Raw genomic sequence first — 144,179 nt, forward strand, 5'->3', positions numbered from 1 at the left:
GAATTCATTGTGCTGTAGACTTAATGATTTGCCAACTTTTATGTGTGTTGCACTTGAATAAAATTTATATTAAAAAATAAGTACATGTACTAAACAACGTTATATGTCTTTTCAAGTATCCATATCAATCTAGGTAACCATTGCATAGATAGAGAACTGGAAAATACCGATCATTTCCAAAGATGTCAAGTGGCAGATCATATACAAAATACATGAATGTTGAGGTCTTACAGGTGGCGAGAGAAATGCGAATGAGGATCGGGAAAATATGGGTAGGGGTAAACTAACTGTAGGTTGAGAAACATGATTTGGGATAAACTAAAGGAAGGCGTGGCCTGGGCCAGTGCTGATGTTGTACCACAAGCTGAGGAAAGAGATGGGCCAATTTTGTGCACCTGAGTCTAGGGGAAGAAAAATACCATTTTTTCAAAACTTATTAGTTCCAGGCCCTGGAATATAGCAGAAAACAAGGAAAACACTGTCCCCTCCCCTCCGAGCTCCATAATCTTGTAGGGAGACAGACATTCAGCAAATAAGTGCTCAGCCAATAATGCATTAAAATTCTGGTAAATGCTACAGCAAAAAGAAAGTGCAACAGAATGAGAAAGTAGGAGAGAAGATGTAAAACGAGGTCCCCTGCCTCAGTCGATCTGGTGGAGAGGGGTCTCCAGTATGGAAGCGTAGGTGAGTGGGAAATGTGCCCAGGGTGCTGGGATGGGCCCAGGGTGTTGGGTTGAGCCCAGGAGTGTTACAGACAAAGCAGAAGAAAGTTAGTGATCACAGGATATCAAAACTTGAGACATCTCTGGTCAAATGAGGTTTCCGAGCTCCTTATTTCATATAATATTTAGATGTCTGCCTACTGGCTTTACCAATATGGCAAAATGACCTGGTTTTCATTTGAGATTGGGAGTGAGTTAGGAGGGAGTGAGAGTAGAAATACCATCTCATTTAAATGGAGATTATCGCTCTCTTGACTGACTACTGAGTCTGATAAACACAGTGAACTGCTTAAAAACTGTTAAGGGGACAATCATCGTAAATTATGCATAATTTCTAATAAAAATTTTAAAACTATTTGATAATATGAATATGGTAATGTGATGACTATAGATGACTATTCATCTAAAAGCAACTGTGAGAATGTTATACATAAGGACTGATTTAAAAGTTAAATATTTTCCTCTCTCCTCTATATATGCCCTATGGACTTTTGCTGTAAAATGTACATGACCTGTGGCCTTGATCTCAAAATAGGTACTAAGACATACAAGACACCAATATTTCACCTAGGACTACAGAATTTTCCACTAAGTTTTAAAACTATAAAGCCTGTGAAAGATAGGCAACTTCATCATAAGAGGGCCCTTGAAAAATTTTGTTGTGCTATACATGGATCTGTTTTAGCTACAGCAACATTAATGGACTGAAAATTCAAAGCCATTAAAAAATGTGAAAACGAATATATGTATGTTCATGTATGACTGAGGCATTATGCTGTACACCAGAAATTTTCACAACATTGTAAACTGGCTATACTTCAATAAAAAAATACGTGTATGTAAAATACCTGCTATAACACAATGTGTGACACATGTGAATAATGTTTAACAGACTGTTTCTGGAGAAATTTCACGGGTTGTTAAATGATTAACAGAATCCCAACTAGGTCCTTAGCTTTTCATGTTTAGACACAGAATTTCTATGTGGTATGCAGCAGTGATTGGTCTAATGTGTTCTGACGCTTCTTAGTAAGAGTGAGTGGGTAGAGTGGATCTGGATTCTACTTGGTTCCATCATTCTATGATCATAGGCAAGTGAGTTAGCCTTGCTGTGGACTGGTTTCCTCACCTGTAAAATTGTGGAATGGGCTAGTAGCAATACTGTTTTGATGGTCTGTGTATTCATTTCAATGGGTAACCTCTCCCCTAGTGGCTGTCATACTTTGAGTTGGGTTTCTCAATGACTTCTTTTCCAGGATTGGAGTACCTACTAAACCAAATGGCTCATCTGAATGTTACTTAATGAACATGAAGCTGTGACTAAAGAAAGGGATGTACATGGAGATATTTCACCTTGGCTGCAACAAATCTTGAGGAAGACCCCCTACTCCTTAATAGAGTGCACTGTCTGAGTGAGCCATGGAGAATAACCACTCCAACCGCTCTTTAGGAAAGAATTTGCCTTCCAGCCACCCAGAGGGCAGAAAACTGACAGCCTCCAGCTGCAGCCCCTTTGGGGTCTACCAAAGCCTTCAAGCTGAGGCCAAACTCTTTCTGGGCAACTCCCAGTCAACCAGTGGGCAGGGTGGGGCTCCTTGGGCCTCGCCATTTTTACCCAATGGGTTTGGAATGACCCACTGAGTTGACAGAGACCTGTTAGATCAGCATCACCATTTTGAGGCTTTCCCTGTCCAATCTTGCTTCCTTTTCACTTTCCTTTTGCAGGTGACAAGTCAACCTTGTGGCTAAAAGGCTTTTCCTGCCCAATCCACCTTCTTCCTCCCTCTTTGTCTTTTGTGATGGGCAATTGGAAAGATAGGGGGTGGGGAGAATGTCCTTGCTTTCTCCCCAGCCTCCAGAACTGTGAGAAAGACATTTCCGTTGTTTATATGCTAGCCAGTATACGGTGTTGTTTTTTTTTATTGCAGCCCTAATGGACTGAGACATCTTTCCAATAAACCTCTTGGATTTCTAAATCTGTCTCGGTATCCACTGCCTGGAGAACCTAATGTCAACTGACATTCCTTTACAGATTCAAATGCTTTTCCTATTAGGTTCCATCCTGTTTATCACCTTATTTTTGCCATTGTCTTGACAACATTATCTTCATTTTAATAGAGCCTCACAACAAGTACAATTCTCAAAATTTTGTGTTTTTGACTTATAATTTTAGATTGGTTGTGTCCAGTTAATCTTACTTTCATGTTAACATGGTTAATTACTTGTATGCAGTCACTCTGGGAAGGAGTAGAGAGAAGTGATGTTGGGGGTCAGGACAGCTGTGCAGTCTTGAGTCCTGATCCCAGCTTATCACCTAGTATTTGTGAGGCCTTGAAAGAGTTACTTTACATCTTTGAGCCTCAGTTTCCTCTTCTGTAAAATGAGGGTAATATAATTTATATTATTATTATTATATTATATTATATTATCATTATTCCAGGGAGTAATGACATGTGCAAAGACTTGCTCAAAGTTAGAAAATAATCACTTTGAGCCTAATCTTGACAATGCGTATTCCTAAAGTACAATATATTATAAAAATCTGTTGCATACAGAAAGAGGTGTAATTAAAGCAAAAAGAAGAGGCTTGGCCAGCCTGGAGATCAGAACCAGAAAGGAACATGTTGGTGGTAGTTCTGTGTCCTTCAGGTAGAGAGACACTTTCCCTGAGTCAGCTGCCTACCATGGTGAGAAGGAGCAGTTCATCACACCACAGTTCTCTCATGGTTTGGATCAAATAGCCCTCAGGATCATCCAGCCCCCTTGCTTAGTAACTCCCTGCTTAGTATCTTCCCGCTTAGTAACTTCTCAGTTTCTTCCCCTGAGTCCAAGGAAATTGAGGGATGGTTATGCGTTTCTACTGTTTTGAATCTGCCACCCTGTGTAGATTAAGGCAAGCCTCTCATTCATTCTCCCTGACACTTGTTTCTACAACAATAATAGTATTTGCCCTGCTTTCATCACATTTCTGACATGAGACTCGGATGATAAAACCTGAAACAGCTTTGCCAAAGTCCAAGTCATCCCTCCGAATGTGTTACACGTTTTTTGTTATTCCTTGAAAATGACAGTTTAAAATGCCTATTTTCTGGAAGTTTTTTAAACAGTGACCCTAAGGGGAGAGAACTTCAGGCACTGTCACAGCTGGAGGAGAGACTGAATTTCAGGAAATCATATCGTGTATATAACTGCCTCATTTTACTCCAAATGAGGCTGGGTACACATGGAATATAACAAAAGTGATGCCCTAATTTTATCATTAAAAACTATCTTATGTTCAAGACTACGAATCCTATGAGATCAACTACTGCTGCTACACATCGCCTTTCTCTTTAGTTAATGATATTGATTTTATATATCAGCCAGCTTGAGCTGTCTTAACAAAATACCACAGGTGGGTGGCTTAAAAAACAGAAATTTATTTTCTCCCAGTTCTAGAGGCTGGAAAGTTCAAGATCAAAGTCTGGCCAATTTGCTTCCTGATAACCCCTCTTCCTGATTATGTCCCCACATGAGAGAGAGGGAAAGAAAGAGGGAGAGTGAACGAGAACGAGAGTGAGCGAGAGAGAGAAATATTGTGCCTCTTCTTAAAAGGGCACTAGTCCCATTATGAGGGGGTCACCCTCATGATTTCATCTAACCCTAATTACCTCCAAAAGGCTCCATGTTCAAATACATTCATAAAGCAGGTTGGGGCTTCAACATATGAATTCGGGGGGACACAGTTAGTCCATAACACACAGTCTCATCTCTGATGAAGCATCTGAGATTGTAGACTGTCTGCTTTACACAAGGGCATCAGGAAGAAGCCTGCAGAAGAGAATGCACCTAGAGCTTTCTTGTTCCCAAGTCCAAAGCAGCTGTTTAGTGTGAATACTTCATAGCAGTCATACTGCCATGGACGGTTATAAGACTGCTGGGCAGGAGGTGACGGCATCACTGTCTAACTCAATTCCAGCTTTATTCACAGAATCAGGGCAGATTCAAGCAACTAAACAGGAGGTCAAAGGTAAAGAAAAGGCAGAGAACGGGGCCTCTCACATACTTACTACAAATAATAAAATTATTCTAGTCAAACCACAATCCCTGCAACTTCCTACTTACAAAAGTCTCCAATTAAACTTAGGCTAGATTTTCTTTTTTTTTAATTAAAATTAAAGGTTAAATACCCATAATATTTATAATATTATAAAATAATACTACTAATAAAATGAACACCTACGTAACTGATCCCAGCTTGAGAAATGGAATATTAACAATACCCATTCTGTGCCTTTTCTGATCTCATCCCTGCCCTGTTCTCTCCTTAAAAGTAACCACTTGCTGGAATTTTGTGGGATTTTTTTTTTTTTATCCTCTTGCTTTTCTTTATAGATTTGACCACAGAGCCTAAAATCATATACTTTTAGTTTTGTACTTTTTGAACCATATATAAATAGAAAGCAAGATTTTCTTTAGCTATTTACTATGATTACATGTCCCCTTTCAAAATGTTACCACAGATACAATTTTAAAAAGAATCCTTCAAAGGCACCTCATTTCCAAAAACGTTCCCTTTTCACAGCTTTCATTAAATGTTAATTGGAAGAAAAATGAGAAACAGCAATGCTGCACATTTTTACCTGTGATTACCCTCTATGATAATTTTTCCTTGAGTCTTTGTGGTGTGTGCATGAAATTGAAGAAGAAAGGCAAGGGCTGGAGGGGGATAAAGACCTTCTCATTGGCTGTATGATTGCTGAGATGACACAGATCTGACCGATCAGAGCATTCCATCCCTTGGGCCATGGTGCTAAGTTCATGGTAAACATGTGACTGAAGTGAGGTCAGCAAGAGTCCAGTCCCTGGCCTTTTTACAATTATGCTTTACTTGTTAAGCCTTTAGATCATCACTGTCAATAGAACCCAAATTGCTTGGATAATCTTTTTTTTCAATCAAAATATATTTGACATATAACATTCTGTGAATTTAAGGTGTACAGCATGTTAATTTGGTACATTTGTATATTGTAGTATGATCGTCGTAGTGATAATTAGCACCCCTATCACTGTCACATAATTATCCTTTCTTTTTATTGGTTGGAATAATTAAGTTCTAGTCTCTTAGCAAGTTTGGTAATTATAATACAATATTGTTGTCTATATTAACTATACTATGCATTAGATCTCTAGGGTTTATTTACTACTCACTGTAAGTATGGAACCTCAAACATGTGTCCTGTTCTCCCACCTCTGTCCCTGGTGACCACCATTTTATTCTCTGTTTTTATGAATTTTACTTTCTTAGATTCCACATATAAGTGACATCATACATTACTGGTCTTTCTCTATCTGACTTACCTCACTTTGGTAATGTTTTCAAGGTCCGTCTATGTTGTTGCAAATGGCAGGATGTTCTCCTTCCTAACAGCTGAGTAATATTCCATTGTATACATATCACAGATGGCCCATTCACTTGCTAATGGACATTTAGGTTGTTTCCATATCTGGTTATTGTGAACAATGTTGCAATAAACATGAGAGTGCATATATTTCTTCAAAGTTCTGTTTTGGTTTCCTTTGGGTGTATACCCAGAAGTGGGATTGCTGGATCATATGGTAGATCTATTTTTAATTCATTGAGGAATCTCCAATATTGTTTTCCATTAAGTTATGTGTATACTTTCTACTGTAACAACATAATTAGTGATTTTGCTGAAATGAAGGCAAATAAGGAAAAATAATCTTAAAGAACAGATACCAGTACTTTATAAATTATGTGTGTCTTCTTATTACTCAACTGCTCATCACAAGGCCGCCCAGACTGAGCCACTATCAACAGAACACCTAGACTTACATAATAACAATTCGATTGAGTCATCCTCAGTCAGAAGCAAAGCATAGCTTCACACAACTTTTTATTTTGTTGTTATGAATGTGTATTTATTAGGATGAGAGGACAGAATATACTCTATTGTTTGTTGTTGTTTTTTTTTTTTTTAGCCTGAGTTAAATTTTTACAATACTTAGAAGTATGCTATGTGGGCCTCCATTTTCATTCTTGCCCTAGGCCTAGTCGTTGTTTGGGGCAGCCTAGCTGGAGCCTGTTCCCATCTCTAGAGAACCCCTAGCTTCAATCTTTATTTTTCTCCAGATATGTGTAAGCTCTTCCCTTTCCATTTCCTATTGCTATTAGCACCTTCTGGTTTTCCGACAGGAGGAAGCCATTCTAAGTCTATAGGTCTACTTCTGCTGCATCCGGCAGGTGATGCTGGCCCCCTGAGAACTGCTACAGAGTTGCAAGGCTTCATCTCAGAGGGCTGAGGCCCAGGAAGATTGTGGTGAGGCCACTGTATGAGTGTGTGTGTGCGTGTGTCTATGTGTATCAGGATGGAGAAGAGTATGTGGGAATAAAGGAAAATGAAGACAAAGAGGTACTTTGAGAGAATAAGTGGAAACAAGGTGTACATGGGTACAAAATGATAACTGATGGGTATTTGTCTTAAAATTTCAAAAAGAGACAAATGATGGTGAGCACAGGGTTCTGAGGATAACAACAAAGAGAACCATTTCTTCATCTGCAGTCCTGGGAAGCTCACTTTGAGAACTGCAGATATTCAGAGCCAGAATTTCTTTAACTTAAAGGGCAATTATGAACCAATTAACTTTAATGGACAAATCAGAATTGTGCTTACTTTTTTAGCCAAAGCCTAGTCAGATTCATTAAGAAGGCTTTACACTTCTTTATGAAGCTTTGATTCCACTTGGCACTCTCCTCTGTCTACTTCAGGCTGAGTTTCCCAACGAGGTGAAACTCTCTTAATCAATTGGTCAAGCCAACTATGGCCTCATGAGTCCAAATGTCCTTTGATAATAAAAAAAGCTAACAGGCGTGTCTGGGCAATGGCTCAGGGGGTCAGAAATGTATCAATAGGAATTAAAGGCAGTTTAAGATGAAAGGAAATCCTTATACCCTCTTCATGATGGCTGTAGTCCCAGTCTGCTTCATAAGCAGAAATAGGGAGAAAAGAGTTCCAGGGAGTAACAGAATCAAGAGACAAGCTACAAAGCAGGGGGTTGGGGAAGCTTCATTACATTGTTACCCTAGTGGTTGTGATTCCAGTCCAATAAGAACACCAGTGGACACCAGTCCTGGGTTTGGAGAAAATGTAATAGGATGATTATGCTGCAAACCATAATCAAATCATAATTTGCAGTTCCTGCCTAGGAAAGGAGATGTGAGCATGCATCGAGATCTCTCCTAGGATGATCTGAAAATCAAACACTTGTATCAGAGTCACCTGGAGGCTTGTCATGTGGTTGATCCCTGCTCAACTGAGATTTACGGAAGCAGAAGTTCTGAGATCAGGGCCTGGGGATATGCATTAAACAAAAACAAAACAAAACCTAAACCAAAACAAAAACACTTCCTAGGAAGTTCAAATACACAATAAAATTGAGAATTACTGGCTTAGAGGATAGCTAAGAATATCAATTTTCCTTTATCCATTGTCTTAACTTGTGTCTTGATTGGTGGGGAATGAAGTCACACTGAAGGATACTAGGGCAAACCCAGAATATCTCTATAAAATGGAAGCTTAATTTCTTAGTATGTCACTGAAGGAGCCAACTGCCACCGTGGAGGGTGGGTTGAATGTCCTTAGTGACATCATCATACCTAATTTGAATTTGAAGAATTACAAATTACAGGAATTTATTAAGCTCATGAGTATAGAAAGGTACTCAACATAACTAAGATATAATGAAGCATGTAGTTACAATGACAATATAAGCTCTGAATCTGTAATGTTTGGATAAGATAACCACAGTCATTCTTATCTATTCATTGAGGCTGAGCAATGGTTACATAACAGGATATTAAAATAGAAGCATCAGATAACTGAGTTATGAGAGAGAGCACTGATTTGAATTTGAAAAATGTAGGTGGCCAAGACTTAGTTGCTTTATAACAATAGAGGCTTTGAGGAGGAAGAGGACTTTTGGGAGAGGACCATTTGTGTACTGAGTTCTATCTCCTTTTGGAGGGGAAGGGTGGGTGAGGCTTTCCCCTGGACCTCAACTCAAAAAGGAGGTGTTTGTTCTAAGGAGACCACTGAAAATTCATTGAGATCATTGTGAGTTGCCTGCAGTTTGACAGGCTCATAGTGACTGCGTGGGAATCCTGCCTGAAGAAAGAAAGTGGAAAAGTCTAGTTGCTGATGGATAAGCTGATGGATCGGTGTCCTGGGTTTGGCTTGTACCCCCAGGGTGGCTGTGAAAGGATACCTGTGTGTTTCCCTTTTGCTGATGTGGACTGCACACAGTGGGTTCTGCACACAGTGGGAATGCTGGCCTAGAGTTGTCTTCGTTTCAGAAGGCCCTCTGGATGGCCAAACAAGCCTCAGAAAAGAGAAGCTGAGGATATGGTCAAGTCCCTAGGTTCGAGGCCACAAGGTGGAATAGGGAGGAACCCAGGAGAATCAAGAGAACTTCAGGGAGAACAAGCCTAGTGATGGAAGTTTCCTGAACAGTAAGTGAATATGCCCAGCAAAGGAAAAGCAGGCTCTAATCATCTGCTGGGCTCTGAAAGTTCTAGATGAGCTTATGACCTTATGGGCCTGTGTCAAATGAAAGCTTTCCTGTTTTCCTTCCCTTTTTCTCCCTCTCACTCTCCCACACCCTTGTCTCTTAGCTCAGAAGCATTAGGGACAGCAACTGCTGATGAGGGAGAATGTGAGAGAGAAGGGGAGAAGCCCATCACCCCTCCCTTCCCAGCTTCAGCCTTGCTGCTGGCTGCAGAACCTGGCTGGAGGAGAATGGAGATGTCTCACCTTTGAGTGAGGACCAGACGTCTTGATTGTGAATTGAGACTTTACAACTTTAATCAGATTTCAAAATATTTTAAAAAAAGAATTTTCTAAGTTTTCATCCAGAAATAAGGAAACCACAACAACAAAATAAGAACTGTAGGAAACAAAACATAAAGTCTCTTTGTAATTGCATCCTGCGAGATGTTTCTGATCATTGTAACAGTTAGTGTAGCTCTAGAAGTGGTGTGCCTCAGGTGTGATTTGAGCATGGAACTTGGGGGTTTCATCAACAAGGATTCAAAAATGAGTAAACCTGATCCTCTTTCCTTCCAAATTTATATTCTATATGAGCATAGATTCTCTCTGCCAAAAGAGTCCAAGTTCCCTGGGGAAATCTCAGGCCCCTAATGGAGACCAGACCCTTCTAGTGAGCTCACAAGTTGTCTGGTGCCTCTGGCCAGGGTATGGCCAGACCTGGAGAGCCTGCCTTAGATAGAAGGCTCTCCTCCCATCTTTCCCTGAACCTGGATCTATAGAGTCTGACCATTCTTGAATCCCCAGGCAGGAGATGAGTTTGCCTTATGACACTTAGCAATCTGTGATGCTGCCAGAGAGATCACACAACCACAGAAGGATGAGCCTCCTTCCTGCTGCTGCCAAGTGCTGTCTTTTCAGAGGTCTTTTTTTGCTTCTGGCTGGGCAAACACCCCCCATGTGAAATCTTCCCCAGGCCTTACCGTTGATAACATGCCCACCTCCTGTCCTGTACTTCTTCTGTACCTTACTTTCACCTTCTCTTTATAGTGCCAAGGGTACCACTTTACTATTACATCTTTACATGGCTCTCTGCTCCACTGAAACCGTGAGGTCTTAGGAGGCTTTTTGTATGTCCAGCACAGCACATGGTACACAGAGAGTACTCAGTGTACACCAAAAAGTAGGGTTACTTGGTCTGATTTAAATGCTTTAGGGTATGTGTATGGGGTCAAACCAAGGCTTGGCCCTTTATCAACTAGATAAACAAATTACTTAACCTCTCTGTGTTTCATTTTTCTCACCTGCAAAATAGAGAACAATAAGTCTCTGCCTTTATAGGGTTGTGTGACTTAATATGTGAATGAGTCAAATCCATGAATCAATCCATGAAAATGTGTGGCTGGCACATAGTAGAAATTCAATACATTTCAGCAACTATTCTTTTCTTTAGTTTTATTTCTTATTGAAGTGTAGTTGATTTACAATGTTAGTTTCAGGTGTACAGCAAAGCAAAGCAAAGCAAAGTTATACATACACATACATATGCATATTTTCTTTACAGAACTTTTCCATTATATGTTACTACAAGAAATTGAATATGGTCCTTGTGCTCTACAGTAGGTCTTTGTTGATCTATTTTATATACAATAGTGTATCTGTTAATATTATTATTCCTGTTATTGTTACTATCATTCTATTCATCATACTTTACAGCGATCTTTGATTTTGTTTTCTGTTCTTTAATTGTGCTGAGCATTCTGAGAGCAGAGACTAGTCTTATTTAATCTAATATGCATGGAGGCTTGCCATGTACCTGACACAGAGTGGGTGCATTTCTCCTGATTATTGAGTGAATTAATTGAATAGATGTGACCGCAAAGGAGATTCTTTGGGAAGAGAGGGCAAGAGAGTCTCTGGTCAATTAGTGCTGCAGCCGTGCATTTTTCTGGAAAAGCTGAAGTGGAAGAAATGGAGCTGAGCCCAGGTTATGTCATAATATTCCCAGCGAGATGACCTGAAGGCACACTTGTTACATGTGGAGAGAACATTCAGCAGTAGCACTGTGGGCTCTTTTTATTCCTTGTCTCTTGGCCTATAATTTGAAGTTTAACTGACCTTCATGCACAAAAATCCTAGTAATGAATTCAATTCATTTTTGAACAGAAGGTGATAAAAGTAATACTGTGCATCAGGAAAGTGGAAGAATTAATGAAGTAATTAACCTTAGTCAGCATGTGATATGACCCTGGCCCAAGGAACAGATAACAAAACAAGGAAAAATGCCTGGACTGAGAAAAGGGTTTATGATCAATGGGAAAAGGGGAGGACATTTGAAAGTCGTGCTTAAGGGGCAGTGATAGAAAAAATCTTTATGAGACGCGTACTCTGGGACTGTCCCCATAGAAAGGATGTGGGTTGAAATTTGGGCTAATGACAAGCAGGGCATTGCAAGGGCAATTTTGGTGGAGAAAAAAGCAGCAGTTTCTTTCTTTCTTTCTTTCTTTCTTTCTTTCTTTCTTTCTTTCTTTCTTTCTTTCTTTCTTTCTTTCTTTCTTTCTCTCTCTCTTTCTTTCTTCCATCTTCTCTTCCTCCTCCTCCTTTCTTTCTCTCTCCTTTTCTCTGTCTATGGCTTCTCTACTTGTTCCTGTCTCAACATTTTATCTAGCTTACATTATTGGAAACTCCTTGGAGTAATCTTTCCACTAGTGGTTGCCCTTCCTCTAGCCCCCACACTTCAAAAGAGACTTCCTTGGAGTTAATGTAATTCAGGAAAGACCCAGAGATCCAGGTGGTCCAGATATGACCCTCCCTTGATGGCTATGCCTCCACCAACAGTTGTGAAGACCAGAGGTATGCATGCCCCAGACCTCTGTGTGCTACTGGTTAGAAAACTGTCCTTTCTCCACATTCAGTACTCTCTGCTTCACCTCCATTATCTTCCCTGAAGGCATCAGCACGTGTCTTGAGTTTGTTTGAATGACACGGGCAGAATCTTTGACCTGGAGGAAATTCACTTTCTAACCTTGCCACTGCTAATCTTGCCACTGCTATTAGAACCAGAACTGGCAGAATCCACTGTATATCTTTCACTCGTTCTTATGAATATACACCACTATATATTGAGTGTCTGTGACCCACATGACCCAGTTTGCACTCTGCAAAATACTGGGTGTCTGAGTAGGGTCTCTGCTCTCATGTACCCTATGATGTGGTCAAGGAGAACAGAGGTGGAAAAAAGGAGGCCAAAATGGTGACTTTCCTTCTGAGCTACAAGTCTCTTCAGGTTACACTAGGGGCATAAAGGAGAGACACATATATTCCACTAGGAACTGGAAAGTCAAGAAGAGCTTCCCAGTCGAGGTAATACCCTGAAATGTGAGCAGTATCTGCCAGGTAGATAAGCGATCACAGGCTTTCAGGTCAGCAGAAGATGTTCAGCTTATGGTCAGGAAACTGCAAGTAGTTCAGATAGTCCAGTGGGACTGTAGTAGGGGGACAGTGAGGTGGCGACGGTCAGAGTGCAGGGTAGAAGGAACCAGAAGAGGCTGGATCATCAGAGCCTTTATATGCTGGCTGAGGGGTCTGAACTGACCCCTGGCCATGGGGAAGTATTGAAAGGTATTCAGCAGGGTGGCAACACATTTATTCATTTGTTCATTCAGTGTTTTATAGAATAAAAAGTTTTCGAACATGTTTCTTGCTGGGCGCTCTTCCAGGCATTAGAGCCACATCAATACACTAACAGTTAAAAATCTCTGCTCCTATGGAGTTTACTGTCTACTGGCAGGAAAAATATATATTATCAATTAGTTAATTATATAGTGTGTTAATAGGCCGTATGTACCAAATAAAAACATAGCACAGGTTAAGGGGGATCAGTGGCACTTGGGAGAGAGGAAGAGTTGCAGTTTGAAAGAAGGTGATCAGAGATTTGAAGGAGCCACTGGAGTGAATGATGCAGCGTGTTGGAAGAAAGGAGATGCCACAGGCAGAAGGAAGTTCTGGTCCAAAGGTCTGAAGGTGGGAGCAGGCCTGGCAAATGTGAAGAATCTTGAAGAGCCCTGAGGGCCTGCAGTTAAGTCAGGTAGGAGGAGCACAGGTGGCAACGAGGTCAGGGAAGTAATGGAAAGGGTGTCATGGGCTGTGCAGGGGCTTATAGACCCTATAAGGACTTTGGTTTAGTGAAATGAAGAGCCATTAGGAAGAGAAAGAGAGAGACAGAGAGAAGTAAAGGAATAATAGATCTAATATATCATTTTAAAATTCAAAAGGATCATTCAGCTACCGAGCCAAACAGACTGTCCAGAACAAAAGCACACAGGCCAGTAAGGAGGCTCTTGTGCTAACTGAGGCAAGAGATAATGGTGGTTTGGACCAGAATGGTAGCAGTGGAAGAGATGGGAAGTGGTAGATTCTGGATATATTCAGATTTTTATTGTGGAATTATCAGTATTGAGTTGTAGAGGGTAATATTTTACATGAGGGAACATTTATTGAGTGATTACTAGGCACCAGATACTAGTCTGAATACTTTTTATGTACTCATCCATTTATTTTCCCCAATAACCCAAAGAAAGAAGAATCATTGTTATTCCCCACTTTATATATGAGAGAATTAAAGCAGAGAAATAATATTGGAGTTGGGAAAATCAGAAGCTTATTCCATGCACGAAATGATAAGGGTCCAAGTTAATGCAATAGCATTGGAAATGAAGCCGGAAACCAGGCTGTGAAGTGATAGGGAAGAGAAGATAATATTTTCCACCTGTAGCTATTTTATTTCCTTCTTTCTGAGTAGGGCATTGCATAAGTGGCCATTAAGGTGGTGCAGACGGCTTGAATCTCATCTCTGGGCAGAAATGCCTTTGCAGACATTTTCTCTGTAAAGCTATGAGAGACATTTATTGTCTGCAGAGCTATCGTTTTGATTTATGGGGGAAAATATTTTAGCTGATAATAAAGGAGATAGTTGTACTGCAGTGTACATATATCCTTAAACTGAGAGAGATGGTGGAAATATACAAAATTGAGAGGGTTGAGGGAAGGTTTTTATAATAAATGTTTTAATTTTTTTTACCACACCATCTTCTGCTAAGTAGATTTCTAAAGGAGAGGCATAATTTCTATCTTATCTGTAGGATGACAGGCAATGACAATTTGCAAGTCTGGAATGACTTGAAGTGGGTTTTATTAATGAAGTTGTCAGCACAAGGGAGACAGAAGGATATAGTGTACTAGCTTATGTATTGGATTCAGTGGTAGAAGACCTTGATTCTAGCTCTAATGCTGAGACTCATGTTATAGAACTCCTTTATGCTGTATTTATAAAACAAAGGCGATAAGAGACAGCAATGGTAAGGGATGCTTCCAGGCTTTTTGAGGAAGAAGAAAGTACAAATGAAAGCTACATCATGAAAAACTAAACTTTCAAATTATGAACGCTTGGAGGGAGAGAGTTAAGGATATTTACTCACTCGAGGGGATTTTTCTGTTGAATTTACCATTTTGACAGTTTGCCCAAAGAAAGGAATATAGCAGTTAGAAGTTATTAAGATTTACACACGTCATTTGTCATCACAGCTGGAACTCTCAATAACAGCTCTGCAGTCTAGACTACATTGCAAATCTGACCCTTCATCTTCTTGGGGCATCAACTATAGTTAAAAAGAACCCTTCCTTTAGATGTCTTTGTTCATGGGAATATTTATTCTGTTTAAATGCAAGCTTATGTTCATACCCCTAAGTTAAATCTCCGTTTTGTGCCCTCAGGAATACATTAAAGAGTGTGATCTACATAGCTGAAAGATAGTGATTTGACCAGTGTCAAGATTTAACCTTATGCACTTCACATTTAAATGATTTGATAATTGACGTAATCTTGTACTTGCTGATAGGTTAAGAATGCAGAAATTTTTAAATTGTATCATTTGTGAGACCAATCGACCATGATTTGCAATAAATATATTTTAGTGCTTAATTTTTATTTCTGTGGGAGCCAGTGGGCATGTAAATATTATGGACCATAAACCAATAGTACCAGTTTTAAATTAAATTTTAAATTAAGTTGCAATTTGAAGATAGTCTAGAATATGGGAGACTTCTTAGCCATTTGTATGCTAATTGGTTTTTAAAATTATTTTCTAAATGTCTAGTTTCATGGCCTATTTAAGCAGAAATAGTTTCTTAGTGAACATTTGGTCACTTTAAAACAGTGTTGGAGGAAGAAAACTTGCAATATTGTATTAGCATTTTATGGCTGAAAAAGGCTGCTTAAAGTCATCTAGCCTTGGAATCTCAGAACCTCCAGGTTAAGAATGAAACGAAATTATTTGAATTGCCTTTATAATACACAGCATGTGCATTTCCAGTCATTAGGTCCCAAGGGAATCTATTATCTCATTAGAACTTTAGACAGATCTTTATATTGAATCCAAATTCATCTGCCTCGAACCCTTAGGTCCTTGTTGCAACCACTGGGACTGAGTAATTTGAATAGAATTCATTTTCCATGTGACAACTCTTCAAATATTTGAAGACATCTATCATGCAAGCCACCTTCCTTCCCTCCCTTCCTCCTTGCATTTGTCCTCTCTGCTTAAGGCTAAACAACCCAGAAAGAACTGTTATTTGTGAAACAGAGGCAAGAACCCTCACCAATCTGGTTAAATTTAGCAAACTATCATTTATGAGATACACATTCTTCCCTTTTGGGATGACTAAAAATAGATTTCCTTATCTGCAGTCTTTGGAAACTAATTTCACATAGATTACTAACAGCTCTTCCTCCTCCCCAGTGTTTTGGAATATAACTCATATGAATAGAAACACTTGATTTCATCAAAGGATTTGGGGACACTCTCAAAATTTCTACACTCATCTTGGAGTTTCTATTTTTAAATTTTAACTTATTAGGTCAAGAACACAACACGAGCTCTACCCTCGTAACAAAATTGTTAGTGTACGTGATGTTATTGTTGACTATGGGTACAATGGAAGGCGAATCTCTAGGGTGTATTCATCCTGCTGAACGGAAATTTTCTGCCGGTTGATCAGTACCTCCTCCTTTTTCCCTCTGCCTAGCCCCTGGCAACCACCACTCCTTTCTTTGATTCTAAGAATTTGCCTATTTTGGATATCTCATATAAATGGAATCATGCAATATTTTTTCTTTCTGGGACTGGCTTATTTCACTTAGTATAATGTCCTCAAGGTTTGTCCACTGTGGTTGCATTTTGCAGAACTTACCTGTCAGATGGCTATTATATATACATAAAAAAAAAGACAGCAAGTGACAAGAGGAGAAATTGGGACCCTTGCACACTGTTGATGGGAATGTAAAATGGTGCAGCTACTATGGGAAATAGCAAAAAGTTTCCTCAGAATATTAAAAATAGAACTACCATATGAACCAGCAGTCCTACATCTGGATATTCATTCCAAAGAACTGAAATCAGGAATCTTGAAGAGATATTAACACTCCTATCTATGGTTACTGAGTTAACAATAACAATAATAGAGGTATTAACACTCCTATCTATGGTCACTGAATAACAATAGGATGTAGAAACAATCTAAATGTCCATAGACCAATGGATGGATAAAGACAATGTACTATGTACATACAATGAAATACTGTTCAGCTTGAAAAAATAAGGAAATTCTTCACTCATCTTGGGTTTTGATACCTTTTCAGATGTTCTTTTTATTCCCTTTTGTTATGCTTGGCAGAAAAGAAATCAAATCACAATAAAAATGAAAAAAGTTTACATGTGTATGTGTATGTGTGTGCTTAAGAGAGATTCAAGTGTGTTGCACCATTGGCACAGAGTGATTGGTCATGTTCCTCTTTGATATTTTCATTATGAACATAAATGAAGTTCTGTGATCATGTTCTGAGAGTCATTTTCACATTTCTCAGCCTCTTCAGAGGCTGTTCTCACAGGTCTGTGACAGTCACCCTTGACTGCATTCCAATATGTGACTTCCCCTCCAAATTTTATAGAATGTTTAACTGAAATGATCAATAATTATATAATTGGATGTGTTTTTTAGAGCTTTCACCCTTTTTAGCTTCCCAAGCCCTACTAATATGCCTGTTTTTCTCTGAGATGCTTTTGAAAGCTTGTCTTCTTTCAATTGATGCTACATAGTTGATTCCAGTCTTCTCCTCTGTGGCCATAACTAATTCTAGGGTCACACCATCATTTTTCTCTTCTGTTTTATTTTGCTTAACCCAATATCACCTCGTGAATTAGAATTAAATCCAGCGCAGCAATTCCTCCGTCTCTTCCTCTATATTTTGAAGAGATGCAACTTTTCAGGAAGTCAAGTGAAGAACTCATTAGATACACTGTTGCTCTCAAATAAGACTTTCAGCAGGTGTCTAGAGGATTGGCCTCACTCACTGCTACTATTTGAGCCACTTGAAGTCACAGGGAATGATTTCCCACTAAGTCACTGGATTTGAAGAGTGTGTCCAGGATTCAGAACTTGAGCATGTGCAGCGTAGCTCTGCCGACCATCAGCTACGTGGCTTTGGGCAACTTATTTAATTTCCGTGTTTTACTTCCCTCAGTGCGAAATGAGAATAACAATAATACATAATTCACAATGTATTTGGTGAGCATTTAAAATATTAATGTACATAAAGTGCTTAGAATGGTGCCTGTTAGACCCATAAGCATCAATAAGTGTTCACTGTAAATATTGTTCTAGGAGAGGATTGATGAACTCACGTAGCCTGAACTGAAAAAATTTCCTCCCCTACCCATGAAAGAGGCCTATAGGGTATTGGGGAGGAGACAGAAACATTCACCTTGTCCACAGTAAGTTTCTTCACTGTGGGACAAAGGATGCTACAGGCGAAATGTCCTCATATCAGATGTGTTCATTTGGGTAACATCAATACCTTCTAATACAATGGTGCAAGGTGGGTATTCAATATATATTTGGCGAACTAGAATGTAGGGACAAAAGAAGAAAAAAATTGAAGAGGGGACAATTTTGCCACTGTGTGGGTTAGGAAAATATTTTCTATTTGGCCAGTTGTTTGCAAGTCTTCCCACAATGTTACTTCTATTTCTCTATTCCTTACCCCTCCCTCAACATTTTTTTTTGACCCCTGATGCATTCTACTGTGCTTCATAAGTCTGCTTTCCTGAGATTCCTATAGAGGTTTCTCCACCTCCTCTTCTAACAACTTCTTTCTAATCTTTTGTTCCAATAATTGCTACAATTGCACCAAATCTTGGGATAAATTTGAAGCTACCAAATGAAAGAAGGTCAGAGGGATCTACGGGAGTACCAGAGGGAAAAACAGTGCCCAAGAATTTCATGGAATTTCAGGCTCACTGTTACTTTCCCATCAGAGCTTTGCTCAGTGCTCTATCCTTCCCTCCACTAGGACTATTAGTAAGAGAAGGTTAGTGAAGGAAACCAGTTCCTACTAGTTCTTCCTATGTAATCTATAAACAGACTTCAAAATAGATGAACAACTATAATACACTGAATAATTTCCAATATGCCAGATTTTGCCTTAGGGATATATATCACTGGGAATCAAAAAAACTGTGCCAATCATTACTATCACATTTTGGAAATGAGAAAACTGAGGTTCAGAGAAAAGAGTAATTTGTGATCCAGACATTCAGTGACAAGCTCCAATTCGAACAGACTAAACAACCTTCCAAACCAATTGTATGTAGTATTCCACTCTATTGTCCCACCCAGAAGAGTGCCTTGCTGATGGGAAACTATGACCATGTAGAAAGGGATGAAGCCATTGTGGCAGGTGTATTAGGGAGGGATGTCTAGGGCCTGCCATGTTACAGCATTAAAATCATTAAGCGTCTTAGGTGATTGCCTACTTAGTCCACAACTAGGGCCTACACACAAACCCAGATTAAGAAAAACATCAGAAGTATCTTTTTGAAGTATGTATGAATATGATCAAAGGAGAAGGTCATAATGATGACCTGAAACTGATAGATAAAATATTACAGAGAGGGTTATATTTAAGATTTATTAAACTTCTCTTAAACTGCCATTTAAAAAAGACAGCAAGTCAAACAGACTGAGGCATGCATATGAAAAAAACAATCCCTGAAAGACTGAAGAGGAAGGCATGATAAAATAGGTAAGGAAAAATAAAGGAAAAATAATAACCCCCTTCCCTGAGACAAACTAGATTGTAAAGCATAATCACCTGCATACAGCTTCTGAGCACTGAGTTCTTCACTCATGTACTACTGACTTTTAATAATCCATAATGCATAACGTTTATCACTAGTATAAAACATTATATTCACCATTCATATTTCTTTTTATTCATCTACCCTTATTCAATTAAATACTGTTAATGAACACTAGGAAATCTTCCTTTACTGAATGCTTAAAAGTCATAATTTGGAGAATATGTGCTGATCTTGAATGGATACATTCCAGAATTTTCCTTTCTACCACCACATGTGTGTCTGTCCACATAGGTGTTGTGCCCCACAAGTAACCACAAGCATATTTTGTCCTGCCCAGAGAAGGGGGTGGAGTGTCCCTGCTGGAGGCTGCTTTGTGTGGGAAGAGGAAAGATTGATGCTTAAAGGCCTCTGAAGGCATTCACTTAAGCCTCACACCAGATTCGGAAGGGCTGGTTATACCAGCCTAAAGCTGGAACAGGAAAAATACCATTCAAGCAAACTCTGGCTTGCGGAGTCTGGGTATACAAGTTGTACCTTGTGACTCTGGTGTCGATTTGACCCGTTCTTATTTTAGTAACAGCTCAGGTTACAATCTAAAGCATGGAGACACACCTCAGTTACATGAATGATTCCTCAAGAAGGTCAGTTCTTACCTCCTACTCTTTCTAAGATAGTGGCTGGAACTCAGATTTACCTTCTCCTGTGGTGAATGAATTGGGAGACACAGAAAGAAGAAGGGGGAGGAAGAGGAGGAGGAGAAGGAAGAGAAATAAGGAAGGAAGGCAGGAAGAAAGGAAGGAAGAAAGGGGGGCAGGCGAAGGAAAGCAAGAGGAAGAGAAAGATAGAAAAAAGTTGCTTGACCTTAAAGAGATTGGAACTCTGGTGCCAGAAAATTTGGAAGGCATATTCTCTGGTGTACTTTTTACTTTTGGCAGTGAATAAAGCCCTTAGGGAATGATATTAATTTATCTGGCCTACTTAACATATTAAAGTACACTATTTCATACTCTAGTGGCCTGGAAAAGTTAATTTACCATTCAAGTGGCATGAATATCAAGTCCTGGCACTTTACAATATTCGACAAACACCTGGTATTGTTTGCCTAGGTTTGCTTTATTTTATATTAGGATCTATGAAGAAGGAAAATAAAATAATAAGGTTCTGTTGAGGATAGCAGGATGGTTGTTGGCTAGGGTACCATCTCAGAGTGAGAGTTGCCTTAACAAAGGTCCTGATGCAGAGAGAAGGAGAGAGTATTAGAAAGAAAAAGGGAAGGATGGAGATTGAAAGGAGAGAGATGATGTCAAATCCACTGGTTTCTTTTTCTCTTGACCTTTTTACCTGAGATTAGTGTGTTTTCCATCTTTCCCACAATCTTGGATTTCTCTCAACCTCATGCTTGTCCTCTCTACCGATTCTTTATGAGCTGACATGTGGGGGCTAGAATGGGATTCTGAAAATTAACTGATTTTTAGACCTCTGGATATACTCGTTGCCTAGGGCACTAAAATAATGTGAATTGGTTTTGAAATGAAATGTCACTTGTGGAAGAAAAGTGCATAATAATTTGTTTAATTTAAACAATGAGGTGGAAAGGGCAGACATCTGAACTGCATTTCTTACATAAATGAATGTTTATCAGACTTCGGATGTTCTAGAAATACAACTTTTGTACTGAGGGGGCATGATTACACATACAGATCTCGCAGGAGGAATATAGATCAGCATGAAAACCGCTGTACCCTTTGGTTATTTTGGAGGCAAATATATGGATCACGTAAGGTAAAACTAGTTGCTGCTTTCTCTCTTTAAAAGCTGTAAGGATGCCTTCGTGTTCCAGAAAATGCTTGGCGCAGAACCATCAGATCCCCCCTCTCCCTAAAGCGGAGATGTGATGGAGTAGAGATCCTGCTTGGCAGGCCACAAAATGCAAAAAGCATTCTCCTTGTTCTCAGAGATTTGACAAAGTAGAGGAGTAAAAAAAAAAATAAATAAATGAAAATACAATGAATAAACGAGTAAATGGAGAAATAAAAAATGTAAGTGACATTTCTAAAATAGCTCCTGGTGAGCGCAAACTCCAAGATACTCAACAAATTATATATAGAAAAGAAAGGATTGTAGATTGTCAAATGCCTGAGGTTAACCACAGTGGGTGTTGGCTCTGGTCCCTCCAAGACAACAGCAGTTGGCTGAAATAAGGGAAGTTAGAATTCCAGCCCGGACGGGTCTCTGAGTCTTGTTCAGTGGGTTCCAGGAGTTCATAGCCGGCTTTCCCCAGCTCTGCCTGCAGGCCCCTTACCTCGGACCCCTCCGCGCGCACCCTCCTCCGCGCACTCACCACCTCCTCGACTCCCCAGGGACAGGGACAGGAACCAGCAGGTGCGACCCAGCAGGGGGAGTGGTGAGCTGGCCCGAGGGCAGCCCGAAAGTGTCCTGGAGCGTGGGTGTGGGTGTGGGGTAACTTGGGTGGGAACAACGTAGAGGCCACCACCACGAAGTCCTGCGCCTCTTCGGCGGGGTGTGTGCAGAAAGAGTGCGGATAAATAAGAGGCACCCTCCTCCCGGCGACATTCGCCTGGCCGGCCGGCCGCCCGCCCTGGGTGTTTGCCCGAGCGGTAGCCAGGGTGCCAGCGTGTGGAGTAGTTTCGTTTCCTGCTGGCTCCGGGATCCGTTTCCAGGCACCCCGTCCCGGGAAGAGGGCGCAGGAGGAGGCGGGAGACTTGTCTCGGGGCTGCCGGGCCCCGCAGCGGGGTTGATGGCCCGGGTCGCCCCGGGCAGCAGCGCCAGCAAATTGCCGCTGCTTCTGGCCCTCGCCCTGGGTAAGTGGCTGCCCTGAACACTGGAGACCCAGGAGGAAAGTCTGGGGTGGAGTCGCGGGAGGGCGAATCTTTCGCACTGGCAGCTGGACCCGAGGGCGTCCCGGGGCTGGCAGGGGCGGGTCGCAGAACTTGAACGGCTGGGACGGCGTGAAGTTAAGGATCCGCAATTAGGCACCTGGGGCCGCACCTGACGCGGCGGGCTTGGGCGCGTGGGCCGCACAGCACAAAAGGCCGGGGCGCAGGATGCGGGTGTCCTTCCGCCGTGGGGCGCCGTGCAGGCCCGCGAGGGGTGGTGGCAGGGAAATCCGCCAAAGCGGGAGCCTGGGAGACTAAACAGAGAAGACACCCTGCGGACTACAGAGAAACGGGAACCCCTTGGCTTGAGATGCGGGCCTCGGGTCTCGGGGAGTGCGGGGCAAGGGGGAGAACGATTTGCCTGATGTGTGGGCCCTGGGCGTGTGCTAGGGACTGGAGGGGGACCACCCCTGAGAGCTGAGAGCTGGCAGTGGCCTGAGAATGAATTATTACACCTATTTCTTGCTGGCGAAGTTGGGAGGAGCAGTAGGAGAAAAAAAGACTCAACTTATGAGACCTGAATCTCCTGTCACTGATAGGGAAGAAAAGAGAGATGACATATTTTACTGAGGGGGCTATTGATGAAACACAGATGCTTTACTTGGAGTATATTATTTCCTCTTTTAAGGAGAAACTGCGGAGAGAAAACTTCTTCCTCACTTTGAAGGTGAAACTTGGCCTGTTAGTTTAGGGACTGCTGGGTGTGGTCACCTGGTGTGAGGGAAAGGTGGCCAGTGGGAGGAGTGGCAGAGGCCACCGGAACCTGCTGGAGGCTCCCCTCACTTCCTTGGGAGTCTGCTGGCAGAGAGATGCTGGGGAAAGTCTGCAGCTGGAAGCAAGGCCCCCCTCACCCTCCAGTATGGGAAGGGAGCAAGGAAGGTACTTAGGTGGGAAAATCCTACTGCTTCAAGGCATCCTCTCTGCATTATGGCCATTTTGAAGAGAGGCGAGCAGAAGGGAAGGGAAACTGGCAGTATTTTGTAGTCCTAGCTGGAGTGAGTCATAGGGACACCTGGGCTTGGGGCATCGAGGTGGGAGGATGGGTGTTTCTAGCTGAAGGGTTTATGTGATGAAGACATTACCTTCCAACCTGGGAAGGGCTTGGCTTTCTCTTATGGAGGAAAAAAGGCGAGATCTAAATGGAAACTTCCATTTAGCTATGTCCTAGGAATAAGAGAGGTGCCTAAAGAGGTGTCATGACCTTGGTTGGAAGTGGACCAGACTTGGATTGTAGATAGAGAGAAAGGACTGATTTACAAACCTTGCAGAGGAAGAGATCAGAAGCGATTTAGTGATGAGTGATGTGGAGCCCGAAGGGCAATGGGCCTGACAGTGAGGCCTGGAGATAGTGCTGGTGCTTTTGCCAGCATCACTTGGATGAAGCCGGCATTCTCTTCCTTCACCTTATCTGGATTGCCCAACAGTCAGAGCATTTACTGAGAATCTGCTGCAGTCAGCAAGGCGCTAGATGCTGTGGGGATGAGGGTGGGAATCTGGCTCAAGAGAGTCCTAAGATATGATTTCTGCCCTAAAAGATGTTATGTTGGACTTGGGAATGCAGGACTGACAGATCTGAAGCAATAAGAGAAAAAGTCATGAGCAGAGAAAAGAGCTCAACAGGGAGGAATGGAGCAGGGGGGAGGCTGCCTGGAGGACCTGAGTGGGTAGGATTGAAGCTTGGTAGAATTTGAAGCTGTAGGGAAGAGAGGGGGACAAGAGAGGGGAAAAACATTTAGTATGGTGTTAGTGATGTGGGAATAAGATTACTTTCCTAGCAAGACAGATAATCAGCCTTCCAGAAAGGAGAATGTGTGAGAGGCAGATAAATTATGAAGAGCCAAAAAAACTGACATGAGTCAATAAACAATTAAACACACAGTATCACAGGTCTGGAATACAGGAGTAATATATAGCAAACAATGATGTAAGGAGATATACCTGGCAGTGATGTGCAGTGTGGGAGGAGGGGAGGGGCCAGCGGACCTGGCTGTCTCATAGGTATCATCTAGGCACGAGCTAATTCAGGCCTCGATTAGGGTGATGCGCCGGCTGAAATGTTATGGTAGAAACAACCCTTCCAGGTTGATGGGCATTCTTCCCTAAATACTATCGCATCGTGTTTTTTTTTTTTCCCCCTCAAAACTCATAAAAAAGGCAGAAATGAAAAAACAGAACTCTAATTCAGTGCTATTGTAATTCAGGGTAATCTAGGTGTGCCATTGCCTTGTTGAATGTCTGGTTTAGGGAATTGGATTCAGTCTCTAGATCCCCTAAGAGCCTTACTCTTTGCAAGATGACAAAGGTTGTTGACACCAGTGTTTGTATTAAGTGGTCCTATTTCTCTCATATACACTTTACTTTTAAATCTCATCCCCAACTTAAGTCATATGTTATTTTGTTTACTTCTTGAAAAGAATGTGAGCCATGGCTGTGTGATGTTCTAGGATGTGTGTGTGTGTGACACGGTGGAGTGCATCTTTAGAACTGGCGCTGGGCAGATGTGAGACCTGATTCCAGCTCTACCATTCTGTGACTCTGAGATGAGTTACAACTTTCTGAGTATTGTTTTTCTTATCTGAAAAATCAGGGGGTTGCTTTGGATGAGATAAAGGTCCTTACCAACCTGACATTCTACTCATCTTTAACCAACATTTCTATTGAGAATTTAAGAGAAAATCTTTTTACAATTATATTTAACTTCCACTTACTTGGCAGTGGATCTTTGTTTCATGTAAACTTTGCCATAATAGAACCATGGATGCTTGTTTCTTTGATAAACATGGGTAAAGAACCAATAACTTTGTTTAAGTGTTTCTTTTTTTTATCTTGAAGAAATTGGATTCCCTTTTAATTCTGTTTTTAAATTTCTCCCTCTCATCCAGTTGCTATAGGAGACTAAAGCTGAAACCATAGCCCATGAAAAAAGGAAAAAAAAAAGTTTCTTTTTAAAAAAAAAATGAGTGAGTTTTAAGGTCAAAATATGTCCCCCTCCCCTTATTAAAATTGAAACCATTAATCTACGTAAGTTGGTTTTAAGTTCTTCTAGAGAATATGAGTGTATTCATGATGTAATATCTAGCTTTCAAGTTGTAAAGTAGGTAGGTGGCAGCAAGTAAGATTCTCATTGTCCTAAGGAAGTGACCGAAGCCCCCTACACTGACGATTTTAGGACTTGCCTCTTCAGTTGTGCCCTTTGGCATAGAAGAGCATTGAGAGGTTTTTTCCTCTTCAAAATTCCCAGGTTTCACAGGCCACGCTCGCCTATGAACAACTGTTACAAATCAGATTTTGCTATTGCTCCGTTCTCAGTTGTTGTGTGGAAATTCTCAGATAATTCTGGAAGAAAGACCTCAGTTTTGCAGGCAAGCTTTGTTGTACCACTGTGGTGGCCCTGCTGTTGCTTGGCCTGCTAATATCTGTGCAGAAGCCAAAGATGCCTAGGACAGAGAGGACCTGTGTCTGTCCATGCCCCTGCACTGCCCCATCTCTGCTGTGACTGCTCACCCCAGTATCCCGTGCTCCTTAAATCCATGGAGAGCCCAGTCCAATCCAGGGAAAGCCTCATCTTGTTTTTTCCTCACCCTCTGATAGTAGTCAGTTCATGCCAGGACATGGGCATGAATGTCACTAGGAGGCTGGGGCAAGTGACAGAGAAACAGGCACCAGAATGCACCCTGAGCCACCCCTCCGATCCATGAACCCTGCGTGTCACCTTCTCCGTTAAGATTAGTGTCTTGCCAGGAGGGTCCAAGTAAGCCAGAATCTGGGCTGAATGCAGTTTAGGCTTAAGTCGTGATCCTGAAACACTTCCAACATTGCTAACAAACCCCTGGGTCCACAAGGAATCCATGTTCCAGTTGGTCAAGAATCCCCTAAAAGTAAAATTTAAGAGGAAAGCAATCTGATTAAAATGGCTCTGCTTTGTGTTGCTAATGACTGCTAGTTTGTCCAGGCATAATTGTATCTTAAAAAAGGACCTACCAACTGATGGAAAAACTTTTCCTTGCCTTTATTTTTCAAATTTCTGCTCCCACTAGTTATGAAATAGATAAAAATTCTCAAAAGAGTTGTATTTTAGCTGGTTTTGATAGCAAGGAACAAATGTAAGAAGATGACACTGCAAAAGCAAAATGTTTATCCACTTTCTAAAAAAAAAAAGTCTCTATAGATTCTTCTTCAACTGCTGATTCTGATTCTAGTTGTATGCAGAGCAAAGCTTTGTAGCACATGTCTGGCATTGATACCAAACCCAGCATCGTAAGGTGAATCAGAGAAAAGGCTGGCCTTTACTAGCAGAGAAAAATAAAATATTTACAAGATAATATTAATATTTTAAATCTCATCAAAGTGGGGTTGTCTCATTTATTTTGGTTATATAAATAGTTACCATAATTGAAAAATAATAAAACTGTCCTTTTGGAAGAATGGATGATGATACAATGGAAAATAAACAAGTATTTTAGAAGAAATTTTTATGACAAAATAATTTTTTTTCAGATATTCAAAAGCAGACAGCCATGCATAGATTTTAAGTTATCCCATAGCAATTGTCCTGTAACATTGAGAAAATTACTTACTTTCCCTGTGCTGCATTCTCTCATCTACAGGATGATAATTATGATAGTACCTACCATAATGCTGAAAATATGAGTGAATTTTTTAGCAGGTTATAATTTCAGATCTAGCATAGTGCCTAGCACACAATAAATCCCCAGTAAATATTTGTTCCAATACTAAGCCTATGGGCATTTTGTGAGATCAAATGGCATTATACAAAAGAAGACCAATGCAAAATCACAGAGATAGAAAATAGAATGGCAGTTTCCAGGGACTTGGGGAGCAGGGAATGGGGAGTTATTGTTCATGGGTACAGAGTTTCAGTTTTGCAAGATGAAAAGAATTCTGGAGATGAGGTATTTATGATTGTCCAACAATATAAATGTACTTAATATCACTGAACTGTACATTTAAAAGTGGTTAGGATGGTAAATTGTGTCTCTATATATATATAGTCTTACCACAATATAAGTAATTGGGGAAAAAAGAGGACTGAGAGGAGGAGAGTGTTGGTGGCACCCACCTACGTGGTGTGGGAGTCAGAAAAACAACAGGTAGAATTGAACGAAAAGGGAAGGACAAGTCAGGAATCCAAAGAGGGGTGGATTTTAGGTGGAAGATTTGGGAAGGTCAACCACATCAAATACTGTGGATGGAGGAGGCTGGGGCTCAAGAGGAGGTCACTGGAGAGTGAGCTATGAGGAAATCATCTCTTGAAAGACCAGCCAGGAGATTAATGGTAATTGATGAAGCCAAACACACACCCACACACCCACACTTGAATGGATAGAGGTCTGGGTGCTGGGCAGAAAATAGAGAAAGTTTTGAGTATGAGAGACAATTGAAAATAGTTGGAAAGTTGACTCAGCTGAGGTTTCCTCTGTGTAGTTCAGAGTACACAACTTGGATGAATGAACTAAAGTTCCAAGAAGACAGCTTTCTCCTTAATTTAGGAAATCTTTTCCCAATTAGAGCTTTGGAAAAATGAAATCAGCTGTCTTGGGATGCAGTGGGCTTCCCATGCCTGGACATATTGGGGGTCTGGATGACGTTTACAGGAAGCTTCTGTAGAGGTGATTCCTAGGTGAGGTAGTGGGTGGACCAAATGACCACCAAGTGTTCTTATGTCTCTGTGAATGATAGGTGTTACTAAGTTACTTCACTTTGGAAATATTTTGGAGGTTGGTAGAGAGTTTCAAGCTAAGAAACTGCCAGCTGACTTCTATGAGAAAAGGCAGGACACTTGGGGACTTTGGGAACCAATGGTAAAGAATTTTGAAAAAGGAAGTCACTTGAGCCTCCTTCTCCCCCCAACCCAAAGCTGTTCAGTGACCATGTCTTTTCATGAATAGAAATATCAAAGTTAACATCACCAGTAATGTCATGTAGATATCATGTTCGCCTCGTATGATGTGATGGCAGGATATCTTGGGATATAGTACTAATCCCATGCTCCAGGCTCAGTTTTTGCCTTAAAGACTCTGCACTCTTTATTGTACCATCTATTAGGATAATAATTATCACCTGGGATCCGGTAGTGAAGGGGAAAAAACCCTGGCATAACGATAGTTGATAAGTTATATTGACAAAAATTTCAGATGTTGTTATTTCAGGAGAAAGTTCTAATATTGCCATCTTATGGTAGGAAACTTCTGTGAGAAGATTCTCTACTCACTTTTAGATAAATGATAATTATCCTGTAATAAAGGGCAAGAATAACAAAATGTGATTTAGATGTGAGATGAAACTATACACTTTCCATTTGTCTTTGCAAAAGTCTGAAGAAGGAAATGCACCCCATTCTTTCTTACTGATTTCTACCCCACAGCATGCACCATTATTAAATACTTGAGTGTTTTTTCTAGGTTAGTCAGATTCTTTATTTGGAATCTGTCTTTCAGGATGAGGTGAACAGATGTTGCAAAGTTACAACTGGAAATGTGTGGTGTGACTACTTCTTAATGAGTCTTATTTTCATAGGTCACACAAGAAAATCAATTGAATTATTTCACAGTCACACCACACATATCAAGGAAGCCCTTGTTTCTTAATCCTTCTTTGTATAATTCTTCACTCCAGCTTCACATCTTTACTCATCATCTCCCCAGACACACTAAACGCATTTCTATGTCATTGCCTCTGATCCAGTTTAGTTTCTAGCTTCTTTTGTGAAAAATTTCCTTATAATTTCTTCAGCTTAACACATTGTCTCTTTTTGGAAATCCAATAGAATTTATTTTCTTTATATATGGCACCTATAATATACTGTCTGATATTGGTTGATTGATATTTCTGTTATCTGCAAATGGTTTGATCAATAAAGTCGTAATGAATTAATGTTAAGTTGGGTTGACTTATCCTAACTCATTTTAAGGACCTAAATTCTGGGGCTGTTTCTGGTTGGATCTGCATCTACTCTGAAACCCTATCTCCTTTTCTTTAGCTTTATTAAAGTTTGGTGACTGTTTCCTCATGGGTCAGAGGCTGTGTTATCTCTGGATCCAGAGGCCAGCTCCACTATTCCTCCTCATTTAGCACTCAGATAATCCTCCCTGACAACAAGTTGTTCTTTTTCCTTGGTTCCTTTGCTTCCTCTCTTTGAACTATTATGGAAATTCGGTGAGCCCAGAGCTTTTCATTTAAAGTGCTATAATGTCTGACTGTCAGATCTGGCCTTATCATAAAGGAATGAGTATCAGAAGGTCAAGTTTTGACAACTGATGATTTCTAAGAAACTCGCTCTAGGTTACTGTAGGGTTCTCATTCAATTTAGTCATTGTTGTCACAGGCTCAATAACGGTCACGGTAAAAAAAAAAAAAAAAAGTTGGTTTAGTGGCAATGGCATTATCGTGGTGTTGACAGCTTTCAGATATGGAAGTTAGTTTATGTATGACAGGTTGTTAAATTACTTCCCTCTCTGGGCTTCAAAGATATAAGATGTGGAGTACTTTTATGAGTTAGAAAAGTGTTGTCCATCATTCTAAGCCCTTCTTAAAGACCAGGATATTGTTTCTACCATTTGGAATAGAATTTTGTGCTGGAGTTCGTATTCTACTTTCTTGATTTTGGATGGACATAAACTATCTGTGAAGACTCTCTTAGTTTTTCTCTGCCCTTGTTTTGCCTCCCCTCTCGGCTGTGAAAATCTAGAAGCTTATCTTTCCGTTTGATAGATTAGGCAGTTCTCCAGTTGTGTCATTTTAGAGACCTTAGAAAAATCCCTCCTTGTCCTGGAACAGGGCTCCCCCTGAGAGCTTCTGATGCCCCAGATCCTCACTGTGTTGGGACACAAGTTTGTACACTTCTTAAGAGCCCTTCAACTACCCCCTTTGTCTCTTGCTCAGCTTTCCGCCCATACCAGGTTGCCCCTCTTTTTGGACCTAGATACAACACCATGTTCCAGGGCATGTATCCCAGCCTCTCACTCACCAAGGGGCCAGAGATCAGGGGAGGCAGCACCCAGTGGGGTAAACTTAGTCCAATGGGAAATGGGTGATGAAAGTGACGGGGGCAGATAAATTCCTCCTTTCTTCTGTGGACTACTAGAAGACGACGTCCCTGTTTGAACCCTTCACACGGCTCATGGATTAGTGAACATGTCACTTGTTTCTGTGTCTGTGGTTCACTCCTGGGCTGCACCCAGCATGATGGGTGCACACGTTGCATTGTTTTGTCTCCTCTGCTTCCTTTCCTTTCATCTCATTCTCAAGGCCTGGAGCTTGTAGTCTCCCTAATAAAGTGATAACCCCTTGATCTGTATCTCAGGCTCTGCTATCCAGAAGACCCATGTTGAAGCACTTGATGCTAGAGTATTTCTGTTGAGTTAAGCAATTTGTCTCCCTGCAGGAGAGAATTGTATTGAAAGCAAACACATCTAGAAAGGGAAATCTATTAAGGAATTCTGTTCTATTTGGGGTAACATTAAAGCAGTAGGAGGATACTGGTTTACAGGAGGGGAAAAGACAACAATGAAAAAGATAGGAAAGGAGTTAACAAAAAAAGATGAAGAAAAACCTCAAAGTCAATCTGTTTCACAGTTTTTGTCTCAGCCACCCACATGCACAATGTTAAAACAGCATTTTCACCCCCTAATAATTTTTTCAACTCAGTGTTAGACATGTCTTCTCTTTAGAATTAGAAAAGACTTTTTGTGTATAGCATGCACACTCAAGATTCAGATGGGGACCCTGACGTTCAGTGTTGAGTCACTTAATCATAATCACAAATCTGGTGATTAAAAGGTACATTCAAGATTCAGTTCCAGCTCCATTTGACTCCAGATCTATCCTTTTCCTATTATTCTATACTGCTTCCTTCTAATACAAATAAAGTTTCAGGGATTTTACTATGAAATATTCTTCCAATTTCTGTTTATATTCATAAGTAGATACATTCTCCTTTGACTTACAGTTGGAGTGTCTAATGGGAAATGGAGTGTGGTTCAAATCCTGAAATAAGATTGATATGATATCATAGGAAATTACTGGATTTAGTAGACACAAGTAAAAGTTAGGATATCTAAGAAGATGTCCTAAGTAAGTTGTCAGAATACAGATGAATGGACATTTTGTGATAATGTTATATTTATTTTGAACATATAAAATGCACTTGGCTCTAAAAATGGAAAGTTCGGCTCAGAGATGAGGCAAATACAACGTGTATGACTGTTTAGGTTGGTCACATTTGATCTTTTTAAGTAGTTGACCCAGCTGGTATAGGACTTACCTCAGCATAAGTAGTAACTTTGAGACAGTAGTCATTCTCCTTGTCAAGCTATGTCTTTTTGAATGCTTGTATTGTTCCCAGTGAGTTCATTCCCCATGTTGGCTGATGGGGATAACACTTTTAATACACTATATAATTTTTAACTTGAGAATCTCAAAGTGCATAAAAGTAAGTGGAGCTTTGACTCACTAAAGCAGAATTTGGTTTCTTTTCCTTTTTGTCCTTAATTTTATGAATGGAATTGATGCTTAAAAAAACAGCCCCAGAAATAGGGATTCAATTTCCAGTCACTTAGTAAATACAACAAATCTAACATTATTTTGTTTTACTTTGTTTTTATTGCTTGAATGCATCTGAGAATCCTGCAGGTCATGTGCAGCAGGGAAGCACAAATAATAGGTTGAATGAAAGACCAAGAAAACCAAAAGACTGTGAAATATTTGGATGACAGGTAAAATTCAACGCAAGTGCAAAATCATTTTTAGGTGAAAATTAAAATGAAACAAACAGAACAAAAACAAAAAGAACAAAACAGCCATCAATACACTGCTTTCCAGTAGTATAAAAGATTTAGGAGCTTCATTTTATTCTAAGCAGAATAAAACCCCCGTATTTAATGATATAGTTGGTTTAAAAGGGCTGATACGCAATGGGGGTGCATTATCAGAAATATGGTGCCCACAATGTGGAGGCTAAGAGCCCCACTCTATTCTATCTTTGCCAGAGTGTGTGAAATGATACTTTATTTTAACCTTGTATTTAAGGGAGGATGACAAGGCTTATGAGAGGTCTTGATGATGTCAGGTAAGATATGGTTAAAGGAATCAGGATGTCTAGCTTGAGAAAGAAATTCTTTCAGGAAGAACTGATATCTGGCTTCACATATATGAAGATCTGTCATAGGAAAGAGAGATTAAACTTATTCTAGGTGATTCCAATGAGCAGAGTAAAATTATAGGAAAGCAAAAACCAATTCCACATAAAGAAGCATCTATGGAGCTTTAGAAATAGGTGCTTAATTTTTTTTTTTAATGAATGAATGAGTATGATTGAAGGAAGAGATGAATGGTCTCATTGAAATGGGCCTTAGAAGAGAGTGAAGTCTCTGGGCTGAAACTTTAAAGGCGGGCTTCATGAACTCTTCCAGGTGATGTTTTCAGGGCAGTTGTGAGTTGGCTGGTAGGAGGTTGAATACCTCTTTTTTCTAAGGTTCATACTAATTCTGAAATTTAATATAACTTGTGACTCTTTTGAATGAAAATCTTATGTTTTTCAAATCTAAGTACCACATTTTCTTTCATTTTCTCTAAAATACAATCCATGTGTATTTTATATACAAGATAACTTAATAAATTATGTTCCTTTACAAATTCTTTTGCTATACTATTTCCCTTGATTTTTGTGAACTAGATAACAGAATAGGCAGGGAAATTATGATCCAAATTTCTCTTCAGGAAAAAGGTCAGGATAGTATGTTAATTAGCTCAAGGTCATACGGTGAATTGATGGCTAAGTCTGGTGATATTTCCACATGAGGATGGCACTTTCCCTAATAAATTATTTTTAAGAAGTAAAAATTTGAGCCTTTGAGGCTATGCAATTAACTTAAAGGAAGATATTAAAAATGAAAGCTATGTTTTAGATAAAAAATATTAAAAGGGTTTGGAGATAATTGCAAAGATTCTAACCAGGGTAATTTCTCCCCCAAGGAAACATTAGGCAATGTCTGGGGACAGTTTTCATTGTGACATCTCAGGAGTGGGCAGAGGAAGGGAGGTAGGATGCTACTGACATTTCATGAGCAAAAGCCAGGGATGCTGCTCGTCACTGTACAATGCACAGCATCCCACAACAAAGAGTTCCCAGCCCCAAATGCCAGTAGTGTAAAAGCTGAGGAACCCATTAGATGTTTCCCACTCGTTTTAGCCAGAACTTGGATTTCCTTGAGCAATGAGGTAAGATGTATTGCCTATAAAATACTTTCAAGCTCTTATTTTCCAAAGACTTTCCATTCACTCAAAATAAAGTTATATTTGCCAAAACTGCTAACTTTGACTGCAAAGGACTACATTGCAGTTGTAGAAGAGACCCTGCCTTTTGGGTTTAACTTTCTAGCCTCTTCTGCTTCTGTTGCTAATCCATCCTTTACCTCTCTCGTACCTTTGGCATCTTCCTGTCAATTATCTTTCATATTAAAAAAAAACAAGAACAAAACAATCCTCTTTTTTTCTGTACATATTGACTAATCTTGCATCTCTCTTTCTTAGTTCAACATCTTTGAATAATAATCTACAATTATTTGCACATTTTTCATGCTATTACTATTTTTCTAGCTATATACTGTTAGTGTTTTTGTTGTCAAATCCAATGCATATACTTCAGTTCTTATCTTTAATTCTCCATCAATTTTTATACAGTCGATCAAGTTCTTCGAGAAAAAAATGTCTTCTTAGTTCTGTAGCTCTTCCTTCTTTGTCCCTTGAACATCTCTGCCCCTCTATTATAATTTTTTTTCAGGATTCCATCCTTAATCAGCTTTCTCTTTTTATATGGCTCTTTCCAACAGACACACATCCATGGTATTAAATACCTGTTTGTTTTTCATGATTCCCAAATATAGAACTTGTAGCTTGGACTTGATGCCAGAGTTCTAGATCTAATATCCATTTACTATCGCTAAATGAGCCATAGTCACCTTCAAAGAAGAGTATCTAAAACTAGATTTCTCTCCATGCCTTAGGCAGTTTGGGCTTTTATAATAAAATAACATAGACTAGGAGGCTCGGGCTTGTAAACAGCAAACATGTATTTTTCATAGTTCTGGAGGCTGATAAGTTCAAGATGAAGGCTCTAGCAGATTCAATGTCTGGTGAGAGGCTGCTTTCTGGTTCATAGGCAGCATCTTTCTGCTGTGTCCTTACATGGCAGAAGGGACAGAGGAGCTCTTTGCTTCTGGGTCTCTTTTACAAGAGCCCTGGTCCATACGTGAGAACTTCATCCTTGTGACCTAATCACCTACCAAAGGCCTGACCTCCAAATACCCAATGTGATGATATTCACCTTTTGTATTCACCTCCATATGGCTAAACAATTTGCTTATAATGCTGTTTCTTGCCTTGTCAAGTTTAGAATTTACCTATTGACTTTCTCTTCTAATTTCAATAGAGTCACTATAGGGGTGATACTCAAAACACTTAGGAACCAGCAGAGCACAGATGATGATTCACCACAACCACATGGTCCATGTGAGCTAATTACTGGTCCTGATTTTATGACAAATTTTTGTTAAACTATCAGTATTTACATTATTATGAGCACATATTGTTCACTGCTGAAACAAATGGTATACTATAATTATGTTGTCTTGCTTACACAGTTTTTGTTTTCTAGAAGTTGTTAATTGAAGTTTTAAAATTCATTTATTCCTCATTAAAAACTAACCATAGTCCTCACCTTTTCTGTGAATCTTTGCTGCTACGCAGAGTTGGTTCTGCACCCTATGTTATTCCCGTGCTACCTATGATGTACTTACCATGCTATGTCGTATACATTTCTGTGTCTGTCTGCCTTGCCAGAATGTGAGCTTCTTGAGGTTAGTGATTACCTCTCTTATCTTTGAACCTTCAGTGTCCTGCATCAATGCCAAACACAGACTGTCTAATACATATCTGTTGAATTATGGATGGAACAGGAATGTCCTTTCTCTCTGAAGCAGCCTTCAATATTGAGTAGATGGTCTTGTGAGCGTTTCTCTGATTTCTGGGTTGCTCCATACATATCAAACACTCCAATGCCTGTCAGAGTCTAGGCAGTTAAAATAAATGGTGTGACATGCCTGATGGGATCTGTGGCATTAAAGGGGGTAACCTGCTAGTAGGCTCCAGCCAGTTGTTGCCATGAAGGTGTTTCAGATCTGTGTCACCAGACCTGCTTTTTTAATACAAGCAGAAAAATCCAGGTTCTATATGAACTGTCATGATTCAATTTTTAAAAACTATGCAGACCAAAACAATGGTTCTTCAGGGTTCATTTGGTTCATGACCACCAGCTGATGAAGGTTATTGAGTGGGAGTAGGAGGAACAGTGAACACTCTCCCAGAGCCTTGAGCTTGATGTCTGGTCTGCCTGAGGATGTCTCTACTCTGAGGGGTCCTCCCCAGGGGTCACCCCAGTGGAATCCCTTTGCCAGCTGATGCCAGCATATGGAGTGAGTCTTAGAAGACAAGGGCCTGGGCACAGCCTGCCAGAATATTCCAAGGCCCAGGGAATGTTTCAATGGAATCAAGATTTCCTCTGTTGGGTAGAAATAAAGAATGATGTGTTAAATTATAAGTGATAGTGTGATGGAGATTAAGAAGATGAAAAATTGTATCTATGTGCTAAGCAATTTGTGTGCCTTTTTGTATATTATTTAATTCAATTTTTACACAACCCTGCGAAGGAGATGCTGTCACCCCCAGTTTGCAGATATTGAATCTCTAGGAGAGTTAGAAGTTGTTTTTTTTTTTTTTAAATTTCCACCATTAGGCGAGAGAAACTCCAGAATTAAGGCCTCCTGATTATGCCCACGAAGAAAACCCATGTATGAGATTTTAAAAATGAGTTAAACCTGCTTTATAGTAAAACAAAGAAATTGATTAAAAATTTCGACTGGAAATTGATATTGTGATCTTTGGTCTTGACGTTTGTCTTGTTCATTTTTTTATAGATTGATCTAAGATTAGTCATTCTTTAAACATTTGTTGAATATCCATTGTGTTCTGTGTTGGATACCAGGATTACAGAGATGAGTGATATACAATTTCTGGGCTTGAGAAGTCCTAAATGATTATTTCTGATGTGTTCTAAGTGTGAAAGGAGGGAGCCAGGTATTGAGATAAAAGATATGAAAAATCTAGAAATATAGTGGCCAAATTGCACTCTTTTAAAAATTGAGTTACTCTCTTCTTCTTGTTGTAACAAACAAAATATTCAAGTAGAAAAATTAGAAAATACAAATAAGGAAAATTAAGGAAAAAAATCTCTTTCTAACCATTGTGAGCAACTCTCTATCTACTTACTTACCCACTTTTTTTGACTATTTATCTATATGGATAATTTTATACTTATCAGAAACACATGCAGACAAACACTCTCGCAGATCCCACTACACTACTATCCCATAGCCTGCTTGTCTTACTGAAGAATATTTTGAAATGTTTGAAAATCATTTTTTTTGTGGCTGAATAGCATTTTATTGCATGGAAGTATTTCCATGTATTTAATCAGTTCTCTATTGTTAGATATTTAGGTAAATTCTAATTTTTTATAGCCTATGTCTTATAGAGAAATTTGTAGCTATGTCTTTTTAATGTATCTTGAAGTATTTCTTTAGGACAAATTGCTAGAAATGAAATTACTGGATTTAAGCATTTGTTCAACTTTTGAGCTTTTAGCACACGTTGTCCTCTAGAAAAGTAGTCCTAATTTACCCATCACTGATGGAAATGAATTTCCATTTCTCTTCACTGTTTCCATTGCTAGTTACCATCTCTCTCTTTTTATTATTATTTTCCAATTCAATGGATAGAAAAGAATCTTTTTGAAAACTCTTGGCCTTTGAACTTTGTAGACTGTTGTTCTCTGGTTCAATACTAGCACTTTGTGTTTTGGTTACTTGGTTGGCTGATTACCTGCCTTAGTAGCTTTGGAGCAGTGTGAGAGTAGAGCATGTCCTATCCACCTGTGTATTTCTGGGTGCTCGTGGATGTTTGTTGAACTGAGTTGTGTTGGAGGACATGCGTAGTTTAGAGACCTTGGCTAGACGTATAAATGTCAATACAACCAGTGGGCAAGTTATTCTATTCCTACCAGTTACGTAATGATGAGTAATTGAACTGAGTATTGATTACATGTCAGCATTGTATTAAGTGCTTTACGTACTTACCTAATTGAATCCTCACAACAGTGCTCTGCAGAAAAGATAATAATTATCTCTATTTTGCCAATGAGGGAACTGAGAAATTATGAACTTGTCCAAGGTTCATGGCTGTAAGGTGGCAAAAACGGGTGATGAACTCAGGACCAGCTAATTGCCGAGCCATCTTATCTCCTCTCCTCTGCCCTCCCCTCCTTTCTCCTCTCCAACTTCTTATGATAGAAATTTAAAAACATGCATATAAAAGTAGAGAGAACAGCAGAGTGAACCAGCTTCAACAGTCATCAATATACGGCCAATCTTGTTTCATCTATCCCTTTCCCTCACTACCTCGCACGCCTCTTCCCTTGTTGGATTATTTTAAAGCAAGTCTCAGATACATTAATTTCATTAATAAGTAAGAGATGTGGACTCTGTTTTTTTTTTTTTTAAATATAAACCACAATATCATTATCTCACTTGAAAACTATCTACAAGTCCTTAATATTATCTAATGTCCAGGCCGTGTCAGGTTTCCCTGATTATCTCTAAGTGATTTTTACTGTTGGTTTGTTTGAATCAGGACCCACTCAGTTGACTACACTTTGTATTCTGAGCTGTCCTAGCCACAACACGAGTTCCTCTCTCCCTCATACATTTCCATGAGGCCTGTCCTCCTCAGAGACAGAGATGCTTAGCTGGAGAAATGTGAAATTTTTAAATAATCCCTATGAACTGAGTATCTGGTTTCATCTCACCAGAAGGAAGCACACACAATAATTAATACCTGAGAAATACTGGGTCTGTGTGGAATGGAGAAAATACATTGCCACACGGGGCTCACCGTCCCTTCTCCCTGGAAATTCTGTGTATTCATCAAGTGGCCGAGAACTTCCTCTATTTTTCTGCTTGTAGGATAAGGCTGCACCACATGCTATGGTCAGTTCTCCCTACTTAAGGGGCCAGGCCTTGTCAGATATAAATGATGCTGGCTTGAGAATTCTGTCTTGAGCCCTGAGCTTAAAATATGAGACAGGCTAACCTGTGGACGCCCCCTACCCTGCCGCTCCGCGGCGGGAGAATGACTTGGAAATGGGAGACACAGGTTTGTTATTTTCATAAATCGTCATGACTTTGATAGCATCTTTCACGTCGAGCATGTTTTCATGTTTGTTTTGGTTCTGTTTGAATTTGAAGGTCTAGTGATCCTCCACTACGTCATTGCAGATGGGAATTCAACCAGGAGTCCTGGAGAAGATGGCCTTCTCTGTGGAGATCTCGGGGAAAACTGCCCAGGTAACGCTCAACAAGTGATTTGTTTGTATTTTGTCATCCTTTATATTCAGTCTCAGAACAGTGATCTCCCTATTCTATTTTTTAAATTTCAGAGTTATTTATTATTTACCTTTTTAGTTGACCTATAGTCAGTTTACAATGTTGTGTCAGTTTCTGGTGCACAGCATAATGTTTCAGTCATACATACACATACATATTCTTTTTCATTATAGGTTACTACAAGATATTTGAATATATCTTGTATATCCATAGGTATATACAAGATATATGAATATAATTCCCTATGCTATACAGTATCAACTTGTTATTTATCTATTTTATATATAGTACCTGCACCTCTCAAACTCCCAATTTATCCCTTCCCACATACTTCCCCGTCCTTGTAACCAGATCTCCCTAAATTTTAAGTTGTTGATAATGTAGCAATCATAAAACTAAGCAGTGTTTTGAGCACATGCTAATGTACCAGGCACTGGGCTAAGTGCTTTACATACAGTAATTCATTCTCTCCTTGCAGGAACCCTATGAGCTGGATATTTTTTTACTCTATTTCAAGATGAAGCCTAGAAAGGAAACATAATTTGCCAAAGGTCACACAGTGGTATATAGCAAATCTGGGATTCCCTTTCAGGTCTTTTTGATTTTAGTGCTTCCAGTCTTTGTCATTATACCATTTTGGGCATTACAGATGTGTGCTCCAGCCTCTAGCAGGAGATCTCTGGGCTGGATCCATAGAAAAGTTGGCATATTCTATTCAAATTAAAACTTTTTTTTTTTTTTTTTGCTATTTTATAAGTTAAAAGAAGGGAAGAAGGCAACAATTTTTAAAATATGTTTTACCTTAGAGTTTCTTGAAAAAGTATTCTCAAAGTCATTAATCTGAAGCAGAGCCAGCCTTAGTAAAGAGTCAGACAATAAGAATTTAGATTCTGTGGGCCATGTGGCCTTTCTTGCAACTACTCACCTCTGCGATTGTGCTATGAAAGCAACCATAGGCACTATGCAGATGAATGGCCTTGGATATCTTCCAACAAAACTTTATTTAGAGAAACAGACTGTGAGCCAGATTTGGCTATTGTGCCATAGTTTGTTGATTCCTGGTCTAAGGTTCTGCCTGTCCTTTATAGATTGTGTGCTCTGGTCTCCTACAGGGGTTGTTTCTTGTTTTAAAACAAAACACAACACAGGACAATTCCAAAAGTAGGACAGAGTGGAGAAGAGCCTCCTGTGTTCCCTGGAAGCCTCTCTGAGCTGGGAGTGTGGTGACTTGGGGTTAAGTGCTCTTTTCCTAGCACCTTGGGGACATTGTAACTGAGCCAGGAACATGCTGAGCAAGTTGTCCTGATGTGAGTCACCAGCTCCAGCCCAGTCTTCCTCTATCCTCCCTCACACTAGTGGGTGGTCTGGGGAGCACCCATAGCCTGTGGGATCCATCGCTGTCTGAGGTCTTGCTTGTATGGGTCTTGTTGCCCCTGTAGTCAGAAGGACAAAGCCAACTTTATATGTCTGTGTGCTTTTCTTCAGTCTGGTTTCAAATGTCTTAAACAATGGCATTTTCACATTTCCTTTGGGAGGTCATTCCATAATCTGACGTGGACAGTGTTAAAAAGTCTTTTTCCTCATTATCCTAAATGTATTTTGTAATGTTTTTATTGTAGTAAGAACATTTGACATGGAACCTACCTTTTAACAAAATTTTGAGTGTAGAATACAGCATTCTTAACTATAGGCATCTGAGGTTGCACAACAGATCTCTGGAAACGATTCATCCTATGTAACTAAAACTTATAGCCATTGAACAACAGCTCCTTTTTTCCTCTCCCCAGTAGTCCCTGGTAGCCACCACTCGACTCTCTGCTTCTGTGCATCTGGCTATGTAGGTAACTCATGTAAGTGGAGTCATGTATAGTTTTGCCTTCTGTGACTGGCTTATTTCACTTAGCATAATGTCCTCCAGGTTTACCCATGTGGCTACATATTGTGAGATTTTCTTTTTTTTAAGACTGTGTAATCATTATCTGTATATACCACATTTTCTTTATCCATTCATATCTTAGTGAATATTTAGCTTGTTTCCACAACATGGCTGTTGTGAATTATGCTACAATAAACACGGGAGTGCAACTTTCTCTTTGAGACCCTGATTTCAGTTCTTTTGGATATATACCCAGAAGCCATGTTGCTGGATGATATGATTGCCCCATTTAAAATTTGTGGAATAAACACCATACTATTTTCCATAGAGGCTATAGGTTGCCTTTTCAGTCTCTTAATTGTTTCTTTCCTATGCAGAAGATTTTTAGTTTGTTTAAGGTCACAGGTAAGTGGAGTAGCCTGACATGAATTTGGAGAGACCTGGCTCTAGAATGTGTGTTGTTAATTTCCATGCTAAAGTCTTAGAATCATGTTGTGAGATCAGAATGCTGTATAAATGGGGGAAATTCTGAAAAATAATTGCTTAAAAGTCCAAATAAGGACAGTAGCTTCTAGAAAGAGGAATTAATGTGAAGTGGGAGCAGATTGTTTCTGTTGAGTGACTGTGTGACCTTGAGCAAGTCACTTAAGTTTTCAGAGACTTAGCTTGCAACCTGTAAAATAAAGAAGTGCATTAGATGATCTTTAGGAATCCTTCCTGTTTCTAAATGACTCTAGGATTTTGTTTTCAGATAGCCCCAATCTTTAAGCATTCTATTTTTACTTTTCTATTTTCTATCTTGAGACACTGATTCATTCTGCCAGTACTTATGAGCACATAATACACAGGAGGCCCTGTTCCATGTGCCAAGGATGCAACAATGAACAAAATAGTTAAAGGTGAGGTCAGAGAAGCAATGGGAAAAGAGAGGTAGATGCCATTTACTGAGATGAGGAAATACCCCATTCGAGGGGGAAGATCTCTTGCTCCATTTTGGAAGTTAGGTTGAAATGCCAGTTAGATGTTAGGAACAGCTGGCATTGAGGGAAGAAATCTGGGATAGAAGCAAAGTTGAGCATTGTAACCAGTAAGGTGTTTGAGGCCAGGAAACACCGAGCGAGGAGGCAGGGAGAGGAGAAGAGATAAGAAAACATTGAGCCTCAGTGCACTGCAAAATTTAGAGGTTTGTGGAGTTGAGGTGGAACCAGCAAGGGAGAATGAACAAAGGAGGCATCACATGCATTCTCGAAAAACAAAATGAAATAGTTTTTTTCCTGTCCGTTCGTCTTTGTCTCCTAGCCTTGAATAATTTTAAATACAGGAAATACACTCAAACCGTAACCCTTTTTTCCTTTCTTTAAAGAGCTAGAAGGAAAAGGGCAGCCCTAAGTGAAGGTCCACTCCTGTAAGCTCAGAAATGGTTGGCACAGTCCTTCTGGCGAAAAGACCTACTGATCAGGCCTGACTGGTGCCCTGTGTAAGTGTTTCCTAGTAGCCCAGGAGGGTAACAAGTATGTCTGTGGGACTTATTTTTCTTTTCCTGGAGAGACAGACCCATTCACATTTTTATAGGAAATGGCATTGAATGTAAGACAAATGGAAATCCTCAATTACAATACATCATCCAATTTTGCACTTTTTCAAGGACATCATGAATTTACATTCCCCTGTCTCAAGGAGCTAGTTGGCAAGATAAGAAGGAAAATTAAGTTAAAAAATATAAAACTTTCTTCCTCCCCTCTTGGCTTAAGAAGGTTGTAAGAAGAAACTCCTCTTTGGGAAGATGCCTGGAAGCCAAGAACTAGAATGTTAGACCCTTAGGCTCTACTTCATAGACTAAGAGGAAACTTTTCTCCAAACTTTGCTGCTACCATTTAACTCTTCTGTGTTGCTTCCTCCCCCCCCCCTTTTTTAGATCAGATATCTGTTTGGGAAGATAAATTTATAGATATTTGTTTTCCTTTTTCTCTCTTTTTGTTAACGCTTGTGAGACTTATAGCTAAAAATTTGGTATCCCCTTTTAATCTCTTACACAGAGATCTAACTATGTAGCTGACTAAATTTTAGAAATACAAGAGATTATAAACATTGTAATGAGATTTACCAAAAAAAAGTATTGTAATAATAATTGTATATTACCCTTAGAATGGATTTCAGAAGAGTTCCTGATATTAATGTCATTTACAAAATTATTACATATATTTTAATGAACATTATTCTAGTAAGTGAAGGAAGCTTTTATGAAAAATAAACCTAGTATATCAATGGTGAAGGCTTTTCATCACATGGCTTGAGAATAAGAATCATGCACTAAAAGACTAAGAAATCACACTGTTTAATCAAAGCCTCCATCAAATTAAGGAAAATTCCATATTTAAAACAAGTCATTTAGGTGTTTGCTATGTTCCTCCACTTCAGTTTGGTGCAGGAGAATCCATCACATCTCATCTATCTATGTGACCTAAGGAGGGTGACCACTTCTTGTCTATCTGCCCATGCTATCAAAGAAAGATGTTCTTGCTTCTGATCCCTTTCACCAACTCTTAGAAACAAACTTTGACATCAATGACCTGCAGTAGCCCTTGTGGTTTCTTATTTTATTGGCTTTAGAATCTTTGAAATGCAGCATCTCATGAAGGGTTTCTGAGATGTTAATTGTAGTGCCCATCCACTTATGAGATGGTGTTGTGATCTGGCCCACTAGTGCATGTAGTTTGCCTGTGCAGTTTTATGAGACAGACTCACTCTGTCCCATAACATTGTTTTGATTTTGGGAATGTGGGCTGGAAAAGAGTAAGGTGGAAGGGAAAAAGATCAATTAAGTTTTACCACCCCCAGGATCAGGGGAATCTTCACAGCTCTCACATTTTTAAGACCATGCAGTTCACTTCTTAACAGAAAAACACAATACGGTGGACTAATCATTCTTTTGCCATAGGATTAACTTTTCCCTTTTCTTGATAAACATCTCTGGGATGGAAGGGTAGATTTTGCCATCCTGTTCCCTGTGTCATCAGGTCTCTTGATAGGCAGAAAATGTTAGATTTCACAGTTGTTCAATTTTCAGATAATGTGATCTTGATGAATATTAAATGAAAGCAACTGGAATTTTAGGTGCATTTCGAAAGGGGGAATGCTGATAAGCCTTCTCATTTCCATGAGAGAGGAAGAGAGGATCCCATCTGGTTTGGGGGGTGGTGTGCAGGATGTGTGATTCATTTTTCTTCCAGGTTTTAAATTTCCATAGAGAAATCACAGGTCATTTTCTGCTTGGTGGCATGGAAGGGTTTTTAAATCCAAATAACGCTGGGAATATTTAAAGGCATGCTTATTTGGCAAAGGAGAGAGTTCTGTGAGCAATCAAAACAGGGTCTGGCAACCATTTCCCTGGCATGGATTTGTGTTGCTTGGATGAACCGAGGCTGATCAAATCACTGCATCCAGCAGCTGCTGGTTAAGGCACTTCTTGGTGTCATGCTCTGTGTGGTGTTTATTAAAAGACTGGCTACATTTAAAGGGGCACGGCAGCCAGAGAAATTAGTAAAGTACAAGATACAGAGCCATGTGGTTTATATTTAAAGTCAGGTGTACTTTGCAAAGTAGAAAAGACTTTTCTGGAGCACAGCAGATCTGTCAGTACTGCTTCTTAAATTCATCTCCTCGCCCTTCATTCCCCTGTCCCTGGCTCATATCCTGTGTGTCTGTGTGGATCAGGTGTGCCTTGGACTCCTCCTTCCCCCCTTGACATCTTCCTACTTTAATCCATTCTGCACTTTCTTACCTAAGACACTGATAAAATGCTTCACAGTTTAGTTTTTGCATTTACCGTTTCTCTAGAATCGCCAGGATTTTCAAGATTCTCTTTATTGTCCCAGGCACTTTGCTAGGAATTTCCACATGTATTTTTGACTTGAGCCTCTCAACCGCCTTGTAAGGTAGATGTTATCATCTTCAGTTTCCAGATGATGAAACTGAGGCTCAGACAGCTTAATTAGCTTGTCTGGACCCAGAGGGCCAGCTAAAGGCAGAGCTGAAAATGAAACACTAATTTCCTTTTCCTAATCCACTGTTTTTCCCACCATTTCGTTTCCAGTGTCTCACAACTGTCTGTGTGGTTTCTATGGCTGTTTTTACTAGTTGGTCGCTTATTATTGACTTTAATTTGCTCCATTGTAAATACCAATGTAGAGAGTTAGATAGGCTATCCCTTATCTCTTCGATATTTTCCAGTGCCTACTACAGAGCTCTGGAAAGAGGAAGTACTTGACCAGTGGAATTTGACTGATCGATTTTTTTTGCCAAAGTACACAGATCTTTGCCTCTGAGTCATGTTGCAGTTTTTCCTGGGAGAAATTTCAATGAGTCCCGTTGATTGGCATGCATGGGAACAAATATCTGGCACATACAAGGAGTCAGCATTGCTGGTAATCAAGTCAGCAATCAAAACCAGGTCAGCCAGCTCCTCTGCAACACTCTGACCCCCTCTGAAACCCTATGACCTGGCATCACAGGAATCTGCTGTGTATAGATCACTCAGATTTCTTTGCGATTCCTCTTACTGGTGGCCCTGGGCAATCATATATACTCATGTCATAATATTAATTAAGTTGTTTAGTAGTCATTGCTGTCAATAAAATGATTGTTTAATGTCACTGGGGTGCCGTATCAAACCTAGTGTGAAATGCTCTTCTGAAGTGACCACCACGGTCTTTCTAGTTCCACAGTGTCCGTGGCTGTGGAAAGTCCGACCCTGGGCTGCAGCTGGCTAGTCAGCTGTTTTCTCTGGGCGTGGGCACCTGTCTGTCGTGAGTCAACACGTGGAGTAGCTTGTTAGCATTTCTATATTGTCTCTCTTGACAATCCTTATTTATTGAAACTTTCTACAGGTAAGTGATGGAGAAATTGTTACATATTACTGCTCCCCTCCCCCACGTTGAAAAAGTAGGCAATCAAGACTCTAAAAGGTAAGACAAGAAAGTCAGGATAGGATTGAAATCCCAGATATGAAGCTCCCAGTGTTTTCTTCCTTCAGGGCAAGAGAAACCCTCCAGAGGTCAGATGAGAGGGAGAACCTCCCATTCAGACAAGCAGAACTTCCGGGTGCCTTAGGCTGAGAGCAGATGACAGCTACCTGCTTTACAGAGCGCCAGAGCGGAGCAGTCAAAAGCTTGGACTCTGGGGCAAGACCGCCTGGGTTTGAGTCCCTGTTCTGCCCTAGTCCTGCGCTAACTGCATGATCTGGGAAGGTGACTTAGCCTCTGTGTGCTGTGCTTTGCTCATCCATAAGTAGGAATTAGAAGGATACTTCCCTCACAAGGCTGTTATGAGTATTAAACGAGTTAATACAGTCTTCCCTCCGAATCTGTGCATCTGCGGATTCAACCAACCACAGAACCAAACCAGGGAGTATAGGGGGTCGACGGTAAACACCATTTTACATAAGGGACTTGAGCATCGGTGTATTTGGGTATCACGTGGGGTCCTGGAACCAGTCCCTGTGAATACCGAGGGAAGATTCTCTTTGTAAAGCATATAGACTTGCATCAGGCACTCAGTAAGTGCTAGGTGTTTAAATTTAAAAAAGAAAAGGAAAGAAAAGAAAAGAAAAGAAAAAACCGTCTCAGTTTTCAGTGCCGTCAGTCCTATGGCTCAGTCTTCATGCAAAGAAGAGCCTTCTCTCTTGTCACAACGATGCTTTACCCTTTTAACAATACCAATGTTTCTGAGAAGTAGTTTGGGCACAAGTCTTAATTAAAATATGAAACGTTCCCATCACAATTCCCATTACTATTCCCATTCTAGAGTTAGTTTCTGGTCACAAAACTCAGACATATTCCAGTGAGGAGAGAAGATGAGAGATTGGCATCTGGTCTACAGAAAAAGTGGCAGCACAGGTAGGAATATGATTCTCCTCCCAAATGTGTATTTAAAGTGAGTTGATTTATTGAACCTTTTCTCATTCTTCAGCTACCACCACACAACCAAAGAGAAGAGGCCACTTCTCTCGGTGCCCCAGGCAATACAAGCATTACTGCATCAAAGGGAGATGTCGCTTCGTGGTGGCCGAGCAGACGCCCTCCTGTGTGTAAGTGGAGCACGAGGAGCTGACCAGCAAAGGTGCAGGCTGGTGCCGGCTTGGGGCTTGACAGCACTGGAAAGTCTGAGCTAACCGAGTTAGCTGGTCCTGCCACCTGACCACTTGCTTAGGGGCCCGCAGCTACTTATGGAGAAACTGACGCACACTTTCCTGCTGAAATTTGAGCGTGCGATCCCCTGCCAGGCGGGACCGTGTCCTCTGCTGCCTTGCGCAAGCAAAACTGTTTCTGTCCAGCATTAAGGATGCTTTTCAGCTCAAATAATCTCCCAGGTGGTGCCAATGGAAACACATTCTTCTGGCATGTGTTAGGTGGTTCACAGCGAATGTAAATATGAAGGCATTTCTGCCAAATTAAAAGCTACTTTTGCAGGGGACAATTCAGTGGCTAGAAATCAGTCCTATTTACAGAGATTCATGAAGCCTGTTGAGTATAGCGGGGAACTGGGAGAAAAGTTCTCTTTCCAACTCTTAGCAGATTGAGTCCAAGTTTAATTTTACTCAGGCACAAACAGATGTTTTGCATATCTTCAATATTTATTCTCTTCTAAAAAGATGTTCCTCTAAAGTGCTGTCTGAGACTACCTCATAGGGAGCAAGGTGGTTTTTAAGCACAATTTTGATCTAAGGTTTATAGAATGTTTATGTTCTTCTCTGTGCTTGCCCGACATTCCCTTTTTTTTTAAAACAAGTATCTCAGAACAGTGATTCCAAGCCCTGATGCAGTGGAACATTGAAGAGGAATGGACTGCTTCAAAGTTTAATTATAATTAAATTTAATTAGAAAATAAATATACAGAGATAATAGAGGAGAATAAGAATTGCTATGTAAGAAAATAAGAAAGATGTGCTTGGGAAAGATAGAGCTAATTTAAAAAAATTTTCATTTAATTGCTAACTGGCTTGGGAGAGTATAATGAACTTTAAAAAGATTAATAATCCCCTTTAACCAGTACATTTTTCTAACTGGTCCTTCTGTCTGTGGTTGACTGCTCTTGAACACTGCTGCCTTCTAGAATGAAACCACAGCATGAGATTGACCTGCCTTAGATCAATACGCAGTCTGGCCCCTCAGTCAGAGGTTAAAACTCGTTTCTTCCGTAGCTGCTCTGATCCTGGCTTATCTTTCTAGCTGTATCTCTCATCATATTCCCAAATGGTCTGAAATCCTACACTCCTTTGCAAGGTTTATTGGACAAGCTCTTCTCATAGTCTGGAAAGTTTATTCTTACTGATGCTTTAAGATTCAACTCAAATATCAGCTCCTCCTGGACCCCCGCATTGACTTGAGTTAGATGTCCTTCTTCTGTGATCCAGTCACACTTCTGTGAAAGCTCTTTTGTCCTGAAGCATAACTGTTTGTTTCTTTGAAAGTCCCCTCTGCAGCTGTGAACTCCTAGAGGGCGTTATTCATTTTCGTATTCAGTGCCAAGCACAGTGTCTAGGATTTGTGAGGTGCTCAGGAAATGTCTGATGAATAAGCAAGCAAGTCCCTCAATCACGGTTCCCCGAGTGCTGTGCTAAATGTCAAAACCAAGGCCTTCATCTGAACCAGGAACACCTTCTCAGTGGTCGAATGATACAAAATCGAGGGGAGGAGGAAGAGGATAGGAGTCAGGACATAGACTCTGGAGTCAGATAGACCTAAGTTAAGATTTTGTTTCCACCAGTTATAAGCAGCATTAACAATGGGTCAGCCACCCTTCCTAAGTGTTTTATCATCCACAGAATTGTTCCTTTCAAGTGCTGAAAATTAAGCAAAATAATACATCAAGCAAAAATACTTATTGTGGTATCCAGTGTAGAGTCAATGTTTGGTAAATTGTACCATTGAAATGAATGGGAGATATTCCACCTGGACCTGACTTTATAGGTGACTTGGTGTAGCCCTGATTCACCCAAAACTGCCTTGCTATTGGTGATTATGCTGTCTTAGGAAACCAGAAATATCTCCTCCTGCTTGGGATCATAGGGGTTTGTGGACTCCTGTCCTTACGTAAAAAACCAAAGTGTGTTTCAAATAACTGAAATCCCCTCTTGGTCTTCTTAGTATTTTTTTTTTTATTGGAACTGTTTGATCTGTTTTCAGATACATAACTTTTATTTATTTATGTGGCAAAGTTTGTGTAGGCAGTGTGACATGTGGTTGGACACATGACCTTGGGAGCCAGACTTCCTGCCTTGAATCCTAGCCCCACTCACTTACTCTCTCTACACCTCAGTTTCTCCACCTGCAAAATGGGGTTAATAACAGCAACTACTTCAAAGGTTGTTATAGGGATCAATTGAGTTACTATTCATAAATCTCTTAGAACATTGTCTGATTATTTCAGAATAACCCCCCCAAATCCTGATTTTGAACAGTCCTCAAGGGTCATAGAATCTTTTTTTTTTTAAATCATAGTGACTTTATAATAATACATTTTATTTATTTATTTATTTATTTATTTATTTATTTATTTATTTATTTATTTATTTATCATAGCATCTTTAAATGTTATTTTTAATTCTAACTTATAATGTTAATTTGTAACATAAAATTAATTTAATTATAATTTTTAATTTTAATTTATAAGATTTAATTATAAGATGTTTACTAGATAGAAACTCATTCATTTACTCAGCATTTAATAAAAATTTACTAGCATCTTTCACCCTTTGCCTCTTCCTCTCCCATTGAAATGGCCATTGGCTAATATGTGATTAATTTGATGAGCAGTGAAATAATGTGAGAGCCATTATACCTGGCTATATAAGAATCTGACCTTGTACGTGGCTTCACTGGGTTATAACTTACAGAAAGGACTGCTCACTGAGAAAGTCATTTAAAGCATGGTTGAGCAACTGAACCCGGAGCTTATCATTAGAAAAACATTCTAAAAGAGCAGCAAGTAATTGCTATGTCTTTTATAGGCAAAGTTATTGTTTAAAAATGCTGTTTTTAGTAAATTTGTTAAAAAAAATTTCAGCTAATTGGAAGAGACTATATGTGTAAGATTTAATTATAACCTTTAAAAAAAACTCTTAAAAATCTCCCTCCCACACATGCAATTAAAAGTGATATTCCCCCTAGGTCTAATCCTATATACAAGAGATTTTTGATATTCAAGATATTTCTAAGCTCTCTTCCAGTTATTTTGACCTTGAAATGAAGATCCCAGCTATTCTGCAGGAAGCAATTTTCCCTCATATGTGCTGAGGTCATTTTGCAATAGACAGCGTTAGGTGTTTTTTGTCCTTTGCTTACATTTAGTCTTACCTTTCAGTTGATGTTTGTGACTGAGCTAGATTTATTTTTTAAGCATTGTGTCGGCTATAGTATTGTCAGTAAGGGATCTCCTTACTTGAGAAATACAGGCTTTGTGCGCGTTAACTGCCTTGGCTTTATCAAACATAAACTCCAGAGCTACCTGGCAATGGATCCTTTCTTCAAACAAACAATAACCAAAAAATGAGGTTACACAGAAATCTTTAAATCTTTTCAGGAAGCAGAGTTTCACGTGTCTGAGGTTGAAATAATTATGTATATGACCAGTATCTCTTTGTGTTTGGAATGAGCCCAAGGAGAAAAAAAGGGAACATATTTGTTAGTGTAAAGGTCCTGACATTGCAATGTATCATTTTGGTTTTAAAATGTCCTTTTCATGCATCTTTTAAGCATCCGACACAATTCAGAGAATACTGTGGATGGTCCGTAAATCACTGCTACTTAAGTTGGTTGAGTGTTGCTTGGACAGTCTTGGCTTGGTCCAATGGATCTGTATCTGTAACTTCAGACATGGGGGCATCTACTAAGTTGAGGTGAATTCAGGACTGAATATTGATAGAGTTGGGAGAATGAGAGAGGTGACAGTGCCACTTGGACAGCTTGTTGATTTCTGGTCACTGCACTTTACCAGGGTCATGGAGAAGAGAGGGGAGCATTCAGAGGACAGTGGAGGGGATGGTGTACAGATCTGAAAATGGGGCCTTTGAGGATCAGATGAAGGAACTGGAGAGGACAAGCCCTATGATGTTTTGAGGGGATGCAGTTGGGGGGGTGGTGAATAGAAGAGCATCACCTAAAAATCTGTGACTCCTACAAGTGGTAGAACTAGACCTGAAAGCTGGAAGTTATAAAGAGAGGCTGGGGGCAGCAGGGGTGGGGAAGGGGAGAAATCCTGTAGAATAACATTTATGGAGCTTTCTGTGTCTTCCGTGGTTGACTATATAAAACCGTATACTTTAAAAATAATTTATAGTAAGAGAACTTGTGCATGCTGAAACTGTTTGCATTGCCCTCTGATGAAATGAGGGCTCCTGGGGGTTTTTGAATTCCCTGCCATGGAGGTATTTAAGCACTTGGGAGTGCTGTGTAGGGAGTTTATCACCCCTCCCTTTCAAACTCAGAATCTAAAATTTCAAGAAAATTTTAGTAAACTGTTACCATCCCTAGTGATTTATATTAGGCATATTGTTACTGATGTTCAAGTGATGACAAGTTTTCAGCAAAGTGAAGAATGAAACTTATGAATGCAGTGGTTGTACAGCTTAAAGATTTTTTTTAAACCAATTGTGTCCTTTATTAATTCCAAGTAATGAAAACTGTTAGTTTCTTTGAAAAAGACATAGTAGAGATTCTTAAAATTTTTTCACTTTTCACTTTCTTGCCCTCTTCTTGTTCTATTTTTACAGCTGTGAGGAAGGCTACGCTGGGGCAAGATGTGAGAGAGTTGACTTGTTTTACTTAAGAGGAGATAGAGGGCAGATTTTGGTGATTTGTTTGATAGCAGTTATGGTCATTTTTATCATTTTGGTGGTTGGTGTCTGCACATGCTGTCAGTAAGTATTTTTAAATTTACTTTAAAGTAAATCTGAAAATTTTTCATCTTGTTCACAATTTCCTTTCCTTCTCTCTCTCCTACCTACCTTTTCTTTCCTTTTGGCTTTTATGTAAATTGCTTTTCACAATTTGCCATCCTTTACTTTGAATTAATGAAACACATGACACTTGATTTTTTTTTTCATTTCACTGAGCATAATTATTATAATTTAAAATAAAATTTATATAAATATCTTAAATGAAAAAAAGGAAGTGGGCAAAATGGATGAAGGTGACCCAAACGTACAAGCTTCTAGTTGTAAGATAAATGGATCCTGAGGATGTAATGTACGCTGGTGACTATAGTTAACAACACAGTATTGTGTATTTGAAAGTTGCTAATGGAGAAGATCTTAAAAGTTCACATTTCAAAAAAGAAACATTTTATAACTGTAGTGATGGATGATAAGTAAACTTACTGTGGTGATCATTTTTCAGTATAAACAAATATCAAATCATTATGCTGTATACCTGAAAAGGATACAATGTTGTGTGTCAATTATTTAGTCCTGTAGTCAGTCATATTTTTTGTGTGTTTGTTAGTAGGCTAAACAAGACTATTAAACTGTACCATGACACAGTAACTTTGAAAGATAGAAACAAGCAAACCAAAATGTTTTTTTCTTGGTCACATTGAAAACATGAATTTTATTTCCAAAAGATAATTGCACTGTTTTTCCTGTCTTTACTTTTCACTATATATCACAGCCTCAGTAATCAAGAACAACCTTGTTTTCTTCTCTGAGACAGAATGGCTTGTTTCAATTCTTAAGTTAGTTTTGGAAACCTGTCAATTTTTTTTATCTGACCAGGACTCCCACAGAATCTTAAAGTGCTAGCTTCTTGTCTTGAGAAGTCTCCTGAACTGTTACACTTACTTTGAAGCTGTGGTACCTTAGAAGAGGGTGTCATGTGATTCCTTTCTTTACAGCATCCTTGGTAGAAAAACATGAGCATAGCTATCAAGAGTCTAGGGTCTTTGATTTTCATCCCAGCTCTGGCATTAAACATTTTTGAGAACTTGAACAAATTTTTCAACATCTTTACTTTTATTTTCTGTAAGACAAGAGGATTAAACCAAATAATCCATAGGATTTCTTCTAGCTATAAAAGCAAAAGTTATTTTTAACATTTTACCTTTATGGCAAAAAAAAATACTTGGCATTTTTATAATGCCAAGTTTGGGGCAGAGCTGGGAAATGCCCTATTTTACTGAATTTTGTATTACGCTTCAAGAAAACTGGACTGCAGTCTAGAATATCTAACGTATTTCTTAATATAGCACATCCAGAGCTATCCTCCTTCTCTTTGGTTTTCTCATGTCTGTTTCCTTTTTGTTCTATTTCTTGTTTACGCACTAAATGCTTATCAGTCTAGTTTGTGACATGGCTTGACCCAAAAAATTTTCCTCTGCTCCCCATGCATTGTCAACAATCAGGTACCCTATCCTTTCTATATAGATACAACTAAATTCTATCCACACTGTTGCGATTGTAGCTGTCATTTCAGCCTAGAGAAAGAGATGGATTAAGAGAGAACGTAAAATATATATTTTTTAAAAGGAACCCATACATTTCTAACAGTCTAGAAATAAGATCATAGGTCCTCTTGATGATTAATTTTGTGATTCTATGAACTAATAGGCCCACACTAATTTCTAACACTTTATTTTCCAAGTCCTCTTCGGAAACATCGTAAAAGAAGAAAGAAAGAAGAAGAAATGGAAACTCTGGGTAAAGATGCAACTCCTATAAATGAAGACATTCAAGAGACTAGTATTGCTTAACGGTAAGTTCAATAAACATGGTTGATGGGAAACTAATCAGGGACATTTACCTGGTAAAGTGGGGCTTAACTGCATCTAGTAAATCATTGACTGGAATTTGATTGTGTTTAAAAACATCTCAAAATAAGTTGATGATTTTTTCATAGACTCTGAAGCCAAATAGAAGACTCTCTCATATCTTTCTTTTGCATGATACTGCAGAGATAGCACATGGGAGAAAGGACTTTTATATATGTTTTCTAATGTACTGAGATCAGTGTGCTTTCTGGTTCTGCATGGTTGTGGTAGTGACTTAATATTTTTATAAAATATTAGCGATATTTGGTATATTTTTCATTTGGGGACACAGGAAGAAGTATTTTAGATATCTCACATTGAAAGAACATAGCAATGTTTTAATAATAACCATATTTATTGAGCAGTTACCACATGCCAAGCATTGTTTGGAGCTCTTTAAATGTTCTATCAAATGGGATAGTGGGAATCACAAATCCCCCCGGATGATCCAGTAAAGAGATTCTGATGAAGGGGCTGGGAGGGCAGGGTGGAGGGAGCCCACAGGAATGTGGGGGCTCCTAGAGTCTATCGATGGCGGGCAGCTGTGCCCCTCCTATGCATGGAAGGGCTGGGGAAGAGTGATTTTGGCGTTGAGAGGCTGGCTGCACCCGGGTCGGGGGTGGCACGGTTTAGGCAGGAGCTACTGTAGCTGTAGCTGTGGATGGTAAGAGCCACTGCCAGCACTTGAACAAGGAAGCAGGCAGGAAATGGGAAGAATAACCCCAAACCTTCTCTCTCTTGCTTTCAGATCTTCAGCAGGTGCCTCCCACTAGCCAAACCCCATGAGAACTCAGAGGGTAGGGGAGCCCTTGTGATGCAATCTGGAGGTCAGCCAGCCCCGTGAGCAGGGCAGAGGAAGGTTCCGGAAGGGCAGACCGAGCACAGCTAGCTCAGTCAGACAAGATTGTTTTGTCTGTAACAGCATCAAACCCAACCAAACTAGTTCAAAATGAAGGAGACGTATTGGCTCACATGCCCTGGCAGTCCAGAGGAAGCGTAGCATTCACCCTTGCTTGTATCAGAGTTCCCACGCAGAGAAATATTATTTCTGTCTTTCTGCTCACCATTTGAAGAGTTGGTTTCATCCTTGGCTAATTCATTTTAGGTCATAGAAGAGGCCAGCAGGGATCAGGGCCACATGCTTCCTTATCTCCATCAAGCAAGAAACAGCAGTGACTTTCCATAGCTTTCCCAGCAGTACAAAGAATCTCCTTTCCCAGATCCTCCCAGCAGATTAATAGGGTAGAGTAAAGGCTTATCAAAAAAATTGTAGTGTTCTCCTAACTTATTACCAAAATGACACTAATGAGTTGAAAACAAAAATGCTGGCTCTAGATTTTTTTTTAATTACCTAGTATGTTTCTTTTGAATGGTTTGCTCCTTTTCCCCCCCTCTTTTTTCTACAGTTTATGAAGGTACCTCCTTTCTGGTGGCAAGCTACAAAATGCCTTACTCATTTGAAAATGGACAGAATGTGTCTCAGGAAAACAGCTAGCAACATGAATTTTAAATAATGTATTTACTTTTTGTTTGTAACGTTAACTTGTGTTGTTTACTATTGTTTTTATAATAAGAACAAATAATTTTATTATTGTATGGTAATTGGGGAAAAGCACCCAGTTAAGAAGGGAAATTTTAATAAACTTCCACTTAAGTTTTGTCACCAGGATTGTTAGTCAAACAAACAAGGAAAATAGGAAGGAGTTTAGATCTTAGGAACTGAATTAATAATAAAGCTGCCATTTATCTGACACTATGTGCTAAGAGTGTGAAATATATTGTTTTCTTTAATTCCTTCAAGAACCTATGATCCTCATTTCTCATGCATAGAAACAGGCCCTAAGAAGTTGAATAATTTAACACAGATTTACAGAGTCAGGATTTGGTGGAGCTGAAATTGGAACCAAGATTTACCCAAGTTCAACATTCGTGTTGTTAACCATCATTTTTGTTCATTGGCGGTTCTGCAAACCAATTCATAATATAACCCAATATTTTACACTAAAGTGTTGTTTTGCCATGACTCTGGGACATTGGGACATTTTCCTGCAGAAACTCAGAATTCAGAGTCCTGGGTATATGTTACTGTTATTACCAACATGCTTTCTGTAGTCTTGACTTGCATTATGTTTCTTTGCTCCTTTATAAATTCTCAGTGATTTTCATACATTCTTACATTAGTTAAGCAAAATTTGCCCCATAGCTAGGGTAATGAATAGAGATGGAAAGTAAATGTCTGACAGTCTTCAAGTCCCAGGTAAGTGTCTATGCTCATTAAAGGAGAGATAACAGCTCTAAAAGAGTTTATTTATCCTCTGGTAAGTGGTCAGTGACAGCACAGCAGACCCCAGGCAGAGACTGGCTGTGACCACATCCTCATTTTTTGTTCTTCTGAAAAACAATGCCTGTGACTACTCTCAGGTAAATTTTGGTGAAATGAAATCATGACCATAATCATCTATTACTTGGAATCATCTTGCCAAATGCTCCTTCAACTCCATATTACATTGAATAAAGATTCTTTTAAAACTGAAAAAACAAAATGCACATTTAGCTGGAATTCCATAGAATATGGAAAGTTCTACTCTGACTGAGTGGACCATTTTCAAAACTGATGACAGATGTCCCCAAATTGTGGCACGTTAGCTATTGTGCTTGTCAGCAAAGCAGCTTTTCCAGAATCTTTGTAACTTTTGCCTGGCAGTGTAGATGCCATACACCAAGGGAAAAGGGGGTTCAGAGAAAAGGTGAAGCTGTACACTGCCGTCTATCACACATCATGTTTTAAGTGAGACTGAGGCTGTGCTTAAGGTGTAACACAGAAATAGCTCAAATATCAATAAGGGCTAAGTCAAACCACCGATAATTTTCTAAATCCATTTTTCCTTCTGACTTAACATCCTTGAAATAGGATTATATTCAACTGAACCCTGTTGTATATGCTATATTTTCAAAAGCCTCCTTCTGAGTCATTCTTTCCCTTTCTCAGTCTTCTTTGATACTAAAAGTGCTTGAAACCCATGCTTATTAGAATGTTTAAAGTCAAAAAATCAATGCTGTTAATGCTGCTTCTTTCCTGAACTGAGGTTGCTTGACCAATGGAAACTCTCAAGCCAATTCAAGCTTGGGAATTTTGTTTTGATTCTAAAAATGTTAAGGGTGTCTCTTGAAATTTGGTAGGTCTGAACTACCAAGAAAGACCTTCAAAGATTTATATCTTTTCAAAATGTATTTTATAATTGTTTGGCATATGCTAAGTGACCTTGTTTATGTAGACTGCCAGTATTATCATGTAATAAAATAAATTTATTTTTAAAACAAAGCAAATGTATGTTTACTTAGGAATTTTCTATTGTTACCATGAATTATTAATCAAAATAAATTTGAACATTATTGCCTTAAAAAAGTTTATATTTTATAGCAACAATCATGAATACATGTGAAATAGTCTATTTTGACCATATGTTTTCCTTAGAATCTGAAGGATTGAGAAGTGCGCTAGCCACCTAGGAGATTGTCTGCCCCACAGCCTGGCCCTATTTTTTAACACCATCTTCAGCTGCATTTGGTTGCTCTAAGGTAGGCACTTAATGAAGTTGGCCAATTGGAGCCATTCCCAGGGGGATTGGGAGCTTGAACTAAAGTTCCTCCTCTTTGAGTCCTTGTGGGGCATAAAAATGCATTTTGAAGCTATTGGCAGTCATGTTTTGCTACATGTGGACCAGAAAAGCAAAGAGAGCTTGTGAGAGAACGGAGGTGAGACATAAATTTCCTGGCAGTTTGAGTTACTGTTGTGGGCATTTTTAAAGTTTAGCTTTATTCCCTTCCTGTGTGCAGGCTCCATGAGACATGTTAGTATCTTTATAATACATTCTTCATTTGGCTTAAGCTAGTTCTGTTTGGATTTGTGTAACTTGGAACCAAGATCCTGACTACTCTGGTGCATCTTGAGATTGTGGATAACAGTCTCTGAAAGCATAAATAACATTCTTTATGGAACAGTACTATCAAAGTGTGCCTTCAGTTGTATCAGAACACTTCTAGGAACAATGTTGCGTTTTCACCATACAGCCATTCAGGACAGCAATTGCAGGGGAGCATGGGCTTGGGAGCAGAGAGCCCAGCAAGCACTGATTGGGCACCTCCTGCATTCTAAGCACAATGCCACCCATCAAGACAAATAATGAGGAAGAATCAGACATGGTCCCTTAGGTAATTTATAATCTAGTGGGAGAAACAACTACTCATTGATAATTTCAATACAATTTGGTGCTCTGGGAAAGGCTTAAGGTATTAGGGGATTGGAGAGGAGGATGATTTAGCCAGCTTTATCAGGAATTGGAGAAGCCCCCTGAAGGAAATTACATCTGAATTGATGGCTAGCTCTGAGAAATAAAGGTCTTTGCCCCAAATCCCGGGTAAGGCCAGATATTTCTTGGATCCTTGTCAAATTGTACGGAATTTCTTGGAAAGCTCTAGCAGTAGAGAGACTAATAAGTGTTGCTACAAGGGAATAAAAGAAAGAGACAGCATCAAGGCTTCATGCCTTGTTTCAGAACGTCCACCACACGTGCATGACTGGGTGAAGAATATGTGCACGTGAGCTGTCAGGTGAGATGTTCCTGGTTCCAGTGATGTTACATCATTAAGCGATAGGTTGAGATGGAGAAGGGCTTTTGATTTCTTCCCTAAAGTGTATTATTTGGCCCTTTTACATTTCCCAATCTATATTACTGTCCATGGTGAAGGAGGGTTATGTAGAGAGTGGAGTCAAACATTCTGGGTCAAATAACTAGCTTTTTTGAAAAGGCCCTGGTTTGTGCAAAATTATGTGAAGGAAGTCTAGGATATATTTAAATGCCCATGCTTTTAAGACCAAGCTATGACCTTAATGAGACCTTTATTTTAGTATCATATTCTGCATATATATTTAGTTTATATTCTGCATATACTATGTTATGAGAACCCAAATGTATTGGGGAATTGCTGTCGTTCATTCATTCAAAAATATTTATTAAGCACCTACTAAGTGCTGAGTACCTTAGGTTCTGGGACCTCATCAGTGAAATCTATGACCTCGTGGTCCCACTAGCTTATGTTGCAGTGGCTATAATCTTTCCTAGCATTAAATTTAAAACAAAGCTTATCCAAGAGGTTACGTTATCCAGAGATCATTGTCATTAGACTTTTAACCTATGCCACTGTCTTGGAGCATGAAAGTCAAGGTGAGCATTCACAGAATAACCCAGTATATGGTAAGATTAGCCCATTTCTTTTGATCCCCAAATAATTCAAATATTTTAATAATGACAATCAAAAGCAAAAAAAAAAGTATAACTATGTTTCTTTGGGTAAAAATCTTGGTTTACACATTTTTTTTTCGTTATGGTTGATGAACATAGGTGCTGTATTTGGGCATCTGTTCTTCAAAGGATCCTCTGTGCTTCAGAGTATTTCTCGGCAAAGGAGCCTGTTCCCATGTGATCAACTTTGGCAACTGAGTGTTAATGCTGGAACATAATGTGCAAATAGTCTATCCTTGCTAATGTTACTGATCCTGGGAATATGTATCTTATAATAACATCTAGTTGGCACTTCTGTAAACTCATTTGCCCTCAGGACCTGTCAGGTGTTTGAAGTAGTCTGAAATTCTATATTAGGAAACTAAATAAATTATATAACTTCAAAAACTATATCGGACAATTATTTTCAAGAGATAAATTATGCTTCTGCTATTGGAAATTTCAAAATGTGGGTATCCAGAAATGTTTAATCTACAATTATAGTCCGTGCTTGTATTATAAAAGAAATGTTAACTAAACATGTTTTTAAAGACTTTTTCCTCCCATTTTTATTATTCTTACTCAAATTTAAGTTACCAAAAAAATAGTGCAATAGAGGTACTTCAGTAACTGTTTTCTTTTTTCTCCTTCTTCAGTTTATTTAAAAGAAGCTAACAAAACAGAATTCTCCACAAACACAGAACTCCTTAATGTTGCTTGCTGCTGTGGCAAGTATAATTATTCTTGTATGGTGTATGCAGAATGATAAATTTTTTTGAAGCTCTGTGATCCAAACTGGATAATTATTTGTCATATGTTGGGTTTTAATAAGAAGTGAGAGAGAACTTTTTTCCAACTTGCTCTGTAAAACCATTTTTGAAATACTGCAATGTATAAGCTAATTTTAATAAACCTGTTTTTAGCATATTCTTTTTTAACACCTTAGGAACATTTGTTTACTCAATGAACCAGAACTAGCAACCCTAAAAAAAAAAAAAAATCATTTGCATAGTGTTTTTTGTTTGTTGGTTGGTTTTGTTTATTTTACTCCTGAAGATCATCTGGTCTTGGATATTGGGTTGTCACCTCTCTGCCTCTTAACTCTATCTGCACATCAAAATCTCTGAACTCTTAACCAAACCAGTGTCCTGGTTATTCTATAAATGGCATAGGGATGGGGGAAATTTGCTTCTGAGCTATTATAATGCAAAGGCTTTGAGCATAGGATCTTTATTCAGACAGATCTGGGCTTCAGTCCCTGATCTCTCACTTACTGGGAGCCCCTGGGCAAGTTTCGTAACCCTACTAATGTTCTCATCAACCAGGTAACAATAAATAATAAATAGGGTGGCCTGAGAGGATTAGATGAGATAAAGCCAGCAAAATGTTTAGCCTCACACCTGGAATATTTTAAGCATTCCTTGAGGTAAACGTTCAATTAATATTAATTACTATTAGAAAGGCCAATAATATTAAGGGTGATAATGATGAAAATGATGTTCTCTGATTACTCTTATGGAAAACAAGGATCTCATTTCTGAAGTGAAATCAGTGCACTGATGCAGTAAAAGTTTTCTGTGTTTTTAAGGATTCATGATCCCTATGGAAAGGAATGTCTTTCTGCTTTGTCTGAACAAGCCATGTTTAGGTAAAGAATTCCAGCTTGGTGACTGGCCCTAAAGACTGCCTCATTTCTCTCTCTATATTCTTCCCGCCTCCCTTCCCTACTCCTTTCTTGAAAAAACCCAATGAGATAAACTGAAGAAGAGTTATTACAATGCTATTGAAAATAATTAATAATAATAATAATAATTAATAATTAAAGGCCTAATGATTTTTAAATTGTGCTGTGATAAGTCTGCTATTTTGGGATGTGGAGTTGGACTTTACCACTTGTAAACTCAACGTTATTGGAGGTGTTAAAAATAATTTGGGCCTGGGCTAGGGAGTAACCTCTCTCACTGTTTATTCACAGTGTGCTTGCATGGTAAGAATCATTATCCACATTTGCATGATTATGACCCTAAGGCTCAGGAGGCTTACATACAGATCCTGCCAGATCATTTTACTTGTAAATCATTGTCACCTGCCTCTTAACTTTGGCATCTTAAACCTTGAAATAAAAGTACAACTGAAATTATTTACCTTCCAAAGGAGAGAAAAAGAAATGTAGACTCTGCCAGTTAGCTCAGTAAATGACTACTACGTGTGACAGCATTTGAGACATTTTCAAAAGTGAAAACTGAACAGGAATAAGATAAAAGGATTCACTGGCAACCAGCTGATTAGCTTTGCTTGTTTTTAGAATTCAACCTTTCAGCCAGATTGAACAGGTTTAGCTATCTTTTCTGAAGTCTGTTAAAATATCTAAAAATAAGAGAAAATGACATTAAATAAAACACATGTAGATTGAGCAACAGGGCATGCGCACTAAGTCAAGGTACACATATAATGCTCTTATTGGAGAGTACTCAATTTGGTAGGACCAAAATAATCTCTTGAACCACAAAGGATATGAAGAAGTAAAAAGCCCGGAGAGTATTTGGCTGTTCCTGAAGCTTTTACAAATAGTAAAATTTTATACGAACTGATTTATTTTAAAATATTTTTCTGATACCCCAAATTAACTCCATATTGTTCAAGTCCCGTTAAGTTCAGTGGAACTTCATTAATTTAAACCCCACCCATCAGCATTTGTCACCATTTAGACATGGAATAAGCAGGTGTTTACCTTCACGATAATGAAGAAATCGTATTTTTTAAAACTCACAAAGGTATCAAATGTTAAAAACCTTTCCAATACTTTGAATAAAAGTGGCGAGAGTGGACATCCTTATCGTGTTCCTGATCTTAGAGGAAATGCTTTCAGCTTTTCACCACTGAGAATAACGTTAGCTGTGGGTTTGTCATATATGGAGTTTATTATGGTGAGGTATGTTCCCTCTATGCCCACTTTCTGGAGTGTTTTTTTTTTTTTATCACAAATGGATGCTGAATTATCAAAAGCTTTTTCTGCATCTATTTGGATGATCATATGGTTTTTATTCTTCAGTTTGCTACTGTGGTGTATCACATTGATTGATTTGCGGATATTGAAAAATCTTCGCATCGCTGCGATAAATCCCACTTGATCATAGTATATGATCCTTTTAATGCACTGTTGGAGTCAATTTGCTAGTATCTTGTTGAGGATTTTTGCTCTTATATTCATAAGTGATATTGGCCTGTAATTTTCTTTTTGTTATATCTTCGTCTGATTTTGGTATCAGGGTCATGGCCTCATAGGATGAATTCGGAAGTTTTCCTTCCTCTGTAGTTTTTTGGAATAGTTTCAGAAGGCGAGGTATTAACTCTTCTCTGAATGTTTGGTAGAATTCCCCTGAGAAGCCGTCTGGTCCTGGACTTTTGTTTGTTGGGAGCTTTTTAATTACTGATTCAATTTCAGTGCTGATAATTGGTCTGTTCACATTTCCTACTTCTTCCTGATTCAATCTGGGGAGATTGTAGCTTTCTAAGAAGCTGTCCATTCCTTCTAGGTTTTCCATTGTATTAGCAGATAGTTGCTCACAGTGGTAGCCTCTTCTGATCCTTTGTATTTCAGTGGTGTCAACTGTAACTTCTTCTTTTTTCATTTCTGGTTTTATTAGCTTGGGCCCTCTCCCTTTTTTTCTTGATAAGTCTGGCTAAAGATTTATCAATTTTGTTTATCTTTTCAGAGAAACAGCTTTTAGTTTCATTAATCCTTTCTATTTTTATTTGTCTCTATTTCATTTATTTCTGCTCTAATCTTTATGATTTCTTCTACTAACTTTGAGTTTTGTTTGTTCTTCTTTCTCTAGTTGTTTTAGGTGTAAGTTTAGGTTGTTTACTTGAGATTTTTCTTGTTTCCTGAGGTAGGCTTATATCACTATAAACTTCCCTCTGAGAACTGCTTTTGCTGTGTGCCATAGGTTTTGGATCATTGTGTTTTCATTTTCATTTGTTTCTAGGTATGTTTTGATTTCTTCTTTGATTTATTCAGAAATCCACTGGTTGTTTAGTAGCATATTGTTTAGTCTTCACATGTTTGGGATTTTTGTTTTTTTCTTGTAGTTGATTTCTCTCAGAGTGTTGTGGTTGGAAAGGATGTTGGAAAAGATGCTTGGTATTTCAATTTTCTTAAATTTACTGAGGCTTGCTTTGTGGGCCAATATGTGATCTATCCTGGAGAATGTAAAAATACATTTCAGCAGCAACATTTTTTTCATGGTAATATTATTATTTCACGTGACAGTACATGTTTGAAATTAAACTTGTCATTTTTGTAAACTACCTTCAAATCCTAATTCAACTGATTAAATATTACCAAAAACTGATAACAGGCACATAAACAAAAGTGTTGTAAGTGCGGGGAGGGTGGAGAGGAGAACACGAGATAGTGTATTTCTTCAAGTACACAAAAAATTATAATAAAAAGCTGAATGAGTTTCATTCATTCATCCAATGAATATTCAGCATTACTATACGCACATCATTAGAGCTGTGGATAAAAGGATGAGACAGACAGTCCACGTTCCCAGGAATTTTACTCTATAGTAGAGAAGGTGAGAGTTTTACATGTACAAATGATGCCTTGCCAGCATGCACCAGGGACTGAAGGGATTAGGGAAGACTTCTCAGAGGAGGTGGCATTTATCTAGGCCTGGAAGAATGAGTGGGATGTGAGAGGCAAGTATAGATGAGAAGGTTCAAGTGCCTGGGCTAGTGCAGATGAGAGCACAGGGGAGTCTATGACTGGTTAGGGATGAATATGCTCGCTTAAACCAGGTATCTAAAGCAGTCTAGGAATGCCCTGGCACGATATTCATGTGGACTACGATGATGAACAGGACAAGTGTACATGTAGCCAAGAGGAGTGTCTGCTACCAAATGAAGTGTATTCTGCCCAATAGGTCAAAATGTTCTTTAAGACTTCTATGGTCAGAGGGGGCATATGGTACCAGTGCATGCCGTGAGGAGTACACCATAAATCAGAGGTACCATGTAAATTGATACCCAAGAATACAATGAGTTATCAACAGTGATACACCACATTATCAACAGTGACACTCTGCAGCCTGGGGCAAAAAGAAAAATGTGAGTCCCTATGACAAAATATCCTCCTACATTTTGAACCATGAAAAGAAAGTTAATAAAAATTCTGTAATGAAAAAACTTGACCAAATATGTGGGGAAAAAAATGACTAATATATAAAGGCCTGTATTGCCCTCACTCTTCACATGCACTGGTCAGCCCTCATAAACTTGCCCTGACGGGGACCTCATGAAAGCAGGCTGATTTGAGGCAGACTGTTTCCACTGTATAATATATAATTCAAGATTGTAAAATAAATAGCCACTGCTTATTTTTATTTATAATTTTGACAGTTTATTCATCATGGGCTTTTTGCATTTATTTTGATTTTAAAAATCACATTGCATGTTATTTATCTTGAATCTTATGTCTCATTGGCCTCCTTAAATTTTGGCAAGTGAGAGCCTCACTCTCACTCTAATCCCAGTGCTGATATCGACAAAAGGCAGGGAAGGGACTAAACTCAGCAGGCCCTACATGCAATTTTCCATAAACAAACAACCACAAACAAAATCTTCACTATGACTTAATGAATTTTATATTTCATTATTCCTGCTAACATTCTAGAGATTTAATATAAAGTTCTTAGGATTAAATTTAAATGTGAACTCCATTCCTGGCTTATGAAAGGACTTTGAGCAAATCACCTGCATATACTTAGCCTCAGTTTCTTAGTCTGTAAATATGATAGAATAATACCCACTCCACCACAGACTGGTGGTAAGCTTGATTGAAATACTGTTCATGAAAGCCTCTGGCCAGGGCCAGCTTTATGGGCATTTGACCTGTGTAGCACATGGGCCCTATGCTGAGAATGGTGCCCAGTATTTTCATTTGGCACTGAACTGCACTTTATATATGTATATATATAAACATTCACATTATCTATCTATCTATCTATCTATCTATCTATCTATCTATCTATCTACCTATCTATCTATCTATAGTTGGTCCTGGTCACTGCAGAATAAGCATTCAGAAAGCATTGGTGGGCCTGGCTATATTGTACTTAATTTGTGGGCACACACATGTTTACTGAGCATTTGTCTTGTGCTCAGACATGAGGATATGGGAGTTTAAAGAAAACACTGCATTAGTTACGGCCCTTGCTTCCTGTTTAGGGGAACCAGAATGAAATGGAAGGAGAGAATAGAGACATTTGGGAAGTTCTAACTGATAGTGACTATAAATGCAATAGCATTTTGGAGAAGACAAAGTTCCTTTCCTCTTTTTGAATTGTCCATCAACACTGGGAGACATACCCAGTCCAGGAAGGAGCTCCCCAGTCCTCAGAGCTCTATTACCGTCCATTAAGAGTGGGGGTCTTCCCTGCCCGTGCCAGAGTGATCCGCTGTAAGGCAGGCAGCCCCTTCAGCACTTTCACTCCCTGTGGGTCAAATTCAGCCAAGGATGGCCTTCTATAACTCTCAGATCATCATGCCCCATCCTTATGGGGATCCATTAGTCAGCACCTTCTAGGGGTTTTGAGTCTCTGAGGGATCACATTTCACCAGATTCTTGTCCCCTCCTCCCAAACCATTTTCCAAGCAACAGGGTTGCTTTCACTTTTTCAACACCTGAAACATGAAAAGTCCATTTCTTTAATCTTATCAAGCAATAAAATTGAATGGAATCTAGACACAAAGTCTGGCTTATGATTTCATCAGTTTGATTCCTCATTCCTCTAGTAACTTTTCTTTTTCAAGGTCGTACAAGAGCTGGTAACCTCCTGGGCCAAAAAGGCCAAAAGTTTAAGATCACAAAATCCTGCCAACTCCTGGAAGGGAAGAGAAATATATTTATGCAATCTCTAGCAGCACATCTGTCCACTATGAGTTAACAATGCAATTTTATTTCCCAAAGGATCACCCAGTGACATCCCGAATAAGTCACCCTTCCCCATAGATGAGGCAGAAGGTATTAATTACAGTATAAAGAGTTGTCATGTGGCAGGTTTAAAAAAATATTATTGAGATATAATTGACACATGGTGTTGTATTAGGTTTTGGTATACAGCGTAGACTTGATGTGTCTATATATTGCATAACGATCACCGCTATACTTTTAATTAACATCTGTCATCTCACATAGGTACAGAAACTTTTTTCTTGTAATGAGAACTTTTAAAATCTGCTCTCTTAGTAACTTTTAAAAATAGAATACAGTATTGTTAACTACAGTCACCTTGCTGCACATTATATCCCCAGACTTAGCTTATAATTGGAAGTTTGTACCTTTTGGCCACGTTCAACCATTTCTTATTTTCTGATTTTTTTTGTGTCTTTAGAATTGGTCTTTAGCTTCCTGTAGAAAGGTTCAAGCTTGCAATCTAACCCTTTTCCCGCTGGGTCACTGTCTGTGTGAGATGCTCTGAGTGACCTAAATAGTCCACCTTGAAGAGATGGCCAGCCTGTCTGTGACCAGGAGATACAGGGGTACTCATTCTCTTCTTGTTCTAGATGCTGCCTCACCTACTTTTGCTTAAAGCAATCCGTGCTGGACAGCCCTGTGGTGTACCCATTTCATCTCTGAAAAGATTTCTGTGAATATTCCCTAACTCTTCAAGTTAAGAACAGGTAGAGAGGAATTTGGACCCAGTCAGCATCATGTTGGGCCCTCACAGGGACTCCCATTCTTTACCTTTTCCCTCTTTACCTGCCCCCTCATAGCATTCTGCCTTCAAGTACCCTCTCCCCTCCCTGTTCTCTGGGATCAGTTCCTCTTTCCTAATCAAGGCCCAGGGCAGTCTACAGATTTAATGTAATCACTATAAAAATACCAAGGACATGTTTCAAAGAACTAGAGCAAATCATTTTAAAATTTGTATGGAAGCACAAAGGACCCTGAATAGCCAAGGCAATCTTGAGAAAGAAGAACAGAGCTTGAGGAGTCACATTCCCTGATTTAGGGCTATGTACAGTAATCAAAACAGTATGGTATTGGCACCAAAAGAGACACATTGACCCATGGAACAGAATAGACAGCCCAGAAATAAACACATGCACATATGGTCAATTAATCTATGACAGAGGAGGCAAGAATATGCAGTCGAGAAAAGACAGTCTCTTCAATAAGTGGTGCTGGGAAAACTGGACAGCTCCATGTAAAAGAATGAAGTTGGAACATTCTGTAACACCATATACAAAAATAAACTCAGAATGAATTAAAGACCTAAATGTAAGATGGGAAACCATAAAATTCCTAAAAGAAAACGTAGTGGAAAATTCTTTGATATAAATTGTAGCAATGTTTTTTGGATCTGTTTCCTAAAGCAAAGGAAATAAAAGCAAAAATAAACAAATGGGACCTAATTAAACTTAAAGATTTTGCACAGTAAAAGAAACCATAGAAAAAAACAAAAAGACAACCTACTGAATATGAGAAAATACTTGTAAATGATATGGCCAATAAAGGGTTACTATCCAAAATATATAAACTGCTCATACAACTCAGCATCAAGAAAACAAAAAATCTAATTTAAAAATGGGCAGAAGGCCTGAAGAGACAATTTTCCAAGGAGGATGTCCAGATGGCTAACAGGCACATGAAAAGATGCTCAACATCATTAATCATCAGAGAAATGCAAATCAAAATCACTGTGAGATATCACCTCACACCTGTTAGAATGACTATTATCAAAAACAAACACAAATAACAAATGTTGATGAGGATGTGGAGAAAAGGAAACCCTCGTACACTGTTGATGGGGTGTAGATTGGTCCAGCCACTGTAGAAAACAGTACAGAGGTTCTCAAAAAATCAGGAAAACAACTGCCATCTGATCCAGTAGTTCTACTCCTGGGTATATATCCAAAGAAAATGAGGACACTAATTTGAAAAGGTACATGAACCCCAATGTTCATAACCATATTTATGGTTGTCAAGATATGGAAGCAAATTAAGTGTCCATCAACAAATGAGTGGATAAAGAAAATATGGTATACACATATATGTGGTATACATATATACACAATGGAATACTACTCAGCCATAAAAAGAATGAAATTTTGCCATTTGCAGGAATCTAAGGGTAAGACAAGTAGACTCACAGATGTGGAGAACAGTGGAGAGAAGGTGAGGGACAGGCAGGACATGGAGGGGGATTGGAGGAGCAGACTGCTGTGTATGGAATTAAGAAGCTACATGGATGTATTGTGCAGTACAGGGAATACAGACAACATTTTGTGGTACCTATAGGTGAAATGTAACTTTTAAATGCTGTATATCATTGTGTTGTACACCTGGAATTCATATAGTATTGTACATCAGTTATACCTCAATTTTTTAAAAAGACCAAAAAAAAAAAAAAAACCCATGTATACACATAATTAAAAAAAGAAAACCAAAACCTCTCAGTCTCCTCAGGTCCTTCTGGCGTCTGACAAGTTTAGCAGCCTTAGCCATCGAATGCCTATGTCTTTTCACAAATAGGATGGGCCTTGTCTTGGGGTTGGTGCACTTCCTTCCAATCCCCTCCCTAGACAAGGTGGAGAAATATGAAGGGCTTTCACTATTTCCCTATTAAGCATCTAACCAAGCAAGAATGTCTTGCTAAGAATTCTTGAGCTCTACTGGATGGGAATGACAAAAGGTTTTGAGCAGGCCAGTGACATGATAATCTATATCATTTAGGAAGATAATTCTATAGGGATGTGAGCAGTAAACTGGAAAGCTTAGAAGTGGAAGAAGAAATGACAGGAGCTGGAATTGAGAGGAGTAACATAAAGGCTGTGATAGACTTACGGCATTTTGGTGAAAGAATCAACACGATTTTGTGATCTGTTGAATTTGGGGGTGTGAAAGAGGAAAGCGAGCAGACTGATAGTTGCAAACTGATGACCAGGCAGTTCTTGGTGTGATTGAGATACGAATTGAAAGACGAGGTGAAGGTTTGGTGAGGTAGTAACATAATGACCTTGGTTTCCAAAAATGAGATGTTGAGGACTCTGGGAACATCTTTGTAGGGAACTCAGCAAGCAACTGGGATTGTAAACCTGGAGATCAAGAAAAAAGCCAGGTCAAAAACAAGAGGAGGCTTGAGCAGGAGAAAGACATAATGGAATAGCAGCCTCAAGAAGAATCATCCAATAAAGAAGCTGTGGTATATCTATACAAGGAATAGTACTCAGCCATAAATGAGAATAAAATAATACCACTGGAACCAACATGGATGGACCTGGAGATCATCATTCTAAGTGAAGTAAGCCAGAGAGAGAAAGGAAAAGATACCATATGATATCACTTATGTGGAACCTCAAATATGACACAAATGAATTTATTTACAAAACAGAAACAGACTCACAGACATAGAAAACAAGCTTATGGTTACCAGCAGGGGGAAGAGGGTGGGAAGGGATAAATCGGGAGTTCAAGATTTGCAGATACTAACTACTATGTATAAAACAGATAATCACAAGTTTATACTGTACAGCACAGAGAACTATATTCAATATCTTGTAGTAACTTGTGGTGAAAAATATGAAAACAAATATATGTATGTTCATGTATGATTGAAACATTATACTGCACACCAGAAATTGACACAACATTGTAAACTAACTATAACTCAGTGAAAAAAGAAAAATAAAAATAAAAAGAAGAATCATCCAAGAGTACTAAAGATGAACTAAAGTGCCCAGGTGCTCGGGTCATGAGGAGCTGGGAGGATCTACAGCATCTTGATGTGCAGTAATGCGGTGAAAGTGGAAATGGAGCGATAAGGGGTAAAGCTTAGATCCGCTTCAAAAGAAAAAAATTGCCGGATTTGACATCATGACAGCAAGAAAGAGGTGAGGGGGGAGCTGACTTTAGGGAGAGAAGGTAGGTTCTACTGTACATTCATTGGGTTTCGGGTTGTCTATAGAACATCTAAATTAAGATGTCTTGCTAGTGGTCACAATATCCAAAGCACACACAAGGGCTGAAAATAAAGATTTTGCAAATAGGTGGAGCCTCCACAAGTGAATGGCATTTCACTACAAATATAGACAGCACACTTAGCCATCAAAGGTGCTATGAAATCCTTGAAAAGAGATGAAAATTTGTGTGTGTTACAATAAAAAAAATGCAACTTACACTCCAAATTGATTGTGCAGGAAAAAAATCTAATAAATTAATTCAGTCCATTACTGATTAATTTTTCTCCCTTGAATGCTCACATGCTAGTAAGTGGGAAAGCCAGCTAATGAAACATTCAGTCTGGGTTAAACTTAGCCCAACTGTAATGTAAAAAGCACCTTCCAGAAACTTTCTGAATCCCTTGGAATAAGAAGTTGAGGCTTTCAGTGAGTGGCCGTCTCCTCCTGCTTCTCTCATGAAGGTGGTATGCAGGGGATGAGGAAAAGGGACCTACCTCATGTGGGTCCTTGGACTGTTCCGGCACGTATCCACTGCTGTCAGGGGGCATGTCCCCTGGCCTGACTGCAATGTGTTCGGCTGGCTTTGGATGCTGAATTCCGAGGCAGGTGACCTCACCATCCTATCTGATGGCCCAGGCATGATCTCAGGGAGCAGCAACTATCCTTTCTTGCTGACGTGACTTCTCATATCTTATTGTCTTCTATCCCCTCCTCCCTGACCTGGCCTCTGACCCAGTGGTCCCTCACAGCCTCCACAGTGTTATCTCACTCTGCTGCAACAGGCCACATGACAGAGCGACTAGCTCTCAACTCAGCTACAAAGAAACTGATGCCTACAGGGAAATGAAGCTTTCTGGATGGGGGTAGCTGACTATCAAGACAGAGAAGACAGGGGCAGGGTTGTGTACTCGTGAAGCAAAAGGAGAAAAGTGAAATTTAAAATTAATACTCCCCCCACCAATATATGCTTATGTCATTTTCCTAGGTTGAAGGTCTTTAGCTAATCAGACCCTCAGAGTGATCTCTCCTGCCCTCAAGTGTTAAGAACCTCTATAGAGATAAAGGTGGAAAAGTTTGGGTAAAGCCTTGAAGGGAGCAACCACTGGAGAAGAAAGAGGGCCCAGCCATGGAGCAGAAGGAAAGACCAGGGATGGGACGAGAACAAAGCAAGTGCATTGTGAGGAAAACCAAATGAACAGAGGAAGGGAACGAGTTGGGGACAGTGACCTGTGGTGGCTTGTGCTACTAGGACGAAACTAAGAAAAAGTCAGAGGTTTCTATCTGTTCTCTAGAAAATATGGGAAGTTTTCCACCCTTTTGCAGACAGGACCTCTTGGAGTAAAGCTCCCAAGAGTCAGCTCTTTGTAGATGACAAAGCATATGCACAATATACACTTGTTACACTGGTTTAACTCAAATAGAGACCTGGCAGGAGAAGCAGGGTTAACGGTGATGGTGGGTGATGGTGGGACAGAATGGTGAGGATGATTTGAGATTTGGATGCACTGAGGTGTTTTGTAAATGCTTGGCTGAGAAGCCTAAGAAGGGACCTCTGGTCAGTCAGGGTCACTGGGTATATACGTTTCAGACAGGCTTGTTGTCTGATTTAACTGGTTGAAATGGAGCTTCTCTTCATAATCATACTATGTTGAATAATACACATGGCAGCCCTCAGGGAGTCTAGAACAGAAGACTTTGGGGAGTAAGAACGTGTCAATGTTGATCCAGCCTTGTCCGAGGGCAGCGTCTGGCCTCCCCCGGGGCATTCTCCCTGTGTGTGCTCCATCATCTTAGAATTACCTTTTCCTTTCCTCTGTTCCGCTCTGCAGTGCAGGGCAGAGAACTGGAGCCCGGTTTTCCGGAATCCTTTTCTTCTTATGGCTCCACATCAAATTCGGAAGATGGGAGGAAAGAGAAGCTCTTTCTCTCCAGCAGCAGTTCTAATTGACAGATGACAGACATAAGGTGTGCAGTGCTTTCCACATGCTTTCCTGAGAATCACGTGCCTTGAGCTATAGCTTTCCTGGCCTTTGACTCCCTAACTCTTCCAGGGGTTGTCTGGGTGTCTAATTTCCTGCAGAAAAACCCTTCCAGATGGAAACCCAGGGGAGTTCTGTTTCCCTGATGGAACTCAGAATGAGGCATTGGAGCAATGACAAAAATATCAACTTCCTTTTGCTTTAATTATTACCCTCTTATATTTATTATTAGTTGAATTGAATTATTCAACTAATTATTATTATTTCCCATAATAATTTCAATGATCATTGTTTAATAATTGATCATTTTAATTATTATTATTTCCCAGAGACATTAATGCCAAAAAATTATTGTCTTCACCTAAAAGCAGACTTTGAGATGAGCACTTGGGAAGTAACTATTTATTTGGGAACAAGTTCTAGGATATACCAGTGAGGAATTGGGAAAATGAGGCAGAGAAGCTCCAGAAGAGCATGTTAGTGAGAGAATTACTGCTGTAGACAACCAATGAGCTTAATTCCTCTTGGGTCCACTGAGGAACCGTGTGGAATACCCCTCAGAAGCGTCCCACCAAGGCTTGTGTCAAGATGGCATTTTTGTCCACAGACATCTGTCCCTCATCAGCTGAGGGTTAAACACCTTGTATTTTGGGGTTGTCCTGATCACATGTAGAGATATGTGATGCTGGAGAAAGCCTTCAGGCAGAGAAGCAGAGAGATGGAGTCATGTGACGGGGGGATGGTAGCATTTCTAAATCTGTGAGACTGACGTCCAGGTGGTGGTGGTGGTTTTGGCACATGGCTTCCCTGCAATTCTGCCAGCCTCTCGCTTCTGCTTCACTGCAGTGACAGGAGTAGAAGTCAGAGTGCAGAAGGATAAGAGAGGTGGAGAAAGGAGTGGGTATAGCAAGACATCCTAGGAGTCTGAATGCAAGCAGTGGAAATGGCTAGACTTTAGTAGGGTCCTCAGAGAAAATCCACACACCACATCTGTGTTTATTCCCTTCCTCCTTCCTTCCTGCCCTTCTTCTCATCTTCTCTCCCTCTTCCTCCTCCTCCTGTTCTTATAATTAGTTTTAATTGAATTCATCTTTCTGATAATGCCTACCTCAAAGTTTAAGAAACCAACTCAGTTATTTTTAAAGGTTTCAGCCTTAGAGTTCCCACAAAATAAAATAATATTCCTTCTTCTAAATGACCTCTCTCCAGACTGCTTTCCCCCCTTCTCGGCTGAGCAAAAGCAATCACCTGCCTTTAGCAAATACACACAGAATTGCCCAACAAGTGTAGGTTGCCATGGAAACCAAACCAAGAGAGAATAGAGAGAGAAAAGGCTGAATATTAAGGAGTTGTTTGGCCTCAGTGACATTTTCCTAAAAAAAAAAAAATTCTTTTGTCTTTGAAGATGTGAACCCCAGTTCCTTTTCAGAGATATACCAGGTGACTCCTAACGACACCCCTAACCCTTAGTTTCTGTGCAGGTTAGTACTTTTTCACCAATCTTTCCTCTACTTCTTTTTCCCCTTTTTCAGGAGCTTATGAAAAAGCAATTGCAAATGACCTCTGGTGGCAGCATGTGCTGGTGGAAGTGATGCGGTAGACAGGACAAGGGATTTAAAGTCAGACAGACCTGGGTGTGCATTTCAGCTTTTTGGTGATATTTTCCCATCAGCATTTTGACATTGGAGACGCTACTTAAGTGTATCTTGACAATTTATTCTGTCAGTTGAAATGCTCTCATTTTGTTTTGAAAAGAAGAAGAGCACTTCAAGGACCTGTGCATTTTCCCCTACACATCTTATTGCTCATATTCCAATCTGAGACAGATTTCCTGTTAAAAAGCATCATTTGCTTAGTGCTATAGTTAAAATATTCTGACCTAAGAAATTCAGAGTGACAAGAATTCCCACCTATTTCTCCATATCTCAGATACTTCTCAGGAAATTCATCTTCACTGCAAGGACCAAGGAACATTATTATCAATGGTAATATTATTATATCAATTAGCCAAATATTGTTTCTTGAAGTTTCAAGGAGGCGGTTTTTACTGGAACTTAGGGAAGCATCAGGGGGTGAGGCTCGGATAAGAAACTGTCTGAGTTCAGACCACGGAGCTTGTTAGCTGGGTGAACTTGGGCAGGTAGTTACACTTTGTGCATCTCGATTTCTTTACTAAGCCGTAGAACGTCTCAATTGGACTCTTGCGGGGTTTCTTTCTTCCTACTACAAGCTAACATTCATATAGCATATAGTATGTGTCAAGAAGTGTTCTCATACTTCGCATAGGAACTCATGGAATCCTCCCCACAGCCCTGTGCACTGGTACTTGGTGTCTCCCTGCAGAGGAGACTGAAGGACCCGAGGTGAACGCCTTGCCCAGGATCACACAACTAATTAAGTGGCAAATCCAGGATCTAATGCAGGAAGTCTGGCTCCAGACTGTTATCATCGCTAGAGAATATTTATTAAGTACTTACTAATATCCTAGATATGGTATTAAGCACTAGACAAACTCTGATTTGTTCCTCTTTGTTCCTTTACCTATACTAACTCTATAATATAGGTAGTATTACCTAGGTGCAGAGAAGGAAACAGGTTCAGAATCTGAGCTCAAGGAACTTGCCTGCAGTCCTACAGTTCAGAGGCAGAAAATATTTCATTTGCTTATGGTATTTTCTTTTACTGGTCACCCTCTCCTTTGCCTGGTAAAATTCTCTTCATTCTTCAAGTCTCAATTTAAACATTGTTTCTTTCAGAAGTCTTGCTGAAACCCCACACTAGGCAAATTTGGACTAAAATGGACAGAGATAGCCCAAAAAAATTTTGGATCCCCCAATTTTTATAAGTAGGGAGAAAGCAGACTGAGAAAGCTACTTAGTTGCAAATGTGCAATTTCATACGGACAATGATGGACATCTCAGATGGTGGAGGCGAGCTTCAGGAGTGGAACCAAAAGACATAACAATGGACAAGGTAACCACTTCCTGGGAGCAGAGTTTCATTCTTACCAAGGATCATTCCTTTTCCTCTTAGTGGGGTATCTGACAACGTATACTCAGCTGGACTTCAGAATTGCTATGAAAAAGTGACTGCTGTATTGCCCTGATTCCTCCATTTTTGAATAAGAGTCTCTGTTATCGTTCTTTTGTCCCTGTTTTTTCATTGCACATTAAGTGCGTCAAGAGCAGTTATCTTCTCATAAGTTTGCAGGTCTCTGAACAAAGAAGGTGTGCACCCAAGATGCCACACTCCAGGATTCCATCCACATTTAAACAGGATGCAAATTGCAAGGTATAAGACCTTGAGACTGACACCCTCTTGGATCAGACTTTGGGAATAGCCATAGGGAGGCCAGTGTATTTTGCACTGGGAATGGACTGTGGTAGGTGAGACAAAATAGCCACAATATTTAGCAGTTCCTTCTGTCAAGAGGTGGAATCTATTCTCCACTCTCTAATATGGACTTACCAATGGGACTTGTTTGGCCAATGGGGCACTAGAAAACATAATAGAGGCGGAGGCTTGAAAAGTTCTTGTGCATTGGGGTTTGCTCCTTTTTGTTCTGGGAATCCTCCATGTGAAAAAGCCTGCATTCCTGAAGGTTGAAGTTTGATGTTAAGAAAGTCCTCATCCAGCTCTGATAGTCCAGAGAATCGTGATATAAATGAGATGGTTGTTGTTTTGAACCATTAAGTTTTGAGGTGGTTTGCTACACAGCAAATGCTCAGTGATGTTGTTTGGATTTGCACAGCTAGGCAACAGGTAGAGAGGAGGGAGTTCCATTTCTATCTTTAATAACATAGTATTAAGTGAGTAGTTGTTCTTAAGACAATGCAGGGAAATCCACATGCTATAGCAGCTTTTCTCTCCATTCTCTGGATTTAACTAATGCACACACACACACAAATAACTATACAAATCCAGAATGAACAAAGATCTCTAGCTGCAATAATCAGGCCTTCCAGTGAGGATTATGCTGTGAGATGATGCATTTAGAAGAAAGCTAAGATACTGAACCAACTGATGATTACACCGTTGGGATAGTCAGGAGACAAACTTAGAGCACTGAATGAAGAATCAGAGGCAATTGCATTCATTCATTCAGTATTTTACTAGATGTCTACCATGTGACATATCTGGGTAAAGGAAAACAATATGTAATTCATTAGGGTATTGTAATTGCAGTTTAAAAATTTGCATTCTAAGGTATTTGGTATATTTGAAAGCTCTAATAAAGGGCTCAATAGTCAGGAAAGAATTCAATAAGATCAAAATAAAGTATTATCTGGGCAGTAACTTCACAGTAAATTTGGCTTAATAAAAATTTCACATGAATCCTTTTTTTAATTGACACTCAGACACTGAACTCTTTGGAAGACTGATGTCAAGGAAATAAATGTTATGCCCTGCTACTTTTAAATGCACTTGCAATATTGTGCCTTCTATAAAGGAAATACTTTTATCCAATTTTTGCAATTTATTATTCTTTCCTGCTTTTGAGGTTGAGGAGGCATTACAGTTGTTCACAAGCTTTTTTATTTTCCCTTCAGATATAGAACTCTTTCTTTATTCCTATTGAAAGTTTTTTAAGAATTAGGTAAAAATTAATAAATTAAATTATTCTTAAAGTTTCTTGACATTTAGAGTCTGATTCATTTAAATCACTTTTAAAAGTAAACTTTTTTAGAACAAAATAAAGATTTACAGAGAAATTGTGAAGATAATAGGGAATTCTCTTATACCCCACTCAACTTCTCCTATTATTAACATCTTACTGTTAGTATCGTACAATGTTATTATTAATGAAGCAATGTTAGTATATTACTATAAACTAAAATCCATTTTTGATTTAGATTTACTTAGCTTTTGCTTACTGTTTTTTTGTTTGTTTGTTTGTTCTAAGTTCCCATCCAGAATGCCGTATTATATTTTGTCATCGAGTTTCCTTAGGCTTCTCTTGGTTGTGGCTGTTTCTCAGCCTTTCCTTGCTTTTGATGACCTGACAAGTTTCGAGGAGTAACGTATTTTGTAGAATGTCCCTCAGGTGGGATATGTCTGATGTTTTTCTCATGATTAGACTGCGATCATGCATTGTCAAAGGAAAAATGCAGAGGTAAAGAACCATTTGCATCACACTATATCAATAGTACACACTATCAGCATGATTTATCACTGTTGATGTTGACCTTGGTCAGCTGGCTGAGGTGGTGTTTGCCAGGTTTCTTCCTGGTCAAGTTAGTCCTCTTTGCAGCTTTTCCATAATGTATCCTTTGGAAGGAAGCCATTATGTGTATCCCACATATGAAAGTGAGAAGTTACGCTCCACTAGCCTGAGGGTGGAGAATCTACATAAATTATTTGAAATTCTTCTACATAGGATATTTGTCTATTCTCCCCCTATTAATTAATTAATATTAGGATGGATTCATGGATATTTATTTTATACTTTGGGTTATAATTCATCATTACTGCTCATTTGTTGCGTTGCTTAAATTGTTCTAGCTTTGTCCAGGGGAGCTCTTTCATTTGACACCTATGTCCCTTTGACATATCAGCATCATCGTGGGGTCTTCTGCTTGTTCAAAGTTTCAGAGAAACAAGCTCTCTATAAATCTCATTTTAACTTGGCACGTTCTTTTTCTATTCCTGTTTCTGTTTCTGTCATGTCTCTGCTTCTCTTTCTTTCTCTCTCTCTTCTCTTTTTCTTTCTGTTCCTTTTATTCGTTATGATGTGAAAGTAAGAAGGGGTATGTGATCTCAAATTTTGCTGTTGAAGCTAAGTTAATTCTCCTTGAAGCTTAGCCGGTGCTTCCCAGATACTATTCTGCAAAAGAAAAATCTGGAGAGTTTGTTAAAATTGCAGACTCTACCTCTGCTGTGAACTGCAATTATGTCCTCCACAAATTCATATGTTGAAGTCTTCACTCCTACTGTGACTGTATTCGGAAATAAAGCTTTTAGGAGGTAATTAAGGGTAAATGCAGTCAAAAGGGTGAGTTCCTAATCTGATAGGACTGGTAATTTTATAAGAAAAGGAAGAGAGGGAGATCTCTCTCTTTCTCTCTCTCTCTTTCTCTCTCTCTCTCCACAGATGCCTCAGGAAAGGCCGTGTGAGGACACAGTGAGTAGGCAGCCATCTGCAAGTGGGGAAGAGAGCTCTCACCAGAAATCAAACTGGCCAGCACTTTGATCCTGGACTTCTCAGCTTCCAGCACTATGAGAAAATAGATTTCTGTTTTTAAAGCCACCTGGTATACGGTATTTTATTATGGGAGTCTGAGCTAACGCATCCTCTCCCTCCCCCCACTACAGCCAACATTTTGATTTTTTAGGCGATGGAAGGGGCACATAAGGACTCTGCACATTAACAAGCACCTCAGGAGATGCTGACAGAGTTTCTTTAAGGCTTTGCCTTGAAAAACAGTGTCTCTAACAGTGGAGGAAGGGCATTTGTTACACTCTTTCCTGAGGGCAGGTAGCTGTTCTGATACCCACGTTTTCTTTTTCTTTTCTGGTGGCTTATAGTAATCAAACACAATATAACTTACCTACTGTTTGTCATAAAAGGGGTGTAGATTTCAGGAATTTACAACACAAAATCTACTTTATCATAGGACAAACACTAATGTATTCCAGATTTCTGCTCAGAGTTAGATTTAACATTTTTGTATTGAATATATATGAAGTTGTTACTGAACCAAACTTGGATCTGCTTGCCCACATGCAGCAAAGCCAATCTACTGACATCAGGCTGTGATGGAGGAAAGCGCAGCACTTATTCTAGGCACCAAGCAAGGAGTCCAGGTCGCCAGTGCTTTGAAGGTCCAAACTCCCTGAAGGCTTTTGGGGAAAGATTTTTAAAGAGGTGAGGGAGGAGGGTTGTGGGGGGCGTGACCAGCCCGTAGGCATTCTTCTGATTGGTTTGAGGTGAGGTAATTGGGAGTCAGCATCATCAACCTTCTGGTTCCAGCCGGTTTGGGGTCTACCTGAGTGTGGGCAGCATACAGTTAAATTCTTTCACCTGGTTGGGGTTTCAGTATGTGCAAAACAGCTCAAAAGATATGGCTCAGAATATTATCTACAGCCCTTGAGCAGGAACTAAAAGTCCTTGACTTTGTTTAATGGCTAAACTATTATTATTTTGTCTTGTTTGGCTATTTTCCTTTCTTTCCACAGTTTCTCATTTCTCTGATTAAATTTACCCTTTGGAACTTAGGGAAGGCCTAGAAAGCTAAAGTTTTTCTACAGACAAGAAGCAAGCAGAGGACATGAGTGGGGAAGTCTGTTCTGGGAAGACCCCATAGGGTCCTGCTCTGTTACAAATTCTGTTTTTTTCCTGGAGAGTATGGAGTGTTGAAGACCAAAAGCCATAGCATTTTAGGGCTAAAAAGGGGCTGAGAAATTGTTAGTTCCAGTCCTTTTTTCCCTTCATGTACAGAAAAAAAAAAAAAAACAACCTAGGAGTTGTAGAGAATTGGATTGTCCAAGTTCACATGATTATTGTTGGAGGAGTTAGGTCTAAAGCTTGTTTTCCCAGTGGGAGATTGTTCCATTAAGACAGTCACAATTTAATACAATTGGTTTAAGTAGATTATAGTGAAATAGATGATTTTGGATTACTCTTTCTGTTTTCATATTTTTATATCAAGGTATAATTAATTGCACTTGGGTTTCAGGATTATAGCTTTTGTTTGTTATAAAAATAGATGCTATAAAATATCATGTTTCCCACTTGAAGTTCTGTTGTGTAAGTTACATTTAAATTAACTATTAAAAATATTAAAATTGACACAGCTTTTGGCTTAGACAAGCTTAATCTGAGTACAGTCAGCAAAGGTGGCTTCTAGTTTGATACAGGCAAATAAATGTAGAAGGATCCAGACTTGGAAAGTGAAGGGGGGTGCGCAGAAATCTCGAGATAGGTATGCTCCTGGGGGAAGCCCTGGTTTATTTAAAATTGGTCAATATTAACGATGATACATTGTGAGACACAATTCATATCCTATTTGGGGATGCTTCATAAAATGCAACCAACTGGAAGAAGAAACACCACCTTGGTTCAACATTACACAGAACTCAAGGCAACACTGATTCCAGATGAGCCTGGAGCTGTGAGGTGCATTTTCTGGTTGTTTAAAGATCACTGAACTAGTTTTGAGTCTTAGCTTTCCCTACACTAGTTTTGTGATCTTGAGGAAGACACTTAACTTCTCTTGTCTTCAGTTTTCTCATCTGTAAATTGAGGGGGTTGGTTTTAACATCATTAATAACCCTTCCAGTTTAAAGATACCACAAATATGGATTTGTCATATCTGGACCATCTCTAACAAATAGTGCCAAGAGTGAATTAATTTATCCTTTACAAATTTTATTTCCATTCTGGAACTTTGACTTGGCTTTTGGAATTCTTAGTTGTTAGAACTAATAAGGAGTTTCAGGCCATTCCCATTTCTGTTATTTTATGATCTACTGGAGACCATGTCACAAATGAAGTGCTCAGCACTGCAGGGCTGGCTGGTGTCTTTAAGCTGGAAAAGAGACAGCATCTCAACAGATGGAACCTCATGTCACGGCCATGTACCAGAGCTGGTGTGTGTGTGTGTGCGTGCACGTGTGTGTGTGCACACATGTGTGTGTAAAGAGGGATCTCTGACTAGTGTTTGGAAGTTGATTCTTTATATATTTATTTTTATAGATCTACACCTGTATCTATCTTTCCTTCTCTCTTTCTCTCTATACATTTCTATATATTTTATAAATTTCTATATATCTATATTTATACCCATATAGGGAGCTCTAGATATAAAGACATATAGTCATATGGACATAGATACAGATATATGGAAATATATTTTAGGTGTTTAAATATGGCTATAGATAATTATAGCATTATTAACATATTTGATAAAATATATTGAATATAAACATATATTTCTCCTCCTGGGATATATAAATGAATAGGTAAACATCTCTCTCTCTCCCTCTCTCTTTTTCCCTCTCTCCCTCTCTCTTTCCCTCTCTCTCTCTCTCTTTCTCTATATATATATAGATCTATGCTTCATAAAATGCAACCAACTAGCAGAAGAAAGACCACCTTGGTTGAATGTTTCGTGGAACTAAAGGTGACACTAATTCTATATAATATAATATTAAAATAATATAATACAATTATATCCATATATCACATAGATATAGATGGATATTATTACATCCATATATATCATATGTATGAATACCTATCTACATATCTATCTGTCTGTCTATATCCCAGGAGGAAAAAAATGTAGATGAGACTGATGGGAATGCTTCTCCCCAGGATGTATCCCACTAGGGCAGGTGGGCAGAAACCTTCTGTCCCTTCATGTTGTGGTGACATGATTAACTCACAGATGTGCCTGGCCTTTCCCTCCCTCTTGCCTGCCTATCCTGCTCTCCGGGGAGGTTCTTGCCTTGCTAAGCTGGTTGTTTTGGCCTTTGCCATAAAGAATCCAGAAGACATAGGACAGGAGAAGGGGGATGAGATGGGACTGAGCTGAGGAAGGAGTTTTCCAGGGAGGGTGGGTAGGAGAAGCAGAGCAGAAAAGTCAGAGAAGCTGCTGGGAGAAGAGGGGTTGTGCAAAGAAACAGTACCCCCTTCCCATGATTTGAGAAATCAATGTCTTCAAAACTCTGTGTTGCTTCTGAACTCTGCTTTGGAGGGCAACGCTGCTTGGTGACTGAACCACACAATCCATGGCTCAGTAAATGTTGCAATAGTTGCAAATCTTTGCAAGGAGAACCAAAGGGCCTGCTGGGAAAAGCACTGAGGAAACCTTTGGAAGTGCCCATTTTGCTCTCGGAAGTCAGCTTTAAGGGTCTGATATGCTGTTGAAAAGACTGGGGGTGGTACTCCAGGGGCCAGAAACCCCACGAGAACAGGGCATGCCTCTATTTTGACTGCTGCTGCATATCCAGCGCCTGCTCTAGAGAGGGCTTTTTGGAGTGAATGAATGAGGAGTAAGTAGAAGAGTCTGTGAATGCAGGGTCTGTCTTAGGTCACTGATTCACCCTTAGTGAGGGGAGTTAATCTAGGGACTGATGCTCTGTATCCTGTTTCTTGAGAGAGAGAAGCAGTAAGCATGTAAGGAGTTCCAAATTGGGAAAAATACTGAAACTGTGGGGAAATAGAGGTGCTGGCCATGGAAGTGGTTTCCCTGTAATTCACTCATTTACAGCTTGTGACATTCTGAATAAAATACGAGAGGAGGAAGGGACTGTGTGTGGTCATTAATCTTGTCTGTAAAACAGAAATAATATTTCTTCTCTTGCAGAGCTGTTGTGAGGACTAGAAGTGGTGGATACTGATAGAAAACATGGGGCAATACATCCATACAGTACCCCTTATTATTACAGCCACCATTAACAGTCCCATTTTCAACTCTTCTTAAACAAAATCCCACTTATGCCCCAGACTCTACTTCTTTCCAGCAAAATCTCATGTGAGTTAACATATATAACACATAAAACACATAAAAGCTAGAGGAGGGAAGGTCCAGACTGCCCCTAAGTCCTATGCTTGGAACCCTCCAGATTCCTCCAAGTGCAACAGTAGAAACCACCGAGCTGCTCCAAGGCCTCGTTTACAGCTGTGGGACCTGGGTACCAGGGGCAATCGTGATTTCCTGAGACACCCAGTTCTCTTCTTAAGCATCTCTCTTAAGTCAGTGAAATTGGTTTTTCGCCAAGCAGGGTTAAAAAAAAAATTGTTACATGATTGAGATTTCTCTGATCCCAAGAAAAATGCTTAATCTGTCTTTTTTTTCCTTTTTTTTTTCTCACTTGGTTTGACTGTTTCTCTTCTCACCCCGACTTGATTCCTTTAGTAATTAGCTATGGAAGGAAATAACTCTCATGGTGAAAAGATCTAGAAGCTCAGATTCGAAACAAAATTCTAGCCAACATGGATATGTGTGATTCACAGTTGCTTTCAACCCACAGAAACTTGTTTGCACAAATTAATAACAACTTTTAATAAACAGATTTTACCATCCATGGATAAAAATATTCCAGTCAGGCTTTAGTTGAAAAGAAAGATATGATAGGAACCTATCCCCATGGCAACAGTATTTTTTGGAGTAGTTTCCACAACAATGATCTGTGACAACTTTCTGAAGAAGTTTGGGTGGGTGGTTCTGTTTCACAACTACCCGAGTAAGTGAGAGGGAGAAAAAGAGAAGGGACACAGAGCCGAGTCTGTGGATTTTGAATTATCAGCTGGGTGAGCCTCACCTTAATTATATTCAGGGTGAACCTAATGGTGCTTGTGATGATAAAACTGAAACTCTTCAGAAAGCTAAATGATATTTCTCCATATGTAAGCTGCCAAACCTTGTGGATTAGTCTCTGCCTGAATAAGAGAACACATGCAACAGCTTGATAAGAATAATAAAGATTTATAGTTACTTAGAATTCATCTTGGGTCAAAATAAGTTTCCTTGGGCCATCCTACAAATCAAAGGGAGACTAAGAATTAAATTCATCTCAGCTAAAAAGACGTTGCTATATAAATGGCAGGTTATATCAGAAACTCTCTTCCACGGGCTGACTTGCTCAGAGTGTGCCTTAACAAGCCATAACATAAGGTGCCCTTTGCGACCCTAATGACTCTGGGAAGGAGTCATACAGAGTGAAGAGGGGAACTCCCTTTGTACCTCAGGCTCTTCATTAGCAAATCTTGGACCAGGACTTGGACTCAGGCAATGCAAAGAAGACCACTTTCATAATCAGTAAGTACCGAAGCAAAGAAACCAGAGTCCAGGCTCCCATTTTGAACATAAATACGTATTGAATGCAACTTAAGGTACCCCCTTTATTTCTATTGTTTTATGATTTTGAAGTGAAATATTGCTCACTGTCAAAAATTTCAAATTGTACAAAAAAGTATCAGACAGGGAAAAATCATCCATTATCACCAGCCAGAGATGATGTCAAACTGATTTTGACATTTTAGGAGGATAAAGGTATCTTTAAAAGTCAGGCTAGCCCCTTGGTTTACAGATGAAGGCAGTGTTCAGGCAGGTGAGTCTGTGCGGAGCCTGCACAGCTAAGTACACCCAAGCTCACAGACTGCTCCTCCAGGACATTCTGCCCAACATCACTCTGCCTTTTGTGTTCAGTTATTTTATTTTATTTTCTAATTGTGTCAGGGAAATAATTAAATTTTCCAATCTTCAAGGTTTCTCAGAGAACAACAGCTTGCAGAAAGCAAACACACGTTCTGAATTGCAGACAAAGCCTGGACTGTTCTAATGGTAATTATGTAAATGCATCTCACAATTTGGACTTTATAAAAATAATAATTAAAAGTAAGGCTGGGCAAAAACATTATTCTTGTCAAAAGTACACTTATTTTTTCTCTAGCCATGTGCTTAATCTCCCTATTTTTGTATTTGAGAGGGACCACAAGAGATCTGTGGTTAAGCAGTAAATTAGACTTTAATCCCAATGATTTATCCTGGAAAATGTCACTGGAGCATTTTGGAGTAATTACGGAGTATCTCAGGACCCCACAAAGCCAGGAACATCTTCAGATGCTTACATTCTTAGGAACTCTTATTTTTGGAGGCTCCATTCTTCACCCTACAAATATGTGAAAATATACCAGCTTTGCATATGACATATCATTTTGGGCTATAAAATTCATGAAAGGACTTTTATAAAGTTGAAGGCTGTTAAGAATTTATAGTCTTATGATATACACCTTATTATAGTTTATATGAGAAAGAGGTGTGTGTGACAAGTTGGCATATGTATTAGTTTCCTGTAGCTGCCACCGCAAACTGGATGGTTACAGACAAGAGAAATGTATTATCTCACAGTTGCTAAGGCCAGAAGTTCAAAGTCTGTTTCATTGGGTTAAAATCAAGGTGTTGACAGAGTCATGCTCCCTTTTGTAGACTCTAGGTAAGAATCCGTTCCTTGCCTCTTCCAAGTTCTGCAGGCTGCCCGCACTCCTTGGCTTGCCACGTTACTCCAATCTTTGCTTCCATTTGCACTTTGCTTTCTTCTCTGGGTGTATAATCTCTTATCTATCTCTTATAAGGACACAAATGATGACATTTAGGGCCCACCCAGATAATCCAGGGTTATCTCATCATCTCAAAATCCTTAACTTAATTATATTGGCAAAGATCCTTTTTCTAAATAAGCTAACATTTGTAGACTTTAAGAGATTAGGACTTGATTTTTTTTAATTTACTTTTTTATTTTAATGTGATCAATTTATAATGTGTTAATTTCTGGTGTACAGCTTAGTGATTCAGTTTATATATATTTTTCATATTCTTTTTCATTATAGGTTATTGTAAGGTATTGAATATAGTTCCATCTGCTATACAGTAGAATTGTTTGTCTATTTTATATACAGTAGTTAGTATCGGCAAATCTCAAACTCCCAGTTTATCCCTCCACACCCTCTTTCCCCTCGATAACCATGTTTGTTTCCTATGTCTGTGAGTCTGTTTCTGTTTTGTAAATAAGTTCATTTGTGTCATTTTTTAAAATTCCACATATAATTGATATCATATGGTATTTTTCTTTCTCTTTCTAGTTTATTTCACTTAGTATGACAATATTCAGGTCCATCCATGTTGCTGCAAATGACTTATTTCATTCTTTTTTATGGCTGATGGTATTCCATTGTGTGTGTGTGTGTATATATATATACATACATACATATATATACCACATCTTCTTTATCCATTCATCTGTTGATGGACATTTGGGTTGTTTCCATGTCTTGGCTGTTGTAAATAGCACCGCTGTGAACATTGGGGTGCATGTATCTTTTTGAATTAGAGTTTCCCCTGGATATATAGGACCTCATGTTTTGGAGGCCATCATTTAGCCCACTACAGTATAATGTTACATTTTGTAGCTCTTCATATAAACTTTTATCAATTTTGATTTAGTCAGATTTTTATTTCTGTGTGTTGGTACCAATATGTTTTTCCCAGTCTCAAGCCTTTTTGTGGGCCCTTCAGAGGCTTCTAGCTCTGGGCATCTTGCTTGTACTGGATAAAAAAACCCATGAGAGAGACTTATCTTTAAAAAGGCTGGTTGACAGAACCCTTCTCATTGCCTGGAGCAGGCATTCTTCTAAGAGGCATTTCGCTGGGAAGCATTGGAAAAGGAGGAGATGCCTTTTTACATGGTCTTTGGATGTTAGGTTTCTGCAACAGCAAATAAGAGAAATATAGAGGATGAAACACTTGATGTCATATGAACTCCAGGCAGAGAAGCAATATGTTTTAATCCCAAACTGTGAGCATTTGCCAACTGTCTGCATTTGCCAGCTCTCAGGGACTTGGCACCCTTTTAGACCCTTTTCAAGAATTAATTCTAACATCTTTTCAAATAATCTTCACTTTATAGATGAGGAAGTTGTGTGCAGAGAGACTAAGTAATTTGCCCAAGTCACTCAACAAGAGGGTAGCAGAGTCAGAATTTGAACCCAGGTCTGTCTCACTGCAAAGTTCTGCTTTTCTGTGTACTGTGCAATGGCATTTCAGAAACAAGGAAAAGAGTGCATAAAACATATGACAAAGAAGTAAGAGTGTAGCCTTAAGGCCAACAGGATTAGAACTAGAGAGACATGACCTCTGTTACTCCACATTAGTCTTCATTTCTATCCTGGGATGTTACCATCAGTTAATATCATTACTTGAACTGCTGTGTGTGTTTATTTGCTCGTTGGAAAACTGTATATAATTGATCCATAGTGGGGGTTCTAGTCCTTGCAACTAAACTTTTTTTGTGTGGTTTTCATTCTTCAAGTGTCTGGAATTTAAAAGAACTTCCTCAGATCATTGTTATTACCCAGCCTTGATGAATTCAATTAATATTAAGTGTTGTTAGCTCTCCATCCAGAGTGGATGAACCAGGAAATTCATATCCCTTACAGAAGTAGTTTCCAAATGTTAATAATTTCTTTGTTTAATGATACTACTTCTGTGTGTACTGTTGTCTATAGTATCATTTATTCAAAATTCCTTTAATACTTGCATTTTTAATTTATATTTATTTTAAAAGGCATCTCTGTGGCATCACTGGAAAATCAGTTTCACCCACTAGAAGTGGAAGGTAAACAACAAATGAATGCAATGAAAAGACGATGGCATTTCTTACTGCTGGCTGGACAGTGTTAGCTGCCCAAGGAACAGGTAGGGGGTTGCCTGGCTATTGTCGGAAAGAGAAATTAGCAAGTGCGAGAGAGGTGGTAAAGGCACATTGGCACTAAGTCCAGATTTCCTCCCTGACAAACTCTGAGATGGAATGAGACCTGAGAAGGGAGCAGCTTTCTCACCCGAAGATTCAGTGTGATTATGAGCCTGTGTCTAAGCCACCTGCATCTGAGCCGTCTCACTACCCACGGTGGCGCCCCTCCCTTCTTGTGGTCTAAGGTCGGAAATTGAGGTTTCCTGTCATGTGCTGCTTCGACATTTGAAAGTGGGAGGGATTGAATGGTCTGACCAAAAGCTACCTGGCCCCTCATTCTGTGGATAAAGTCCCCTGGCCAAACCACCCTCCAAGTCACAGTGACGAGGCACAGGGCATGCTTATGCCTCACTGGCAGGCTTCAGTTCCCTGCCTGCCTCTGGGATTATGAAAGCGAGCCAATCACATCTTCCGCAGGAATCTTGCCCTCTTGCTACGGCCTCCCACAAGCCCTGCTGGTTCACTCTGTTCCCAGGTGAACAGCTCCAGGTTTGCGTGCTGCGTTCTCCTCCCCCAGGCTGAGAATATGTGACTAGTAAGCTGCTGTGATCTCTTCTCTCCAGTGTCCTATGTCCTGCATCCAGCTATCTCCATAATCCTCGGAGGGGATCCTTCTCTCACCGGCAGAGTGAAGAGGAGGTGAACACAGCACTCCTCACTTAGGGAAATACTGCCGTCCTGTAGAACCGTACCCAGATAGATTCTCTTCCTGTTTATAGGCGCCCACTCATTCCCAAAAGAATCACCAACCGTCACAGAACAGACGGAAATGCTGCAGATGTCTTTCAGGTAGTAAGCCCTTGAGATAACAGAAGCTATCTTTTATCTTCTTAGGAGTCTTCATTTAATCTCATGAAGAGGGCAGTGGGCTTATTTGACACAAAATTGGTAGGTTCTTGTCTATAAGGTCTGATGTGGGGATTTTTTTTTTTTTACTCCAATTCTCCTTCCTCATGGTCCTGCCAAAGCACCTTCAACTTTTGTGATCACATCACTTAGCACTCAAAGCTCTTATTTTCCAAAGGTGAAAGATTAAATGCTGAAAGTTGTGCAACATGGTGGTTAAGGGCACAGGGTCTAGAAGCTCAGGAATCAGACTACCTGGATTCAAAGGTGGACCACTTACTTGCTGTGAGTTTAGGTAAGTTGCTGAACCTCTCTGAGCCTCAGTTTCCTTACTAACAGTACCTTCCTCATGGGAATCTTATGGAGTTACATATAAAGAACTTACAATAGTACCTGGTACATAGTAAATGTTTATAAATTAGCTATTGTTATTAGAGAAGAAGCAACTCACTACCCCTTTAACACTTGAGCTCAAACTGACTTCAAAGCCATCCAGGCAATAGGATCCTGAGGACCAAGGATGCTGGACACACATATTTTGATGGGAAAGTGGACATAGGGTACCATCCAAAACTGATGGGGCTTTGCAAGGGAGGCTCGTAGCAACATGAAGAGTGGGTACCTGGTGGTGGAAGAAAGAATACGAAACAGGCAGGAAATAGGAGTGAAAATATACTTCACTGTTCTTATTTTAGGGGAAGGAGAGCTCACGATTCCATATCTGGGTGATCAGGAAATGCCATGGGTGTCAGTGTGAGAAGCTGGTAGGACACAGAGCTCCCTTCCTTCCCCGAGGAACTGGTGTGCCCTCCCTTGCTTTGTAGTCCCTTCTGTCCATATCTTTTTCTACTAGTTTTTAAGCTTCTTGAGGGCAAGAACCAAGCTTTGTCTTTTTTTTATTCCCCACGGAGCATATTACAGTGGCACGAAGAACGCATGTGGTGGAATATATTTTGAATTAGCTGCTTAGGTGTTAGTCGGGACAAAAATTGAACTCCTGTCAAAAAGGAACTCAACAATACAGTGGTTCAGACAAAACAGAGGTTTATTTTCTCTCCCGTAACACCCCAGAAGTAGGTGGCTTTGCTCCATGATGTCATTCAAGGGGCTGGGATTCTTTATATCATGGCTTTACTACCCCTGAGGAATTTGTCTTCATCTGCGTGGTCAAAGCTGTTATGTCCAAAGACCATAATAAAGGGTAGTGGAGGCACGCAGGTTCCTTGGAGGAATAATCTGCACTCACACCCGACTTGCCAGCACGTGGCTACAGGACCCCACTTCGATGGGAGATGTTGCCTACAGATGGGCAGACTTTCACTCAGCCAGTACTAAGGAGCAAAAAGGAAGAAGCAGGGGATGATATTGGGAGAAAATTAGCAATCTTTGCACATTTAGTTAATTTTGGAATATTTACCTGACACTGCTGTGTCCTTGAATGCTTCTTAAGAATGAAGATCAATGGGGAGGGAGAGGGTAAGAATCTTGGGGGTGATCTGTGTGCCCAGCTTTCTGAACCACGCTGTCTGTGACTGATGCCTCATTTTCCTAGGAAGCCACAAATCTTTGGGAGATTTTTTTGGTCAGAGGCCAAATGGCCTTTGTCAACAATAGTTGGAGAACATTTTTTTTTCCTGTGGAAGAAAAATCTAAAGGGAAAAGGGAGCTAGAATTACATGTAAAGCATGGTATGTTTTCTTAAAATTAAATGGGCATATTTTGGTCTCTGAAGCAGTTCTACCAAATATAGAAAGCATTTCAGAATTCTCTGAGAGCAGTCTAAGCTTGGAATGTTAATGTCGACTTGAGAAATCATTTACAGCACCAAGAGACAGACACATAAAATGCAAATGAGGCTTTCTAATTCAGGAGTTTTCCATTTTTGAGTCATGAAAACTTCTTTAATTAAGCAATTTTGAAGCATTAATCAAGCGATAAAAATGCTCTGGATGTGAACATTCAAAATAAACGGCAATAAAACCAATAGTTCACGGATTGTGGATAATCCACGACTGTTAGGATAGGCAGTTGGAGGTTTTAGAGTTGGAATAACTTCTCTTCTCTTTACTGTCTTGCTTCTTACATGAATCAGGGCAATTCAAGGGTAATGTAGTCTGCCTATATGTTGCCACAAGGGCTTCTTTTGCTCTTTTCTTAGCTCCTTAATCACACTTGGGGATAATTGCCCTAATGTAGTCTTTAAATGGGAGTGTAATGTTTGAATTAGGAAAACAGGGAAGAGCTGTTTTCAGGAGTAATATTCTCATAAAATATGATATGAAATAAAAAATCCCGTAGTACACACACACACACACACACACACACACAATACTAAACCAGCTGTAAAAATACCCCCAAGAAGCCTAGGGGGTGCTTTGGCCGAATCTCTTCTCTTTGAGTTAGAGGGTGGGGTGCATAGGGCACATGTGTTCATCCTGATATGATTTCTCCAGGCATGTTCCACAAGAACAGGTTTCGAGGGACGTGATGGTTTATTTTACATGTCCACTTGAGTGGGTCATTGGGTGCCCAGATTAAACACTTTTTCTGGGTGTGTCTGTGAGAATGTTCCCAAACGAGATCAGCATTTGAACTGGTGGACTCAGTAGAACGCCCCCTCCCCCAGGAGATTCCCCTCCACCTCAACATGGGTGGACATCACCCAATTCATTGAGGGGCTGAATGAAACAAAAAGTGGAGGAAGGAGGAATTTACCCCCTTTTTTCCTGCCTCACTGTTGAGCTGGGACGTCATCTCAGACTGAGATTCACATCACCGGCTTCGTTGATTCCCAGGCCTTCAGACTCAGACTGAATTATACCACTGTGTTTTGGAGTCTTCAGCTTGTAGGCAGCAGACTGAGGGACTTCTTTACCTCCAGAGTTGAGTGAGCCGACGCCTCATGATTAACCACCTTTCTATACGGGAGAAGCCTGGCTTCACAGGCAGGTTGTGGTGTCTCACAACCCCTGAGGCCTGTCACGGGGATCACAGGGCACTGGCCCCGTGGTAGGCAGTGCTGTATTTCCACAGAGCAGTCTTGCCCCTCTGAGGGCTGTCTTTGGTGGGTGACTATGGAGCAGAGTTTGTCCAGATCTTAGCAGGGATGCTTCACATTGCTGAAGTTTCCGCTCTTCTGGGAGAAGCCTCCTGTGACTGGATTTACCTAAAGACACTGTACCTTACTCCCGGTTACTCTGTGACATCACCGTTTGATTGTCCTCTCTGTCTCCGCTTCCACCAGACTGTGAAATCTGTGACAGCAGGGACTGTACCTGTGGGTCACGGCTACACCACCTGTGCCTGGAAGTTGGCAGGTGCACTATGACTGTCTGCTGAACGAATGGATGATCCTGGGTTATGATTTATACCTCATTAAATCTTCAAAATTGGAGGCGTAATTTTTGTAAACAGTAAATTTACTATGAAGGAGGTTCAGATAATGAAGCAGAGGGGCAGAGACCTGGGTTAATGTTCCCCAGGTCCCATGGCTAGAACTGGCGGGGCTGGAATCACAGTCCACATCGTCTCTAATCTGTCTGCAGCCTGTCCTTCTCAGTTCCTCCAAGTTGCCTGCTGATCTGATGAGAACCCTGTGATGTAAGGTATGTGAAATGTCTTGGAAAATACGAAGGAAATATTAAAAATATAAAGTCGTCTTCACTATTTTTTGAGTATTCAATATTTTTATTGGTGAAAATAGTTTATTTAAACTATTAAAATAGTTTAAATAAACTATTTTCAGCCTCCAAGTAGAATACAGATGCTGTCAAGGGCTCATTAGGAAGAACTATATTGAGAGAATGCCTTTCCACAGCAATGCAGTTTAGAGAGAGGAATAAAATAGTGAAGAGTGAAATTTAGTATATTTGTTTCCTTTACCATCATTTAAAAAGTTCAGATTTTATATTTTGAAATCCTCACAAACTTACAGAAAAATTGCAAGGAAAATACTGAACCTTTTGAGAAGACATTTCCAAACTAATGTCCCATCATGCCCAAATATGTTAGTGGGTAGTTCTTAAAAATATCACCACAAGACCACTATCAAAATGAGGAACTTGATATTCATATATTATTTCCATATAATTCTCTTATCCCATTCCAGTTTCTAATGTCCCTCAGAGAAAAATGATTTGATAATTGATATTTTTCTTTTTGCACTCACCAAAAAAGCCTAGAAAAGCAATCTTTGTCAAAATAAATTACAAATAATTGCTGTTTTTTTTTGTGGCAAAATATTTTTGACCTAATTGCAACTTTATACTTTGAAATACATGTAAAGGAATAATATTCTGGTGATTTTAATTTTCTTTACTTTATTCTTTAATGCATGTTTATTATTTTGAAGGAGCTGGAAGAGCACACACTCACTAGGAGCTTGTCCCGTTGGAACTCATGGGAGGGGTTCTTTAGTTATCCTTAAACCGTTGAGTTTCTATCTTCTCCTCAGAACCCTCCCCCAGTCTGATCTGGGCCCCTCCCCTTACTTCTTCATGTGCCCTCTTTCCCCACTTGTCATGTGCTCAGTCAGCAGGTTTTAAAGCCAACAGAGTATTTTCTTGAACTGTGAGGCAACCTGAGAAGGGTCATGTTATCCAGGTGGGCAATTTGCAGGAATGCAGATCTGTTACTTATTAGAGAGCAGGAGAGCTTAACACTCTTCCTTCCATTCACTCCACACAAGTACACAGAAAGCAACCGGGAAAAAGTATTGTGTTTTTCTGATTGTAGAAATAATGTGTAGTAGTTGGAATTTATTGAGGGAGTTTGAAAAATGAAAACAAGATGATAGAGAGGTAAAATTATTCACTAGACGTAACTTTAAAGAACAGAAATATATAAACTATAAACTGTTTTTTTCACTTAGCAATGTCATTAACTATTTCCTGTATTATTAATCTTTTATGCAACAAAATTTCCCAAACTTCATTCTAGTAAAACTTGGGCACTGAGCTAGATATTGAAATGGAGCCCTGTGGTTAAGCTTGATCAAAACTGTGCTCTACCTCCTTAGATAAAACAAGTTGTTTAATCAGGTTAAACTTGGTGTTTCCCAAACTGTTTGATCTTAGGGCTTTTTTTAAATTAAAAATCTATTAGCGCTTTGATAAATACTCTCCTTTCTACAACATGTGCTTCACTGCTGCAGAGCATTTTATCACACGAATTAATTCAAATCTAAATGGCAGAAAATTCAATCACAGTAGTTTCACCAGATGGAGGTCTGGTTTTCTCACATAAGACGATGCGAGGATCTGGGGCAACTGCTCAGTGACGTCAAAGTGGTTCCTTCTGTCTCTCTATTCCTCTATTCTTAAATTCCATCTTCTCTACTGTAGAACGGCTGCTGCACCTCCAGGGATCGTCCACCTAGTCTAGGCAAGAAGAGAAAAGAGGGGGTCAGCAAAAAAGGAGGAAGGGCTAAAGAGAATGGCGGCCAAATTCATTCCTTAAAAGACAATCAAGAAACAGCAAGGACCTATTGTAGAGCATAGGGAACTATATTCAATATCCTGTAACAACCTATAATAGAAAAAAATCTGAAAAAGTATATATGTGTGTGTGTGTGTGTGTGATTGTATATATATATATACATATATATGACTGAATCACTATGCTGTACATCAGAAACTAACACAACATTGTAAATCAACCATACTCCAATTAAAAAAAATACTTCCTAGAAGTCTCATGGGTAACTTCCATTTACGCCTCATTGGCCAGTTCTGGGTCACTCAATCACCTCAAGCTGCAAGCATGTCTGGGAAGGTGGGTATTTTGCTTTTCAGCCTTAGTAATAGAGGAGGTCCAGGGGAAGGGCACAGGGAATAGACTTAAGGTAGATAATCCAAAATATTTGACTCTGCCCATCCCCTGGCTCCCCAGCATCCTCTCTGGCCTTTCTTCCCTATCAGCGAACACATTCTCCCTTTCCCAAGGGAGACCACACTCAGTCTCATCCAGTTACCATATCCAGCTCCAAGTTCAGAAACCTGCTGTGGCATGGTGTCCTCTGAATGGAGCTCATGCTCTAGTGACCCATAAAACAAAATTATCTGTCTTCAACATGCACAATATACGGTGATGGAAACAGTGAGCAAAGAGCTGTGTCTGGCTCACAGGCAACACCAAATCATGCTGGTGCAGAATTGCAAAGACTGTCTGTCTTGAAAGGGACTCTACTTCTTGGTTAACCAAACTGGCAGCCCCTCTCTGTGCCCCTGGGGAGGATTCTCATTATTCGTCCTCCTCCATGAACACAGGAAAGATGCCCCACTTGGTGACTGCACATCGTTTTTAGCCCCTCCCAATGGTACAAGTTTAGGGACCCTGGTTTTGCTTTATGTGTTAAGTACTCACAAGCCTTGTCCACCAGGCCTGGGGTCCCCTGCCACCATAGTTTCTTAAACATTTAGTAGGCTTCTTGTCTATTTTCTCTGGGTTGATTCTATGTATGAAAAATCACAGCCAAAGAGCTTGCTCTTAGTGGTAGACATCTGTGATCTGCCCATCCTCCTCTCCTATGGATAATACAGCTTTTGCTTTAAGACAGTGGGGAAAACAGTCTCCACTGGTGTGCCTGAGAGCATCCATGTGCCCCCTGCAGATCCACGATCTGTCTTCTTACTCAATGAGTGTATATTTCCCTTGCTCGAGCTCACATCGCTTCCCTTTACCCCTTGTCTATCCCACACGTTGGACACGCCTTAGCTAAAATATCCCCTTACTGTTTCTACACATTTTATTCTCTACCTTCATGTACATGCACATGTCCAGTCTTAATAATAATAACAATAATGATAATAATAATAATAATAATAGCAAATGCAACCAGTTTATTAAGTGGGCTGAAGTCAGCAGGCTCACAAACAAAAAAGGGTTTAGTTTGTTCCCACGTCTCCCTTTAAACATTTTGTTTCTGATCTCCCTTCTATACTTTGGATGTCATTTTTGACAGCTCTCACATATTTTCCGTTGACTTCAGTTCTTAGAAAAATAGCCATTTTTGGTGACTCTGACTGTCAGACCTTAAAAAATGTAGAAAAATCAAAATTTCAATCTCATATCCAATTAAAAACTTGCCTCCCTCCCCAGTAATGGAATAGTGACCTTTGGTTTGGGGATTTCTATGAGGAGAAAGGGGCATGGTCTCTTTTTGTTCACTCTTTAATCCTTGTAAACTCTCCTGCCCTGTCTTCTCCAGGGTTAGGGCAGAGGGAAGAATTGAAAAAAAAGGTGCAGAGTCATACCCTCCTGAAGCTGTAGTGATGGGATTGCCAGTGTTTTCCATCACTCCTTGATGCAGACAGAGTATATCTAGGTGACTATTGAAACCCTTCAGATTTACCCCCTGACCACCTGGTAAACCGCCTCCATTCCAGTGCTGGCACTTCTGAATAGGGCCCATGTACAGCAGCTCATGCTTGGATATGTTTTGGCTATAATTGACCCATGGGAAATTCATGCATCCTGTATCACTGAGTGGTGGGACTGGACTTTGCCTAATTGCTGACCCTTCTCTTTTTGCTCCCCTCTCCTAGAATACACCAGCATTTCTTCTGCCTTTCAACATGCTCCATGTGGAAACCAGCATCAACCTCTATGTTCTTGTAATCCATACATTCAAAGGTATCTATGTCATTCCCCCCCATTAATTCTCTCGGCGTGCTCTCCTTCTTTCTCATGGAAGCACCTGGACTTGCACTTCCATGGTTTAGTGAACAGGGGTGAGATATCCGTCTCCTCTTCCATCTCTAATAGCTGTTCTGGAGGTTTTTCCTTACTTGGCTTAGGTGAAGCGAAGAGGGCCCCCACTTGACCTCCCCACTTTACCTCCATGCATTCCATTCTCAACAGCCCTCCTTTTGAAGGCCAAGTGTGCTTTAACAGAGCCTAGATGGAGTGATGGTCACAGCACTGGGTTTGCTCTCTTTGAATAAACTGCTTGGAAGTTGTAAAGAGCAGATGTCTTCAGAGAGTGTAGGGACATATCACTTGGGTTCCTAGCTATGAGGATTTAGCCAGAAAAAGCCAAAACACCTGGGGAAGTACCCTTGAACACCCAACTAATTAATATTTATTGAGTGCTTATAATAAGCCAGCATTGCACTAAGATATTACATTGATTTTTAAAATTTATTTCTCACAACCCTATGAAGTAGGTATTATTACTATTCCATTGTTCAGATGAGAAAATTGAGGCTCAGGTGAAGTTCTTACCCAAAGCCACATGGCTAACAAGTGTCTGAGCTGAAATTCAAAGCTCAGCAGTCTGACCCCCGAGCCAAGATTATTAGCCACAATGCTATCTTGCCTCCTTATCTATTTAAGCCCTCTGCATCCATTGGGATTTCTCTGTTAGATCAAATGATGGTTCTCTTACTCTAATCTCTTTAAGAAAACCTGGTGAAAGCATTCTTTTAGTTGGGGGTTGGCAAACTACGCAGATTATTTTGGTAAAGAAAGTTTAATTGGAACACAGCCACATCCATCTGTTTCTGGCTACTTTCACACCATAGCCTCAGGGCTGAGTAGTGAGCAGAGGCAATGTGGCCCATGAAACCAAAAATATTGCCTGTTTGGCTCTTTACAGGAGAAGTCTGCTGACTTCCCCCACTCCCGCCGCTCTAAAATAGTCAGGAAGTTGACTCTAAATCTGTAAGTTACACCATCAGCTGCATCACTTCAGATCCTGGGTCTGTCTCCTTCCTGTAAAATGGAGGATAGTGACATCTCCCTTTCAGAACTGGTATGAGAATTACAGTTGACCTCAGAGCAACATGGAAGTTAGGGATGCTGCTGAAGATCCATGTGTAACTTTACAGTCAGCTCTCCACACCCGCGGTTCTGTATCTGGGGATTCAACCAACTGTGGATCATGCCACACAGTGGTATTCATTATTGAAAGAAATCTTTGTCTACGTGGACCCATGCAATTCAAATCCTTGTTGGGCAAGAGTCATTTGTAGTGTGTTATTATCCAACACACTTAGCACAGTTTCTGCTGGAAATAAGTTCTCAGTAATTGGCAGCTATTTTTGTTATTGTTCTCTTTTTTTATCAAAGTACAGTCAGTTTACAATGTTGCATCAATTTCCGGTGTACAGCATGATGTTTCAATTATATATATATATATACACATTTATTTGTTTTCATATTCTTTTTTATTATAGGTTACTACAAAATATTAAATATAGTTTCCTGTGCTATACAGAAGAAACTTATTGTTTATCTATTTTATATATAGTAGCTAGTATCTGCAAACCTCGAACTCCCTATTTATCCTTTGTTATCATCACCAATAAGATACAGATCAAGGACCCCACTTCATGAGATTTTATCAGGCCTAGCTTTGCTGGGAGCAACTTACCTGCCTTTGGACATAGATTTCCCTCAAAGTCTCCTTACCACATAGCCTGATAGATAGCTCCCACCTCTCACCACCATTTGAAGCTCAGCTTCTGCCCTGAAATACAGGATTTTGAAAAATGCTTTTAGAATTGGCTGAATAGGTCATGATGTCCTTTCTACTTCATATTTCACAGAAGAGGGCTGGGCCTCTCTTCTATAAGTGCTCCTCCCTATTCAACCAAAGACTGGAGCACACATCAGTTGTCACTCAGTTTACTCACACCCCTGAGCAGGAACTGTCATATCTCAGCTAGCAATACATCCCAGCTCCTTCAACTTAAGGGAGCTACGTTCTCAGTGAAATCTGAAATTATATGTCTTGGCTAGAATGGTTGTGGTAGACACATGTGGAGGGAAAGGGTGACTTCTAAGTAGATAAAGGGAGAGGGAATCTGGAACTCAAAATGCATATGCTAGCTAAGTACAGCAAAAGTTCAGCATGCTCATTTAGAAGCTGTAGGCTCTGAAATATTTGGAGAGAAAATTACGTTATTTTGCGAAGTATATTCTATCATTTTCTGGTTATGAAAGCTGATCCCTCTTGGTTCTTCATAAGGAAAACATCACAGATTGAAGAGTTGGGGGCTGTTGGGTACGAGGAAGAAAGTCAATGTCAGAGCAATGTGGAGACAGGGAAGCTGGTGAAGCTTAGGCTCATTTGGATGGCACTTTCCAAGGTCCTGTATCTAGTTTTGTATCCATAATTTTGTAATACTCATCCTAAAAAGGGTCCTGGAAATAGTGTAGGCTTCAGTCTCCCTGCAGCTTCGTTCTTTCCCAGGAAACCTTGAGGCATCGGGGAGGTGGAGAAATTGTTGTTCCTAGTGGCAGGAACCCAGAAGAAACTTTTAAGAACCAGTAGGGCTAGTTTAGATTTTAGGCTGACTGCAGAGCTACACTGAGATGATTTCTTCTGTACTCACACTTTTGGTGGCATGGTAGGAACTTCAAGAAGCAGGGAAACATCTGCTGGCCAGTAAACAGGTGAGGGAGAGGGTCATGTGAAATGAGATAAGATGCAGAAGGGTTCAAGAACTGAGCAGCAGACAGGCACTAAAGGTGGCTGGGAAAATGTTAAGATCCTAGAGAAGATCATATTAAGTGAAGTGAGTCAGACAGAGAAAGACAAATGTCATATGATATCAATTATATGTGGAGTCTAAAAAAATGATACAACTGAGCTTATTTACAAAACCGAAAGAGATCCACAAACATAAAAAACAAACATGGTTACCAAAGGGGAAGGGTAGAAGGGATAAATTAGGAATTTGGGGTTAGCAGATACAAGCAACTATATATAAAATAGATAAACAACAATGACCTACTGTATAGCACAGGGAACTATATTCAATATCTTACAATAACCTATAGTGAAAAAGAATATGTATATAGGTATAACTGAGTCACTATGCTGTACACCAGAAACTAACACAACATTGTAGATCAACTATACTTCAAAAAAAGAAAGAAGGAAAGTTAAGGTCCCCTCTCCCTTGAATCTTTGGAGATTTCGGATTTTCCACTGTATGTGAAATAGATATTCTGCTTCCTTTATTTATGTCTTAAAGGAGAAGATGACTCTTGAAGGTGGAGTACTTTGCAGCCATCTGCACCCCTGACACTTGGGATACGTCTTTAAGACAAACACAGGGAGTACTGATTGCGGGCCACACTTGGGTTAATCAGAGGAGTCGTCCTGGGATAAAGAGTATGGTTCAAGCCGTGGTAAATTGAGGACACTGTTGGTGTTACTTTCTTAGGGGAGGTAACTAGCCCTTGTCGATGGGAATTAACAGAAGGCAAACTGGGAATGAAAGATGAAGACAATTCAGGAAAGAAATAAAGAGCCTGTGAAGCTTTCTGTAAAAGAAACCAATGTTTAAAAGGAAGTTTCAGTTAGTTGACAACCTTTTCAGAGTCCATGCCCTACAGAATCAATTATACTTTCTGCTCTCCGATTACACTGGATAAAAATGCCTTTTACTGCACATTGTTTATGTGTTAAGTTCTCTGTTCTAGGGCAGGAGAGAAGACTATGGATAGTTACTGAAAGAGTGTATTGCGTGTGGTGAACATTTAATACTGAAAGACATGGAAAGGACGGACAACTAGAGGTCTGTCCACCCTGGGTCTTTGGAGCTCCTTAATCCTCCGTGTCTAGTGAAGTTTCTCATGTTTCTCACTATGTGTAAATAAACGCCTTAAAAAGTCATCATTCCACTCAGTAAGGTAAGAGCTTTGGATGTAATATGCTTCTGAAATTGCCCACAAATGTTCTTCTATTTTTGATAAAGAGGTGCTATAAAGATTCCTTTTAAAATACTCATCTGTCATAAGCATTTGCAGGCTTCCACTTCAAAAGGCATTTTAAAAATTGTTGATGAAATCTCTTCTCTGTAAAAAGTCTTTGTCTGGCCTAATTTTCAAGCCTCTGTCCCATCCTCTCAGCTTCCTGGAGCTCTGCCCTGTCTGGTCAGACATTTCCCTGGAATGGTTGCAGGTTTGCTGGCATTCCTCTGAGGACAGAGATGGATGAGGTGTGTGGGTTTGTTAATGTTCACTTGGTATTTTTAGTCCATGGTTAGCAGAAGTAGAGGCCACAGCAGAGTGGCTTTTGTTGAATGTGAAATCTCACATCTCTCCCTGGAAGGTCGCTTTTTTTAGGAGCATCTGTTTTAACTGGCTGCCCTGCCGACAGGTCTGCTGTCGGAATCCTAGGGCTCACGTTGCCAGAAGCCTCCCTACTCCCTAAAAGGTTTGGTGTGTAGTCTGTCATAAGAATAGGCCTTAAAGCCTGCAATGATAAATTATTTAGTTAAATGTGTTTCTAAAAGGTGTGGATTTTTGTCCATCTTAGGAAGTATCTGCTAGAGAATGTCTTAGCTGTGGCTGTTCCCTGGTAGGCTCAGTCTAGTGCAGAATGAACACTAGGTTCCAGCTTCCAAGTCCATCCTCATCCTCATCCAAATAACACTTGGCAGCAAAACTGGTTTAAAGTTTCCTTACTTATTTTATTTTAAGATGAATGTATTTAGATTGGATGCATCTCTACTCTGTATCTAAATGAAGGAAAAGGTGTATGTGTGCATGTGAGTGTGTATGTGTGTATGTGAGTGTGTACGTGTTCACACACACACACAATGCAGCACATATGTGTGTGTGCATCTTCAGCTCCACACCAAACACTTGTGCTGGACTTTCATTCCCATATCCCCACTGTTCATTTAGGTACCGAGGGTTCCACCCTTTGTTTTGCTTCATGTGTCATGTGCTGTTGAAAAAAGGGTCATGGCGTCCTCACAAGACAGTTTGGATGGGCCTCAGCAAAGTCTTGGGGTGTGGTTGGGTGTTCCACTGGATGGGTCACATGCATTATGTAGCGAACTGACCAGAGGAGGGGCATACCGCAGGGCAAGGAGACAACAGCTAATGTAATTCTTTTCCTCTGAAGGACCAAAGATCTCTACATAGTTAGTCTCCACTGGCTTCATTGGCTAGAGCCGCCAGGAGAGCCAGGCTCCTGGGGCTGTCTCTGCTTTTCTCCAAGTGATCCTCCTTCACTTTCCCAACAACCCAGGCAAGTTACCAGGGCTCCAAGGTCAGGGATCTAGAGAGGGAGAAGAAGTTTGGTTCTTTCCCTATTCTTTTTCCCATTCAATTATTATGATGCAATCTCCAAGGTTCCTAAAGAACTTCCTTTTTGATTACCAAAAGATTATTGTAGAATTAAACCACACACACCCTCCCCTTGATAACACAGACTCTTTCTTCCTCTTTATTTTTGCTTCAATAATATTACTTCTCTTTTAGGCATTGGGAATGCCTCCAAGAGAGTAATGGAAAGGCCACGTTCAAGGAAATGAGAAAGGAAAAGCACAAGAATTAGTATATTGTACTAGGACTAAGTACATTTAAATATGTGTGCAGTGTTGATCTTGAAATCCAGGGATTATTTCATAAACTGAGTTTCAAAAGAAATTAACTTAAAAAATTGTTGATTTCTGGCAATATGGCAGATTACATACTCTGAACACTCTCTTGCTGAAAACAACACATGATGAATATAAAAAAAGAATCTTTTAAAGTATATCACTGAGCTAGCAAGCAAGTGAGAAATGTAAAATCTGAGGCTTGGATTGAATATGTATCCCTTAAAGAGGTTTCACATTCACTTCATCTGACTGCTAGTACATAAGCTTCACAGGGGCAGAACTTCTGTCTGTTTTATTCTCTGCCCAATCCTTTCTATCTATTTCAGATAATAGGTGATACTAGACACATAACAGGCAATCAAAATTACTTATGGGACCAATGAATAAAGAAATCCCCAGAAGAGCAAGGCTTTTCACCTGTTATAGACAAGCCAGTTGGAATGAAAGTTTATAGGCAAACAAGGAGAAGGCTAGAATGATTCATGTAGCAATGAATTATAGTTGGAGATATCAATATTAACTATAGTTTACATTAATACAGATGGATAACTATGTAAATATTTATTGATAAGCTCATATATCACCTTGCCCCATAAATTGAGAGGGACTTGAAGCAATAATACCACACTGGCAACCAGCATTGTCAACACCTGGATGTTGATTTTAAATATCATTCTCCAGTAAAAGGATCCAGGAATTCATGGAGAAATGGCTGATTCTAGGACTGGGGCAAGAAAATACATAAGATGAGCCTGTTACATCTTATAGGGTCAGAAAGTAAGAAAGTGCAGCAACAACAAAACTTCACAATCATGGGGTCAAGCGGAAAGAGGATCATACTGAAAGAGCCCCCAGTGATCAAATCTGGAGCAATTCCATCAAGAAAATAAAGTAGCATTGTATTATAACTCAAAGTATGGAATATATATCCATTAGTCTAAACTGATATAAGTAAACAACTGAATACACACACACATACATACATACATGGGAGAAATGAGACAAAAATCCCATGGAGAAGAATTTCAAATAAAGCATGTAGATACTCTTCCCTCAGAGAAGTGAAGCATACTCCTCACGTATGGGCTGCTATGGTGACTTCCTTTCAAAGAGCACAGTATGTCCAGTCAGAAAGTAGTAACTGCACAGCGGAGAAACCTGACAAACATTACCCCAGCCAGGTAACCAAGGTTAACATCATCAGTGATAAGTAATCAACAATATATATCCTAGATATAATGTGGGGATAAAGGTATTTTACCTTTGTGGTCTTCCTCCCCTACAAACCAAAAATCTATAACAGATACACACACCCAGGAAAGAAAAAGGGATCCAAACACAACAAGAAAGATAAACTTCAAATCACAAGAAAAGAGAGAAAAGAAGAAGAAAGGAACAAACAAGAACTATGAAAAAAAAAACCAGAAAACAAGTAACAAAATGGCAGTAAGTACATACCTATCAATAATTACTTTAGGACTTAGTGCCTCAATCAAAAGACAGAGTGGCTGAGTGGATACAAAAACAAGACCCATATATATATACTCCCTACAAGAAACTCACTTCAGATCTAAAGACATGCCCAGACTGAGAGTGAGGGGATGAAAATGAAAATCAAAAGAAAGCTGGGGTAGCAATACTTACGTTAGACAAAACAGACTTTAAAATGAAGACTATAACAAGAGAAAAAGAAGGACATTACATAATGATAAAGGGATTGATCCAAAAAGAAGATAATAAAATTATAAATATATATGTACCCAACATATGAACACCTAAATATATAAAGCAAATATTAACAAACGTAAAGAGAAAAATTGACAGTAACACAGTACTAGTGTTAAGGGGACTTTAACAATCCACTTATACCAATGGACAGATCATCCAGATAGAAAATCAGCAAGAAAATACTGGCCTTAAATAATACATTAGACCAGATAGACTTAGTAGATAATATAGAACATTCCATCTACAGGCAGCAGAATATATATTCTTTCCTATGTTCATTGCAGTATTATTTACAATTGCCAAGATATGACAGCAACCCAAGTGTCCATCAACAGATGAATGGATAAAGAAGATGTGGTATGTATATACAATGGAATATTATTCAGCTATAAAAAATAAAATCTTGCCATTTTTGACATCATGGATGGACCTAGAGGTTACTAAGTGCTAAATGAAGTGTCAGACAAAGAAAATACTGTATGATTTCACTTATGTATGGAATCTAAATAGCAAAACAAATGAACAAACATAACAAAACAGAAACAGAGTCATGCAAAGAACAAACAGGTAGTTGCCAGAGTGCGGGGGGAGAAGGGGGAATAAGAAAAATAGGTGAGGGAGATTGAGCAGCATAAACTTCTAGTTACAAAATAAATTAGTCACAGGTATGAAATGTACAGTTCGGGCAATATAGTTGATAATGATGTAATTTTTTGTATGGTGACAGATGGTAACTAGAGTGTCATGATGACCACTTTATAATGTATAGAAATACCATGTCAGTATATTGTGCACTAAGAATGAAAATCACATTGTAGGTCAATTATGCTTCAAAGACAAACAAACTCATAGAAAAAGTGTCTAGATTTGTCATTGCCAGAGGCATGGGCTGGGGGGGAAGGAGAATTGGTGGCAGGTGGTCAAAGGTTACAAACTTCCAGTTATAAAGTAAATCAGTGCTAAGGATATAATACATAACATGATTAATATAATTAACACTACTCTATGTTATATATGACATTTGTTAAATGAGTAAATCCTAGAAGTTCTCATCACACAGAAAATAATTTTTCCTCTTTCTTTATTTTTGTATTTTTATAAGATGATGGATATTCACTTAACTTACTGTGGTAATCTTTTCATGATATATATGAGTCAAGTCATTATGCTGCACACCTCAAGCTTACACTTATATCTCAAAAAAACTGGAAGAAAATAAATAAAATTAAGATATATGTTCTCCATTTTTTTCCTAACTACAAATAGATCTCAGAAAATTAATTTGCTAAATGCTTGCAGAAGCTTTTTTTCTTTTTAAAGTTACTAATTAGCAGTGACAGACACTGAATTTGCTTGGAAGATCAAAACAAAAGATACAACAAATGGAAGTACAGACAACTCGGAGAGAAGATGTTGGTGGAAATCCTCAAAGATTTGAGACGAGTACACTTTGTTCAGGGGCATTTGGGTTGCTTCTACCTTTTGGTATTGTGATTAATGCTACTATGAATGTGGGTGCACATATATTTGTTTTAGCTCCTGCTTTCACTCCTTTTGGATATTCATCCAGAAGTGGAATTTCTGGATCATAAGGGAATTATATTTTTAAATTTTAGAGGAACTTCCATATTCTTTTGTATAGTGCACCATTTTACACCTCACCATGTGCTGACAGCGCACAAGCCTTCCAGCTCCTCCACATAATTGCCAATACTCAAAAAACTTTTAAAATAGCATCCATACTAATGGATGTGAAGTGGCATCTCATGCAGTTTTCTGTTGTGTTTCCCTAATGATTAGTGATGTTGAACATCTTTCATGTGCTTGTTGGTCGTATGTTTATCTTCTCTTGAGAAATGTTTATTCACATCCTCTGCCCGTTACTATTTTTTAAAATTTTTATTGAAGTGTAGTTGACTTAAAACGTTAATTTCAGGTGTACAGCAAAGTGATTCAGTTATACATATATGTACATATTTTTTTTCTTTTCAGAGTCTTTTCCATTATGTTATTACAAGATATTGAATACAGTTCCCTGTGGTATACAGTAGGTCCTTGCTGTTTATCTATTTTATACATAGTAATGTATGTCTAATTTATTGCTCCTCGCCCTTTCCCCTTTGGTAACCATAGCTTGTTTTCTATGTCTGTGAGTCTGTTTTTGGTTTGTAAATAGAATTCGTATCTTTTTTTTTCAGATTCCACATATAAGTGATATCATATGATATTTCTCTGTCTGACTTACTTCACTGAAAATGATAATCTCTAGGTCCACCCATGTTGCTATAAATGGCATTATTTTATTCTTTTTTATGGTTGAGTAGTATTTCATTGTATAAATATACCACAACTTCCTTATCCAGTCATTTGTTGATGGGCATTTAGGTTGCTTCCATGTCTTGGCTGTTGTAAATAGTGCTGCTATGAACATGGAGGTGCACATATATTTTCAAAGTATAGTCTTCTCCAGATGTATCTTTGCCCATTTTAAAATCAAATTCTTGTTTTTCTGTTACTGAGCTGTAGGAGTTCTTTACATATTCTTGATATTAACCTCTTACCAGATATGATTTGCACGTATTTTCTTCCATTCCCTGAGTTGCCTTTCCACTCTCTTGATTGTGTCCTGCCCAGCTGATTTTTGACAAAGGGGCAAAAATCAATGGAGGAAGGAAAGCATTTTCAACAGGAGATGCTGGAGTAATTCAACATTCAGAGGCAAAAAAATGAACCTCAACTTAAGTTTCAAATCTTATACAAAAATTAAGGGTCACAGTCTTACACATGCAACATAAAACTATAAAACTTTTAGAAAAAACCAGGAGGAATTCTTGGGGATCTAGGGCGAAAAATTCTTAGACTTGACACCAAAAGTATGGTCCAGCAGAGGCAAAATTGATAAATTTGACTTCATCAAAATTTAAAACATTTTCTCAGTAAAGACTTCATTAAAAACTTAAAGACAAGCTATAGACTTAGAGACACTACTTGCAAACCACATGTCTGACAAAGGGCCAGTATCTAGCATATATAAACAACTCTCAAAGCTAAAACAAACAAAAGTTAAAAACAAACCAACCAACCAATCAGGAAATAGGCCAAAGACATGAAGAGACAATTTTGAAGGGGATAATGGCAAATTATCACATGGAAAGATGCTCAGCACCTATAGCCATCAGTTAACTGCCAATTTAAACCACAATGTGATGTAAGTATCAATCTATTAAAATGGCTAACATGAAGAACAGTGACAGTGCTGGCGAGGATGCATAGACACTGGATGGCTCAGACACTGCTTTTGGGAGTACAAGATAGTATGGCCACTTTGGAAAACAGTTTAGTAGTTTCTTAAAAAGCTAAGCAAGTACCTACCCAGCAGTTGCACTCCTGGGCATTTATCCCAGAGAAATAAAAATTTATGTTCACACAAAAACCTACACATGGATGTTTATAGCAGCTTTATTTTCAATAACCCCAAACTGGAAAAACCAGGTGTCCTTCATTGGGTGAATGGATAAAGTGTGGTGCAGTCATACTGTGGGCTACTACTCAGCAAGGAACAGGAACAAACTGGTACACACAACAATCTGGCTGATTCTGCAGATCATTATGCTAAGTGAAGAAAGCCTTGTCCAAAAGGTTACATACTATATGACTCCATTTACAGAATCACATTCTTGAAATGAAATGACAAAATTATAGGCATGTAGAAAAGATTAGTGGCTTCCAGACAGTGAGTGAGGGCAGGAGGGCAAAGCGTGTGGCCAAAAAAAGGGCAAAATGAGGGGTCCTTATGGTGATGAGAATTTTCTGTATATCTCAATGTCTCCATCTGCAGTAATCTCAATAATCTGGTTGCTGCATTATCCTATAGTTTTGTAAGATGTTACCACTGGCAAAAACTCAATGAAGGGTACACAGAATCTCTGTATTATTTCTTACAACTTCATGTTAATTTATAATTATCTCAAAATTAAAAGTTCAATTAAAAAAGGTAAAGCAGGGAGTGAAAATGGAGATGGCTTACTTCTACCGTCTCAGGTGCCCGTAACAAGAGAGAAACTGTACATGTGTCTCACAGCTTTGCACTGAGATGGGATCTTAACATTAATTTCAAACAAAATGTTTCACATGGTAAAAATTACTTGAAACGTAAAGATTTAAAAGTCATTGGAAACACTCATATCACTCAGGTTTAGACTCACCACGGAGAAGGTAGACCCAAACATCTAGGGAGTAAAATACGGAAAAGACATGGTCCAAAGTGCGACTGCCGTCTTCTACTCTGCAGGACTTGGACTTCACCAGAAGAGGGCGAAATTACTCAAGCTATTACATGGGCAAAAGGGAACAGCTACAGAGACCTTGAAACACAAAAAGAGAGATAAATGGAAATGGTACTGTTTTATAAACCACCTTTTTAATCGAATGCTTATGCTGGGGGATGTATTCGTGGTTAATTTTTTTAACTACTGTAAATCAGTTGATGAAAATTGGTAATTAGTGGGCAAAACAGGGAAAGGGAAGCGGGTCATCAAAGGCACACAGGAGAAGATAGCTCTGACTGGGAGGCAGACTCAGAGCATCAGACAGAAGCTCTCTGCCTTACTTCCTGTGGAGATGTTCCTCCTACAGCCGCTCTCATACACACACAGACTTGAACGCATTGGTACAACTAAATATCGGATACTCAGCTGGGGCGTGAGGCTAACTTCCCATGCTTTATATGCATATTTACAAGGAGAATGATCTCCAAGAGAAGCTGCCCAACACCTTTGCCATTTCAGTTAAACGGGTTATGAAAAGGGGTCACAGGTGAGGGGGATGTTGTTGAGGGATTGTGGCTATAAGATTGGTAAAGGCAACTCTTTCCGAAATGTATGGCCCTGCTAGCAGTGAGTCGTCATCCTCTTTCTCTTTAGTAGCAGGATAATGGGGCTTCTATCATCCAAACCCTAGTCTAGAAATGGATTTCAGGGGGCCAGTCAGAGAACTAGGAAATAGGCTCACAGAGAACAGGTGCCAGCTCATGCCTGGAAAGCTGAGAGGGACTCTGGACAGAGCTTGACTCTACCCACCAGGAAATCCAAAGGGAGAGAGAGGTGGGCTCCTGGATGCCCAAGGAGGAAGGAGGTTCAAGAGACCAGCCTCCTAGAGAAGCATTTGCCTTGGTCCAGGGACTTGCTGGAGGGTTTTGAAGATTGCCCCCTGAGCTGGACAGTCTTAGCTTCCCGCTGCTGAGAGTCCAAAGTCTCTCAGCCAAGTGGGAGCCTCTTCGTCTTCTTCAATCTTTCCTCTCTCCCCTGCTTGGTCCAGTAAAAGAATAGCCAGAATCAGGTTTGAGCTGGGGAATGGGAGGACATTTAAACTAAGTTCAGAATGTTCACTCTTGCATGGATTTTGGTCATTTTAAGTTCCAAATGCAGACTATTTTCTGAGTAAAATTGATCTGAAATCTTATCTAAGTGTAACTAGAAAAGTCATGGATTCACTCAATTCTTCATTCAGGGCCAGAGGAAGGTGACTCCCAAAAATAAAGTTTAAGGGACAGTGGGGGGCTGTACTGTGTTCTGTACTGTGTACATTTACATAATCTGAGGCTTAAACTGATTCATAGATGTTGATTTGATGCTTGCCTTTGAATGCATCTTGTTTTCCTGGCTGTTTGAGAGGATACTTCTGGAAAGCCAGCGTTTTTCCTTCTGAGCACTTGGCATTGGGTCAATAACACAGAGTAAAATTTTAAAAACATCCACAAAACTGAATCACTCTCAGCAACAACAGATATGAAAGGTAAAATGATCTATTGATTAAATGTCCAAAAAACACCTCAACCTATGTGTCCCAGGCAGCATTCCTGATTTGCTTCCATGACAGCCAAACCGCTTGCTACCTGCCCCGTCTTCTTCGTCTCAGCAAATAGCACTATCATTGATTAGGTTTGTCTGGATAAACATTTAGAAGTCCTTCTTGATCCCCCCCTTTTCATACATCCTTCAGCTGACTAATCTAAGATCTGTCTTCAAAATGCATCCACATCTGGCCGCTCTCCAGCCTGTGCTGCTCTGCCTTGACCCGTCTCCCAGTCTCTCCCATGGACTCTTGCCATAGCCTCCTAGATGATCTCTGTACTTCTTCTCTTACCCCCTTACAGTCAATTCCTCCAGCAGCTAGGCTGATCTTAAAGCAGAAACCAGACTGCATTAATTCTCAACCCCAAACCTATAATATCAATGTCACATCTAAATCTTTACTGTGCTCTCCAAGACTTCCCATGATCTGACTGCTGCCAGAATCACCTAACACCCTGTTTTGCTTCTATCTTTCATGACTCTCTTGCAATCACACCAAGATCATTCACATCTCAGGGTCTTTATTTTCGCTTTTCCCTTATATCTTTGCATGGTGGGCTTCTTAAATCATTCAAAACATAATTCAATTTTATGTTCAAATATCATCTCCTCAGAGAAGTTTTTATTACCAGCTCATCTAAAAAAATGCAGTCTCCCCAGTCACTAGCTGTCCTTTAATATTGCTTTATTTTTCACCCTAACAGTTATTATCTGACATTTTGTTATTTGTGTTGGTATATTGTCTGTCTACCCCATGAGAACAGAGACCATGATTGTTTTATTCCTTGAGCACCTGGAACAATCCTGATGCTTAACATTCAACCAATATTTTAAAGACTATTTATTAATTAGTTAATTAACCAATTGATTTTTTAAGGAAGTACATATGTAGCAGAACAAAAAGAGCACTGGATTTGGAGTTGTGGAGTCCTGATTGAGTTTTTCCACTAATTCGTTGTGTGGATTTTGACAAATGATTTCAACTTCCTTTCTCTCTATTCACTTTAAAATAACCTTTAAGGAAATCCAATGCTCTGAAATTCCATGCTGCCTAAAACACAGAGTCATCTCTGGTATAGGTAATATGTCTTTTTGGATTATATACACAGACATCATAAATCAATGAATTCATGCGATATATCTAGATGGCCTTCAGACTTTACTTCTCTCCCTCCCTCTTTCTCTTTTTTATTAAAGTATTGTGGGTCACCTTCCATGTGCCAAGCGCTGTGCTAGGCACTTGTAAGGCAAAGATACAGCAGACATTTTCTCTGCCTGCAAGAAGGTCATAATCTGAAAAAGAAGACTGAAATGGAAACAAATGAATTAAAGTATAGTTTGAAAGTGCATAAGCAGAAATTTGTTCATGATAGGGGGGTGAGTCAGTCTACCTGGGTGCTCAGAGTAGAGCGAGAAGGGGAGATTATGTGATGTGCCTTTTCTGAGTGCTTCACTGCTGGAGGGAAGGGAGCAGTGGAGGGAGATGTCAAGAAAGATAAACGCTGGTGGATGAGTCCACTAGCCTATTGGGTTGGAAGTCCTTGACAATGTTTATCGTTGCAGTTTTAGTGGAATGGTGGGTACCAAGCAAGGGTGCTGTGATTTGAAGGGTGACTGGGCTGGGATGGTGATGGTCATGAGGCTGTGGGAAAGGAGCTTGCAGGGGAAGGAAGTCCAGAGTGCCACTCAGCCAAAGGAGGGAGCTCATCTTCTTTTGGGACAAAGGAGAAGAGGGCAAGAGGACTGCAGCACTCAGGGGCATTTGTAGAGCACAGTTGGGAGGTGAGGAAATTCTCAGCAACTTGTACGTCCTTAGTGAAGTAAATGTGAAGGTCCTGAGCCGAGCTGAAGGGACAAAGGTTGGGTAGGAGATTTGAGGCCGTGAAGCATCGGAGCATATTCTTGCCATGTAGGGCATAGGTGAAGTCCGGCGGCTGACTCACACCCGGCAGATGAGGAGATAGTGCTTCTGTTGACAATGATCCTCTCAACCTAATGGGTTACTTATTTTTGATGATTCCTGTCTTCATCATGGGCTATTAGGAAGTACTAAATTGTGCTTGGGCCTACTCTTAATTTCCAAGGCTAATGACTGTTAATACTATTTTGCTGGTTTAACCTCTTAATAAGAAAGCATAATAAACAACGATGCTGAGAACAGAAGGCTCAGCACAAAGTGTCCCAGTTGAGAAGCCAGGGATGCACGTTAGTCAGCTGTCAGGCAGGCAGGTGCGCTGATCTCTATTTTGGAGTTTCATCTTAAAGAAACACATAGGCATTTGTATTTATTCATTCATTCATTCGTTCATCCGTTCAGTAAACATTTACCAACTACTCTATGCCAGATAACCTGGCAGTCAATGAAAATGCAGCAATTGAAAATCCAGTCCTCATACTTTCATGGGTATTAACCCAAGGATGTATCCAATGCATCTACTCAGTTTCTAATATTAAAATTAAATATTACAACTGTTTCTCTACAGCATATTTTTGTTTTATTTTATTTAAGTTTTTGTAGTATCTTTGGTGTAGCTGCTCAATTGCAATCACCAAGACTGTATTTTCTGTAACTAAACTGCATTTAGTGCTTTGAAGTGAAAAAGGAACATGAAAGGAAGAGTCTCTCTTATACCTTTTAATTCCTCACCCACTCTCTGCCCTCAGCCTTCAAGTTTCCATCCTGTGCAGGCACCTGCCTTTTGTCTTAGTCATTCCCTGGGATCTCCCTGAGCGCTCAGCCAATGAGAAGGAAATCTTGGCTGCTTCCCAAGCTGCTGCTTTTGGCCTGAGGGAGGCACTGTTGCCTTTTCTTACCTATTGGTGTCCGTAAGTAAATTATTTAGCTGAAATGAAAGTAAATGTATATGCAATTAAAAAAAATCTTGTAAGAAATTCCAACTTTATTACATTCCTAGGGATCTGATGTAATGTATTTGCCTGTTGCTTCTTTATTTTTAATTACTAGAATAGTTGTTTTGCACCATACTTCAGATTAGAGAGAAGTTGTGTTGACAATAATCTCTGAAGGAAATCTCTAGTTTCCTTTCTTCAAAATTTCTTTTCTTCTTTCCTACCTTCCTACTTCCCTTCTTCCCTTCCTTCTTCCTTCTCTTCTTTCCTTCCTTTTATTCATTCATTCCGCAAATCTTTAGTGATCTCTTATTCTGTGCTAGGCTCTGCATTAGAGTGTGAGACTATAAAGTGGAATAAGAAGCAGCCTTTGTCCTCAGGGACCTTATACTCTAGACAGAGAGACCTCTAAAATAGCATGGAGGTCAGGTAAGTCTCCTTTGAGTTGATTCATTGAGATTCAGCAGGAGCTGGCCACGTGAAGATGGGTAGAGAGAGGGAAAGATTTTGACTCCAAACTTAGAGCTTTTAGTTTCGATTCTTGTGTTAGCAGCGATTAGGTTCTTGTCTCGTAGCAGAAAGAATTCAGAGATGAGACATGGAAGTTAAGAAAGTGAAAAAGGGATAGGCACTCTCAAGGGGAGAGCGGGCAGGCTCAGGTGAGCAGCTGTGCTGAGTTTCTTTGGCAAGCTGGTTACACAGAGTGTAAAAATGAGTTGGCAGAATATTCATTAGGGAGGGAAGGGTTTGGGGTCACACTTCCTGGTTTTCATCCCAATTCCACCTTCCCAAAGGGAGAAGAAATCTCCCTTCCCAAGGGGAGAAGAAACTCCCTGGATCGGTGTCAGCGCATGATGGGTACTTCTAATCTGAAAGTGTCCTATCTATCAATTCACATCTGAGTTGAGAATTGTTGGAGCACTGTGTACCACATTTACTTATTAGTTAATCTGAGATGAGAAGACGTGAAACTTAATTCTTTCCACCCTGCTGTAGTTCACTGTTTCTGATAGTGTATGATCTGCTTGTAAAGGTGAACATAAGCCCTACACAGAAGTATAATCCATAATCCTCCCAACCAATAAATAAGGATATAAATCCTTTCATTTCATTTCACTTTTCAATGTGAGTGGAATTTTGTTCTTACCTCTGTGAAGTAATTTCTCAACTCTGCTCACACATGAAATTTTTCAAAGATATCTTAAAAAGCATAGATGCCCCCACTTTCCCCCAGGAAGTGCTGATTTTGTAAGTCTATGATGGTACCTAAACATTTCTGTGTAAAAAAATCCCCTAATAATTTTGATCTTGAACTAGTGTTGAGAAGTAAGTTGTTGACTACACTCGATTGGTATCTTGTGATAGAAAGTCACATATTGACTGTGTGACCTTGGCTAAGTTACCAAGCCTCTCTGATCCTCAGGCTCCTCATTTGTGAAGTGGCACCAATAACATCTACTCATAGGATTGTTGAGCTCAATAGAGGCTGGAACACTTTCCTATGAAAAACATAGAGGATTCCTTATACACCAGACTTAGAATAAAAGTGGAATCTTAGTAACCCTCTTTTCTTAACTGAGCTAGTAAGACAAACAAAAATACCAGTAGCTTTTCATGTTTCTCAGCTCCTCCTGAGAATAAGTGACATGAAAAAGCGAGGGGGTGGAGGGTCAGAAGGGACTCTGACACTCAGTACTACGTTGGTGGTCCATCCAGTTTTTTGAAATAAGATTTGTTGAACACCTGTTTTATGCAAGTCATATTTATCTTTTTCTCTTAAACATCCGCAAATCTCTATCCCTATTATCCAGAGTCATATGTCTGTCTCTCGTTGGCTCTCACTGCTCTAACAGACACCTAACTGATCATCCTGGCTTCAGTGTCATTCACTTTCCATACAAACAGTCACACTGCTTCCCTGCTGAAACCCCCCTCCTGCTGGATCGTACCCAAGCACCCTAGCAAGGAAACCAAAGCCCTTGAGAGCTGCCTGCTTCTTCTTTTCTATCTTGTACCATCTCCCTGTTGAGCAAGAAGCATAATGAAGCATTAATGATTCTGAACAAAACCTCCTGTCTTGGCACGTTTTATACAGGACATTCCCTCAGCCTGGAGAACATGTCTTTCCTTTTCTGCCTAATGAAAGACAACATTTTAAACCTGTATTTACTGAGTGTTTGCTTTCTGTGGGCCACCTTGAAGATATTTACTTTGTTTCTCAGATTCCCCCTTATGTTACATACTGTAACTTTTATTTCAGCATAAAGGGGTCTGAGGTCCAGGGAGTTTAAAGTTTTATGGGAATATTGTCCCCCATCCTCCTGGACCCTTGTGTCCACTCTCTTATAACTGCCTTTTTGGTATGGAAAGGGAAGGAAGGAAGGGAGAGAGGAAGGGAATTTTTTTTAAAGTAGATTGAATGTGCTATGCAAGCAGGAACTTGGACTTCCTCGCTTCTGAATTCGCCTTAGGTGGGCTGCGCTGGGCTTGCAGCAGTTACAATCTATAAGTCAAACGAGTAAACGGGTGACTTTGTTTCTAATGCTATGCTTTTTGAAAATGAATAACATCCATTCCTTCACATCAAGGGCTGGGATCCACATCCAAGTAATTTCAAATTCATTTCAACCACCCTCTCCGACAACTGTAAAAAAGGAGTGTATTGAATTTTCATTTAGTCTATACCACTGTTCTAGCTTGTTGTTCACTGTACCCCCACCCAGTGTCACCCCACCATCTACCTCCATCATCTACCTCCCGACTTCTGCCCCATGTCCTCAATGAGGACAGACTAAGTATGACACAAACAGACAAGACAAGGCAAAACAAAACCAAAAGCAACTTTGGTGAAAAATCCCTTAGCAGAACCTCATTTCCAACAAGTTAAGTATTTTTGCTTTTATAAAAGGCACTGCCACATACAGAAAACACACCCTGTTCCCAAAGCCTGTGCTGATTAAATGTGGCCTTGTGCTACGTGTTAATTATGTTTCTTTCCAAACAAACCTGGGGACCTCTGCTTCTTTGAAGATGGCTTTGTGTTTAGACGTCCATGGAAATGCTACACAATATTGAACCATGTATCATTGTTCATAAAAGTCCGTGATTTACTAAACAAACATTCCTTACTTAATAAAACAAGGGAAGTGTTTCAACAAAAAGGGTGCGGCTATATCAGGAGGGCTTGCTATTCGCACATCTTGGTTTTGTAGCGATAAAGCCGTCATTAAAACCTGCAAGCTCTTTAAAATTACAACTGCCAGGCCAGATGAGTTTTATCTGAAGAGAGATTAAATGTGAGGGTATTCACCTCACGTTCCAGGACAATCTCTGGAAACACAGCTATAAAAATAAAAGGGAGAGAGGTCAGAGTCAAGGGGGCATGCTTTTGAGGGGGGCAGCTCTTGAATCTTGCCCAGGACATCTTGGGGTGAGGGTGAAATGCCTTTGGGAAAAAGAGTGAAAGACCTCTAATGTCAAAGAGGTGTCACATTAAAAACAGTGATTTCATTTCATTAAAGCAAGAGGTCATATACAATTTCAAAATTGACTTCTTGTTGGTTAGCACTTCTCACCAATGAGGTGTTGTCTAATCTCTCAAGAACTACTTTCTAATCAAGAACGGTAACAGAAAAGTAGAAATTAGAACCTGATTTTTAAGAGGAAAAATGACACTTGCAGCTACCTAAGTATCTCAAAAGTTACAGGGTTCAGGAAGGAAAACTAGCTGCTCTGTGCTCACTTTTATGTCACGTGGTTTTTTTCCTATTCAAACTATACTTTATGAAATAGGAAGAAATATACTTAGTGTATAAAGAGTTCCTGGAGATCAAAGGAAAAACCTTAAGTTTTCTTAGTTTTGCTAAGAACTAGATGGATACATGCTAAAAAAAAAATACCCAAAAGAATGTTTCAAAAATATTCAACCTCAATAACAATGAGCTAAGTACAGTTTAGCAGGACAGTGAGCTACAATTGGCAAAGATTATAAAAACAGACATCACTCAGGGTGGGTGACGGTACAGCAGGATGGGAGGCCTCATGTGGAAGTGGAGTGAGAGAGTAAGGCAGCAGGAGCTTTTCCATTCAACGAAGCTTTGGCAGTTCTTACACCAAATCTTTATGATGTCATATCCTTGGAAACAGTCATTCCATTTCTGAGACTCTATTTTCAGAGAATGATTAAAAAAATAAACCAAGAAGATCCAAGAATAGAGGGATCATTGAGAAAATATGATGTAGTGTTAAAATGACATTTACAAAAAGATTTGTTTGTTATGGGCAATATTAATATAACTCTATCTACTGCATGCTATCAACTCAGTGAGAGGTCTTCATCCTCCTCCTACTAATTTTAGTAATAAAGCCAAACTGTGTCTACCGTTTGCTGTGTGCCAGGAACTCTTCCAAGCCCTTTATGTGTATTAATTTGTTTAATTCTTACAACAACCTGTAAGGTAAATTTTACCATCCCCACTTTACAGATGAGGAAACAGAGGCACACAGATTTGAAATAACCTGTCTCGAGCCACACAGCTAGAAAATGGCAGAGCCAGGTTTTTTGTTTTTGTTTTTGTTTTTTTAAGATTTATTGAGGTATAATTCACATATCATAAACTTCACTCTTTTAAAGTACATAATTCACAGGGTGAAGTTGAACTAGACACTGGTCACAGGCAGTACCTCTGAAGTAGGAGAGATTAGAGGGCAACATTTTCTGAATCTGGGTAATTTTCTTGCACATAGTGCATGAAGGCGAGGAGCTTTTCTTTTATCCCATGGTATCGCAGGGCTTAGCAGGGCAACTGGGCCCTAGTGGACATATCCTCTGTGTGAATGAATAAATGAGTCCAGTGACCTGGAGACTAAATTTCAAGGCTGCTGGTTAAGCCCGGGCTTGACTCCCAGCTGCCTCTTTGACCTTTGACCAAGGTTGAGCTTCTGAAAATTTCTGGACTGCCCACCCGGTTCTGACCCACTGCCTTGTTTGACCTACCTGCGCATTGTGACCCAGGTGGCAGGTCATGGGGCGCTTGACAGCAAGCCCCATTTGAAGATAGCCCAACCAGATCCTGTCTACATCGCTCACTCAGCTCTGGTTTGGCTCTCAGGGTGGTCCCCACCTTGTTCCCATGCTGACCAGACATGTTTATCTCCAGTGAGGAAATGCCCCAGGGCTGGTTTAGCTTCTACCCATGAAAATCCCCCTGCTTGTATTCCCTGGTCCCTGGGATACTGTGAAGTGAAGGATTTGGTAAAGAAAGAAACTCCAGAACATTCACTCTTGCAAAATGCCTCTCTTTTTTGTTTGTAAAGACAGAAAAGACCTAGCATTCAGTTTAGGTTTTGTTTGAAATAAGAATTCTGCTATCAATGAAAGAGTTAAAACAATCACTATTCGAAACTTTTCATTAGAAAAACCTATGTAAAAATTATCTCCTATGACTGTAAACCTCCTCTCACTTGAACTATAAAGGCTTTAAAAAAATCTAAATTAACATTTCTATTTGAATAATTTGTTTTTAAGCTCAAAGGCAATAAAACCAAACTTACCATTTCTCTCACCCCAGCTTTCTTTCTATTTCCACCATATGATTTCATCATTTACATAGCTACATAGTCGCTCTCAACTCATCGTTTATCCAGAGAGTGGTCTCAAATGAGTTTTAATTTTTTTTCTCTTGCAATGCCTTTGATATTGAGTCCTGGTTTTCATTTCACATCTAAGATCTCACTACTCAGCCATATCGACTAAAAATGTTTCTCTGTTAACACTAGTGGTAGAGGAATGTTTTTCTTCTGTATTTTTTCTTTCATGGCGCTGCTAGAATAACTGGTAAAGACTGTTTTTACATTCTCCAAGTCAACACTCTTTCACGCTTTTTTTTCTTAAAGTATCAAATTGTATGACTCCTGTTTTTCAAATTTTTCTACTATCTCATCCCAATTTATCAATTCAAAGCAATTGGTTTCTAACTCCTTAGATGTTTCCTTGGCTTTAGTTGTGTACTGACCCATGTGTACACCATGACCATGCACTATCTCTGAAGCTTTGCTCTGTCTTCTTTGTCTAGAATGTCCTCTCCAGTTTCTGCCTTCCTTCACCCACCAATCCAAACCTCTCCCATTTTATAAAATTTTCCTTCTCAAGGAAAGCACATCTAACTTAGTCATCAGTAATCAGACACCAATAGACTAGAGAGCAAATCCTGTGGTTCCTGTGGTTTCTAATATTAGTTACACTAAATATTAAATAGTCACTCTCTTCTGCTTTTTTTTTTTTAATTGAAGTATAGTGAGTTACAATGCATCAATTTCTGGTGTACAGCACAGTGTCTCAGTCATGCATATAAATACATATATTTGTTTTAATATTCTTTTTCATTAAAGGTTATTGCAAGATATTGAGTAGAGTTTCCTGTGCTATACAGAAGAAAATTTTAAATCTGTTTTTATATATAGTGGCTAACATTTGCAAATCTCAAACTTCCAAATTTATCTCTTCCCACCTTTTTTCCCCCAGTAACCATAAGATTGTTTATTATGTCTACAAATCTGTTTCTGTTTTGTAGATGAATTCATTATTGTCCTCTTTTTTCTTTTATTAGATTCCACATATGAGTGATATCATATGGTATTTTTCTTTCTCTTTCTGGCTTACTTCATTTAGACTGACTGATCGTTAGGTCCATCCATGTTGCTGCAAATGACATTATTTTATTCCTTTTTATGGCTGAGTAGTATTCCATTGTATAAATATACCACAACTTTATCCAGTCATTTGTCGATGGACATTTAGGTTGCTTCTGTGTCTTGGCTATTGTATATAGTGCTACTATGAACCCTGGAGTGCATTTATCTTTTCAAGTTAGAGTTCCTTCTGGATATATGCCCAGGAATGGGATTGCTGGATCATATGTTAAGTCTATTTTTAGTTGTTTGAGGAATCTTTATACTATTTTCCATAAAGGCTGCACCAAACTACATGCCCACCAGCAGTATAGGAGGATTCCCTTTCTCCACACCCTCTCCAGCATTTATCGTTCGTGGACTTTTGAATGATGGCCATTCTGACTGGTGTGAGGTGATACCTCATTGTAGTTTTGATTTGAAAAAGATGCTCAATATTGCTAATTATCTTCTGCTTTTTTATATCAATTTACCTTCATTTCCAAGAAAAATGTCCATTTGGGGGCCAAAAACTATGCCATTTAATAATTTTTTTTTGTATTTCTTATTATCTAGAATATGTGCACAATAATACCTTTTGTTGGAGTGACTAGGGAGGAAGGAAGATTTAACCCGACAAAGAGGATACATGTAACACTCTTCCAAAGAGCTTTGTCATTTCCTTTGTACATGACATTCTATCCAGAGGATTAAACATATTGGGGTGATCTTGGGGTTAACCATTTGTGTGTGTCATCTTTAATGGTATTGAAATGAAACTTCTAACTTTGTATCTTTATAGTTACTGGTATCAGAATATTTCTGATCGTACTCTTGGTGTGTCTGCTAATAATCTTGTGGATCAAAAGTACCACTTTCAGACAAAGATAACTGCCAACTACTTCTCGTATGATTGTAATCTTGTAAGTCATGACGGAATACTCTAGGACTTGAATTGAAACTCATTTTATAGGCATCCTTGACCATCTATAAAGCTAGTGCTCTCCTGCTTTTAGGTATTTGCTTTTCCATCTGCCTGAATTATCTTCTTTCCTTTTCTTAGCTCCTGTCTTTTTTGGGTTACTTCAACACCATCATCAGAATTCCCTTCTCTTCTTCCAGTGAGCCTCCTGGAACCCACAAGATGTGCATCCTATATGTTCCCTGAGGTCTCTGTACACACTACATCATAACACTACAGGGTGATAATGTTATTGCCTGGTAACTTGACTAAATCTCCACTAGACTGTAAACCCCAGGATGGCAGTGAGTAAGCCTATCTTTCTGAGCATTATATCTCCACCTCTAGTGTATGGAATGAATATAAACTGTGTTGCAATTTAAGAGAATTGACTAGTAAAATGATCTCTTACATCAGTTGTCCTCCATAATTAGATTCTACACATTGAGGAATTTTTCTGCAATGTATATGAATTTTCAATGATACAAATTCAATCATATATATTATTTTTCAATCATTTATGTTAAAGGAAATTCCATAAAATATGGAATTTAATTATGCCTTCCTATAGTTCTCAATGCATTTCCAACCCTTGTCATTATCCATGCATTCTACATCATTGTAGCAATACTATTTTGTGTTGTTTTATTAAATGTGACTTTATTTATTTACATATGTCATATATATTTAAAGTATAGTTCACAGTATACAATTTGCATATTGTATTATTCAGGTGTACAGCAAAGGAATTCCATTCTTTCTCAGACTATATTCCATTATAGGTTATTATAAGATATTAAATATAATTCCCTGTGCTATACAGCAAATCTTGTTGTTTATCTATTTTACATATAGTAGCTTGTATCTATCAATCCCGTACTCCTAATTTGTCCCTACCTCCCTCTCTCTCTTCACCCTTTGGTAACCATAAGTTTGTTTTCCATACCTGTGAGTATGTTTCTGTTTTGTATATAGATTCATTTGTATTATTTTTAGATTCCACATATAGGTAATATCATATATTTGTCTTTGTCTGACCTACTTCACTAAGTATAGTATTCTCTAGGTCCATCCACGTTGCTGCAATATTTCATTCTTTTTCATGACTGAGTAAAATTCCATTATATATATATATATATTCCACATATATACATATCACATCTTCTTAAGCCAATCATTTGTTGATGGTCACTTGGGTTGTTTCCAAGTTTTGGCTATTTTAAATAATGCCATTAAGAACATTGAGGTGCAGGTATCTTTTTAAATTAGAGTTCTCATTTTTTCTGAATGCATACCCAGGAGTGGGATTGCTGGGTCACATAATAACTCTATCTTTAGTTTTTTAAGGAACTTCCATATTATTTTCCATAGTGGCTGTACCAATTTACATTCCCACCAACAGTGTACAAGGGTTCCCTTTTCTCCACACCTCTAACAGTTATTATTTGTAGACTTTTTGATGATAGCCACTCTGACTGGTATGAGGTGATACCTCCTTGCAGCTTTGATATGCATTTCTCTAATAATTAATGATGTTGAGCATCTCTTCATGTGCTTGTTGGCCATCTGTATGTCTTTTTGGAAAAATGTTTATTTAGGTCTTCTACCCATTTTTTGATTGGGTTTTTGTTGTTGTTGTTGTTGTTGTTATTGAGTTGTATAAGCTACTTGTATATTTTGGATATTAACCCCTTGTCAATTGAATCATTTGTAAACATTTTCTTTCATTCTGTAGGTTGTCTTTTCATTTTGTTGATGGTTTTCTTTGTTGTACAAAAGCTTTTAGGTTTGATTAGGTCCCATTTGTTTATTTCTGCTCTTGTTTCTTTTGCCTTGGGAGACTGATCTAAGAAAATATTGCCAAGATTTATGTCAGAGAAAGTTTTGCCTATGTTCTCTCCTAGGAGTTTTATGGTGTCATGTCTTCTATTTAGGTCTGTAGACCATTTTGAGTTTACTTTTATATATGGTGTGAGGGAGTGTTCTAATGTCATTGATTTGTATGATGTTGTCCAGTTTTCGCAATACTACTGTTGAAGAGACTATCTTTTTTTTGCCTCCTTTGTCACAGATTAGTTGATCACGTGTTTGTGGCCTTACTTCTGGACTATGATATGTGTCTTTATATTAACACAGTCCCATTTAAAAACATCTTTGATTCATTTTTTAAGTAAATTAAGCTCTCAATCTTTACAGTTTTTTAAGGCTCCTTGTATTTCTTCTGGTACTTATATTTCCAAGGAGATGGGTTTGTTTCTTTTTATTTGGATCCCATAAGTGGCAACAGATGAACTTTACACCTTGTTATTGTTCCTGGCAGAACCCTTAGTAAACAGTCATACAGGCAACTTGAGAGACAGGGTAAGTATGTGGAATCTGGTCACTGAGCCTTCGATAAGAAAAATTACTGTTAAATTAGGTTACCTAATTTAGGTACCTGAAAGGCAGAATTCTTTTTAAAAGTGGTTTCCAGGTCAACTTACCATTTTTCTAGAGGGATGGAGTGTCTTTGAAGAAATAAGAGTAGTCAGTTATTTAAGTTTTCTATATCAAAGAGATCTCTTTTGGGGTGGAGAGACAGTTGTACAAACTCCTACTCAAATTTTATCACAACAGTCATCACAACTGGAGAGCCAATTTATCTAAAGAACTCAAGGTTGGGCTGGACTTACTGGGAAATAAGGATCGGGTGAGATGAGTGGAAACCAAACATGTTTGTTATAGATTAATGTATTCTCTTTACACAAAAACTGCATGTGGAAGAATGAATCACATTCAGACTAGACCCCAACATGGCCCTCCTGGGCATTCTCCTGGGTCAGCAGATAATTTATAGAACGGTTCAGAGAACGTCCTTCAAGGTTTTATGATGAGCTGTGCCCCTAGACCACCAGTGTGTGAAAACTAACGGCCTTTATCTTACCTAAGTGAGTCATGTGAAAAAGGAATCTTCAGTAACTGACAGTTTCCACTGTGCCGTTGCTTCCGGGACTTGTGTTTCATCACATCCATTGCTTGCTTGTCTTATCCTGCAGCAAGTGAAAATGCAGTCTTGTTTGGCTAGGAGTTTGTGTCACAGCCAGCTTCCTACTTTAGGGCCAAAAATTCATCCCTTTGAGGAAAAAGACTAGCAACCTGCAACGGTTATGATGACTGTGAGAAGATAAATGGGGTCTTCAATAGTCAGCAAATGTTTTGTTGAGACCCAAAGGATTGTGACATTAAACTAAAGATAATGACATTGTTCTGGTGCCTTCTAGCTCTGTCAATTTCCTGGGACAGAAAATATGATTATGTTACAAATTGTACCATGGTCTTCAGAGCAGCTCTTCAAAACTTAGAGTCCTGGAGGTAAAATGGGTCCCTGAAAGAACAACCCATTAGTCACAGTATTAAAGTCCGTACTCCAGACCTCAACTCATGTGCAGCATTTCTTATTTTAACACATTTAAATAGCTCAGAAGAGATCACTAAAGCCACCAACCCTTGCCAAAAACAAACAAACAAAAAACCTTATTTTTCTATTTGGCAGAAGTGCTGAATTAATTTTCACCAATTACTTAGCATGACAATTGTTCACACCATTCTGGAGAAATGGCAATAAAAACCCCAAGTCTGTAGCTTGTAGGTGAGGGGTTCAGAGACCTGAGTTCAAATCTCAGCTCTGTTGCTGTATAACCTGCAAAAGGCCACTATCTTACCCAGACTTCCATGTTTTTTCTAGTGTACATTTTTGAGGAATTTGTATGTACTTGGCACTGTTCTAAGCAAATTATACCTAATCTCTAAAATGCTACCAGATGAGTAATGTCTCCATCTTCATTTTAAGGATGGGGAAAGAGGAGTATGGAGAGGTCAAAAGTTATCTAAGGGGATGAAGAAAGGAGGAGGAGGCAGAACCAGGATTCCAACCCAGGCTGCCATGACAGCTGGTGCTCCTGCCCACTGAGCAAGGCTGTGCAACCACTCCCCGTATCCATAGACACATTGGAAGAGATCTTTTGGGAAAACCTCATTTCTTTCTTTCTCTTATTTTCAGTGTCTAGTCAGACCTTGAATCCGTAGAAACTTAGACATGTCTACTTTAAAAATAAGGGTAAGAAAGTCCTTTCTAAAGCTTTTTCTAGGGAGCTAAAAATTTTAACAAGATTACTGACTTATAAACAAAGTTTTAATTCAGTTTGGGTCTCTAATAGGCTCATAATTATCTTCCAAAAGATGGAGGAGACTTACTGGTTAAATTCTAATCCTGCTGCTTTGGCCAGTGTTAAGCTAATGTTCTCAGAGCCTTAATGCTCCCAGTCAATGATTGCTGCCCTCTCATTAGATCTACTGGATTAAAGTCTTGGACCCATATACTGTTATATTATTTTGGGAATATTAAATTATTAATTGTAAATTAACTTAAAAGAATCAATTTTCATGGGCTTTGCTGAAAATTGGGTTCTGGTTGAACTTTAAAAAAACCTTTTTCTTATCGATAATCAAACTGTATTCTTGGTGTTTAAATAGATTTTTCTAAGACCATGCATTGTTTGATGGCCAAGCATGGAGCTAAAAAGCTTGATTTCATTCAATTAATCTATGACCAATCATTCAGAATGTTAAGTTTAGTTGTATGATATGAAGGAATTTATGGGAAAATTGTATTTGCGATAGGGGATTGAAAATGAGTGCTAATTGTTCTCTCTCTCTCAACTATGTGTGAGTGTTTGTGGATGCTTATTTCCTACACAGATTCCTGGGGCTCCTTCTCTTCAAATCTTACCTCTTCAAATTCTAGCTGCCTTATTCCAGGGCCCAAACTCCAGTCTCTGTTTCTTCCACCCACCAGGAAGAACAATACTTTTTGCTCAGGCTCCACCTTCCATGCTGCAGTTTGGAAATTGTGTCCAGCCAAAAGGGGAGAAAGTGAAGCTCACCTTAAGTGTTTCCCTTTCTCAAGGATCTCAGCCCTGTGCTATCCGTTGTCCAGTGTCTGGAAACAGTTGTATCATAAACCCAGATTTAAAACCTGCCACTGGAAAGCAAGTGCACTACCAGCTAGTTCTCCTATTTTTTAGGCTAAGAAAGGATGACTTTCAGAAATAGAGTAGTCATTAAAAATTTGTTTAATCAATAATTCCTTCAAAAGTTTCTAGAAGAAATTTGACTCTGGGTCTTTTTTACCCCTTGACTCTTCCATGAGAGATGCATTTGGGATTTCTGACCCACCTTTCACCTTACCCTTGTCTTTCCCATGCTCTCCTCATGACTCACAGGAGCAACTCCACCCATTCTTTTCCAAAAAAAAAAAAAAAAAAAAAGTGTGGCAGCTGCTATGGAAGTACTTCTAGTCAGTCAGAAGTGAGGCAGGATGCCAAATGGCTGATTCATTCCCCAGAACTTAGAGGAGGCCAATTAGAGGATTAAAGGTTGTAACGTCAGTTGTGGGGGCAATGGCTTACACAGTGGTTTCTGCAAGCTCACTTACTGCCTGTGACACCACAGGAAATTCACCACAACTTTTAATTCATACACCTACAGTACTCCTGTCTTAACCTGTTGGGTATGGGTACGTATCAGGTAAGAAGGCTATGACCATCCTTTCTAAGACTTTTTGGGTAAGTTTTATAATAGAAAAAAAAAAATGGTCAGCCACTTATACTTAGGATCACTTTTATTTCATTTTTCCTGGAACAAGCCCAATAGAATGACCAGATACCTTGGGCAGGGGTTCTAGAGTAGGTCCAAAAATTGTGATCAAGTACACTCAGATGTGTACTAATAAGTATTGTAATTGCCTCATGCATTTGGACTGAGAAACAGTCCATTTATGAAACTTGAAGGACCTAAGAAATAAAAATCAAAATAAGCAAATATACAAAAACTGTTACACAGAGCTCTTATATGATACCTTAATACACATATGTGCCTTATTCTAACTGTAAAATTCAATAAGGTGGTTCTTTATCTCACTTGAAAAAAGTGAAAAAAAAATGTTAAAAATATGTGGAGGCAAATCAAGCATAGTTGGAGCTTCAGTTCATTCAATCATCATACCCAGTAAGTGATTCAGAGCTTCATTTCCTAGAGTGAAGATGAACAGATCTGGATTTGGTTTCATTGTAAGGCTGACAAAATAGACCGTCTCTACCTCATGAGTCTCCATTACATCCAGAGTGCTTCTCTCAGACAGGAGTTTAAGTGCTGCTGTCCACCTCTCACCTTTCCCACACGAGAGTTAGGTAGGAAGTTACACTGGATAGCTTCCACTGTATGGGCTGAGAGTTGGAGCAAACTGTGAAACGCTGCATGACCATCTTCCTTTGTGTGTTAAGCAATAGAGCTTCAGTAATGTTATGTCCAAATGGACGATATGAGACATTTGAGAAAAGGCGCTGAGAACAGCATCCCTCTCCCACTGTCTGGTGTGGGACAGAAAGTGGAGAACAGAGTCAAAAGTCACTGAGACGAAAGCAGTGTTTGGAGCCAAAGCTTGCAGATCAATACTTGGGAGACGACAAAAGACAATGAACAGTTAAGGAGAATCTTGAGTGAAAAAGGTGGCCATTCTTTCCACGAGTCCTTCCTTCTGCTTCTGTGTTGTGTGCTTGTCTTGTGCTGGAGACAGTGTAATTATTAAAGACCATGTGGCAGAGTCCTTGGGGACTCTAAACGAATCTTTTTTTTTTTTAATCTGGAGTTTAGATTTTCTGTTTGGCCTGAGAAACTGTTTTCCTTGTCAGCAAGACAATATTCTAGCACAAAGGATTATAAATTTCCTCAGTATGGATGGTGTATTTCCTTTTCCCTTTGTGCCTTTAGTAGAGGCTAAGCCAGTGCTGTCTTCTCAGTGGGCATCTGAAGCTGGGATCTCTAAGCACCCCTCCGCCCAAAAATGGTACTTTATTTTCCCCAACTTGTTTCTAATCAAGCTGAGAAATAACAGACCAAATATCCACTAAAGTCCAAAATATCACTTTTATGCCTAACAGAGACTAGACTGGAGAACCACGCTTTAGATTAACTAACTGCACTTGCTAATGCTGAGCTCAGACGTAGGTAGACTCACTGACCCGGTTACAGAAATGATGGTGAAGGTGGGACACCCGGATGGAGCCTAAGTAGTGCTTTTGCTGGGGAGGCACAGAGCAGAATCTGCTCTGTGTGTGCAGATTCACTCTCATGAAGGCTATCTGGGAGCTGAATCGAGCACACCCATTTACTCGTCCCATTTACCGATCAGGCAAGTCACTCACCACCCCAAATATGGAATGAGTAAAGGTGCTAAGAGAGATTCAGAGTTATATATTTTGAACCTTTCTCATGGGAAGGAAATACCAGGCATTGGAACTTATTCCCTACTTATTTTTGGCCATTCATGGGCGCACTGGATGTTTATGTTTATGCATGTGAGTGTGCTGGAGGATGCTTAATGCTAGAGATGCTCTAAAGGAAACGACCATGATAGAAGAGCTAGTTTATTTGCTTTGTTATGGGGGATAGGATTTTGTGCCAGGAAGCTGCTTCTTGCCCTTCAAAATGATAGGTTTTTTCCATAGGTACTAAATCCCATCATGTCCCTCCCTGTTTAAATTACTCTGATGACTTCCCACTGCACTTAGACTATAATCCAAACTCTTTATGATGCCCCGAGGTCCAAAATGCCTCCATAATGTGGCCCTTGCCTACTCTTACCTCTCATCTCCCCTCGATCACTCTGCTCCAGGAACAGTGACATTTGGTTGTGGTTTTTATACTTCTATTTATTCATTTTTTAAAAACTTTCTATACAATGTTGATTCCCACTTAAAGTGTACTTGCTGTTCCCTTTGCATGGGATCTTTGCATATCTGAGTTCTCTTGTCATGTAAGTATTGCTCTAATATCATCTCCCCCGGAAGGCCTTCCCTGAGTACCTAGTCAAAAGCGACCTAGACCGGCCGCTCAGTCATCTAGTCGTTTCATTCTCTGTATAGCCCTCATGTAATCAGACAGTTTGGTTTGTTGTTTGTAAATGATTTCGTCTCTCCCGTCAGTCGACTGAAAGTTCTATTCAGTGGGCCTGTCCTTCTGTTTGCTGCTGTGTGTCCCAGCCACACATTTGGTAGGAGCTCATCAAGTACTTGGGGAATGAGTGGAGAGTTCCCTTCATCACACTACTGCCGAACAAAAGCACCACCTTGTATGTACAGCAATTAGTCCACAGGCCACACCAAAGCATAATGCCAGTTTTGGCCGTAGATGAAAGTGAGGATGTGTTTCCTAACAAGCTTGTTGCCAGCTAACAAAAAGGAATAGAGCACGTTAACCAACACTCCTTGATAAAGTTGAGAACAATCAATAAAGTCCAGAAAATTCATGAGACTTCACTGGCTAAGAGATCTCAGTGGAAAGGGTTCTTATGGGTCAAAAGCAACTCCCATTCAACACTTCTGATTTTATCAAATTGTGAATCACTACATTGTACACCTGGAACTTATATTGTAAATCAACTATACCTAAATCAATTTTAAAAAGACTGGCATGGAAACAGATCTACAGCCTTTATTCTGGGTCTCAAACATTGTTAAAAAAAAAAAAACCAAACAGCATTATGCAGATTTCAAAGACCAGATGTACTCTTATTTGGGACTAATAAACCAGAATAGGTAATAAATTCTCAGATCTTGTATGTAGACTACTTCTTATGCCTGGCTTTTAGGGAAATGACAAGTGTCTTTGAGGCCATGACTTGACTTTTCACTCCCTGCTTTATCCCAATGAAGCAAAGTTGGAATTTAACAGAAGCATATTACTATATATGAAATAGATGAACAACAAGGACCTACTGTATAGCACAGGGAACTATTTTCAGTTTATTGTAATAACGTACAATGGAAAAAAATCTGAAAAGAAAATATATACGTATGTGTATATGTATGACTGAATCAATTTGCTGTACACCTGAAGCTAGCATTGTAAATCAATTACATATCAATAAAATATTTTTTAAAAAATAAACAAAGTTGGAAAGGATGAATATTTCAAAGGTAACTCTAATAAAAAAAGTTGAATGCTATTTGAAACTGAATTTCAGTTCTGGAAGTTTTGCTTATTGCACATCTCAGTGTCCTGAATGGAGGCGTGCAAAGTCTACATCACTGTGACACAAGTACCCTCAGGCATTTCAGTATCACTACCTCCCCTCCAAGGAAACCTGATGTTCTACACAGAGTGGACCAACGCACAGCGGCGGCGATACTCCCTTTCCTCTCCTTCATCCCAAAGAATTTAATACCTGTCAATGTGATAAGGAAGCAGTATCAGGTTTAGGGCATGAAGCCTGGGAGGGAGTAATTAAATATTTTCCTCTTCTAGATCTCCTTAACACACACACACTATATATATATATATATATATATATATATATATATATATATACACACACACACACATATATTATATATATAATTTATATATATTTATGTATAATTTTTATATATTATATATACTTATATATAGCTTATACATATAAATTTATATTACATAATGACATTTAATTCTGTTTAATATATTTGTTTATATATCTTTAATTCATTTGCGCCTCTTCACTTTTCCAGCAGAAATTGCTTTTTCATGGCTAACCCTTATGCTTTATTTCATGCACCTGCATTTCAGGAACACAGATTCATTTAGACAATGCCTCAGGACCTCTGAGTGCTCTATACTGGATTCCTGGACTTAGGTGAAGGATCCAGCTGCCTCAAGTTAATATGGATGGTCCAGGCATGGACAAAAGAGTGTCAAATTTGAGGTCCAAAGATCCATTTTGGCCCCAGCCCAAATACCTCCAGCTATGGAGGCCAGAATGGAAATGATGACACAAAATGATCTGTCTGAGTCAAAAGGGGTAAGCCAAATTCAACTTTAAACTTGGAGGACTATTCAAGGGAGGTACCTGAATAGTGCCTTCCCTATGAGCATGAGGCAGTAAGTTCAGTCTCCTTTGGAGAACAGCCTGCCTTAGGACCTGATCTCTTTACTCATCTCAGGATCAATTCCTTCCTAAATTCCCCTGCCCACAAAGAATTCCTGGGCTGAGGAGCCATGTCTATAAATCTGCCTCAGTGTAAAATTCTACCTTCTCTGCCAAGGAGTGGAAGATAAGAGAAGTCGAGTTTGTGGAAAGGAATTAAGGTAGTCATTTGTCTCATAGCATGAAGAAAGGCACAAGAAGTTCATTATACTTAGTGTATATGAATTGTCAGAATTCCACTCAAGGAGGACAGGGATGTTGGCTTGTTTACTGTTGTCTTGAAAAGTACCTGGTAAAAGAGCATATTCATTGAAAAACTGAATCCGTGCATTGGTTCACCATTGCTCTTACATTCTGTCATACTTATCAGAGTCTGAGAGTTCATTTGGCCCTAATAAAGAAATTCCCCTGCATCAGGTCTCAGGGCAGATCAAAAGAGGAAAACCCATTCTAATGAGCTCAGATCCATGTGATACTCATGATTTTCATTTGCAAATGCATAGCAGTTTGAGAACAGAAAGTGTCAACATATATCCCTGAAGATACTTGTCAGCTGGCCAACAGGCCTACTAGACCAGGTGAACAGATAACCCACTAGATAAGCCTTCCCCAGTTTCAACACTCAAGAAAATCATTTACCAGACAGAGGAGCCTAGCTTCCTCTTGCACGCAATGGGCAGGTGAGTGCAGAGAACAAGGGCCATACTCCAGGATTTTTGCCCCATTTCAAGTATTGCAGGGTAATCACAGGCTAGTCAGGGTGATCTGGGGCCAATTTTCCCCCGTGCAGCATTCCACTGGGTCCCTGTCAGAGGATCCATGTGTCAAATCACCTTTGACTTGATTCTGGAAAACCCCATTCTTACCTAAGCAAGGTCGAATGAAAAAAATTACATAAATAGTTAATGTTAACTTCCAGTGGGAACCAGCTCCTCTTTTGGCTTGTTTTTGCACAAATACGAACTAAACCAACAGGCAATCCTAGGAAAAGGACTAGGAGCACCTTTCTGGACATTTGGCTGAACTTGGTGCTCTACTCTCCCACTGAGTTATTACAAAGCAGCTAACCTTCATACCTGAAATCTAATGACTTTTAAAGATGTAAGAAATTACATAGTTTCATCTCTAAGGAAAGGCAGTAGAAAAGATATTCTTATCTTCATCCATGACTCTCCTCTCGTTGTTTTGTGCCGATCTTTAGATATACAGACAGAATATTGTCCCAGCAATCAAACAGGCAACAGACCACCTTCAGATTCCCATGAAACTTCAGTCCTAAGAATAGACAGGTCTGTGTCACAAAAGAGAAGAAATCGAAAGCAGTTGGGCAGTTGGTTTCATTCAAAAATGTTAAAATATCCCCTCCCAGTGAATGAGCTTTGGTTTTAATTTTTATTTAGGTTTTCTTTGTAGCCTTTAAAACTTTTCCCTGCTTACGTCTTCCCAACTCTCACCACCTTACTTTAGTGGATAATATTCAGTATTTCCTTTGGTGCCGTGAGAAAATGTGTTGGAGGGATGAACAGAAATGTCCATAACTAATAATTATCCAACTGTTATTATGTGCCAGGCTTACAATAACTCCATGAGACAAGTTCTATACTAGCCTGAGATTTGAAATGAATATTAAAGTAGCTTGCTTTACTGTAAAAAAAAAAAAACTTATTAACTCAAAATTGAACATTAAGCTAAGAACTAAAACTATAAATAAACCTAGAAGAAATCATAAAATATTTGTAAACTTTAGTAGGCAAACACTTTTTAGATAGACCAAAAAGTCATGTTTTTGAAAGATGTTAAGAAATTGACCAGGCAAATCACGGATTGGGAGAAAATGTTTGCAAAGGTATATCAATAAATTATTCTTGCGACTAAGTAAGAGAAGGATAACCTGATGAAATAATTTGAACAGACACTTCCCTAAAAAAGATACATGAATGGCATAAAAATACATTAAAAGATGTTCAACATCTTTAGTCATCAGGGAAATGCAAATTAAAACCATGACAGGATACCACTACACACCCACAAGAATGGCTAAAATCCAAAAGAGTGACAATGCCAAGAGATGGTAAGGATGTGTAGCAATTATAGTTTTCATGTATCGATATGGGAATGCAAAATACTACAACTACTTTAGAAGACAGCTTGGCAATTTCTTATATAAATATACACTTACCATATGACCCAGCCTTCCCAATCTTAGAAATTTTCCAAAGGAAAATGAAAACATATGTCCACAAAAGTGTGTGTGTTTTATTTATAACTCAGCTTTTTAAATAATAGCCCCAAACCAAAAAGAAAAAAAAAACTAAAAAATCCAAATCAACTGACAAATGGATCAATAAATTGTATTATTATAGCCATATGATGGAATATAACTTAGTCAAAAAAAAAAAAGGAAACAGACACCTATACAAGCAGCAACATGAACAAATCTCAACTCATGCTGGTTGAAAGAAAGCTGGCACAGAAAACTGCACATGTCTGATTGTATTTGTATGAAATTATGGAAAAGGCAAAACAGTGTCAGAAAGCAAATCAGCGTTTGGCAGGGATCAGCAGTAGGGAGAGGAGAATTTAGGGTAATGAAATCTCCTGTTTCTTCACTGTGGTGGTGGTTTCAAGACAGGATACATTCGTCAAAACTTCTCTGAACTGTACACTTAAAATGGGTACGTTTTTATTATACATAAATTATGCCTCAATAAAACTGATAGAAAACATTTAAATTAGTGTGCCAGGATAATCTGAAGAGATATTAAGAAGCTGCTTCCCTTCCCCTTTCCTTGTGTACAGCACACCTGCCCCATGACTGTGGCATTGGGAGTAGGTTTTCCATAAGCCACCATCAGGGAGGACACAGATACAGCCCAGAACTGTGCTGTCTTGTATAAGAGCCACTAGACCCATCTGGCTAAACTAAAATTAAATACAATTTAAAATTCAATTTCTTAGTCACACTAGCCACATTTCAAGAGCTGAACAGCCACATGTGACCAGTGGCTGCTGTATAGGACAGTGCAGTTATACAAAGCACATTTTTCTTTGTCACAGAAATTGGTCCATGCTGGCCTAAAGGAACACATTCCTGAATAAATTCTGTAAGCAAATAGCAAATGCAGACATCTGAAAGCCTTCTGGTTTACAAAACTCAAGCTTTGTTGGAAGAGAAAGGCAGTATGCCCTTCCCTCATCTGCACAGAGGGTATTAGAGCATCTAAGAGTGAATGGTGAGCTTAGAGTCATACTGAATAGGACAGAGTGAGCAGACTATGGAATTGGTCATGGTGGGTGTCATAACTTTTTAAGGAAGGTGTCAGCCTGCAAGAACAAGGACTAGTCAATATCAACAGACACCCGGAAGTTATCAGCAAAGACTGAGAAAGCAAGGCCGACCAAGCATCTTTTTCAGAATGCCAGGACAGCAGCCAAGCCCCTGAGGCCTGTATCACCTTAGAAATGGAGAAAAGAGGGAAACCTCAGGGGAATAAGCAGTCCTAGAGTTTGACTTGAGAGCTACTTAAGGAGGACATGGGCTTTAAATGGAGAGTCTCAAGTTACCATGAATTAGCAAGACAAAGCTTTTGACCACCAATAGAAATATGCCTTGTAACCTAACAAGAATTCTGTTAGAGGGAAAGAAAGAAATACTGTTGCAGCTCAAAAAATTTATCTAACTTTATCCAATCAGAAGTTTCTAGCAATGATTCAAAATAATATATTTCCTATCCCTACCTCGTACACATTCATACATACATAACCAAACAAAAGTTTACCCTAGTTACTTGCAGCACAATATATTTTCTATCCTAATCTATTTTATTTCATTTGAAAATAAATGTTGATCTAGATTGAGTAAATTCTTCTCGTGACCCATTAAAGGATCAAAATCCAATTATAAATACAGTGAAATAAATTTTCATTTGGAAAGGAGAGTGAGAATGAGTTAGCATAAATGGTATTAAGTAAGAGTTATACTGTGTCATTCAGATAATCATGTCATTTTTTTCAAGATGGGAGTCACGGGGTTTTGGTAAGTAGATCAGTAAAAAGAATGATGTAATCATTTCTCAATCTTTACAATTTCTAATCTAGAAGAGGAAAGTTCAAAGAGTAGAGAGTAGAGAAGAAAGATGGTTTATTGCTTTCTCCGAAACTAGTTATTTACAGATGAAAAGAAGCAGCTGACAGAAGGAAAAATGCATCACTAAATTTAAACCAAAATAGACAAGGAAAGAAAGTGATAAATGGATTTTGTCACCAAGACTCTACGTGAGGAAAGGAAAGGGAAGTAACACAGATGGAGTACCTACCAGCTACAGAAGGTTGAAAGAAGTACAGAGCAAAGCGAGGAATCACTGGAATAAGCCAGCCTGGCCACTCACAAAACAGGCTTAAGGTCTAGTTCTGGAGCTAGAAATTTAATTTTGTTGGACTCCTAAACTTGATCAATTGCTTGACAGTACTCACACTAACCAAACACAGAAGAGATTATCCTATAAACCAGCGTGCCAATGCATGTATTTGCAATGGGAAATGAAACTCCTCAGCCAGCCAGCCACTTTCTCTGGATTGCCCATTCTGTGTCTCTAGAGTGATATTTTTGGGGGACCATCCATATAAGAAATCATCAGCATTTGTTGAAAATTAAAATTTCTCACCTTGACCCTTCAGAATGAGCCTTTTGGGGGTGAGAAAAAGAGGGGAGGGGAGGAGATCTGCATTTTTAGCAATCGTCCCCACTGAATTCTGATCATGCTAAAATGTTTGACAAATACTGGTCTGGGTCCTTGGAGCTAAATGAATTCTAGGTGGGGAGGCTGGTAAATTCACTCAAGAATCACGTTTTCCAAAAAATGTGTCAATTATAGGAACACAAAAAAAGGGCTGGATAGAGACACACATGGCATGTTTTTGAGTGGAAAGAATTAGTACTGTAGAGATGTTGTCTTTTCCCAAACTTACGGCAATTCAAATCAAAATCACAGTGTTTTAACCTGGGAAGCTTATATTTAGTTTCTTCTGGAGAAAAACGATGAATGAGAATAACCAAGAAAAATTTGAAAAACATAGTAACAAGGGAGGACTTGACCTTTCATGTTGTGAAATATATTGTAAGTCCATTGTGAGTAACAATCTGGAACTGGCACAACAATAGATCAGTAGGACAGAAGTTAAGGATTCAGAAATAGATCCTACTTACACATGAAAACTTTCCTCCCGTGTTTTGTCACTGTTAATCACGAGCTCATCTTCAGTGGACGCTGTTTTCCAGTATAGTCCTCAGAGTTTCTGGACTGTAACTGGTTGAGCTGAGATGGAAACTAAGGTCATCTAACTCTAAAGCCCAAGTAACTAACCACCACATAACAGAATCTCCCCAATAAATATGTGAGATTAGCTAGGAGCGAAATGAATTGTAGAAGAGGAGGCTGGTGAATTCATTCGTTCATTCAACAAATATTTACCGAGTACTTCAAATGTGCCAAGTTCTGTTCTAAGAATTCTGACAGATGAATCGCATTATTTTACTTATTGTAGCTCTGTAATGTATTTTAATATCTAGTAGACTAAACTTTTTTAATTACCTTTCTATTCTAAAATAGTCTTAGCTAACTTTTGAGAATGGCATATTGTAGGAATTTTTTTTTATGGATAACAAATTGTTTTAGTCTGATTATTGAAATATCTTTCCTTCCCCCCAGTGCTTGAAATGTCACCTATATCATATACCAAATTTCCATATATATGTTGGGGCTCTTTCTAGTTTCTCTCCTCTTTTCCATTGCCTACATGGTTCATCTCTGAGATGATATTATATTGTCTTAATTACTATAGCTCGCTACAAGTTCTTGCTTCCAATAGAGCAAATCTCCTAACTTTGAAATTTGGTTGGCTCTCCTTGGTCTTCTGTATTTTTTTTCTATGTGACTATTTAATATGAGCTTATCAAATTTGATAAATAATCTTCTTGGTATTTTGATTGGAATTTTTGGAATTAGATTAAATTAAAGATAAATGGCATCATTACTACAAAGAGGTGTTTTATTCATAAACATGTAATAGCTCTTCATTTTTTTTAGGTCTTCTTTTTTGTCCTTCAATAAAAATTTTAGTTATCAGCATATATGTCTGCACTTAGATAAATTACTGTGTATCTTATGTTTTCCTTGTTTTTTTGAATAAGATTTTTCAATTAAATATTATTCTTCTAATTTTTACATGTTGATATTGCTTCTAGCATTCTTGTAAACTCTTAATAATTTAAAAAATATTTGTAAATGTTTTAAAATTTCTATATAGAAAATGATACGATCTGCAAATAATTGTAGTTTTGCTTTCTTCTTCCCAAAATTTATAACTTTATTTTCTGCTTACTTGATTAGCCAGAACCTCCATTACAATGCTAAACAGAAATGGTGAACATTTCTATTTTAATGGGATGTTTGTTATGTTATACTATTAAAAATGATACTTGCTGAAGGTTTCTGGTAGATACTCTATAACAGGTTAAGGAAGTTTCCTTCTATTCTTGTTTTGGTATAAAAGCCTTAAAATTATTTTTATCATGAATATGTATTTATGGTTATCAAAATGTTTTCTGCCTCTGTTGAAATTATTACATAGTTTTTCTTCTTTAATCTATTGGTGTGATAACTTACATTTTATTGATTTTCTTATCTTAAATTATCTTTTCTTTCCAGGGACAAACTATACCTGTTGATGGTACACAATCTTTTTTATGCATAGCTGGATTTGGCTTTACACTACTTTGTTAAGAAATTTTGCATCTCTTTTCACAGACCAAGTTAGCTAGTAGTTTTATTTGTTTGTTCCCTTACCTCTGCTTTGATTTAGTATCGTGGTTATACTGCTTCTTTAAATGAGCTGGGGAGTGTGTTCTTTTTCTTTCCATTCATTAGAAAAGTAAAGGGTTTAAAATTTTTTATCATATAAAGTTGGGTAAAACACACGTATAAACTGGGATGGATGTTGTCTGTGGAAAGTTTTTTTAAAAAATAATTTTAGAATTTTTCGGTCTATTTCTTTTGAACCAATTTTAAGAGGAATATATACTTTTTCCTCTGTCTTAAAATTTTTAATGAAATATAGTTGGTTTACAATGTGTTATTTTCTGGTAAACAGCATAGTGGTTCAGTTATACATATATATAATCCTTTTCATACTCTTTTTCATTACAGGCTGTTACAAGGCATTGACTACAGTTCCCTGTGCTGTGCAGTAGGTCCTTGCTGTGTATCTGTTTTACATGTAGTAGGGTGTATCTGCTAATCCCTCTGTCTTCAGTGCTCATCAGTTTCACCACAATATGTCTAAGTGTAAACTTGTTTTTATGTGTCCCACTGGGTAATATATTAAGTTTCTTTTATTTATGGATTTGTGTTTTTAATACTACTTGAATATTCTCAGCTATTATGTCTTCAAATTGTGAAAATGGAAGACAGACATCCAGACTCATTCTACATGATATTAGCAGATGAATTAAGTGAAAGGCAAGTACCTGTGTTTATGCCAGGTGACATAAGCAGAGGAGTCCCTCTGGCAGCCAGTGCAGCGGCGGCAGTAGTAATCACGAAGAGAATTCTGGGGCACTTGCATATTGGTTTTAGAGTCAGAGCCATGAGATTCAATTTTCCCTTCCCATGAGAAGAATTTCCCATTTCTGCCAAGGGTGGATGGTTTACCATTTATTGTATTAAGGGGTATACTGTAATAAATCTAAAAGTGTAGTTCCTCAGATGACAGTTAATTTGATTATTGATTTTACTTTTCTAGTTGTAATTTAAAATCTGATCAACTGGAAATGTAGTGTCCTGTAACTCCACTTGTCCACTTAAAAATATATTTTTTAAACTAGCTTGTTAAGTATCTTGTATATACATTTATTGGCCAAACATATGATTTACTTCCTGTTTGTTTCTTTTGTCTGTTTTCTCAGCTTAGTGATTTGTAGAATACACACATATACCCTGAATCTTGAATTTTTTCCCTTCTTATATATGATGCTCTTTTCGTGAATGGTGACTTTTCAAAGTACATTCATAATTTTTCTTGCTGATAAATTTCACCTCCTCGTACCATCACATTATATTCTTAACTTTAGTTTTTGGAGCTAAAAACTGTTGAACCTGAAGAATTCAAGTACCTTTTCATTATTTTCTTTCATTGAAAAGGAGGCAAAACCTTGTGAATGGATCCTATTAAAGACATGGTTAAAAAAGCAAATACTCTGTTAAAATTAAGTACTATCTATATAATATGACATTGATATAGCATACACATTATCAGAAAAAAAAAACCTTAAGGTTAAGAAAAAAGATAAAAATTACCCAGACAATTAACAAGTACTGCTGTCACATGAAACTTCTTTTTTAAAATGTGGGAGTCAACTTCCTTCTCCACAACTTTTTACTTTCGAACTTCTGAGCTCAGTTCCAGGTCAAGACAGGTAGTAATATTGCTATTATTTCCAAGCATCTCTGACAGCAAATAGATTTTTTCCTGCCAACTCTTTTCCTTGACGTTTGAAGTCTATTCAGGAGGGGAAGATGTTTATCAAACACCAGTAAATGTAAAGTTTATAATTATACCTCTCTTTTTCCTCATGGGTCTTCCAATGCCTGAACCAAGACCTGTACATAGTAGGTATTCAAAAATGTATTTGACAATAGAAATGGAAAAACAAGAGAAAGCCAGAAAAAAAATGATACTGAATTATCCTTTTCTATTTAAAACAAAACAGCTGAGTCCTTCAGAGGCATAAAGACGTCTTGCCTTCCAGTTTGAGACTGATGCTGTGTTGTCTCTCCTCAGAGGTGGTCTCATCCTGAGACGTGCCCTGAGTGGTAGGACAGAAGCCAGACTGCCTGCATCCAAACCGGATGGTTCACCTAGAGTATAGTTATTGATTTGTGATTATACACCCTGAAATGTAAAATATAATAACTGCTAAGTTTTTCTTTTTTGCTTCTACTGTATTTCATGGAAGGAGAATACCAGAGTTTGTTTGGGGGCAAATTGTGATCTATGATGCGATTGACTTCAAGTTATTTTTAAATGAGAAGGAGAGTAAAATGTATAGATTGCTTGTTTTTCTCACTTTTTATTTATCTTCAAAGACACAATCCAGAGAACAAATTAAGCATTTCATATGCTTGCAGAAACAATAGCTAATTGCTTGGCTCTAAGATGCAAAATAGAGGCAAGATGCCACCACTCTTCCTTCTTGTTCATGGTGGGGGCAAGGAGCGACTTTTCCTGAAGTCCAGATGCAACCTCAGTATAACATTCTTAGCATCAGTGCCACTTGGTCAGAAGGGATGTTCAATTAAACATACTTGCTGGCTCCAGCTTAAGCAGTAATATGTATGTAAGTAAAGACTGAGGATGTAAGTAGAGAACAGAGCACGTATCTTACAGGTTTTGTATCCTTAGCTGAGTTAGTAGGAAGCATTTAATGAAAATCTGAAAACTCTATATGAAGAATTCATTGAAATTTTTTTCTAGCTTTAGTCTGCTGCTTTAAGCTGACAGAACTAGAGTTCTGCCTTTGTTACCGTTACCTGTAATGATAAGTACCTTTTTGGAGGTGAGCTTGGGTTTCTCATAGTCTCATTCTAAAGAGGTAGTAGGCATTATACAATTTAGCACCTCTGTTTCTTCCTGGAACTTGTTTTTAAAAAGGAGAGCATAGTTGCTTGAGACTATGAACTAGGAGGTGAAGTGGCTCATGAAGCTAGTAACAGTCAAGAGGGGAGGGCTTCTGACTCATCTTACAGTTGCCCCTGGAATGAGCTGATGGAGAGGGAAGGAACACACAGAAGGAGGCCATGTGTCAATGTCAGCAGGGGTGGGACTGGGATCTTATCACCCAGACAGCGGTTTGGTGATGAGGTCACAGGTCTGCGTGGCCAAATCGTATATATAATCTTGGTGATTTACCCAAACTCATATGAGTTAATGACCAGACAATAGCTGAGGTCTTCCGGGAAAAAAATGGGAGGGTGAGCTCACAAAATCCACACTCTGACAGCACCCTCTCCTCAGGGTCCCCCCAGGGTACCCAAAGCCTGTAAGTGAGTACGGTTGCCACCTATGAGTCAGAGGCTTTAGATCAGGGTTGGGAGTTTACTCCCACCTCGGCCCCGCCCTTACCGTATTACAGCAGTCACTCACCTTGTAAATTATGCTACTTTATTTTATCTTGTCCCCTAAAGGCAAACTTATTTAAAATATTAAGTTCTGGGTGAACAATATCTTGTCTTTGATCTCTCCATCCCCCTGGAGTATTGAATCAGTCCTGACTAATGACTGATTTTGTGTGCCCAGTATCTCAGGATAGTTTTCAGTGCCAGGGTTTTATTTCTTAGATGTGAGAACTGATCATTTCAAACCCTGGAAGGGGTGAGGGTTGAAGCTGGGGGTGGGGTCTCCCATGCCCATCCCTGGCCCCAGTTGCCTGAGAGCCCTGCCCTGCATCTCAGGTGCGGACTCTGCCTGCTTGGCGGTCTTCCTCTCTCCAAGCCTTTGGTGAGATTGTGCGTCTGGGGCCATGTGCAAGCTGAGCTGCACTGGGGTGCTATCTCGGCCTGGGCAGGACATCCTTGGGCACAGGCTAGATGGAGGACTCACTGTCTGTGCCTGGACAAACTGCAGTTGTTCACCTGGACTCTTATGCCACTCTTTCACTATTTCTTAAGAAAGTTCAAAATTTGGGTGATAATGATCATGGTTTTCCACATACTAGAGAAATGAATACCATACAGTAAAGGCATAGAGAAATACCTCAATGGACAAGACATGGAACTAGGAAACCCTAGGGAGAGCCGTGGTGCTCTTGTTTAGAGTGCCTCTCTCTGGGTCACCCACTTCTGTCTCACAGCCCTGTCAATAGCATTGGTGCCTGCTCACCTCTAAGTAGGTTTAGGTGGTCCTAAGAATGTGGGGTTTCCTCTAACAAATGGAGGGACATGGGGAGAATAGAGGTTGTGCATTGTTTGATGTTCGTGGAGTCAGAGTCCATACCAAGGTGATGCTACCGAAGCAGAGACTACAGGGGAAGTGAGGGGAGTGCTGCTCCACCCAGTGGTCTCAGAGCTTTGACGAACATTTGCAGTGGTTCAAAAATTTAGCTCAGAGGAATTTTGAGGGATAAAGGTCAAAATGATTTTATTATGTCAGGCCCTTTCCTCAGACATGCTTAGAAGTTTTGAGCACGTGTGTCTTACTAGGATTTGCATTCCTAGTGTCTAGTGCAGTATGTGATAGGAAATGGGTTTGCAACATATTCGTGCAGAGTGAATGAAGTACTTTCGAAGGTTTCAGACTTCTACTATCTCCTCATCAAATGGTACTTTGATCTAGCTCTCAAGATGAAGAGAAAGAGGGAGAGAGAAAGAGGGAGAGTGAAAGGGAAAGGGAGAGGAAGAAGGAGAAGGATGAGAGAAAGAGAGAGAAGGGGGAAAGAGAGAGATTGATTTATGAGAGTCATTGATGGTAAGGTGTCAATAGCCTAATGGATCATCCTTTTTTTTAAAAAATTGAAGTATAGCTGATGTACAACATTAGTTACAAGTGTACAATATAGTGATCCATAACTTTAAAGATTATATTCCATTTATAGTTATTATAAAATATTGGCTATATTCCCTGTATTGTACAGTATATCCTTGTAGCTTATTTCATACATAATAGTTTGTACTTCTCAATCCCTTACCCCTATGTGGCCCCTCCCCCACACTAGTAATCACTAATTTGTTCTCTGTATCAGTGAGTCTGTTTCTTTTTTGTTATATTCAGTAGTTTGTTGTATTTCTTATAGTCCTCATATAAGTGATATCATACAGTATTTGTCTTTCTCTGTCTGACTCATTTCACTTAGCATAATACCCTCCAAGTTCATCCATGTTGTTGTAAATGGCAGAATTTCATTCTTTTTTATGGCTGAGTAGTATTCCATCGTATACATACACCACATTTTCCTTATCTGTTCATTGTGTTGGTGGACATTTAGGTTGCTTCCATATGTTGGCAAATGTAAATAATGTTAATATGAACATTAAGGTGCATGGAATTGCTGGATCATATGGTAGTTCTGATTTTAATTCTTTCAAGGAATCACCATACTGTTTTCTACAGTGGCTGCACTAATTTGTATTCCTACTGACAATGTATGAGGATTTCCCTTACTTCATATCCTTGCCAACATTTTTTATTTGTGTTCTTTTTGATGATAGCCACTCTGACAGGTATGAGGTTTCGATTTACATTTCCCTGATGATTAGCAATGTTGAGCATCTTTTCATGGACCTGTTGGCCATCTGCATCTCCTCTTTGGAAAAATGTCTATTCATGTATTCTGCCCATTTTTTGATAAGCTTGTTTGTTTTTTTGATGTTGAGTTGTATAATCTCTTTCCAGAGGTCTCTTTCCAGAACTATAAACTTGAGAAATATATTCGTAATAGAAGAATTTCCAGCAGAAGAAAGAAACTGGAGGGTAAGACATCCTTTTTAATAGGGAAGGGGGCAGCAGGACAAAAGGGGTCTCCTCTGCCTCTCTAACAATTCTTTAACATATGACTGCTTGTTCTGCTTCTGCTCAAGTCACATGGCAAATTCACATTCTCTAACCATTGCCTTGTTCTTTATCTTGATAAGGCAAAATAATTTTTATTTCCTAAAAGAGAAATCTTTTTCTAGTTGCTTTAGCTTACTTGAATTTCCTATCTTTTATTCTATGATTCCAGTATTCAAAACTTGTTTCTCATCTTGAAATGAAGGAAAATTTTTAATCTTAAAGATTAGGCTTGATGGAGCTTGCAGAGTGTAAGCATGAAAAGAGGAAAGAACAAGCAAACCAGAACATGACAGATTCCCATAAGCCTCTCTGAGAAATGCAGGAGTCATATGCCCAATTGCAAAATCAACACTATCTTTAAATATGCAGAAGGATGATAACACGAAGTATGAGCCTGCCCAAAAACCACAAGCCCTGGAACAGGTTCAAAACAAACACAGACAGGAAACCACCCGCCCAGGCTTGGAGAGGTTAGGTGCTCCTGAGCAAGTCAGCTCTCCTGGGTGAGTCTGACTAGTGACTCTGACCTTAGGACTGGGAAAAAGAGTTATGTGTATCCAAAAACACTTTAGAAAAACAGTGGTGACATAAAAGATATTATAACTTAGAAGTTTAAAATAATTCTAATATTTTACTATTTTTCCAGGGACCCAAATTCCTTAATGGATTTAGTTATTTACTTAGCTATATTGCCAGAAACAAATTCTGGTAAAACTTTTTTTAATATAGGTTATAGGTTACAATTAAGATCTGTCTTTTATTTAAACATGGGAAAGTTTTAGTTAAATTGTTACTATTGTCCTCTAATACTCACACTTTAATTCGATTTTATGATATATCGTTGGATGGTGTAGACTGATTTTCACACTACTTCACCACCACCACCCCTGCTGCTACTACGTTGACTACTGCTACCACTATTATTACTGCTTCATCTAGATAACATGAATTAAACATTTAACAGATGCCAGGTACTGTTCTAAGCATGTGATAGACTTTAACTGCAGTTTATCCAATAACAATCCTGAGTTCATATTATTATCATCTCCAATTTTTAGAAGAGGAAATGTAACCACAGAGAGATTAAGCAATTTTATTTGTAAGTGGCTGAGTTGGAATTACTGCAATAACGTAGACTTTCAGTGGAGTAAAATTAATTTTTTGGAGATAAATTTTTTTTCTGAAAACCTTGTTGGATCTCGGAAGTAGTCATACAACATTTATTTACCTACTCAACTATGTATAAGGTATCTATCATATGACGGGCACTCTGCTGGGGACTGAAGCTATCAACACGTCATAGGTATCTGTCCTCATTCAAAGATGTACAAGGATGAATACTCTGGTTCTATTTGCACGTTCTTAAACCAGCTGTTTCTCTGTGATGACTCTTGGAGAAAGGTTTGAGCAGCAGTTTCCTCCTAACCATTTCAGCTGTCTACTGACAGTATCACCTGAGTTGCTTTGTCTGTATTTTGCTTGTTCTTACATTTGCAGGAAAGCAGAATATCTCTGTAGAAAGATTCCCCTGCCTCATTTTTTTGTTAACAGAGCCATTTTGGCCAGATGTTCCTTCATGCCAATCAGTACCTGTCTAGTTGGACCTGGATGACAGTTTGACACCAAAGAATAGTCCCTTTAAGAATGTGTTTATAGATCCAGAGCTTCCTTGTACACAGTCCCTCAGTTCAGCCCGGAAGAAGGCACACAATTGATTAACAGGTTAACTTTCTCATCAGGAACATTCCATGCCTCCCTTCTAAACTGAAGAAGTCCCAGGTAAGCTAACAGAAAACTCTGTGTTGAATCTCTACACCAGCTCTCTTTGTCTTTGGTACTATGCAGAGTGCCAGGTTCTGTTCCTCGGCCCAGTGTTCTTGGAAATTGAGGGTTAAGTTTTAAACTCTAAATACTGAGTGCATATCTCATAACATAATATAAAATGCCCTTACACATTGTCTTGGTTTTGGTTCTTCCAGATAAAAATTTGAAGGATTTGAAGCTTGTTTGAGAAGTTTATCACTTTCCTATTGGCAGAATAATTCTGAGGAAAAAGCAGCTATTGCTGTATCTTGGGATATAGCAATAAGCAGATATTTAGCTGAAGGATCTGCTGCACTGAGATGATTTGAGTCGGGCTCAGCTGGTCTTGGCTGGACTTGCTCACCTGTTAGGGGTTAACTGGCTGCCAGTTGATCTGCTCAGATGGGAAGACTGAGGTGACTTTGCCCTGGTCCATGAATCTCTCATCTTATTCCTGGGACCAGAGACAGGGTGTGCCCTACTCATGA

The 144,179-nt window shown here is 39.1% G+C and overlaps 1 protein-coding gene and 1 long non-coding RNA gene across 5 annotated transcripts; both read left to right on the top strand.

The window, feature by feature from the left end:
* The first annotated feature begins 21,907 nt into the window (after positions 1–21,907).
* BTC (betacellulin) lies at positions 21,908–78,985 on the top strand. Of its 4 annotated transcripts, none has more exons than XM_032457992.1 (7): positions 21,908–22,283; positions 38,735–38,833; positions 46,716–46,833; positions 51,517–51,663; positions 53,381–53,491; positions 57,022–57,125; positions 77,870–78,985. In XM_032457992.1, exons 1-5 carry the CDS (start codon positions 22,220–22,222, stop codon positions 53,487–53,489), a joined length of 537 nt encoding a protein of 178 aa, XP_032313883.1. In that variant the 5' UTR covers positions 21,908–22,219; the 3' UTR covers positions 53,490–53,491; positions 57,022–57,125; positions 77,870–78,985. The 4 variants fall into 4 exon arrangements, with proteins under 4 accessions (XP_032313883.1, XP_032313881.1, XP_032313882.1 ...); XM_032457990.1 differs by lacking the exon at positions 77,870–78,985 and adding an exon at positions 58,949–60,670; XM_032457991.1 differs by lacking the exon at positions 77,870–78,985 and adding an exon at positions 59,485–60,670.
* An 11,856-nt stretch (positions 78,986–90,841) lies between these two features.
* On the top strand, positions 90,842–99,950 carry LOC116656945. Its single transcript, XR_004311952.1, has 3 exons — positions 90,842–91,484; positions 95,424–95,511; positions 98,862–99,950. It is a non-coding gene; the product is annotated as an uncharacterized LOC116656945 (long non-coding RNA).
* Positions 99,951–144,179: the final 44,229 nt, after the last annotated feature.

The sequence above is a fragment of the Camelus ferus genome, chromosome 2 (assembly GCF_009834535.1).
Source record: "Camelus ferus isolate YT-003-E chromosome 2, BCGSAC_Cfer_1.0, whole genome shotgun sequence".
Classification (NCBI taxonomy): domain Eukaryota; kingdom Metazoa; phylum Chordata; class Mammalia; order Artiodactyla; family Camelidae; genus Camelus; species Camelus ferus.

Bases quoted from the DNA above. Each gene is read 5' to 3' on its own strand.
- BTC (XM_032457992.1), top strand. From the start codon at position 22,220: ATGGCCCGGGTCGCCCCGGGCAGCAGCGCCAGCAAATTGCCGCTGCTT. The intron at 46,834-51,516 runs GTAAGTGGAGCA...CTATTTTTACAG, and splicing joins GAGCAGACGCCCTCCTGTGT to CTGTGAGGAAGGCTACGCTG. The intron at 51,664-53,380 runs GTAAGTATTTTT...TTATTTTCCAAG, and splicing joins GGTGTCTGCACATGCTGTCA to TCCTCTTCGGAAACATCGTA.